We start from the raw sequence: 144,179 nt of genomic DNA, 5'->3' as shown, positions 1-144,179 counted from the left end.
ATTATGTTTTCTACATTTCCACACTATGAGGTTGGAATAATACTGTGAAATTGTGAAAATTATGATAATGCCCTTTTAGTGTAAGAGCTGCTTGAAAAGACCACCTTAGTTAATAAACCAATAACAAAGATAGCTCCAAACCTCTGCCAATAGCAGCTAGTTTTCAGCTTTTCCCTCCCCACGCAGACCACTCTCAGACAGTCCTAGCAACAGTTTTGCTTGAAAAAAGGCTCTTTGCTAAGAAGCTATTTTTGTTTCTTTTTGACTATTATTATTGTAAGGTACTTAATTGTTACCCTGAAATAATTTGATATTGAGATAAAAAATGACTTCATTGGACCTTTAGGAAACCCTGTCTGCTACAGTATATGAAGATAAGTGCAGTTTGATCATATGACAGTATACAGCAGTTCCACAGGTTCATACCATTAATGCAGGAAGAGATATGTCTGCTTTGGAGATGAAGGTGAACTTAGTCTTGACTGTCTTGTCCACCTTCATTGATCTGCTCAACTTTGCCTCCAATGAGTAGACCATTTTGCCTTGCCTGGCTATGAAGGTGCTCGGTATAATTCTGAGAAATATGGGACTATAATTACTATAAGGTAATAACAGACAACATATTTGACAAATATGCATTTGTTTTTACTCGTGAAAGGGAACACGTGTCTCCCTGGACTGAGGATTTCACAATCTGAAAAAGATGGTCTGACTCAATCATTTTCTTTTAGCCAATGACAAGATTCCGGTAGTGTATACTGTGGTCAAATGGGGAACACTTGAACCCACAGTCAGAAAGCTGCTCTATGGGGTCATGCAGTCTTTAAGCTGGAAGCAGTCTCTGTGTGAAGTTGATTTGTAATGTCATGGTTCACAAAGATTTACACTGAACAAAAAGAAACATCCAAAAATGTCAAAGATTTTGCTGAGTTACAGTTCATATAAGGAAATCAGTCCATTTAAATAAAATCATTATGGATTGTACGGTTCTGGGAATACAGATATGTATCTGTTGGTCACAGATACATTTAAAAAAGGTGACGTGGATCAGAAAACCAGTCAGTATCTGGTGTGACCACCACTTACCACATGCAGCGCAACACATCTCCTTCACATAGAGTTGATCAGGCTGTTGATTGTGGCCTGCTATTTTATGCATTTTGGGGGGTCCCCATTAGCCTACGTCAGGTATTCCCAAACTGGGGTACGCAACAATGCCATATTTGGTACGCCAAATAAAAATGTGATTCACATTTAAATATCTATTATTATTTTTTATTTTTTTTAATTCACATTTCCAAACAGTCCATTTATATTTTCCAATAGGGCTATACATTTGGGTGAGTTTTTTTTCTTGCCTGAGTAGCCTCGTTTCACCTCCAAAAATACAATTAAACCATCTAGTGTACAGTGAAATAACAACACAATGTCAATACAGATAGCCTAGTCAAATAATTAACACCCAACCACATTAACCATTCCTCTCTCGCGGGAATTCCACTAACGGTCCATATGTAGCCAAACGTAGCTGCTGCTCATGTTGGTATCTGTACTGATGGTGAAAAAGCCATGACAGGGAGACATAGTCGAGTGGTAACGCGTTTGCAAGCAGTTGCTCCCGACGCCACTTGGGTACACTGCAGCATCCACCGAGAGGCTCTTGCTGCCAAAGGAATGGCTGACAGCTTGAAAGACGTTTTGGACACTACAGTGAAAATGGTTAACTTTGTTAAAGCAAGTCCCCTGAACTCTCGTGTATTTTCTGCACTATGCAATGATATGGGCAGCGACCATGTAGCGCTTTTACAACATACAGAAGTGCGCTGGTTATCAAGGGGCAAAGTATTGACACGTTTTTTGGAATTGAGAGACAAGCTTAAAGTTTTCTTTACTGACCATCATTTCAACTTGTCTGACTGCTTGCGTTATGGTGAGTTTCTCACACGACTGGTCTATCTGGGTGATGTTTTTTCTCACCTGAATGATCTGAATCTAGGATTACAGGGACTCTCCGCAACTATATTCAATGTGCAGGACAAAATTGAGGCTAAGATTAAGAAGTTGGAGCTCTTCTCTGTCTGCATTAACAAGACATTTTATGATTTATTTGTGTGCAAATGAACTCAAGCTTAAAGACAATGTCAAATGTGATATATCGAAGCACCTTGAGTGAGTTGGGCGCGCAATTACGCAGGTAGTTTCCCGAAACGGATGACACAAACAACTGGATTCATTATCTCTTTCATGCCCTGCCTCCAGTCCACTTACCGATATCTGAACAAGAGAGCCTCATCGAAGTTCTGTGAAAATTGAATTTAAATCAGATGCCACTGCCAGATTTCTGGATTGGGCTGCGCTCAGAGTATCCTGCCTTGTCAAATCACGCTGTTAAAGGAATGATGCACTTTGCAACCACGTACCTACACTACCGTTCAAAAGTTGGGGGTCACTTAGAAATGTCCTTGTTTTTGAAAGAAAAGCTATTTCCTTTTCCATTTTTTTCCCACTCTGGGATGCTGGCCTTCTAGGCAGAGTTCCTCTGTCCAGTGTCTGTGTTCTTTTGCCCATCTTAATCTTTTCTTTTTATTGGCCAGTCTGAGATATGTCTTTTTCTTAACAACTCTGCCTAGAAGGCCAGCATCCCCAAGTCGCCTCTTTCACTGTTGATGTTGAGACTGGTGTTTTACAGGTACTATTTTATGAAGCTGCCAGTTGAGGACTTGTGAGGTGTCTGTTTCTCATACTAGACAATCCATTGTACTTGTCCTCTTGCTCAGTTGTGCACCAGGGCCTCCCACTCCTCTTTCTATTCTGGTTAGGGCCAGTTTGCGCTGTTCTGTGAAAGGAGTCGTACACAGAGTTGTACGAGATCTTCAGTTTCTTGTCAATTTCTCGCATGGAATAGCCTTCGTTTCTCAGAACAAAAATAGACTGACGAGTTTCAGAAGAAAGTTTTTGTTTCTGCCCATTTTGAGCCTGTAATCGAATCCACAAATGCTTATGCTCCAGATTCTCAACTAGTCTAAAGAAGGCCAGTTATATTGTTTCTTTAATCAGAACAACAGTTTTCAGCTGTGCTAACATAATTGCAAAAGGGTTTTCTAATGATCAATTATCCTTTTAAAATTATAAACTTGGATTAGCTAACACAACGTGCCATTGAACACAGGAGTGATGGTTGCTGATAATGGGCCTCTGTACGCCTATGTAGATATTCCATTAAAATATCAGCCTTTTCCAGCTACAATAGTCATTTACAACATTAACAAAGTCTACACTGTATTTCGGGTCAATTTGATGTTATTTTAATGGACAAAATGGTTTATTTTCTTCAAAAAACAAGGACATTTCTAAGTGACCCCAAACTTTTGAACGGTAGTGTATGTGAGAGTGGATTCTCGGCCCTCACTAGCAGGACAACTAAATACAGGCACAGACTGTATGTGGAAAATGATTTAAGACTGAGACTCTCTCCAATACAAATCAACATTGCAGAGTTATGTGCATCCTTTTCAGCGCACCCATCTCATTAACCTGTGGTGAGTTAGTCACAATTTTTTGATGAACAAATAAGGTTTTATATGTAAGATGGTTAAATAAAGAGCAAAATTCCTGATTATTATCATATTTTTATTCGTGCCCTGGTCCTATAAGAGTTCTTTGTCACTTCCCACGAGCCGGGTTGTGACAAAACTCACACTCATTCTTATGTTTAACCTGTCTAGGACTGGGGTTCCGCTAGCCCCGCAACAGCCAGTGAAAGTGCAGGGCGCCAAATTCAAAACAACAAAAATCTCATAATTAAAATTCCTCAAGCATACAAGTATTTTACACAATTTTAAAGATAGATTTCTCATTAATCCAGCCACAGTGTCTAATTTCAAAAAGTATTTACAGCGAAAGCACCACAAACGATTATGTTAGGTCACCACCAAGCCACAGAAAAACACAGCCATTTTTCCAGCCAAAGAGAGGAGTCACAAAAAGCAGAAATAGAGATAAAATTAATCACTAACCTTTGATGATCTTCATCAGATGACACTCATAGGACTTCATGTTACACAATACATGTATGTTTGTTTGATAAAGTTCATATTTATATAAAAAAAATCTGAGTTTACATTGGCGCGTTATGTTCAGTAGTTCTAAAACATGCGGTGATATTGCAGAGAGCCACATCAATTTACAGAAATACTCATAATAAACATTGATAAAGATATGACTATTATACATGGAACTTTAGATAAACTTCTCCTTAATGCAACCAATGTGTCAGCACCTTACGGAGAAAGCAAACCATGCAATAATCTGAGTACAGCCTTTAAACAACAAAGCAGCCAAAAAGATACCTGCCATATTGGGTAGTCAACATTACTCAGAAATAGCATTTTAAATATTCACTTACCTTTGATGATCTTCATCAGAATGCACTCCCAGGAATCCCAGTTCCACCATAAATGTTTGATTTCTTCGATAATGTCCATCAGTTATGTCCAAATATCTTCTTTTGTTAGGGCGTTTGGTAAACAAATCCAAAAGCGCGTTCAGGTCGCGCTGAACGTTGGACAAAAAGTTAAAAAAGTTCCGTTACAGCCCGTAGAAACATGCCAACCTAAGTATGGAATCAATCTTTAGGTTGTTTTTAACATAAAACTTCATTAATGTTCCAACCTGATAATTCCTTTGTCTGTACAAATGAAGTGGAACGTAGCTACCTTTCACGTGAGCGCGCCAGACCGAGGCTGTGGCACTCTACCAGACCACTCACTCAAAGATCTCTTATGAGCCCCTCCTTTAGAGTAGAATCCTCAAAACAGGTTCTAAATATTGTTGACATCTAGTGGAAGCCGTGGGAAGTGAAACATAACTAATATCACCCTGTATCTTCAAGTTGAAAAACTACAAACCTCAGATTTCCCACTTCCTGGTTGGATTTTTTCTCAGGTTTTTGCCTGCCATATGAGTTCTGTTATACTCCCAGACATCATTCAAATAGTTTTAGAAACTTCAGAGTGTTTGCTATCCAAATGTACAAATTTTATGCATATTCTAGCTTTTGCGGCTGAGTAGCAGGCAGCTTAATTTGGCCACGTTTTTCATCCAAGCTACCCAATACTGCCCCCTACCCCAAATAAATTAATAAATGTATAGTGTGTGTGTGTGTGGCAGGCTTACAATGATGGAGAAAAAAAAAAATTTTGAGGGTGCACTGACCCTGGTGCTAGAGGGGGTATGCAGCTGGAGGTTGAATGTTTGAAGGGGTACGGGACAATAACATTTTGGGAACTGGCCTATGCCAATGACGACAGTTAGTCTTACTGGAGTCCAACATATAACGAAAAAGAGTCCAACAGATAACGAAAAAGACATTACAGACAAAATACTTTACAATTTACTTACAGTGCATTTAAAAACATTAACATGTAGTGTGTGCATCGATCAGTTACACGTACATGTCAGTCCATACACACAACAAGTAGGTCACATGGTGGAGAGGCGTTGTGACGTGAGGTGTTGCTTTATTTGTTTTTTGAAACCAGGTTTGCTGTTCACTTTTGCTATAGAAGATGGAAGGGTGTTCCATGCACTCATGGCTCTGCATAATACTGTACGTTTCCTTGAATTTGTTCTGGACCCGGGGACTGTGAAAATACCCCTGGTTGCATGTCTGGTGGGGTAAGTGTGTGTGTCAGTGCTGTGTGTAAGTTGACAGTGCAAACTATTTGGAATTTCCAAAACATGAATGTTTCTTATAAAAAATAAGAAATAATGGATTCAACTCTTAGCCAAGAGAGACCAGCATTAATATTATCCCTCTGATTACAATGAAGAGCACGACGTGCCACTCTGTTCTCGGTCAGCTGCAGCTTAACATTCTTTGCAGCACTTGACCATATGACTGGACAATAATCAAGATAAGATAAAACTATAGCCAGCAGGACTTGCTTAGTGGAGTGTGTCAAAAAAAATCAGAGCATCTCTTTATTACAGAAATACCCTCCCAATCTTTTCAACCATTTAATCTATATGTTTGGACCATGAGAGATTACAATCTAAGGTAACACCAAGTAATTTAGTCTCCTCAACATGTTCAACGGCCACAGCATTCATTACCAGATTCAGCTGAGGTCGGGAACTTTGGGAATAACTTGTACCAAATACAACGCTCTTAGTTTTAGAGATGTTCAGGACCAGCTTATTACTCGCCACCCATTCCAAAACAGACTGCAACTCTTTGTTAAGGGTTTAAGTGATTTCATTAGCTGTGGTTGCTGATGTATGGTTGAATTATCAATATACATGGACACACATGCTTTGTTTAATGCCAGTGACAGGTCATTGGTAAAAATAGAAAAGAGTAGAGGGCCTAGGGAGCTAACCTGCTAACCTTTACATGTTAATCTAACCTAACCTTTACATGTTTGACATTAGAGAATCCATTAAAGAAAACGCTCTGTTTGATTAGATAGATAGCTCTGAATCCACAATATGACAGAGGTTGAAAAGCCATAACACAAACGTACGTTTTCTCAACAACAGGTTATGGTCAATAATATAAAATAATATTAAAGATATGACAAATAGGAGTCGCTATAGAGTCAGCTACCATCATCAGTAGCTTTCCATCTAAGTTGTCAATGCCAGGAGGTTTGTAGTTATTGATCGATAACAATCCTTTTTACACCTCTCCAACACTTATTTGACAAAATTCAAACTTGCAATGATTTTCTTTAATATGTACAGTATATATATTTGTATATACATGAGTATGATGGCTCACTGTTCATTGTTGGCATTTCCTGCCTAAGTTTTCCCACTTTGCCAAGTAAGTAATCATTAAAACAATTGCCAACATCAATTGCTTTTATGATGAATATGCCATCTGATTCAATGCAAGATGGAGTTAAATGAGTCTTTCTGCCCATAGTTTCATTTAAAGTACTCTGTTTTTTCCCACCATTCATCTTGGTTTCATAATACATTTTCTTATTATTATTATTAATTTCTCAATTTTCAGTAAGTCAGCCAGTCAGATGTGCAGCCACACTTTTTAGCCACTCCTTTTTCCCCCATCTCTTTCAAGCATACAGTTTTTCAATTCGTCATCAATCCATGGAGCCATAACAGTCAGTTTCTTAATAGGTGCATGTTTATCAGTAATTGGAAGAACTAATTTAATAAATGTGTCAAGTGCAGCGTCTGGATGCTCCTTTTTAATCACATCAGACCAACAAATATTTGTAACATCATCCACATAACAATCATAGCAAAACGTTTTGTATGATATCTATTACACTATTTTAGGTCAAGCTTTTGGAACGTTGGCTTTCGTGTATATAGCCACAATATTGTGATCACTGCATCCAATGGGTACAGATACAGCTTTAGAACAAAGTTATACAGTATTAGTACAAATGTAATCCATACATGTGGATGATCTTGTTCCTGTTGTGTTTGTAAACACCCTGGTAGGTTGATTAATAACCTGTACCAGGTTGCAGGCACTGATTAGAGAGACAACTTTGTCTTGAATAGACAGCTTGATGATAACAAGTCAATATTCAGGTCCCCAAGAAAGTTGACCTCTCTGTTTACATCACATACACTATCAAGCATTTCACACATATTATTTAGATACGGTCTGTTAGCACATGGTGCCCTATAGCAATACCCCAAAAGAAAAGGCTTAGATGTGCCAAGTGAACCTGCAACCACAGCAATTCAATAACACTTGACGTAAGATATGCTCTAAGCATTACAGGGATATGGCATCTGAATATATACAGCAATACCTCCCCCATAAGCATTCCTGTCTACAGATGTTATATCATTGTATTTCTACTGTTGTATCATCAAAATCATTATCTAAGTGAGTCTCAGAAATGGCTACTCTATTAATGTTATCTGATGTTAGAAAGTTATTGATTTAATTAACAAGAATACATATATTAATATGGGCTATTTTCAGTCCTTTCCTGGGTAGTTCATATATTATGTTTATAGACATAATATGGAAAAGAGCAAACAAAGCAAGATAATACATTTAAAAAATTACATTCAGCAGTCCATTAGTCAGTTGGTGTGTGTAAGTATGTGTGTGTGTGCTGCAGGGTTGAATCTACACTACATGGCCTGGCTTGCAGTCACCGTTCCAATTCATCCCAAAGGTGTTCGATGGGGTTGAGGTCAGGGCTCTGTGCAGACCAACCAACTTCTTCCACACCGATCTCGACAAACCATTTCTGTATAAACCTCCCTTTGTACATGCTGATACAGGAAATGGCCTTTAGTAAACTTTTGCCACAAAGTTGGAAGTACAGAATTGTCTAGAATGTCACTATATGCTGCAATATTAAGATTTCCCTTCACTGGTACTAAGGGGCCTAGCTTGAACCATGAAAAACAGCCTCAGACCATTATTCCTCCTTGCATGTAGAGTTCTCCTAGCATCTGACAAACCCACATTCGTCCATTGGACTGCCAGATGGTAAAGCATGATTTATCACTCCAGAGAACGTGTTTCCACTACTTCAGAGTCCAATGGCGATGAGCTTTACACCACTTCAGCCGACGCATGGCATGGGGATCTTAGGCTTGTGTGCGGCTGCTCGACAAGGAAACCCATTTATTGAAGCTCCTGGCGAACAGTTCTTGTGCTGACGTTGCTTCCAGAGGCAGTTTGAAATGCGGTAGCAACCAAGGACCAGTGGTGTAAAGTACTTGAGTAAAAATACTTTGAAGTACTACTTACCCCCAAAAAACAAGTTCCGTACTTTACTATTTATATTTTTGACAACTTTTATTTCACCACATTCCTAAAAAGGATAATGTATTTTTTACTCCATACATTTTCCCTGACACCCAAAAGTACACCCAAAAGTTACATTTTGAATGCTTAGCAGGACAGGAAAAATGTCAAATTCACACTCTTAAAGAGCAAATCCTTGGACATCCCTACTGCATCTGATCTGGCAGACTCACTACACAAATGCTTCATTTGTAAATTATGTCTGAGTTTGAGTGTGCCCATTGCTATCAGTAAATTTAAAAAAAATGTTAAACAGAAAATCGTGCCGTCTGTTTAAAAATATATATATATATTTTACTAGGCAAGTCAGTTAAGAACAAATTCTTATTTTCAATGACAGCCTGGGAACAGTGGGTTAACTGCCTGTTCAATTTGTAAGTTGCTCTGGATAAGAGCGTCTGCTAAATGACTTAAATGTAATGTAAATGTTCAGGGGCAGAACGACAGATTTGTACCTTGTCAGCTCAGGGGTTTGAACTCACAACCTTCCGGTTACTAGTCCAACACTCTAACCACTAGGCTACCCTGCCACCCCTGGTTTGCTTAATATAAGGAATTTGAAATTATTTATACTTTTACTTTTGATACTTGAGTATATTTAAAACCAAACACTTTTACTCAAGTAGTATTTTTCTGGGTAACTTTCACTTTTACTTCAGTCATTATCTATTTCTTTATCTTTACTTTTCCTCAAGTATGACAATCGGGTACTTTTTCCACCACTGCCAAGGACAGATGATTTTTACACGGTACGTGCCTCAGCACTTGGCGGTCCTGTTCTGTGAGCTTGTGTGGCCTACCACTTTGCGGCTGAGCCATTGTAGCTCCTAGACATTTTCCCTTCACAATAACAGCGCTTACAGTTGACCAGGGCAGCTCTAGCAGGGCAGAAACTTTACGAACTGACTTGCTGGAAAGGTGGAATCCTATGCCGGTGCCACGTTGAAAGTCACTGAGCTCTACAGTAAGGCCATTCTACCGGCAATGTTTGAGATTGCATTGGATGTGTGCTCGATTGTATACACCTGTCAGCAGCGGGTGTGGCTGAAATAGCCCAATTCACTAATTTGAAGGGGTGTCCACATACGTTTGTACATATACACAGTGCATGCTAAAAGTATTCAGAAACCTTCAATTTTTCCATTTTGTTAAGTTACAGCCTTATTCTAAAATGTATTAAATGTTTTCCCCCCTCATCAATCTACACACACTACCACACAATAGCAAAGCAAATCATGTTTTTATAAATTTTTACAAATGTATTAAAAAATACAAAATAAAATATGCCATTTACATAATATTCAGACCCTTTACTAAGTTATTTGTTGAAGCACGAGTCTTCTTGGGTATGACGATACAAGCTTGGCACACCTGTATTTTGGGAGTTTCTCCCATCTCTGCAGATCCTCTCAAGCTCTTAAAGTATGTCTTACTGGCATGGTATGTAACTGATCTTTTCAAGTGTGCTTTATATTCAGTCCAAGTCACAGTAGCTTTTCCTTTGGCAAAAGGCAAAAAAATGAGAGACTGGATCTGCTGTGTATCGATATTCTAGTTTTGTCCCTTTAGGGCACCTGTAACCCCTCCCCCTTGCTTACCTATGTTGAAATGCTTGGAATGTTCTTCCAGTGAAACGTATTAAACAATGCCCACGTTAATTTCTACTCCCGTCTCATGTCCTGTTCTTATATTAGTTGTATAAGTAATACAGTGTGCTATACACCAAAACTGGCGACGAGAAAGAAACGTTCTCACGTTTGTACTCATTATCTTGGGCAGAAAGTGTTTGATTGACGTACTGTTACTAGAGGAGAGAGACCAAGTTGAGACGCTGGACCAGGTGGATATGGTATGATTCAAGGCAGGTTTATTAAAGGTAAAGATATCTGATACAAAGCGTGCACGGATCCTCTCATTTGGCTCAGAAGGAGTCAGCTGAAAAAGGATCCCTAAACAGAGTGTGCAAAGGTATTTAAACACAGAATGACGTATGTTGATTCTTGTAGTTCTGTCATCCGACTGGTTGGTGGAAGTTGGAGGCAGGTCCTGTCCGACCCTTTGCCAGTGCCCCATTGGTGCTTCTTGAAGTTGTCTGATCCTGGCCCCAGCTCAGTTGACTTGAGTGTGGGGTGTGTGTGCGTTGAGATGTCTGTGTGTCTGTGTGTGTCAAGGGGTTGAGAAAAGGGGAACTGGAACTGACTGTGGTCCAAGAAGGGGTTTGTGTGTCCAGGGATGTCAGTTGAAATGAGTGTGGGGTGTGTGTGTTCGTGCGCTATACTGTACGTGCGTGTCAATGTGTGTGTCAAGATATGTGTCAAGAGGCCATGAGTTAGGGGGCGATAGGGGGAACTGGGACTAAGCGTTGGTGCTTTAGGCTAGGGAGTTTCCCTGCCTTGGTGGGGATTTATGTGATAACTTCAGTTCGACCATTGTGTTTGGTGCTTTACAGTTGGTTTGTGGTTAGAATGTGCTTTTGAAATGCAGAAGTATGTTTGAGTAATCGCCCCTAAGTCTCAGTCATGGGATGTGTTTTAGTTATATGGTTCCAGGCCACTCTGCTAGGCTATGAGTAAATAATATATGTTATGATATACTACAAATGTCTGAGTTAAATTGCGTCTTTCTACAGCAGAAAAAAAAAACTGAAACAAAACAAGGAGCTAGCCAGTCGAGTGATGCTAGCTAGCTTTTGATGTCACAGCAACGATACCCTCGAGGGATAGGAAGAGTTTCGCTGCGGGAGAAAGTGAAGTTAGCGTGAGTTAAAAGAGGGGGAAAAAAGGGTCTGGGAATAAGGGACCGTCTGAAAAGTGTCAGAAAGAAAAATAAACCGAAAATGTCTGCATTGGTTGGAAATATAGGAACATTTGATGAATCTGTGGAACAATGGAGTTCTTACACAGAATGTTTTGAGTACTTTGTGTTGGCAAACAGAATTAAAGCAGAAGTCGTTGTTCCAACATTTGACTTATGGGAGGAAAAACATTCAATCTACTGTGCAACCTAGTAACACCGAAAAACCTGGTGATAAATCATATGATGAAATTGTGGCTACCTTAAAAGGACATTCTCCCAAACCACTGATAATCGCAGAGAGATTCAGGTTTCATAAGAGAAATCAAGAGGAGGAATCAATCTCACAGTTTGTGGCTGTATTGAAACAGTTATCTGAACACTGAATTTGGGCAATCAATGAGTGACACTATACGTGATAGGTTAGTGTGTGGCATGCGCAGCGAGGCAATTCAGAAATAACTTAACATTGCAGAGAGCAATAGAAGTGTGCACGTCAATGGAAATGGCACAACAGCTAAGTGCATAAGGTGTCTACGGAGTTAAAGAAACAAGGCAGGTGGTGGGAAGCCATGCTATCGCTGTGGGAAACCAGGTCACCAAGCAGAGGAGTGTTGGTGCACAGACAGACTGCAGAAGTTGTGGAAAAACATCGAACGTGCATGTAAAAACAAAAAGAGACAATCAAACAAAAGTATTGAACTAAGGAAAAGTTACTTCAGGGAGTACAAAAAGAAAGTGCATAAAATGGAGCACACAGAGGATGAACAAAGTGATACCCTGTCTGAAGGGGAAGAATCTTTGCATGTTTTGTCCATTTCAGACAATGGACACGGATACTGGGTGACACCGCTTCTGGATGGAAACACAGTACGGATGCAGGTGGACACTGGAGCAGCCATATCTTTGCTGTCTGAGGAGAACTTGGCAGTATGAAGGACAGAACAGTTAAATTGACCGTGAAACCAGACAGCAAGCCAAAATGCTTCAAAGCTAGACCTGTCCCATACGTCATAAAACCAAAAGTTGAAATTTAGCTAATCACACTAGTGAAGAGTGGAGTATTGGATCCAGTGAATGTTAGTGAATGGGCTACACCCATTGTTCCAGTCATAAAAAAAGATGGATCACTCAGACTCTGGTGATTTCAAGTCACAATTAACCCAGTCTTGACTCCTGAAAAATATCCACTACCCCTTATTGACGACCTCTTTTCTGTTTTAGCTGGAGGACAAAAATTATGTAAGATAGGCCTGACATAAGTCTATCTACAGATGCATGTGGACCAAGAGTCACAAGAACTGTTGACCATAGTGACTCACAAAGGACTGTGCAGGTACTAGAACTGTTGACCATAGTGACTCACAAAGGACTGTACAGGTACCGGAGGCTTCCTTTTGGAATCACCACAGCGGTGATTCCGCTGTGGAATCACCACAGCGGTCATGTTTCAGAGAGCTATGGACCAGATACTGAGCGGGCTCACTGGGGTCCAATGTTACCTCGATGATCTACTCATCACCGGCAAAGACGAGCAGGAACACCTGAGAAACCTGAACGCTACACTACAGAGATTGGAGGAGTACAGTCTGAGGGTCCGGAGGGACAAATGCAAGTTTTTCCGGCCCTCTTGAGTACCTGGGCCACGTCATCGACAGTTCGGGGCTCCACAAGGCAAGAGAGACTGGGTTTTTAAACCAAGGGAAAGGGGATGTGATTGGGTAAGGGAAAAGGAGCAGGTGTGTGTGTCTTCAGTGGCGACTGATTACTGGCACCTGTGACTAGGCAGAAGGAGAGAAAACAAATACACACAGGATACCTGTATCTGTAACACCCTGCAAGAGAAAGACAACCCCCTGACAGGTTGACTATTTAGTTGACATTGGGGCAGAATACACCCCAGGGTTAAGTCTGGGAACTGAGGCAGTCTACCCTCTTTCCCTAGTTTAAAAAAGGTTACTCTGAATGGTAATTTATTTACATTAAGAGAATTTATGTTAAAAATAAAACAATAGGCAAAACAGCGAATATTTACTTTCTCCTTATGTCATCAAAGGTAAAGGGGAGGAATATGTTATGTGTTGATATTCTAGTTTTGTCCCTTTAGGGCACCTGTAACCTACCCTTGCTTACCTATTAAACAATGCCCACGTTAATTTCTACTCCCGTATCATGTTCTGTCCTTATAGTTGTATAAGTAACAGTGTGCTATACAACAGGATTTCTTTGAGACATCCAGAGTGATTTGCCCATTCAGATGATCTCCAGTGGTGATTATATGTTGTTGCATTGATCGCATCCTAATAAATGGAGATGCTGTTGATAGGCATCTCTTGGGATTTTTGTTTATAAATTGGCTGCTACTAAAATAGTGGTAAAAAACAAAGTACAGTTCAGGTAATACTGGACTAAGAGACAGTATTTAACTCCCTCTACAGCCTTGTTTACACTTTCGCTAACATGTGGGTTTCATGATCTGATCGATAGGATCCAATTACTATCTGTTCAAGGTTTGTCGTGTCGACACACATATTCAAATGTATCTCATCTGTCCATTGTGTCCACATTGTGACCAGATTTCCTGGTACCTCCATGTATGCAGATTATTTGACAGATAATCTTTGAAAATAATATTGATTTATTCATATTAAGACAATTGTTGCCATAAGTCAATTGTGCTACTTAATGATTTAAAAAACCAGTATAATGATTTGAATGGCTTGACCATCCAGATCTGTTTACACTTGATTGATATCCAGATACAATGCTTCCCGCTGGAGGTGTTCACAATCAGATCACAACACGTCTTCTAATAATCTGCACCTGTCTAAAAAATGTGGGCACAGTCAGAATGTGGACAGGATCAGGACAAAGGGCGCATGTTACACAGGTACGATCTTAATTTGACCTATATTGTCACAGCAAAATAATCCAGCATCAACAGGATTTGAAAGTTCAAAAAGTAGTCAAGTAGGCTACAGAAAAAGTGCAATGCTGTTGTTATGACCGGGTTTTAAGTGAATTTATGTAAATCACAAAGCTCATCTGCATTTCCTGTGGAAACTTTTTCTGCAGCAAAAGAGATCAAATTAAGACGCTGGACAATTCCACAGTGATGCTGAGAAAAAAAAATAATGATTGCAAAGTTAAACAAACCATACAACTCTATGCACAAGGACTACTTTGAACAATTTCCACTGAACATGGTACAAAAACACATTTGCAGTGCAGATGGGAAGTTTGTTAACAGAATGACGACACGAAACAGCACAAACCGTCATTCAGTTAACAAATTTTGCATCTGCATTGTTCAAGTAAATGTGTTTTAGGTTTAAACAGGGCTTAGGTGTGTATATGTGAATTTACTATGTCAAACTGTTAAGTGCCATCAGACAATCCTAAACTCTACCTATGGTATGATTGGGTCCAGTCATTCCTCATTGTCTAATATTATGAACTTCAGTGTCACGTCCGTTGAAAGATGGATTGGACCAAGGTGCAGCGTGGTAGGCGAACATTTTACTTTTATTTAAATAACACCGAAAAAACAACAAAATACAAAAAACGAACGTAAAGCTACATGCAGTGCAGAAAACACAAACAAGATCCCACAACTAAAGGTGGAAAAAAGGCTGCCTAAGTATGATCCCCAATCAGATACAATGATAGATTGGGAACCATACCCAGCCAACAAAGAAATAGAAAAACTAGAATGCCCACCCAAATCAACCCCTGACCTAACCGAATAGAGAAATAAAAAGACTAAAGGGCAGGGCGTGACAGTGAGAATGTCATACCTTACCATTGCCTCTTCCCTTCTTCAGTATATTGTTCTCAACTTTGAAGTATTTCTCGCTGGCATAGTATACAACTGTTGTATATTGTCCATAATGTTCAGTCCAGTAGCCTTTCATTTTGCCAAAAAAGTGAGACTGGATCTTAGTTTCTTTTGAGACATCCACAGTGATTCACCCAGTCAGACGATCCCCACTGGTAAAGATGTTCTGTGCATTGATTGCATCATAATCAATGGAGAAGCTGTTGATAGTCATTCTCTCTTGAGAAAACTAGTTTGGTCCTGATAAACACAATGAAAACTCCCACTCAGGTAACATTTGACAAAGAGACTGTCACGATCGTTGGACGCATACTCGGGCCAACGTGATCTGAGATCAAATCAAAATCAAATCAAATTTATTTATATAGCCCTTCGTACATCAGCTGATATCTCAAAGTGCTGTACAGAAACCCAGCCTAAAAGCCCAAACAGCAAGCAATGCAGGTGTAAACGCACGGTGGCTAGGAAAAACTCCCTAGAAAGGCCAAAACCTAGGAAGAAACCTAGAGAGGAACCAGGCTATGTGGGGTGGCCAGTCCTCTTCTGGCTGTGCCGGGTGGAGATTATAACAGAACATGGCCAAGATGTTCAAATGTTCATAAAAGACCAGCATGGTCGAATAATAGTAAGGAAGAACAGTTGAAACTGGAGCAGCAGCATGGCCAGGTGGACTGGGGACAGCAAGGAGTCATCATGTCAGGTAGTCCTGGGGCATGGTCCTAGGGCTCAGGTCCTCCGAGAGAGAGAAAGAAAGAGAGAAGGAGAGAATTAGAGAACGCACACTTAGATTCACACAGGACACCGAATAGGACAGGAGAAGTACTCCAGATATAGCAAACTGACCCTAGCCCCCCGACACATAAACTACTGCAGCATAAATACTGGAGGCTGAGACAGGAGGGGTCAGGAGACACTGTGCTCCCACCCCAGACAGGGCCAAACAGGAAGGATATAACCCCACCCACTTTGCCAAAGCACAGCCCCCACACCACTAGAGGGATATCTTCAACCACCAACTTACCATCCTGAGACAAGGCTGAGTATAGCCCACAAAGATCTCCGCCACGGCACAACCCAAGGGGGGGTGCCAACCCAGACAGGATGACCACAACAGTGAATCAACCCACTCAGGTGACGCACCCCTTCCAGGGACGGCATGAGAGAGCCCCAGTAAGCCAGTGACTCAGCCCCTGTAATAGGGTTAGAGGCAGAGAATCCCAGTGGAAAGAGGGGAACCGGCCAGACAGCAAGGGCGGTTCGTTGCTCCAGAGCCTTTCCGTTCACCTTCCCACTCCTGGGCCAGTCTACACTCAATCATATGACCCACTGAAGAGATGAGTCTTCAGTAAAGACTTAAAGGTTGAAACCGAGTTTGCGTCTCTGACATGGGTAGGCAGACCGTTCCATAAAAATGGAGCTCTATAGGAGAAAGCCCTGCCTCCAGCTGTTTGCTTAGAAATTCTAGGGACAATTAGGAGGCCTGCGTCTTGTGACCGTAGCGTACGTGTAGGTATGTACGGCAGGACCAAATCAGAGAGATAGGTAGGAGCAAGCCCATGTAATGCTTTGTAGGTTAGCAGTTAAACCTTGAAGTCAGCCCTTGCTTTGACAGGAAGCCAGTGTAGAGAGGCTAGCACTGGAGTAATATGATCAAATTTTTTGGTTCTAGTCAGGATTCTAGCAGCCGTATTTAGCACTAACTGAAGTTTATTTAGTGCTTTATCCGGGTAGCCGGAAAGTAGAGCATTGCAGTAGTCTAACCTAGAAGTGACAAAAGCATGGATTAATTTTTCTGCATCATTTTTGGACAGAAAGTTTCTGATTTTTGCAATGTTACGTAGATGGAAAAAAGCTGTCCTCGAAATGGTCTTGATATGTTCTTCAAAAGAGAGATCAGGGTCCAGAGTAACGCCGAGGTCCTTCACAGTTTTATTTGAGACGACTGTACAACCATTAAGATTAATTGTCAGATTCAACAGAAGATCTCTTTGTTTCTTGGGACCTAGAACAAGCATCTCTGTTTTGTCCGAGTTTAATAGTAGAAAGTTTGCAGCCATCCACTTCCTTATGTCTGAAACACAGGCTTCTAGATCCACATCTTTTATTTGAAATAAGTGAACCACAAAGACTAAACAAACCGTGCCGACAACCGAGTGCTAACATGCAACTACACATAAACAATATCCCACAAAACACAGCTAGAAAAAGGCTACCTAAATATGATGCCCGATTAGAGACAACGATTACCAGCTGCCTCTAATTGGAATCATACAAATCACCAACGTAGAAATAATAACCTAGAACCCCACATATAAAAATTAAACTAGAATAACCCCCAGTCACGCCCTGACCTACTACACCATAGAGAAACAATAGCTCTCTATGGTCAGGGGGTGACTGAGATTCCATCAACCTGAATGGTTGACACAAGGCACAGCAAGGTGTTTAACTCTATGTGTGCAGGAAACTGGTTTTGCAACATGCCAAAACTGTATACAGGATAATGCTCAACTTGAATTATAGCATGTGGCATGAATCTTAAGCCTTGTTCAAACTGCAAGCCTTAATGCTCAAATCAGTTGAGTTTTTTAAAAATCTGTTTTGGAATACGGACTATCTACGACTATGGTTTGAAATGTGACTTGAAATATCCAATTCTATATGCTTTTTGGCTGTTCAGACAGCAGGAAAAATAACAGATTCCAATTGGATATGCAAAAAAAAAAAGGCTTTGGATCACTTCAAACTGCCAACGTGAACAAGCTTGTACACGTGAGGGACTTGGTAACGGGCACGTTCCTCTGCCCAGGCGTTGCTGACGCATACCAAATCGTACAACGACTGGATAGATATTTTACATATCAGCTAACCACATCATATGTTATAGCAATCTGTCAGTCGATGACACAGTTGACCATTGGTTGATACATGCATGTTTGAGGTCCAGCTACCCAGAGGAAGGTGTGTTCGTTTGTTTGAGAGGCGGCTGCCCTGGGTGAAGGTGCAGGTGAGAGGGATGCTATGTTTGTGTTAAAGCTGTCCTGGGTGCAGGTGAGAGGGATGCTATGTTTGTTAAAGCTGTCCTGGGTGCAGGTGAGAGGGATGCTGTGTTTGTTAAAGCTGTCCTGGGTGAAGGTGCAGGTGAGAGGGATGCTGTGTTTGTTAAAGCTGTCCTGGGTGAAGGTGCAGGTGAGAGGGATGCTATGTTTGTGTTAAAGCTGTCCTGGGTGCAGGTGAGAGGGATGCTATGTTTGTGTTAAAGCTGTCCTGGGTGAAGGTGCAGGTGAGCGGTATGTTTATGTTAAAGCTGTCCTGGGTGCAGGTGAGAGGGATGTTATGTTTATGTTAAAGCTGTCCTGGGTGAAGGTGCAGGTGAGAGGGATGTTTATGTTAACTCTTGATGCTACCCATCCCGGATCCGGGATCGTGACTACGGCTCAAGCTCATTACCATAACGCAAAATGCAAAAAAATATTCTTAGAAATATTTAACCTCCACACATTAACAAGTCCAATAGCTCAAATGAAAGATAAACACCTTGTTCATCTACCCAGCAAGTCAGATTTCTAAAATGTTTTACGGCGAAAACATAGCACATATTTATATTAGATCACCACCGAAACAAAAGACAAGCGGCAGCCATTTTGTCCCAGAAAATTTAAAAGTAGGATTAAAAAATAAATAATTCACTAACCTTTTGAAAATCTTCATCAGATGACAGCAATATTACATGTTACACAGTACATTCATTTTTTTTTCAATAATATGCCATTTATATCCATAAATCTCTGTTTACAATGACGACATTTCAAAAAATGCTACTCAAATGTCCGGAGAAATGATGATAGCTCCGACAGATAACGTCAGATAACAAATAAACATGACTAAACATGACTAAATATACATGTTCTATTTATTTTTAACGTAGGGATATACAAAGATACAGATATTAGCAGTATGTCTCCTCTAAAGCTGTCCTGGGTGGTTTCACGTTGTGTGTCTCTGATATGCTAACAGGCTGATGCACCCAAAATTACTTCTGGTTTGTCAAAACTTAAAATTACATATTATATGCTGTCCTGGGTGCAGGTGTTTTTAACATGAGGGATGCTATGTTTGTGTTAAAGAACTGTCCTGGGTGCAGGTGAGAGGACCAACTATTTAGCCCGCCATGCTATGTTTGAACGTTAAAGCTGTCCTGGGTGATCAGGCCTGGGAAGGGTGGGGGCGATGCTAAAGTTGACCCAACTTTTCTCTTGACAAGAGAGAGTTTGGGAGAAAGTGCCCTCAGAGTTCTGCTTTACATACAGACGTAAAACGTTAGTGTGTTTGTTTATTAGGCAATTTTGTCCTGGGTGCAAAATATGTTTGTGTTAAAGCTGTCCTGGGTGCAGGTGAGAGGGATGCTATGTTTGTGTTAAAGCATGGGTGAAGGTGTGTTTGTTTGAGATTTTGGGAAAAAATATTTTTCGACGGCTGCCCTGGGTTAAGGTGCAGGTGTTTATGTTAAAGCTGTCCTGGGTGCAGGTGAGAGGTATGCTGTGTTTGTGTTAAAGCTGCCATGGGTGAAGGTGTGTTTGTTTGAGAGACGGCTGCCCTGGGTTAAGGTGCAGGTGTTTATGTTAAAGCTGTCCTGGGTGCAGGTGAGAGGTATGCTGTGTTTGTGTTAACGCTGTCCTGGGTGAAGGTGCAGGTGAGAGGGATGCTGTCTTTGTGGTAAAGATGTGGGAGAGCTCCTCTGGAAGACTTGGTTTTGCTAAGATAAGTATTACCTTGATGAATGTAAGATTTAAGTTCCAAGTTGCAGTGCTTTTCCTCCACCTGCACTATTTGTGATGGATCCTCCCTACATTTTGTGTTGAGCTAATGTGGTTCATTGAAACAGATTGGGAGAAAAACAAATGAAGTGAACTGTGACCTGTCTCTGACCCTCTTTCCATGTTCTTCCTCTCAATCCCAAAGTAATATAACCTGTGTTGCCTATGGTAGAAGTGTTATGCAGAGCTCCCTATGCTCTTGATTTAAACCTAGGGCTGTGTAGTCGGAGCTATGGTACTGAATTGGGTTTAGTCACAATCCCTCTCGACCAGGACAAATACGCTCTCTTGAATGAACGATTGATAAAGGTAGCCTACTTTTTGTTGTGTAGCGGGAATCATTTAAACCTGCTGGGTCAGAGACATGTCTTGCAATATGATTCTGATTTAGGCCTGTATAATAAAAGTTCAAGTTAAAGAAGCATTTGAGGCTACATGCTGCTGTGCGATCTCCTTACCAACGGAAAATTAATCTTATCGTTAGGCCTACGTTTTCATTTATAATTCCCGTGCATCAAATGGCTCATTTTCCACCAAAAGAATAATAGGCCTATTTGCTTGCAGTACAATTGATCAACCACTAGAAGTTGTGTGCATGCATGGTTTGAGAAGTGCGTGGAACTACGCACATTTTCCCCTCAAGTTCCAAATTGATAAATACCAACCTTTGCGAGAAATTGCACAAGAAAGGATTACTCTTTTGTGCACACTCACTTTTGATAAATGAGGCCCCATGGAACCAAAACAGCAGGGAAGTTGAGCCTCACGATCAACGTTCTTAGTTCTTGCATAAATTGACCCACTTTGCTGTTTACTTTCTGGATCTACTTACTGTGTGTCATATTGCTGAGTCTACCTTTAAAAGAGCAACATTTTCTCTCAGCCATACCCCTACTCGACTTTGAGCGCTGGTCATTTCTTCCATTTCTCTATCTGGGCCCATACCATGACAATTAATATTTTGCCAAGCTTTCCTCAGTTATTTCAATCTGTTCCAGTTCATATTTTGTAAATCCTTCAACAATCTGGATAAACGTTTTACCTCTTTCATTTGGAATAAGAACTTACAACTACGTTGTTTTCCTTTTTAAGTGTTCCTTCAGGCTAGTTGTTCCCATTTACTTCCAGTCATTGCGCTAATGCTAGTTAGCAATGGCTCACAGAAATACCTTCAACTTCTTTCAGACTGCACGCAGAGTCATACAAATGCTAACCATGAGTTCATCTGACTCTGGGTAAGTAGGAAAGGTGCTTAATTAACAAACTCGCACTATCCCTTTAAACGTTAAACAAGGTCACCAGATGATCAACTCCAATAATACATTCCTGAGTGAGGTGATTCTGGTTGTTGTCAGGGGTTTTTAATAACCACATGACTTGACCAAACTAGTGTCCTAAGCATGCACCTCTAATAACGGTTCTTAAATATTATGGCATCCTCTTGGGCCTAACTAGAGTATCCCTCATTAATGAATCATTACCTTTCTGGTATCCCATCCTCTGTGTGAATGTTCCAGACCCAAAGAACACATCCTTGTCTCATGCTGAGGTTGCTGAGGACACATAGCAGCCCAGGGGAAGTTATATATTGATCTATGTCAGTTGAGGGTGTAACACAAACATTATTTGCAATGTGATATGCAGGAATGTGTGATGTGTGGGCCCAAGTACAGACAAAGTAAGATCATAGAACCAGGAATCCATCATATTTTGTATAGTGAAATGCAGAGGCGGCCTCTGATTACCCAGGGCGCAAGGTGGTTGGAGTTGTCAACAAAGCACAAAGCAGCATGACAGAAATACAGTGCCTTCGAAAGTATTCAGACCCCTTTACTTTCCCCACATTTTGTTACGTTACAGCCTTATTCTAATATGGATTAAATAAAACAATTTCCTCATCAGTTTACACACAATACCCCATAATGACAAAGTGAAAACAGGTTTTTAGACATATTTGCAAATGTATTACATATTAAAAACAGAAATACCTTATTTACATAATTATTCAGACCTTTTGCTATGAGACTCGTAATTGAGCACTGGTGCATCCTGTTTCCATTGATCATCCTTGAGATGTTTCTCCAACTTGATTGGAGTCCACCTGTGGTAAATTCAATTGATTGGACATGATTTGGACAGACACACACCTGTCTATATAAGGTTGACAGTTGACAGTGCATGTCAGATCAAAAACCAAGTCATGAGGTCGAAGGAATTGTCCGTTGAGCGCCGACACAGGATTGTGTCAAGTCATTTAAAATGTTATTTGTCACATGCGCCAAATACAACAGGTGTAGGTAGACCTTACCGTGAAACTTAATGATAGTGTTGGTGCCACGCAGTTATTGGTGAACAGGGAGTACAGGGGAGGGCTAAGCATGCACTACTGAGGGGCCCGTGTGCTGAGGGTCAGCGTTGTGGATGTGTTGTTGCCTAACTTCACCACCTGGGGGTGGCCCATCATAATTTCCACTATCCAGTTGCAGAGCGAGGTGTTTAATCCCAGGATCCTTAGCTTAGTGATGAGCTTGGCGGGCACTATGGTGTTGAACATTGAGCTGTAGTCAATGAATAGCATTCTCACGTAGGTGTGAGAAAGAGCAGAGTGGAGTGCAATAGAGATTGTGTCATCAATGGCTCTGTTGGGGTGGTATGCAAATTTGATTAGATGTTCAGGAGTCTTATGGCATGGGGGTAGAAGCTGTTTAGAAGCCTCTTGGACCTAGACTTGAGAACAGAGAGAACAGTCTATGACTAGGTTGGCTGGAGTCTTTGACAATTTTTAGGGCCTTCCTCTAGGGCCGTACGCACTACCCTCTGTAGTGTCTTGCGGTCGGAGGCCGAGCAGTTTCCGTACCAGGCAGTGATGCAATAAGTCAGGATGCTCTTGATGGTGCAGCTGTAGAAACTTTTGAGGATCTGAGGACCCATGCCAAATCTTTTCAGTCTCCTGAGGGGGAATAGGTTTTGTCGTGCCCTCTTCACGACTGTCTTGGTGTGCTTGGACCATGTTAGTTTGTTGGTGATGTAGACACCAAGGAACTTAAAGCTCTCAACCTACTCTACTACAGCCCTGTCGATGAGAATCGGGGCATGCTCAGTCCTCCGTTTCCTGTAGTCCACAATCATCTCATTTGTCTTGATCACATTGAGGGAGAGGTTCCTGGCACCACACAGCCAGGTCTCTGACTCCCTCCCTATAGGCTGCCTCGTCGTTGTTGGTGATCAGGCCTACCACTGTTGTGTCATCGGCAAACTTAATGATGGTGTTGGAGTTGTGCAGTCATGAGTGAACAGGGAGTACAGGAGGGGACTGAGCACACATCCATGAGGGGACCCAGTGTTGAGGATCAATGTGGCGGATGTTTTGTTACCTACCCTTACCACCTAGGGGCGGCCCGTCAGAAAGTCCAGGATCCAGGAGTAGAGGGAGGTGTTTAGTCCCAGGGTCCTTAGCTTAGTGATGAGTTTTGAGGGCACTATGGTGTTGAACGCTGAGCTGTAGTCAATGAATAGCATTCTTACATAGGTGCTCCTTTTGTACAGGTGGAAAAGGGCAGTGTGGAGTACAATAGTGATTGCATCATCTGTGGATCTGTTTGGGTGGTATGCAAATTGGAGTGGGTCTAGGGTTTCTGGGATAATGGCGTTGATGTGAGCCATGACCAGCCTTTCACAGCACTTCATGGCTACAGATATGAGTGCTACAGGTCATTTTGGCAGGTTACCTTAGTGTTCTTGGACACAGGGACTATGGTAGTCTGGTTGAAACATGTTAGTATTACAGACTCTTGCCAGTTTGTCAGCACATGCTCGCAGTACACGTCCTGGTAATCCTTCTGGCCCAGCGGCCTTGTGAATGTTGACCCGCTTAAAGGTCTTACTCACATCGGCTGTGGAGAGCGATGCATTTATTGATGAAGCCAATGACTGATGTAGTGTACTCCTCAATGCCATCGAAAAAATCCCGGAACATATTCCAGTCTGTGCTAGCAAAACAGTCCTGTAGCTTAGCATCTGCTTCATCTGACCACTTTTTTTATTGACCGAGTCATTGGTGTTTTCGGCTTTAATGTTTGCTTGTAAGCAGGAATCGGGAAGATAGAATTATGGTCAGATTTGCCAAATGGAGTGCGAGGGAGAGCTTTGCACGCATCTCTGTGTGTGGAGTAAAGGTGGGCTAGAGTTTTTTTTTTCCCCCTCTGGTTGCATATTTAACATGTAATCAGACGGCGCTGTTCTATCCTGCCGATACAGCGTATAACCAGCCAGTTGTATGTTGATAATGTCGTCGTTCAGCCACAATAAGATATTACAGTTTTTAATGTCCCGTTGGTAGTTTAATATACCTCGTAAGTTGTACATTTTATTTTCCAATGGATTGCATGTTAGCTAGTGGAACTGAAGGCCGTGGGGATTTATTAGATCGCCTACGAATTCTCAGATGGCAGCCCGACCTCCATCCTCTTTTTCTTTGTCTTCTCTTCACGCAAATGGTGGGGATTTGGTCCTGTTGCTGGGAAAGCAGTATGTCCTTCATGTGAATTCTACGGCGAGATATTAATTTATTAATGAAGCCGGTGACTGATGTGGTGAACTCCTCAATGCCTTCAGATGAATCCTGAAACATATTCCAATCTGTGCCAACAACAGTCCCGTAGCTTAGCGTCCACTTCATAGGAATCAAACCACTTCCGTATTGAGCACATCACTGGTAAATCCTGTTTTTGCTTGTAAACTGGAATTAAGAGTATGGAGTTATGGTCAGATTTGCCAAACGGAGAGCGAGAGAGAATTTTGTATGCGTCTCTGTGTGTAGAGTAGAGGTGATCTAGAGTTTTTTTCGCCTTAGTTGCAAGAGACATGCTGGTACAAATGCATGGTTAGCCTTCCAAAATCAGAGTAAACCTGTTTAAATCTGACATCAGCAGTTGCTTCTTTGGTAAAACTCACAAATTAAATTCATATTGCATCTAAGTAATGCTCATGTAACAATGTTGCTTCTATCTCTCTGCTTGCCCCAGTCTGGGCTCGAGGGGGATTGTTTTGTAACTATTCAGCAGCACTTCCTATTACACCCAATCCATATTAGACCTGAACCAGCATGCATACACATCCAACCTCATTCAGGTTTTAATTTCCACCACTTTTGTTCCCTTATTAACTAATTGACCCTCTCCTATATATGGTGACCCCTTATCGGCCTCTGGGGCATGGAAGAGAGGAGGATGGAGGAGTTGAGTAGAGGACAGACTTTTGCGCCCAATTGAGAATCTCCATGCCTCTACAATTTTCTATAGAAATTTGATGAGGAAGCAAACATTTCGTAGGGGGTGGTAGCTCAGATACAGTTGGGACTTGTGACTCAAAACCAAAACTGGAGTAAGGTGGCGGTTCCTGTCCAAGAGTTTGAGTTGCAGTAAGAACAACGATAGGTAGCTTGATCTCAGGGTCTATGGCCAGTTTAACATCAAGAACGACCTGAAAGAATAGAAACGCATCAAGTGTTACAAAAGGTTTGTTTAAATAATTGGAAACATAAAATATAGTTGTTAATTTGGTGTCTGGAGCTTTGCAGTTCAGATTCATCCTATCACATATGTAGGTAGCTACCTTCAATCGGTACTCTAATTTGAGTATAGGACAGTTGAAGATGGTGGAAGGGAGTTGTGGAGGGATGGTCAAAACTTGGGTCACCGTCTGCCGAGTGCCAGCAGGGACCCGATCGCCCTTCTCTTTCAAGATATTGTGGGTGTGGACTTTCCTCTTCTTCTGGGCGTAGAAACACTGCTTTTCGTACAGGTAGTTTTTTGGGGTCACTGGGCGAGTTGAGTTGTTGACAATAATTGCCCTGACTTTCAGAGCCTCTCCTGTAAAAATATATTTAAAACCTGAATGAGGATGGATGTGTATATGCTGGTTCAGGTCCAGTATGGAAGCAGCGGAGTGGGAAGTGATGCTGGATGGGTACGACACAGTTCCTCTCAAAAACTAAACTTATTTGGTTAGCAGAGATCCGACTTGAGTATTTTTCACCCCAGTTTATTTGAGACAGGTGGTAAAGTTTGTTTTATCTACAGGCCAATATGAATCATTACCTTGCTGGTATCCCTGCCTCTCAGTGTGAATGCTCACAGAGATTTTTCCAGATGCAAAGAACATAACATCCTTATCCTTGGTCCCATGCTGAGGTTTCTGAAAAATGTGATACACAGCAGTCAAATGAAGTTATCTGGATCCATGTCAGATTGGGGAGCAAGATTTCTTTAGTGACAAAAAATGAATGTGCTATAGAATGTGTTTCCTGTCTGACCTAAATAACTTGTTTGAATATGTACAGTCCTTTCGGAAAGTATTCAGACCCCTTTACTTTTTCCATTTTTTGTTTACGTTACAGCCTTATTCTAAAATTGATTAAATCTATTACTTTTTTCAGCAATCTACAAACAATACCCCATAACGACAAAGTGAAAACAGTTTTTGAAATGTTTGCACATTTATTTTAAAAAACAAACAAATACATGATTTACATAAGTATTCAGACAATTTTGCTATGAGACTCAAGATTGAGCTCAGGTGCATCCTGTTTCCATTGATCATCCTTGAGATGTTTCTACAACTTGATTGCAGTCCACCTGTGGTAAATTCAATTGATTGGACATAATTTGGAGAGGTACACACCTGACTATTTAACGTCCCACAGTTGACAGTGCATGGTCAGAGCAAAAACCAAGGTCAAAGAGAATTGTCGATAGAGCTCCGAGACAGGATTGTGTCAAGGCACAGATCTGGGGAAGGGTACCAAAACATTTATGCAGCATTGAAGGTCCCCAAGAACACAATGGCCTCCATCATTATTAAATGGAAGAAGTTTGGAACCACTAAGACCCATCCTAGAGCTGGCCACCCGGCTTACTGAGCAATCGGGGGAGAAGAGCCTTGGTCAGGGAGGTGACCAAGAACCCGATGGTCACTCTGACAGAGCTCTAGAGTTTCTCTGTGGAGATGGGAGAACCTTCCAGAAGGAAAACAATCTCTGCATCTCTCCAGGCCTTTATGGTAGAGTGGCCAGACGGAAGCCACTCCTCAGTAAAAGGCAAATGACAGCCAAAAGGCACCTAAAGATAGAAATACAGGTATGCAGAAATACAGTTATTTCCAAAGGGTTCACATACTTTTTCTTGCCACTGTATGTAAATGTCATATTTCAGGTTTTTATTTATTATAAATTAGCAAAAATGTCTAAACCTGCTTTTGATTTGTCATTATGGGATATTGAGTGTTGATTGATGAGGGGAAAAAAACAATTTAATCCATTTTAGAATAAGGCTGTAGCATAACAAAATGTGGAGGAAGTGAAGAGGTCTGAATACTTTCCGAATGCACTGTACGCTGATCTGTAAGTATTTGATGTATGGAATTGACTGCTGATACTGTAGGTAGGCCTAGAAAAGTATTTGTCAATAATTACTTTTTATTTATATTATTCTTGCTATAAATGCATGTAGTTTGGTCCTTGAGCTGTTGTTGTCCATTCATGTTCTGTATTATTTCATGTTTTGAGTGTACACCAGGAAGAGTAGCTGCTGCGTGAGCAACAACTGATGGGGATACTAATAAATAAAGACAGGGCCAAGAGTTTTTCCAGACCATGTGACCAGGAAGTTATCGCTTGACTTGATCAATGTCAGTTGTGGGTGTAACAAAACAGGCAGGAATGTGTGATAACTAAACTCTGGGCACTAGTAGTGACAATATAGCCAAATACTGTTCCTTACCATTAGATATGGGATCATAGACTGGTCTGCCTTTGAAACAAAGGGGAAATCAGTCTTGGCTTTGGTGTCAAACCTAATTGACCTGGTCAACTTAGCCTCTAATGAGTAGAGGATTTGACCACATTTACCCTGGAAAGAGGAGGGCATGTCCCTGAGGAAAACAGGATAACATCGTAGGACCACGAATCCATCACATTTGTCTAGTGAAATTGAAACAAAATGTCCCATTCCTATCCATAACCATGATTAAAAATAAATCTCTAGTTAATTACTATTGTATTTATCTCATTCTGAAGCTAATATCTCTGGTTTACTTAATACTATGTTCCTGCACTGCTATGATTTGTTTATGTAGATGTATATCATGCATATGAGTGATGCCTAGTCTCGCATGGTTAGCCTTCCAAAATCAGAGTAGGCCTATTTGAATCTGACATCTGCAGTTGCTTCTTTGGTAAAACTCACAAATTAAAATCATATTGCATCAAAGTAATGTTCATGTAACAATGTTGCTTCCATCTCTCTGTTTGGCCCAATCTTGATTCGAAACAGAGACCCTCACATAAACTACTATAACCCACAAAACATATAACCCACCTATCGCTCCACCAGCGCGCACTGGTAATTGGTAATTAGGTAACTGGTAATTAGCACTGGTAATTAGCTAGCCATTTCATTCCCCTTTGAACCCCCCATTTTCCACAGCAACCCCGCAGCTGGGCAGAGCCCACCTGAGTGATCTGGGTCAAAACACCAAAGTGTCCATGTCCTTGCCCCAATCTCAGCTAGAAACCAGGGACCCTCTGAACACGTCGACAACTATCACCCATGAAGTATCGTTACCTATTGCTCTACAAAAGCCGGGGCCCTTGCGGAGAAAGGTTAACAACTACTTCAAGGTCTCAGAGTGGGTGGCTTCACCAATTGGGTGACGTCACTGATTGAAAACTACTCATGTGCACCACTAACTAGCTAGCCATTTCACATCGGTTACATTCACAACATTAAAAAGTGTAATACTTACTCATCAGGAATTTGGAAAGAGAAAGGATACACATGTCTTCCTGTAGTTAGAACATTGGTGCCTGAGAGTATGGGGAAATGGAAATAGAATTTAGATACACTGAACAATGTTGACCATGTAGTCTCTCCCAACATCTGTTATCAAAAGTAACTGGGCTGTTTATGGGCATTCTGCGATTGGTACATCCATTTTGGGACTTTGCGTGACCTGATTGAACCGGCTCTTCACACTCCCCCAGAACACCTATCATGTGCATTAAACAACCTTATAATGCTCTGTGCGTGCGTTTCGTAACACAAAAAAAACTTTCGGGAAAAACCTTACCCACTTTTTCTGCTCCCTCCCCCTAACTTCACATTGCTCCCTTTAGGCTATTCACATTTTTTAAACCCTAGTCTAATTTACATTTACATTTAAGTCATTTAGCAGACGCTCTTATCCAGAGCGACTTACAAATTGGTGCATTCACCTTATGACATCCAGTGGAGCAGCCACTTTACAATAGTGCATCTAAATCTTTTAAGGGGGGAGTGGGGTGAGAAGGATTACTTTATCCTATCCTAGGTATTCCTTAAAGAGGTGGGGTTTCAGGTGTCTCCGGAAGGTGGTGATTGACTCCGCTGTCCTGGCGTCGTGAGGGAGTTTGTTCCACCATTGGGGGGCCAGAGCAGCGAACAGTTTTGACTGGGCTGAGCGGGAACTGTACTTCCTCAGTGGTAGGGAGGCGAGCAGGCCAGAGGTGGATGAACGCAGTGCCCTTGTTTGGGTGTAGGGCCTGATCAGAGCCTGGAGGTACTGAGGTGCCGTTCCCTCACAGCTCCGTAGGCAAGCACCATGGTCTTGTAGCGGATGCGAGCTTCAACTGGAAGCCAGTGGAGAGAGCGGAGGAGCGGGGTGACGTGAGAGAACTTGGGAAGGTTGAACACCAGACGGGCTGCGGCGTTCTGGATGAGTTGTAGGGTTTAATGGCACAGGCAGGGAGCCCAGCCAACAGCGAGTTGCAGTAATCCAGACGGGAGATGACAAGTGCCTGGATTAGGACCTGCGCCGCTTCCTGTGTGAGGCAGGGTCGTACTCTGCGGATGTTGTAGAGCATGAACCTACAGGAACGGGCCACCGCCTTGATGTTAGTTGAGAACGACAGGGTGTTGTCCAGGATCACGCCAAGGTTCTTAGCGCTCTGGGAGGAGGACACGATGGAGTTGTCAACCGTGATGGCGAGATCATGGAACGGGCAGTCCTTCCCCGGGAGGAAGAGCAGCTCCGTCTTGCCGAGGTTCAGCTTGAGGTGGTGATCCGTCATCCACACTGATATGTCTGCCAGACATGCAGAGATGCGATTCGCCACCTGGTCATCAGAGGGGGGAAAGGAGAAGATTAATTGTGTGTCGTCTGCATAGCAATGATAGGAGAGACCATGTGAGGTTATGACTGAGCCAAGTGACTTGGTGTATAGCGAGAATAGGAGAGGGCCTAGAACAGAGCCCTGGGGGACACCAGTGGTGAGAGCGCGTGGTGAGGAGACAGATTCTCGCCACGCCACCTGGTAGGAGCGACCTGTCAGGTAGGACGCAATCCAAGCGTGGGCTGCGCCGGAGATGCCCAACTCGGAGAGGGTGGAGAGGAGGATCTGATGGTTCACAGTATCGAAGGCAGCCGATAGGTCTAGAAGGATGAGAGCAGAGGAGAGAGAGTTAGCTTTAGCAGTGCGGAGCGCCTCCGTGATACAGAGAAGAGCAGTCTCAGTTGAATGACTTGTCTTGATCCAAATCAGTCAGGTTTCAAGAAGGTCATTCTGAGAGAGATAGCGGGAGAGCTGGCCAAGGACGGCACGTTCAAGAGTTTTGGAGAGAAAAGAAAGAAGGGATACTGGTCTGTAGTTGTTGACATCGGAGGGATCGAGTGTAGGTTTTTTCAGAAGGGGTGCAACTCTCGCTCTCTTGAAGACGGAAGGGACGTAGCCAGCGGTCAGGGATGAGTTGATGAGCGAGGTGAGGTAAGGGAGAAGGTCTCCGGAAATGGTCTGGAGAAGAGAGGAGGGGATAGGGTCAAGCGGGCAGGTTGTTGGGCGGCCGGCCGTCACAAGACGCGAGATTTCATCTGGAGAGAGAGGGAGAAAGAGGTCAGAGCACAGGGTAGGGCAGTGTGAGCAGAACCAGCGGTGTCGTTTGACTTAGCAAACGAGGATCGGATGTCGTCGACCTTCTTTTCAAAATGGTTGACGAAGTCATCTGCAGAGAGGGAGGAGGGGGAGGAGGATTCAGGAGGGAGGAGAAGGTTGCAAAGAGCTTCCTAGGGTTAGAGGCAGATGCTTGGAATTTAGAGTGGTAGAAAGTGGCTTTAGCAGCAGAGAGAGAAGAGGAAAATGTAGAGAGGAGGGAGTGAAAGGATGTCAGGTCCGCAGGGAGGCGAGTTTTCCTCCATTTCCGCTCGGCTGCCCGGAGCCCTGTTCTGTGAGCTCGCAATGAGTCGTCGAGCCACGGAGCGGGAGGGGAGGACCGAGCCGGCCTGGAGGATAGGGGACATAGAGAGTCAAAGGATGCAGAAAGGGAGGAGAGGAGGGTTGAGGAGGCAGAATCAGGAGATAGGTTGGAGAAGGTTTGAGCAGAGGGAAGAGATGATAGGATGGAAGAGGAGAGAGTAGCGGGGGAGAGAGAGCGAAGGTTGGGACGGCGCGATACCATCCGAGTAGGGGCAGTGTGGGAGGTGTTGGATGAGAGCGAGAGGGAAAAGGATACAAGGTAGTGGTCGGAGACATGTTGTACAGTCTGTGCCTCATATCTCTGAACAATTGGTCCGGACCGGACCAAATCTGATCCAATCATAGGCTTCTACGTTTGGGTCAAATCAAGGCCAGTTCGGACTTGACTAATAATCAATGTCTGTGAATGTTGAAATCAAGGCCGGTCCAGACCTAAAATCAACGCCTGTGGGCTTTGAAATCAGGAGTGTTCATTCAAAATTGGAAGAGCATGAGCTAAATGTAAAGCTCAAGGGCCATCCACGCATAGGGCGATAACTAATGCTAACTATAATAAACTATAAATTGAACATAAGCTATAAACTTGGCGAGCATCCACACTAGAGGACACTTTATGGTTTCTCTTTCTACAGTAGCCTTTACCTATCAACTGATCAACCCATTCTATTGCACATTATATAAGGTGTTTACAGACTATTCAGCGCTTTTAGGGTGTGTACACAAATACACAAATAATACACAAATGCACATGTAATAAAAAATTATATAGAAACACATGTAGATGTTAAAAAGACATTGAAAAGACATCACGTTAATTTTCAGTTTAAGGGGAAAGTTAAAAAATATATATTTTTATGAGATTGTATTTTTATAGACATTGGAAAATACCTATTTTTGCGGACCTTGAAAACACGACTCTACCAGACATTGAGAAGTTGCTTTGTCTGACATTGAAGTCACATGAATCATTTTTCAATGAAGAAAGCATTGTCACGTTTAAATATTCAAATAAAATAGCAAAAACAAGCAAAATGGAGGTTAACCAATCATATGTTTGGGTTAAACATATTTTTATTATCGAATGGTTGTCATTGCGAGTGTCCCATAGGTGCAAAGCAGGAAGTAAAAGCAGGAAGTGTACCCATCAGTCTGTGCCATCGAGGTGTGATTTCTTGAATCAACACAAATGATAATTTAAAAAATACATTCCATTGCATGAGCCACATTTGTAGTATGGATGTGGGCAAAACCGTGAGCACCTGTGGCCCCTTATGAGTTCAGATTTTTTGTAGCCCCCAACCCAGTTAAAGTTTCCCATCCCTGAGCTAAACCTATTGCAGAGAATTTATTTGTCACAGTGCAAGAAAATGAAATGACTTGAAAGCCAGCTAGTGGGCGAGATTATGAAATGACAGCTCCCTGTCCCCCTGACACGTAGTTTGAATATATCCACAATTGATAAGCCTATGTAGAGGGAGAACAGAATGATCCTACCAAGGCTACAACACAATGGAGAATTTTATTAGCTTGAAAGTGAATACAAAATTCTAGTAGAGGCTTTAAATTACAGTAGACCTATGCCATTAAACCGCTCGCAATGTATAGTGCACGGAAAAGGGGAGCACAGGTGAGGTTGCACAGCCACTCCGTTTAAATTAAGGATATTGATTCTCAAATAACTTATAAATGCCTCCGTAGTTAAGCTATTGCAGTCTTACCCCACCAATACTCCATTGTTTGTAAAACAAAAAAAACAACAACCAAAAAAAAAAAAATATATATATATATATATATTGTAAACACTGTAGGCATAGCCTCAAAACATGGTTAAAACCAGGGGCGCAGCTTAGGTTTTAGAAGTGGGGGGGACATAAATATATATATATATATATATATATACACACACATGTATTTTTTTTTTATCCAGTTGGATAAACACTCCAAATAGCCTAACCAACCACTGGGAGGCATCCGCATGGTCCTAAAGCACACTGTTGCCTCGTTTGGATCACATTCCAATGATAAACTGGGGGGGACATGTCCCCCCCGTCCCCAGTGAAAGTTGCGCCCCTGGTTAAAACGAAGTTTGATATCATGGATGATCAGTTCTTGCATTCAGAGCTCTATGAATTTGAGTGTTGTTAGCTTACATTTCTCCACTCCCACCTTCCCTCAACTTTACCCAAACAGCATATATTTATTATTGTTTGAACAGCAGATTTACCCTTTTCTACCTTTTCCCCAAAATGTCTTACTCGTCTTTATGATGGCTGATAAGCAATGCATAAATTAGGAAAATAAGTTGAGATACTTTACCATTCCCTTCCTGCAGTACACACTGCTCAATTGAAAAATATTCATATTTGGCACGGTATGTTTCGTCCAGGTATAATCCATAATCTTCCTCCCACAAAACATGAGCTTTTCCTTTAGCCTTGATAGAAAGACATTTAATCTTTGTTTCAGCTGAAACTACCAAAATAATTCTCCCTGTGATAGTATCTCCCCTTGAAAATACATATGGCCCATTTTCCGCATCATATTTGATGGTAAAGATTTGGATTGTCATTCTGGTCCACGAAATGAAGCGTAACCAACACAGAAAGAAAAACAAATGTTGGTAGGGTTCACAACGGTCTTTAATATAACATAGTAAGTAAGGGAGGAGGTCTGTATTTACAAAAGGCGGGGACAATAAGTAGGCCTACGCCCACAATATTTGCAATGTCATCATTAAAGTCACGTCTGATTAATTTTCCAATACTTGTGACAGCATAACTCTGATTCTTCTCCCTCAAATAAAAAGTTATAAAGGCCTATATAAGGGTTATGTATGCATAGGGTGTGGTATTTAGTTGGTGTTCCTGGATTTATGTATCTCATCATAAAAAAAATGGACCAGTAGCCTATTATCATCGTGGACGTTCCTGCTTTTTATTTCACTGTACTTATTTGGAAATTGCCATTTTTACTATTATAATATATATATATATAATTGATTTTTTATTAGATTATCAGCACCACCATGAAATTAGAACATTCATCGTTACATTCGTAACAGCAATATTCATATTTAGACAACTTATACAAGGCACACTTAAGCAGAACTTTGTTCCATTTCATTATTCATAGTTGGCATTTCCACAAAGATATTGAAGTTACACACGTTGTCATGTCAATGACAAGAAACATCAACAACAGAGAAGTATGGAAGTATAAAGAGATAGAGAACTGCGGATTTATCATATACAATGCATTCATTTGTTATATTTTACCCTCTTATCTTTTCTCCCAATAGGATTTACCACCAAAATCAGACAGGGATGGGTACGTTCCGTAGGCTGGGGGAGGCGCTAAAGCTCCTGGGGCCATTGGTGGATAGGCTCCTGGGGCCATTGGTGGATAGGCTCCCGGAAATTGTGGTGTGCTGTTCCATCCGGGTTGGTTTGCATTCCCGAACGAGTCAAAACCAAAGTCAGAGTAAGGTGGCGGCTGCAGTCCAGGCGTTTGAGTTACAGGGAGGATGACCAGTGGCAATTTGATTTCTGGGTCTCTGGCATAGGGAACATCCAGGACGATCTATGACATAAACAAGGATATTGGAATCAAAGGGAATGCAATAGTTAGGCTATAGGCCTATGGCAAAGCACAGTATGCAAGCTAGAATTAAAAGGTAAATGATGACATTTACATTTGAGTCATTTACACCCAACGCTCTTAACCAGTAGGCTACCTACTACCCTTGATTAATAGATTTAACGTATATTCAAACTCATATTTCAAGTGCAAACTGTTTAAAAAAAGACTTTTCCATTTGAGTTAGAAAAAATTACTTGTATAATTCGATCAGTGACACTTTGTCAAACAGTATAACGATTTACCAATTGCAAAACGTGGACTCAATAAGAACATGGTTTGCCCAACAGCAAGTTAGATAACATTTGTGGTTAAAAAGTAACCAGCCTCTAGTCTTTGCTCTACATTTTTATCAATGATAACAACCCACATGACTTCAGAAGTTGTAAAAATAGGTCTTTAATCATTTCAGAAGTCTGATGACTCCCTTGGTAAACAATGACAAAATAAAAGAGAGGTGTTTCACCAGAGCATTCCTGTTGTAGCAACAAAGCCCACTACAGCATGTTGTAAGCCCAGAACATGTTTTTCTGTATCTTAGTAAATAGATTTGGATAGACACTGAATATATGTTTTAACAGTTCACTCTCTCTCACACACACACACACACAGAGAGACACAGAGACACACACCTTCAGCCTGTACTCGCATTTAATATTACTGCAGGTGAAGATGGATGGAACAATGTGTTGTGGGATTTTAAGGACTTTAGTGACTTTCAGTTTCCCAGATGGCGGGATGGGCTCTCCCAGCTCTTTCAGGATGTCTTTGGTGGACACCCTCCTCTTTCCCCTCGCAAAGAAGCTGTCCTTCTGGTACAGGGTGTACTTGGGCTTGATCTCACGAGAAGAGCTATTCTCAATGGACGCCACAACCTTTAGGTCTTCACCTGCAAAGGGAGGGGGTGTATATTTATGGTAGCAATGTTGTTCTGGATTCATGAAGGTCAAACCTAATATGAGAAATGATAATTCAAACACTTGAGCAAATCTACCATGTCTGTGCATGATTTGCGTGAAACCTCAACTTGTGCTTTTTTCTCATTCCGACATGTATGAATAACACTTGTATTTATGAATTACTCAGAGTGGAATGTTATTTAACTAGGCAAGTCAGTTAAGAACAAATTCTTATTTTACAAACAACCACAGAGTTACACATGGAATAAACAAGCGTACAGTAAATAACACAATAGGGGGAAAAAAGAGTATATACAGTGTGTGCAAATGGTGTGAGGAGGTAAGGCAATAAATAGGCCGTAGTAGCGACGTAATTACAATTTAGCAAATTAACACTGAAATGATAGATGAGCAGATGGTGATGTGCAAGTTGAAATACTGGTGTGCAAAAGAGCAGAAAAGTAAATAAAAACAGTATGGGGATGAGGTAGGTAGATTGGGTGGGCTATTTACAGATGGGCTATATAACAGCTGCAGCGATCGGTTAGCTGCTCAGATAGCTGATGTTGTATAGTTAGTGAGGGAAATAAAAGACTCCAGCTTCAGCGATTTTTGCAATTCGTTCCAGTCATTGGCAGCAGAGAACTGGAAGGAAAGGCGGCCAAAGACTTTGGGGATGACCAGTGAGATATACCTGCTGGAGCGTGCTACGGGTGGGTGTTGTTATCATGACCAGTGAGCTGAGATAAGGTGGAGCTTAACCTAGCATGGACTTATAGATGACCTGGAACCAGTGGGTCTGGCGACGAATATGTAGCGAGGGCCAGCCGACTAGAGCATACAGGTCGCAGTGGTGGGTGGTATAAGGGGCTTTGGTGACAAATGGATGGTGCTGTGATAGACTGCATCCAGGTTGCTGAGTAGAGTATTGGAAGCGATTTTGTAAATGACATTGTTGAGGATCGGTAGGATAGTCAGTTTTACGAGGGTAGGTTTGGCGGCATGAGTGAAAGAGGCTTTGTTGCAAAATAGGAAGTCGATTCTAGATTTAATTTTGGATTGGAGATGTTTAATATGAGTCTGGAAGGAGAGCTTACAGTCTAGCCAGGCACGTAGGTATTTGTAGTTGTCTACATATTCTAAGTCAGAGCCGTCCAGAGTAGTGATGCCAGTCGGGTGGGCGGGTGCGGGCAGCGAACGGTTGAAAAGCATGCATTTAGTTTTTACTAGCGTTTTAAGAGCAGTTGGAGGCCACAGAAGGAGTACTGTATGGTATTGAAGCTTGTTTGGAGGTTAGTTAACACAATATCCAAAGAAGGGCCAGATTTATACAGAATGGTGTCGTCTGCGTAGAGGTGGATCAGAGAATCACCCGCAGCAAGAGCGACATCGTTGATATATACAGAGAAAAGAGTAGGCCCGAGAATTGAACCCTGTGGTACCCCATAGAGAATAACACCATATTAAGCATGCATTGAACTGCATCCCTCTATTCTGCCAACAATGCCTTACTATGCGTCATGACATTTTTTGTCAAATATAACTAATATAACTTTTTTTACTGTGAATCCTGATATTTTTGACTGATATAACGGTCTGTTTCATATCTGCAATGTAATTAAAATGCTGTCAATTCCACTTTAACCACTAAAGTCAACAATGCAACTGACAATATTCAGCTGTATTGTTTGCGTATGCATGACAAAGAACAAAATGCAATCTTCTGAAAAGCATATGCTTGAAGATTGGAATACTGACAACACCCTCCCTTCACGTTTACATGTTTCCATGCCTTATATTTTCTAAGGACAGTAAAATGTTCTTAAGCAACAGTAATAAACATTGGTATGGTATGAAAGGCTATATACCAGATGTGCATTACTATGTCCCTAGCTCTCATTAGTCCTGTTGGTTTTCTTACCTAAGTAGTAGCCCATTCTCTCTATGTGAATGTCCATTCCCACTTTTCCTGAGGTGAATAACTTCATCTTTTTATCCTTGGTTCCATGCTGAGGTATCTGAAAAGGAACAAAGACACTTGTGCTACAAACAACACTACCACCATACAACCACAATCAGGAGGATAAAACATTTAAGAGCAGCATTGGCAATACTACATTAGTATCCTGCATACCACTGCTTGCTTGCTTCTGAAGCTAAGCAGGGTTGGTCCTGGTCAGTTCCTGGATGGGAGACCAGGTGTTGCTGGAAGTGGTGTTGCAGGGCCAGTAGGAGGCACCCTTTCCTCTGGTCTAAAAAAATATCCAAATGCCCCAGGGCAGTGCTAGGGGACACTGCCCTGTGTAGGGTGCCGTATTTCGGATGGAACGTTAAACGGTGTCCTGACTCTCTGAGGTCATTAAAGATCCCATGGCACTTAATGTAAGAGTAGGGGTGTTTAACCCTGGTGTCCTGGCTAAATTCCCAATCTGGCCCTCAAACCATCATGGTCACCTAATAATCCCCAGTTTACAATTGGCTCATTAATCCCCCTCTCCCCTGTAACTATTCCCCAGGTTGTTGCTGAAAATGAGAACGTGTTCTCAGCCAACTTACCTGGTAAAATAACTAATAAATATCAGGATAGGCTCACACAGTAGTACTCATTGTGTCAACAGGGAGTGTGTGTGTGTGTGTGTGTGTGTGTGTGTGTGTGTGTGTGTGTGTGTGTACCATCAGCTCCGGGATGCTGCCCAGGTCTGCCTTGGAGACAAAGGGGAACTCAGCCCTGGCTTTGCTGGATATCCTCATTGATCTGCTCAACTTGGCCTCTAACGTATACAGGATTTTCCCCCAGGCGCCTTTAAACGATGATGGCATTGCTCTATGAACAAGGAATATCAGTATCATTTTATTTTTTTAAATTACAAAATGAAGACCAAGAATGGTGATAGATTATAGTCAACATTCTACATAAAGTTGATATTTTATGGTGTAGTATCTACAAGCAATTTGGAAACTACAGACTAGGGCCATAAATAAACAAGTGAACTGTCATAATCGGAAAATGGCAACTAATGTCTCCGATTGGTATATGGTGCTAGACCTGTAACTAGGCTACAGTAGCTCTTTAGTTACATATACATCAAGACAAAGCCATTATGGGTCGGTTTCAAGGACACAAAATATTATTATTAATAGGAGAATCTCCATTGAGCGTTCATTTCAGCCCTAGACTAGGATGACCCTATATGTAATTAGGCTATTTACAGGTAACTGCCAAAATAAAGGAAACACCCGTGTAAATGAGGGATACAAAGAAATATTGAATGTGGTTCCTGAATGCGGTGCCTAAGTTAATTAAGCAATTAACATCCCATCATGCTTAGGGTCATGCATAAAAATGCCCAGTTGCCCATTATTTTGGTCTCAGTAACTTTGAAAGAGGGGTCTCAAAGGAGCATAGGGGGTTTAAAGTATGTGTCAGTCCCCAGATCTCATCCCAATTGAACTATTATCAGAGATTCTGGAGCGGTGCCTGAGACAGTGTTTTCCACCACCATTAACAAAGCACCAAGTTATGGAATTTCTTGTGGAAGATTGGTTTCACATCCCACATCCCAGTTCCAGAAACATAATCTATGCCAATGGGGCATTGAAGCTGTTCTGGCAGCTCATGGTGACCCAACGTCATTAAGACACGTTACGTTGGCAATTCCTTTATGTTTGCAGCTACCTGCATATACATGTACTATCTGCAATCTATTGATTATATTATTGACTTAATATGGCTGTTTGCACAGGCAGCTCATTTCTGATCTTTTTTCACTAATTGGTCTTTTAACCAATCTGATCAGATATTTTGCAAATAATTGGGCAGAATATCCTAATTGGGCTGCCTGTGTAAACGTAGACTAAATCATTCATTTCTTTTCATTTCTTCTCATTCAGTGTATCATATAAGTATGCTGACCAAACCGGACGCGCACTTTGATTTTGTTCACCCACACCAGAAGCGATGAGGACACGCAGGTTGAAATATCAAAACAAACTCGGAACCAATGATATTAATTTGCGGACAGGTTAAAAGTATTAAATATTTGTGGCAATTTAGCTAGCTAGCTTGCTGTTGCTAGCTAATTTATCTTGGGAAATAAACATAGGGTTGTTATTTGACCTGAAATATTCTGAAAATCCACAGATAAAACGGTGAAACAAATGTGTTTCTCATCTCTCCTCCGTCCTTCACGCTTCTTTTTCTTCTTTGAACTTGATGCGACGGTTGGCAACCAACTTTACGGTGAATGACTACAACCGACGGATCCTCTTTCAATCACCCACGTGGGTATATGCTCCTAAAAACCAATGAGGAGATTGGAGAGGCCGGCATGTTGAGTGTCACAAATAGAACCAATTTCGATTTTAGCGCCTGGCGCCGTAGACGCTCGCTGCTGCGCACGAGCAGTGTGGGTGCAATGATTTGAATCGCACGCGATGCGAGTGTTGTGGTGTGGTCAGCATGTAAGACACAATCATAAAACACAAGTACTTAGAAAGTTAACCATTGTAAACATTCTGAAAACAACTCAGGATTACCTTGTTGATGTTAACAAGATAGCTTACTACTCTAATTATATGATTGTGCTTCATGATCAAGTGTCTAAGCGATGTAAATATTAGCCCACCAGGTGTGTTTGCAGGGCACTTACTGTTGAGGGATCTGAAATGTGAATGGGTAAACGTGAGTTCCAGGAGCTACGACATTACAATCTGAAAAACAAAAAGTCACGTTTATGTTAAAAGATCAAAAATAATCTGTTCTAAAATATGGACCAAATATTTTCCAAGAACATGCACAAAGATATCTCATTTCCGTAACACTTGTAAAGTTAGAAAATAAACATAAAAGGTGAAAATAAAAATATTTAAACTATTTCAATTTTAACCAGTTATCTAATTACCATAACGTGTGGCATGTTCATAACCTGGATGTTTAAAAAATATATATATTTGTTTTCAATTATTATTCATATTTTAAAATAATATTTTGTAATATTATTCTAGGAGTATTTTATCACTGATGCATTTCGGTAATGAGATCCATGTTACAGTAGATGAGACCACATTATGTTAATGAACAAAAATGAGCAAACGGTACTTTAATAAGAGCAAAAAATATCATTTAGAACCATATTAACCATTAAGAACAACACATTGATCATAAACTCCCTACCACTGCCCAGCTCAACCACATCCCACTCCCCCTAAACCACCCTTTTTTATGCAAAGTTCTGCCCTATTCCTTGTGAAATTACATAAACAATTCTACAATAACATGATTAGTGTTACTACTGTAAGATAACGACAGTGTTCCAACCAGTGTTACTACTGTAAGATAACGACAGTGTTCCAACCAGTGTTACTACTGTAAGATAACGACAGTGTTCCAACCAGTGTTACTACTGTAAGATAACGACAGTGTTCCAACCAGTGTTACTACTGTAAGATAACGACAGTGTTCCAACCAGTGTTACTACTGTAAGATAACGAGTGTTCCAACCAGTGCCTAAAATAATGCTTTTTTTCCTGTATTTGTGTGCATGTATGTATGTACAGTTGCCTGTCACAGTTTTACTGTGGATATAGATACTTTTGTACTTGTTTCCTCCAGCATCTTCGCAAGGTTGTTTGTCGTTGTTCTGGGATTGATTTGCACATTTCGCACCAAAGTACGTTCATCTCTAGGAGACAGAACGTGTCTCCTTCCTGAGCATGATGATGGCTGCGTGGTCCCATGGTGTTTATACTTGCGTACTATTTTTTTGTACAGAAGAACATGGTGCCTTCAGGCCTTTGGAAATTTCTCCCAAGGATGAACAAGACTTGTGGAGGTCTACAGTTATTTTTCTGAGGTCTAAACCATGGTCTTACAATGGAAGAGGCTGGCTGGAGAGTACAGCCTATTGTAAACAGGTCCACAGTGTCATCAATTGTGCAAATGTTCAGTAGGGAAAACAGCTAAATATGTACTCGTTCTTTACTTTTGTTACAGCATTTCATTCACAACAATACAGCAACTATTGTAAAGGTAAATGCAAGTCTGAAAATCACAACGTAAGATATGTATGAAGAATATAAAGTAATACAGCACAATAGTATAATTCTATCTGTGACATGATCTATTTGGGAATTCTACATGTCATATAGAGGACTGCACAACGACCTCATATTATGTAATTGTGTGGGATAATGTCAGCTTCCACCAAACCAACATTGGAACTATTTTCTCTCCATACCCCCTGATTCCTACCGCAAGCTCTGGACAATTTCACCTGGATCTTGCAGCTAGCTAGCTGCTATCCGAGTGACTATTGGCTAACGTCGGTCCGGAGAAAACACCAATTATCCCGGAGCTAACCAGCTGAAGAGTTCCATCAGCCCCTCCTGGGCTACAATCACCAAGCCGGACCCATTTGACTGCCGATGCGGAGCCCCACCGAGCCTTCACAACTGGACTACCAACGTTATCTACCCGAGGGAGTTATTCAACTGGCCGCTCCGTCGCGACGTAACCTGAACGCCCATCTGCTAACTGCGGCGCATTATTCGTTAGCTATCTTGAGCATATCGGCTGCTAGCTGAATAGATCTATCGGACAATTTTCCTGGGCCACTATAACTATGTTGCCAATTGGACTGTTCCCCTCTACCACACGGAACTCCACTAACCTACCAACAGAAACGCATGAGGTGGCTAACAACAGACCTCCGTCTTATGCTAGCTTGCTACCAATGGCCCGGCTAGCTGTCTGAATCGCAGTGACCCCAACCAACCTCACTACTCACTGGACCCTTATGATCACTCGGCTCAGCATGCCTCTCCTTAATGTCAATATGCCTTGTCCATTGCTGTTGTGGTTAGTGTTTATTGGCTTATTTAACTGTAGAGCCTCTAGCACTGCTCAATATACCTTATCCAACCCTTCAGTTCCAACACCAACATATGCGATGACATCACCTGGTTTCAATTATGTTTCTAGAGACAATATCTCTCTCATCATCACTCAATGTCTAGGTTTACTTCCACTGTATTCACATCCTACCATACCTCTGTCTGTACATTATACCTTGAATCTATTTTATCGCCCCCAGAAACCTGCTCATTTTACTCCCTGTTCCGGACATCCTAGACGACCAATTCTAATAGCTTTTAGCCGTACCCTTATCATACTCCTCTTAACCGCCATCGATAAGAAACATATTGTCGTAAAACTGACCATCTTACCGATCCTCGACTTCGGTGATGTCATTTACAAAATAGCCTCCAACATCCTACTCAACAAATTGGATGCAGTCTATCACAGTGCCATCCCTTTTGTCACCAAAGCCCCATATACTATCCACCACTTTAACCTGTACGCTCTCGTTGGTTGGCCCTCGCTTCATACACGTCACCAAACCCACTGGTTCCAGGTCATCTACAAGACCCTGCTAGGTAAAGTCCCACCTTATCTCAGCTCGCTAGTCACCATAGCAGCACCCACACATAGCAGCACCACACCATAGCAGCACCATACACCAGCAGGTGTATTTCACTGGTCACCCCCAGGGCCAATTCCTCCTTTGGCCACCTCTCCTTCCAGTTCTCTATTGCCAATGACTGGAACGAACTACAAAAATCTCTGAAAGTGGAATCACTTATCTCCCTCACTAGCTTTAAGCACCAGCTGTCAGAGCAGCTCACAGATCACTGCACCTGTACATAGCCCATCTACAAAAAATGACCTCATCCCCTACTGTATTTATTTATTTTGCTCCCTTGCACCCCAGTATTTCTACCTTGGACAGTCACCTACTGCAAATCTACAATTCCAGTGTTTTTATTGCTATATTGTATTTACTTCGCCACCATGGCCTTTTTATTGCCTTTACCTCCCTTATCTCACCTCATTTGCTCACATTGTATATAGACTTGTTTTTGTACTGTATTATTGACTGTTAGTTTGTTTTACTCTATGTGTAACTCTGTTGTTGTATGCGTCGAACTGCTTTGCTTTTTCTTGGCCAAGTCGCAGTTGTAAATGAGAACTTGTTCAACTTGCCTACCTGGTTAAACAAATGTAAAATAAATACAATTGAAATAAATTGTCAGGGAATGATTTGCTGGGCATGAAATGATAAGAATGGAGTTCCTTCCACCATCCTCCTCATTCCTAAATCCGATAGAAGAGGTTTTGTTCAGCATGGAGGTGGAAAGCATATGACTATCGGGCACAAGATCAGATGTCTCTATTAGATGCCATGAATCCTGCTTAAGAGGACATCACAGATTGCAGGGGATGGTTGAGCCACGCAATGAGATTTTCCCCCGCTGTATCACAAGGGAAAACATCAGATGTGATGTTGACACAAATCTCTGGCCAGACCAACAAGAGCGACAGGATGTCCACCAAGAAGATGGGAACTTGCAATGTTACGTACTGTGAGGAAGTACAATTTGTTTTTTTACAGAAGTACCAAAGTTTTTTTCATTGCTGCTGGTTTTGTTTGTTGCATGGATATAATTGTGTGGCAAATTCTCTGTTCACTACATATGACTTTACATGTAAGAATTAAAAATGGAAATGCAAATGTGAATTTTCTGTTTACATGTAACATATTGCTTAAAATTATAATAATCTGGATACATATAAATGTGCATATCCTTTTTCTGTGTACAACAGTATTGACCTTTCCAAGTAAACTTTTATCTAGTGTTGAAATCGGTATCTATAAAGCTCAGTGATACACAATAGCATTCAGCTAGACAAAACTGACATTCTTGTACAGTAAGCGGTCAGTGTCAACAAAAAAGTAGAACAAACTGAAATTTGTATAAAAACAAACAGTTCCAGGGTTGACTGCCATGGTGAAAAAACATCTAAACATTTTGACCTGTACAGCTCACACGATGACAATAACTAGGTTTTGAAGCATGAATTAAATGTTTTGGGTGAGTTACTTACTACATCTTGCAGACATGCAATAGAGTTGTGATGTCCCATAAAACAGTTGTGACAATTTAACTTACAGTTTAGAGAATGTTAAGATTTTCAAAAAATTTGCCAAAGCGATTGAGAAAAACTGTAATATTGAAAAATATTTACCTAATGTTCTAATAATTGTTTAGGGACCCACCCCTAAGTCATTTTGCCTTTTGGTAGGCCGTCATTGTAAATAGAAATGTGTTCTTAACTTACTAGCCTAGTTAAATAAAGGTTAAATAAATCAAATAAAAAAACACCCCATACCTTGTCACAACACAACTGATTGGCTCAAACACATTAAGGAAAGAAATTCCACAAATTAACTTAATTAACAAGGCACACATGTTAATTGAAATGCATTCTAGGTGACTACCTCGTGAAGCTGGTTGAGAGAATGCCAAGAGTGTGTAAATCTGTCATCAAGGCAAAGGGTGGCTATTTTGAAGAATCTCAAATATAAAATCATTTGTTTAACACGTTTTTGGTTACTACATAATTCCATGTGTTATTTCATAGTTTTGATGTCTTCACTATTATTCTACAATGTAGCAAGCAGTAAGAATAAAGAAAAACCCTGGAATGAATGTGTCCAAACTTGACTGGTACTAATATTTATACACACACACACACACGAAGCAACGTTATGCCCCTTGTAGTGCAGTAGTAGCGTCGTTCGACCATTGTCTATCTAATCATCTAACGACGCTACTACTGCACTACAAGAGGCATAACCTTACTTCGTAAATAAATGTCCCATATAAAACTCTGGAACCTGTGCTTGATGTCTTACCTTGGCCTTTTTGTTCTCGAATGATAAATTGTTCAATGCTGAACATCTTGTCCTTGGAATGGTAAGTTACAGTTGAATGATTATGATGTTCTGTCCATAGGACTTCTGACTTTCCCTTTGCTTTTATGGAAAGATAATCTATTTTGCAATCTTTTCCTAATTCCAACGTTATTCGCCCAGAAATGAAGTCGCCGCTGCTAAAGGTTTTGCCCATACCGTCGTAGGTTACGGAAATGTTCTTTATTGTAGCCAACATCTCAAGAGCGCACGGAGAGATAGTAAAGAAACTAAAATGTTCAACAGTTATGAAAGAAGGGAGCGAGTCTCTTTCACTATGTAGTCTAAACGATGGGCGTGGTATGAACCAGAATATTACAGTGAGACGTTGAATATGGCGATTCTCATTCAAACAGGGAAGAAGCCATTCACCAGCTTGTCAAGCATAATACTATCAAAATACGTTCGTTACTTATCAAAGAATGGAGTTTCGCTGATTAACTATCGTCATTACTACCGTTACGGTCAGTATGTACTTCCAAAAAGCCTCATGTCTTCTCTAGTTTTGGTGGCCTTAACTTCATGTTGGTTTGCAATTAGAATATCGACAAAATTCCAGTGAAACCTGCCGATGAAAAGCAGTTTTCTTGTCATGGACCTTCATTTATAAGCATACTTTTTCTCAACACATGTATATGGAATAATCGGGATATTTTGTATAAAAATACTTATTTGTTTTTAGAATATTGGTTCCGAAATAATATCCTATTGGTGAGTCAACTTGTGAATGCAGAGGGTCTTTTACTTGGTTATATGGAATTCGTATCACTTTACAAGATCCCTGTAACATCTAAATATTTTGCAATTGTTTTAGATGGCATTCCCTTAGGTGTTGCTTTATTATTCGACGAACCTTGTCATGCCTTATTGGAACGGTTTTATTGATAATACCTGTTGGAAAAATGTTTGGATGTTGCCACACACATACCTATCGGTTAAGAAAATTAAGGACGTTTCCTTTAAAATGATTCATAAATATTATCCTGCCAACCACTATATGAAGAAGTGTTAGAAAAACTCAAATTGTACCTTTTGTAATGACCACCCAGAAACGGTGTTGCATCTTTTTTTGGCATTGTACTAATGTAAGGAAACTGGCAAGACTGTAGATTTATAATTGTATACATTTATGAAGATCTTACACTATTGTGTAGAGACCTACTGCTTGGATTCTACCTACAATAGAAATAGCTTTAAACTAGTTTATGTAATTCATTTCATTATTCTTTTGGCCAAATTTCATATTCACAAATGTAAATTTACAAACCAACACATTTTCTTACCTTTCAAAAAGAAATTGAACTATATTTTTTTAGACATTTAAATACTCTAACAAAAACGCTGTTAGAATTATAAGTGTATGTATGCCCCTTAAGGTCCCTGTGTAATGTGATATTGTACCCCTAGCCCAATTGTCCTGTGTGTGTGCGTGTGTATATGTGTGCGTCTGTATTATACACTGCTCAAAAAAATAAAGGGAAAACTAAAATAACACATCCTAGATCTGAATGAATGAAATATTCTTATTAAATACTTTTTTCTTTATGTAGTTGAATGTGCTGACAACAAAATCACACAAATTATCAATGGAAATCAAATTTATCAACCCATGGAGGTCTGGATTTGGAGTCACACTCAAAATTAAAGTGGAAAACCACACTACAGGCTGATCCAACTTTGATGTAATGACCTGAGGCTCAGTAGTGTGTGTGGCCTCCACGTGCCTTTGACCTCCCTACAATGCCTGGGCATGCTCCTGATGAGGTGGCGGATGGTCTCCTGAGGGATCTCCTCCCAGACCTGGACTAAAGCATCCGCCAACTCCTGGACAGTCTGTGGTGCAATGTGGCATTGGTGGATGGAGCGAGACATGATGTCCCAGATGTGCTCAATTGGATTCAGGTCTGGGGAACGGGCGGGCCAGTCCATAGCCTCAATGCCTTCCTCTTGCAGGAACTGCTGACACACTCCAGCCACATGAGGTCTAGCATTGTCTTGCATTAGGAGGAACCCAGGGCCAACCACACCAGCATATGGTCTCACAAGGGGTCTGAGGATCTCATCTCGGTACCTAATGTCAGTCAGGCTACCTCTGGCGAGCACATAGAGGGCTGTGCGGCCCCCCAAAGAAATGCCACCCCACACCATTACTGACCCACCGCCAAGCCGGTCATGCTGGAGGATGTTGCAGGAAGCAGAACGTTCTCTACGGCGTCTCCAGACTGTCACGTCTGTCACATGTGTGCCACTGTCACATGTGCTCAGTGGCACAGGGCGCCAGTGGTGAATTTCCCAATCTTGGTGTTCTCTGGCAAATGCCAAACATCCTGCACGGTGTTGGGCTGTAAGCACAACCCCCACCTGAGGACGTCGGGCCCTCATACCACCCTCATGGAGTCTGTTTCTGACCGTTTGAGCAGACACATGCACATTTGTGGCCTGCTGGAGGTCATTTTGCAGGGCTCTGGCAGTGCTCCTCCTGCTCCTTCTTGCACAAAGGCGGAAGTAGCGGTCCTGCTGCTGGGTTGTTGCCCTCCTACGGCCTCCTCCACGTCTCCTGATGTACTGGCCTGTCTCCTGGTAGCGCCTCCATACTCTGGACACTACGCTGACAGACACAGCAAACCTTCTTGCCACATCTTGCATTGATGTGCCATCCTGGAAGAGCTGCACTACCTGAGCCACTTGTGTGGGTTGTAGACTCCGTCTCATGCTACCACTAGAGTGAAAGCACCGCCAGAATTCAAAAGTGACCAAAACAGCCAGGAAGCATAGGAACTGAGAAGTGGTCTGTGGTCCCCACCTGCAGAACCACTCCTTTATTGGGGGTGTCTTGCTAAATGCCTATAATTTCCACCTGTTGTCTATTCCATTTGCACAACAGCATGTGAAATTTGTCAATCTGTGTCGCTTCCTAAGTGGACAGTTTGATTTCACAGACGTGTGATTGACTTGGAGTTACATTGTGTTGTTTAAGTGTTCCCTTTATTTTTTTTGAGCACACACACACACACACACACATGTACATTATTGATTTGTTCTTAATAAAAAAATACCCTACCGTCTAACACTACACCCACATACATACATACTAAAACACCACCCTACTCCACTATTTAAACCTATTTAGTCCTACTTCATGCCAACAACCTGAAAGAATGGGACATCACCACTTAACACACCCTGTAACTCTTCTGATGTCAAGTCTCGCACACACAAATACCTCTCTGCAGCTGCCACCACAACCTACATTTTCTGTGACTACATTCCATTCTTGCAGTACAGTTGATAACCATTGCTAAAAATGGAAAAAATCCAATCTTACTGAAACATATCACTTGTTGGCCTATCCCTCTGTACTGATACATATCTACTCCTCACACCACTCCTCTCAGGATCCCTCCCCCTTGACCCATCTTCCTCTACTTTCTTCACTGCCTCAGCATATGACAACGTCTGCACTACTCTAACCCTGGAAACCTCAAACCTCTTTCGCACGAGACATTTCTGATCCCCAGCCCCATGGGCACCCCTCCATTTAACACTACTTTCCCCAAAGCTACATGTTCCTTTGTCTCATGCCCTTCTGCACACTTCCCCACCTAGGAACCACCCTCCTACACACTGCTGCCACTTGCCCATAAGCTTGACACCTGTAACATCTTAATGTATTTGGCACAAAAACTCATACAGGATAACTTCTATATCCTAACATCACTTTGTCGGGAAAATACTTCAAATTAAAACAACAGACAATGAGTCTTTCTCCACTCACACCACCCTGTCTGGGTTGCACCAAACAACGAGCAGGGGATCTTCCCCTTCAGTTGGTCAGCTTTCACATTTACCGCTACCCGAGTAATCACTGCTTTCATTGGCACCCTTTTCTTGAGAGCAAAACTATTGACATCTCGACCCCATGTGTTTAAAACAGAGTGCCTGCTCCCTCTGACCATTAGAAACACAAACCATTATCACAAGACCACTTCTGGTTACCCTCACCGATTCCACAGCACCCAACTCTGTTTTTACCCACCCTGAAACCACAAATGGATCAGCCAAAAGGCAAGGGTCCACTTTTTCCCAAACACTTCACTACTACTGTCACACTCATCTTTATCCTTTATCCTCAAGCCTCAGGCTCCGAGAACTTCACCACACCTACCACCTCTGATACTTCGCCCTCATTCACTTAGATTTCTCCTACTGTCTTCAGCTCACTCTGCTTACACTTTCTACCATTCTTCTTTAACAAATCTCCCCTTTTCGTGCCATTTTTAACCAACTGAAGCTCGCCTTCTTCCTCCCTCTCTCTCTTAGACCGCCACTGCCGATCTTTTCCCCCTCCATTCCTCCTCCATATTCCAAGTATAAGTCTCCTTATGATTATGATAATAGTGCACTTCTGCCACCATACAGTACCAGTCAAAAGGTTGGACACACCTACCCATTCAAGGGTTTTTCTTTATTTTTACTATTTTTTACATTGTATAATAGTGACATCAAAAGTATGAAAAAACATATGGAATCATGTAGTAACCCAAAAAAGTGTTAAATCAAAATATATTTATTTTGATTTGGGATGCAATTTCTGAGGCTGGTAACTCTAATGAACGTATCCTCTGCAGCAGATATAACTCTAGGTCTACCTTTCCTGTGAAGGTCCTCATGAGAGCCAGTTTCATCATAGCGCTTGATGGTTTTTGTGACTGCTCTTGAAGAAACTTTCAAAGTTCTTGACCTTTTCTGGATTGACTGACCTTCAAGTCTTAACGTATGATGGACTGTAGTTTCTCTTTGCTTATTTGAGCTGTTCTTGCCATACTATGGACATATAAGGGCTATCTTTTGTAAATGGGTGGTACACAACTGATTGGCTCAAACGCATTAAGAAGGAAAGAAATTCCACAAATGAACTTTTAGCAAGGCACACCTGTTAATTGAAATGCATTCCAGGTGACTACCTCATGAAGCTGGTTGAGAGAATGTCAAGTGTGGCTACTTTAAAGAATCTCAAATGTATTTTTGATTTGTTAAGCACTTATTTGGTTACTACATGATTCCATAGGTGTTATTTCATAGTTTTGATGTATTCTCTATTATTCTACATTGTAAATAAAGAAAACCCATGGAATGAGTAGGTGTGTCCAAATGTTTTACTGGTACTGTACATCTTGTTCTTGACTTGTCAAGGGACGCCATTTGACTGTCAATCTCTGTACAATCAGCACAAACTCCTCGGGACATAGCGCTCGACAGTGCATCCCACTTGTAAATCCTTCTTGAAGTGCAAGCGCTCACCAATAGTTTATAGGTGCATGCTGCCGCCTACTGTATTGGCTGTGTATCAGCCTACTATTCTCTAGTATGAATTCATTACGCTTTGTGAAAAATTTCCAGACCAACAAACCCTGCACCCATTATGTAAAACCTCACCAATATGCCACTACTTGGGCCCCATCTGATGCTGCTCCAGGCCAGCAGCCTGGGAGAACGGGACAGTATCGTTCAAAACATATTGTAACTCGTCTACAATAAATACTTGAACACCCAAGTACTCTGCAGCTGCCAACACAACAGCTATCCTCTGTGATACATTTTTTTTGCCCGCACTACAGAGGGATACATAGGTCCTCTAATACAGGACTAGTAAAGGTCCAGTGCACAACTTTTGGGTGAAAAAAATACAATTTCAGGGGGTGCTGCAGCACCTTGAGCACCAGTATTTCCCACAGCTATGTTTACACACACACACACAACTTTTTCCACCGATACAACACATTATTTTGTCTCATGTCCTCCTGCACACTTCTCACATCTTGGAATCTCCCTTTTGCGCACTTCAGCCACATGACCATAAGCTTGACACCTAAAACACTGTAATGGATTTGGGACAAAAGCTCTCAGGATCCATTCTCCAAAGATCTCACTCCCACCTCACCAGAATCATCTTTGTAATCATCTGGACAAGGCTCAAACTTGGCGGTCTACACTGCACCTGCCACTGCAGTTAATTCCTCCTCACTCAACACACTTGTACTGTACCTCTTCCAAAAGTTCTGTGTGATCCACTCCTCCATATTCACTCAAAACATGTTCCACTTTTCTCCTTTTTTATCCCGGTCCACCATCTTCTCCTTCCGTACTATCCAGGACCCTTGGGATGTCACTACCCTAAACTTAACCCATACCGTTACCTTAACCATTTTACATTTCAACTGCAATGGGTTAGGGACGTCCCAAGGGTCCCAGATAGCATGGACCAATACAAAAATCAGAGGGAATTGATAACAAAATGTAGAAAAGTGTTAACTGATTAGCCATGATGTTTTTGTTTCTTCTCCACCCTGACCCCTAAGGGGCTCTGTGCAATCATGTTTTATTCTGTCAAGATGTAAAACTCTATCTGCTACTAAAAACACCTGATACTATACTGAAAAAATATATAAATGCAGAATGTAAAGTGTTGGTCCCATGTTTCATGAGCTGAAATAAAAGATCCCAGAAATGTTCCATACGCACAAAAAGCTTATTTCTCTCAGATTTTGTTCACATCCCTGTTCGTGAGCATTTCTCCTTTTCCAAGATAATCTATCCACTTGACAGGTGTGGCATAAGACACTGATTAAATAGCATGATCATTACACAGGTGCAACTTGTGCTTGGGACAATAAAATGACACACTAAAATGTGCAGTTTTGTCACAACACAATGCCACAGATGTCTCAAGTTTTGAGGGAGTGTGCAATTGGCATGCTGGCTGCAGGAATATCCACCAGGCTGTGGCCAGAAAATGTCATGTTCATTTCTCTACCATAAGCCGCCTTCAACGTCATTTTTGATAATTTAGCAGTATGTCCAACCAGCCTCACAACCGCAGACCTGTGTAACCACGCCAGCCCAGGACCTACACATCCAGCTTCTTCACCTGTGGGATCATCTAGAGACCAGCCACCCGTACAGCTGATGAAACTGAGAACAATTTATGTAATAAAGCCCTTTTGTGGGGGGTGGGGTGGATTATTCTGATTGGCTGGGCCTGGCTCCCCAGTGGGTGAGCTTATGCCCTCCCAGTCCTACCATGGCAACGTCCCTGCCCAGTCATATGAAATAGATTAGGGCCAAATGTTTTGGTTCAAATTGACTGATTTCCATATATGAACTGTATCTCAGTAAAATCATTTAAATTGTTGCGTTTATATTTTATACAATTACACAACTCTAGTCTCTGAATTACCATAATTTAATCTGTATCACAAAATAGGAAGGAATGCGTCAGTTAATGTGGTAAAGGTAGTGAATTGTCAGGAGTTTCATTTAAGCCTGTTAGGTTACTCCCAGTCCGAGCCAAATACTTGTTTGAGAAATATTTTGTTAAAAAGCTATTTTTGCCCACTTTATTGGAAATATATTACAGTAAGGTACGTCATTGTTACGCAGAAGTTATTTGATATAAAAACGGCTTCATTGGGCATTTAAATAGTTTCACAAATTAAAGTGCACATTGTTGTACTTCCGAGTCAAATTTACCCGGAAAAAGAAAAAGGTAAATTTTTCCCCCCTTTTAAGTATAAAGGCTTTATTTAATCGAGACAATCATGGCATTCGATTTAAAAGTTTAAAATATATATTTTTTAAATCAATGCCCGAAATTGAAGAATTCACTTCCGGGACAAACACCCTTTAGTAAAGACCTGCGATTGCGCGTTGCTGAATTAGCTATAACATACGTTTTAATTACTGAATACAAACATCTAGAGAAGATACAGGTAAAGTTAACGCTTATGTTTTGTTGCAGGTCATCTTTACGTGTTGTGAGCCAAGCAAGCTAAGGCTACCTAAATACTAGTGTAAACAACCGTTTAACAGTACTGTTAGCTAACGTTACCAAAGCTATTTTGATTTAGTTAATAACTACAGCAACTAGATGTAGTAAGGCTATTGCTAGCTCTACTGAAACTATTCAGTCCCCTTTACTTTTTCCACATTGTTACAGCCTTATTATAAAATTTATTAAATTGTTTTTAACCGCCATCTACACATCCCATGCATGACAAAGCAAAAACAGGTTTATACATTTCTGCAAACTGAAATATCACATTCACATAAGTGTTCAAACCCTTTACTCAGTACTTTGAAGCACCTTTGGCAGCAATTACAGCATCAAGTCTTCTTGGGTATGACGCTACAAGCTTGGCACACCTGTATTTGGGGAGTTTCTTCCATTCTTCTCTGCAAATCCTCTCGAGCACTGGCAGGTTGGATGGGAGCGTTGCTGCACAGCTATTTTTCAGGTCTCTCCAGAGATGTTCGTTCAAGTTCGGGCTCTTGCTGGGCCACAAGGACATTCAGAGACTTGTCCCAAAGCCACTCCTGCATTGTGTTTGGCTTTGTGCTTAGGGTTGTTGTCCTGTTGGAAGGTGAACCTTCACCCCAGTTTTAAGGTCCAGAGCAGGTTTTCAGGAAGGATCGCTGTACTTTTGCTCTGTTCACCTTTTCCTCAATCCTGACTAGTCTCCCAGTCCCTACTGCTGAAAAACATCCCCACAGCATGATGCTGCCACCACGCTTCACCTTAGGGATGGTGCTAGGTTTCCTCCAGACATGACGCTTGCCATTCAGGCCAAAGTGTTAGATCTTGGTTATCAGACCAGATAATCTTGTTTCTCATGGTCAGAGTCTTTAGGTGCCTTTTGGCAAACTCCAAGCGGGCTGTCATGTGCCTTTTTACTGAGGAGTGGTTTAAATCTGGCCATTCTACCATAAAGGCCTGATTGGTGGAGTGCTGCAGAGATTGTTCTATCGCCAGAGGAACTCTAGAGCTCGGTCACTGACAATCGGTGCTTGACCAAGGCCCTTCTCCCCGATTGCTCAGTTTGGCCGGGCAGCCAGCTCTAGGAAGAGTCTTGGTGGTTCCAAACTTCTTCCATTTAAGAATGATGGAGGCTACTGTGTTCTTTGGGATATTCAATGCTGGTACCCTTCCCGAGATCTGTGCCTCAACGGCCAATTCCTTCAACCTCATGGCTTGGTTTTTGCTCTGACATGCACTGTCAACTGTGAGACCTTAAATAGATACGTGTGTTCCTTTCCAAATCCAGTCCAATCAATTGAATTTACTACAGGTGGACTCCAATCAAGATGTAGAAACATCTCAAGAATGATCAATGGAAACAGGATGCACCTGAACTCAATTTCAAATCTCGTAGCAAAGGTTCTGACTACTTATGTAAATAAGTTATTTCAGGTCTTTATCTTTTTTAACAGAAAACTGTTTTCAGCTTTGTCTTTATGCGGTATTATGTGTAGATTGCAGAGGATTTATATTTATTTAATCAATTTTAGAATAAGGCTGTAATGTAACAACATTTGGAAAAAGTGTGAATACTTTCTGAAAGCACTGTATGTCTGGGCTAACTGGCTAATTTTACTCCACTCCTGTTGCTATTAATTTTAACCCAATTGCTTAATTTTGGTGACAACTTTGACTGGTATCTTAATTGACTTCTCACTGACTTGGATTTATAGATACAATGTCAAACAAAGAAGTTAAATCAGCTCTAAAAAATGCCAGAGATGCCATAAAGAACAAGGAATTTAAAGAGGCTCTAAAACACTGCAAGGTAAGTCCTTGCCCATTTCTTTCTACACACACCAATAGTGTGAAGGGAAACTGGGTGTATTGTAGGATTTTCTGTTTTGAAAAAGGTATTCTGTCTCAAATCAAACCAAATTCCCCCACCAGGCTGTCCTGAAACTAGAGAAGAACAATTACAATGCCTGGGTGTTCATTGGTGTGGCCGCGAGCGAGCTGGAGCAACCAGACCAGGCCCAGACAGCCTACAGGAAGGCTCTGGAGCTGGAGCCAGAGCAGCTGCTGGCCTGGCAGGTACTGGAGATACATCACATCTAGATCAACTGAACTAATACAGGCCCTCGCTAGACATAGGCTTCTGTATTGGATAAACCATAAATTATCGACATTGACCATACACAATCACTTATAGCTGGCGTTTCACTGGTATCGTTCATTATGATAAGTAACCTATACCAGAGAAATGTGACGTTTGAAGTGAAATACATTTGCTAATATGGGTGATTGTTAATGAAATTAATGGTAGTAGTTTAAAAGCTGATAAATGTAATCTACGTAATCCCCAAAAGTAATTATTTTTCATGAGAGGGTCACTAACTAGTGAGAGGGTCAGTAACATAAACAGTAACTAGTAATGCTGCATACTCAGGTTGAATCTCACCTTTCTGGTAAAAATAGTTGCTGAGGTGAAGTCACTTGAGAAAACAAGCTCAACGACACAGTACAAATATTACATATTTTATGATGCATTTCTTATTCAACAAAACTATATGAAAAAGGCTTGAAATTACTTATGCTTTCTAAATATACTATACTCAAATTATAAAACTACTAACTATAAGAATTCACCTTCCTTATAACTGTAAATACATATATGTTTTGTGTTAGAATATGTGCATATTTTCTGAAGGCCTCTCTTGATCAAAACGCCTGCCCCAATCTCTGTGAACTTCTCACAGGGCTCTAGGAAGTGCTTCCTAAACTCGTTAGGAGCTCGCCTTTCATCACATGTTACTTTTGTCAGTCTGCCAGTGTTTTTCTTGTTTAAAATCTATAGATTATTTTAGATTACTGGCTATAAATCGATTTCTGAATGTGCTACAGCCACAAAAAAAACTATAGCTCCTGCTGCGCTACGATGTAAGGATTCCAGGCATATGTTAGTGGCTGTGCTGTAGGGTTCAGCTAGGAGTTGATGGAAAGTCGGAAGATATAATGAAATGGTAAGAGGGACATCCCAACTTGTCTGATTTCACATCCTGCTTGACACAGGCAAAAGAGACATACTCCTGTGTCTGTGAGAATCAGGGCTACCGCTCAATTCAAGCCATTTCGATCTATGGTGTCCTACAAGCAAAAATGTCGGTCGGAACTGGTACCAGAACCACGCAGGTCCCCTAAACAAGGGACTTTACATCTAAGAGGATTTAAAGGATAATAAAAAAGAGACTATGGTGCACATTAATGTTATAAATGTATCGTTCTTTTTATCATTATCGCATCAATTCAGGCAATCTCTCGTCACAGATTTTTATTCCATATCGCCCAGCTCTACCCAAAAGTCACATTATCTACACATTATACAGTGAGAGAGAAAACGTATTTGATCCCCTGATGATTTTGTACATTTTCCCACTGACAAAGAAATGATCAGCCTATAATTTTAATGGTAGGTTTATTTGAACAGTGAGAAACAGAATAACAACAAAAAAATCCAGAAAAATGCATGTCAAAATGTTATAAATTGATTTGCATTTTAATGAGGGAAATAAGTATTTGAGCCCTCTGCAAAACATGACTTAGTACTTGGTGGCAAAACCCTTGTTGGCAGTCACAGAGGTCAGATGTTTCTTGTAGTTGGCCACCAGGTTTGCACACATCTCAGGAGGGATTTTCTCCCACTCCTCTTTGCAGAGCCTGGCTAGGCCACTCCAGGAGGTTCTCACCCAAGATTTGATGGTACATGGCCCCGTCCATTGTCCCTTTGATGCGGTGAAGTTGCCCTGTCCCCTTAGCAGAAAAACACCCCAAAGCATAATGTCTCCACCTCCATGTTTGATGGTGGGGATGGTGTTCTTGGGGTCATATGCAGCATTCCTCCTCCAAACACAGCGAGTTGAGTTGATGCCAAAGAGCTCCATTTTGGTCTCATCTGACCACAACACTTTCACCCAGTTGTCCTCTGAACCATTCAGATGTTCATTGGCAAACTTCAGTCGGGCATGTATATGTGCTTTCTTGAGCAGGGGGTCCTTGCGGGCGCTGCAGGATTTCAAACCTTCATTGGTGTGTTACCAATTGTTATCTTGGTGACTATGGTCCCAGGTGCCTTGAGATCATTGACAAGATCCTCCCGTGTAGTTCTGGGCTGATTCCTCACCGTTCTCATGATCATTGCAATTCCACGAGGTGAGATCTTGCATGGAGCCCCAGGCCGAGGGAGATTGACAGTTCTTTTGTGTTTCTTCCATTTGCGAATAATCGCACTGACTCTTGTCACCTTCTCACCAAGCTGCTTGGCGATGGTCTTGTGTAGGTCTACAATCTTGTCCCTAACATCCTTGGAGAGCTCTTTGGTCCTGGCCATGGTGGAGAGTTTGGAATCTGATTGATTGCTTCTGTGGACAGGTGTATTTTATACAGGTAATAAACTGAGATTAGGAGCACTCCCTTTAAGTGTGCTCCTAATCTCAGCTCGTTACCTGTATAAAAGACACCTGGGAGCCAGAAATCTTTCTGCTTGAGAGGGAGTCAAATACGTATTTCCCTCATTAAAATGCAAATCAATTTATAACATTTTTGACATGTGTTTTTCTGGATTTTTTTGTTGTTATTCTGTCTCTCACTGTTCAAATAAACCTACCATTAAAATGATAGACTGATCATTTCTTTGTCAGTGGGCAAACGTACAAAATCTTACACAGATTATTCCAGAGCAGTGTTATGGGGCATATCACTATGTCAACATGCTGACTAGAATGTGATCTGTTATTGTTGCTGTTTTAGGGATTAGCAAACCTGTATGAGAAAAGTGACCAGACGGATTTCAAAGCGGAACTACCCAAAGTCTACCAGAAACTCATTGAGCTTTATGAAAGGTAAGCCATGAAAATGTTCATACCTCTTCTACATCAATAATTTCCCCCCTGTGATTAGCTCTTGGAATATTGTGTTTAACTGTGTTTTGTTCTGCATACACAGTTCTGACAAAACAAAATGTTATGAGGCGATCAGAAAACTGGCAGACATCTTCCATATGGAGAAGGACTATTTACAGGTCTGTAACGATAGTAGTTGCCCTTTAAATGAAAGAGGATATATGTTAATTGTTGTGGCACAGGGTGGACATATGCATGTGTGTGTTTAGGTGGCCAGGGTGTGGCGAAGGCTGATTCAGCTGAAGGAAGGAGAAGGTGCTAACAAGGCAGAGCTGCTGCAGCTATGGCAACAGATGACCTGCCTTCTCTCAGACAGCATGGAGGATCACGACAATGAGACTCAGCAGCACGTAAGAGCAAATATAATATACTCAAATAATCCCCTTAACTTCTCTAGGGTAGGGGGCAGCATTTGGAATTTTGAATGAAAAGCGTGCCCAAATTAAACTGCCTTCTACTCAGGCCCAGAAGATAGGATATGCATATAATTAGTATATTTGGATAGAAAACACTCTAAAGTTTCCAAAACGGTTAAAATAATGTCTGTGAGTATAACATAACTGATTTGGAAGGTGAAAACCTGAGAAAAATCCATTCAGGATGTAGGATTTGTTTTTCTTGTTTTTTTTCTTCTATTCAATGCCATTACCGTATCCATTGACTTAGGACTCAAATTGCAGTTCCTACGCCTTCCATTACATTTACATTTACGTCATTTAGCAGACGCTCTTATCCAGAGCGACTTACAAATTGGTGCATTCACCTTATGACATCCAGTGGAACAGCCACTTTACAATAGTGCATCTAAATCTTTTAAGGGGGGTGAGAAGGATTACTTTATCCTATCCTAGGTATTCCTTAAAGAGGTGGGGTTTCAGGTGTCTCCGGAAGGTGGTGATTGACTCCGCTGTCCTGGCGTCGTGAGGGAGTTTGTTCCACCATTGGGGGGCCAGAGCAGCGAACAGTTTTGACTGGGCTGAGCGGGAACTGTACTTCCTCAGTGGTAGGGAGGCGAGCAGGCCAGAGGTGGATGAACGCAGTGCCCTTGTTTGGGTGTAGGGCCTGATCAGAGCCTGGAGGTACTGAGGTGCCGTTCCCCTCACAGCTCCGTAGGCAAGCACCATGGTCTTGTAGCGGATGCGAGCTTCAACTGGAAGCCAGTGGAGAGAGCGGAGGAGCGGGGTGACGTGAGAGAACTTGGGAAGGTTGAACACCAGACGGGCTGCGGCGTTAGATGTCAACAGTCTTTAGAAATTGTTTCAGGCTTGAATTCTGAAAAATGAGGGAGTAAGAGCAGTCTGAATGAGTGGACCCTGCCGTGTCACCAAGCTATTTCATGCGCAATCCAGAGAGAGTGTCTTTCTTGTTGAGAGTACTGTATTGTATTGTCCGGTTGAAATATTATCGATTATTTAGGCTAAAAACAACCTGAGGATAGAATATAAACATCGTTTGACATGTTTCTATGAACTTTACGGATACAATTTGGATTTTTGTCTGCCTGTTGTGACTGCATTTGAGCCTGTGGATTACTGAAGAAAACGGGCGAACAAAACTGAGGTTTTTGGATATAAAGAGAGACTTTATCGAACAAAAGGAACATTTATTGAATAAATGAATGTCTTCTGAGTGCAACCATATGAAGATCATCAAAGGTAAGTGACATTTACATTTAAGTCATTTAGCAGACGCTCTTATCCAGAGCGACTTACAAATTGGAAACCTTTTCCATCCAAATCTGTTTTTTATAAAACTACCCACAGATCCATCACACCCCATGCCAATCCCAATCCAACAACTAGTAAACAGTATCAGTTCTCTATGTTTGACAAGTAGTATGAAGCTTCAGCTTGGAGTATTGCTTCTCCATGCTATGTAATGTATTACCGGTGAATCTGGTGATGTTTTTTTTCTCCTGTTCAGAGAACTTAGTAATTTAAGTCGCTTGCATTATTTACCTTTTAAAGTAGTGTGAAAGTAACAGGGTTTGACCACTAGAAGCTGCTGGTCCTGCTATACGACCACACTCTTTTATACATTTTGCTGGTTTGTTTACTTTTCACACAATTCAAGCCAGTCCTCCATGAAAGCAATTCAGTTTGTCCTAATAGCAACCTAAAGCTTCAACCCAACTCTCCTTGAATCCAGTTCTCCTCTCTCTGAGAGGGCTATCCTTTCCCTATGCAATTCTCATATGAAGACCTTTCCTACAAGCCCAAAACTTTAATGGAGAAATGGGCTAAAATGTTGTGACAATGCTAATAAAATAATGAATTTCATGGCGGTCTGTTTTCTGTTTTTCCAATACAATTATCAAGAACTCTCTCTTTTTTATTTACATATATATATATATATATATATACCGATTATTGGAGGACCAAAAAAAGCTGATACCGATTAATCTGACTTTTTTTTTTTTTTTTTTTTGTAATGACAATTACAACAATACTGAATGAACACTTATTTTAACTTAATATAATACATCAATAAAATAAATTTAGCCCCAAATAAATAATGAAACCTGTTCAATTTGGTTTAAATAATGCAAAAACAAAGTGTTGGAGAAGAAAGTAAAAGTGCAATAAAACCGTTCCGTATTTTATCTAACGGGAGGCATCCATAAGTCTAAATATTCCTGTTACATTGCACAACCTTCAATGTTATGTCATAATTACGTAAAATTCCGGCAAATTAGGCGGCCCAAACTGTTGCATATACACTGTCTCTGCGTGCAATGAACGCAAGAGAAGTGACACAATTTCACCTGGTTAATATTGCCTGCTAACCTGGATTTCTTTTAGCTAAATATGCAGGTTTAAAAATATATACTTCTGTGTATTGATTTTAAGAAAGGCATTGATGTTTATGGTTAGGTACACATTGGAGCAACAATACGCACCGCATCGATTATATGAAATGCAGGACACGCTAGATAAACTAGTTTATAAGTTTAATGCTAGCTAGCAACTTACCTTGGCTTACTGCATTTGCGTATCCGGTAGGGTCCTCGTGGAGTGCAATGAGAGGCAGGTGGTTAGACCGTTGGACAAGTTAACTGTAAGGTTGCAAGATTGAATCCCTGAGCTGACAAGGTAAACATCTGTCGTTCTGCCCCTGAACAAGGCAGTTAACCCACCGTTCCTAGGCCGTCATTGAAAATAAGAATGTGTTCTTAACTGACTTTCCTAGTTAAATAAAGATTAAATAAAGGTGTAAAAAAAAAAAAATCGGTGTCCAAAAGTATGTAAGATGAAAAAAATGACAACTTGAAATCGGCCCTAATTATTCGGTCATTCCGATTAATTGGTTGACCTCTAATATATATTTGTGATTAGAGATTTACCAGAAGACCCAACAACATTACAATTGGAAAACCCTATATATTGTATGTTTGGGACTTTTATAATTTGAAGACCGCTAGAGACCATTCAAGGGAGACTTACGGGGGTGGTGTGGTATGCCGCCTCTGTGTTATTGCTAGTCATTACTAAAGGTTTTTCTCCCCTATGATGTGTGCTCATTCCCACTGTTGATGTTATATTTATGTTGCCAGTTAATTGCAGCCTTTGAGAAGGCCATGGTTCTCTCTGACAATGTGCCTGGCGAGGACCATCGGAAGCTCTCAGCTGATTACCTCAAATGCCTTTCACAAGTAAGTCCGCCCCTGTGTTTTTCACTCACTCACACACAGTCACTCACTCACACACACCAATTGTGCAAGTTCCCCCACTTAAAAAGATGGTGACCAAATACTTATTTTCCACCATAATTTGCAAATAAATTCATTAAAAATCCTACAATGTGATTTTCTGGATTTTTTTTCCCTCATTTTGTCTGTTATAGTTGAAGTGTACCTATGATGAAAATTATAGGCCTCATCTTTTTAAGTGGGAGAACTTGCACAATTGGTGGCTGACTAAATATGTTTTTGCCCCACTGTATGAGTGCTGGGACTCTGGGTTAGGAATAGGGCCAGAATCCTGTGCTGTCAACTGACCAGAAAAACTTTCCTCTCTCTAGCTTTCGCATGAGGAGTGTAAAATTAAAGAGGCCTGTGAGTCCATTTTGGCCCTCTATCCCTCACAAACATTTCCTTTGGAGATCCTCGGTGCACATCATCTCAAGTCAGGTAAGAAATCACTGACTTAGCAAACTATAGGTTAAGAACTGGTGCAGTCATTGGCAGTGTATAGCTTCACAAAACAACAAAAGATTGACCTTGCAGGACTGGGGAAGGTCAAGTGTACTGTGCAATGATTAGTATGTATTATTTGATTGCGCCTTTTGATCTGTGGACAAATAAGTGACAGATTGCACCTTTTTAAGTAGTCAGCTTGTGTGTATTTGTCTCGTAGGGGTCTGCAGTGAGGACGCAGGCCGTTGTTTCTCCCGTCTCTTGGAGTTGGACCCAGACAGTGGCTTAGGCCATCTGGGTTTGGGCATCAGAGCTCTGGAGGAGGGAAAATGTGACGACTCCATTAAGTATCTGGCCCAAGGTGAGCAATTTGGGGGCTCTGGTTTGCTGTTGGTCTGTGGTGTTCTCCACCACCTCACTGTCTGTTGTGCTCTCAGGACTGAAGCGAATGCGCTCCAGCTTGGTGGGCTGGTGCAGCCTTGCTCAGGCCCAGCTGAAAATGCACCGATATTCCGACTGCGCAACATCCTGCTCCCAAGGTACATCTAACACATCTGGCCAGTGTTGTATAATCCTAACCTAAACTTTTTCTCTGAAAACCCACCGTACTTTCCACATAATCAGGGCTTTGCTACAAACTTAATGTCAGCCTACTTATCCTTGTTTGAAGGTTATAGTGACTTGACTAGTTGAAGACCTTCTCACCAGAAGTCAAAGATGTGTATTGAGATGTGGCATTCAGTGCGTTGACAGGCCTTGCTGTGTTCTTTCAGGTCTGAAGCTGGGTGGGGCTGGAGAAGAGGCACTGGGACAAAAGCTCCTGAGGCTGAGGCTAGAGGCCCTTGTGAGGACTGGGGATGAGCACACTGCAGACCAAGCCCTGGAGAGCCTCTCACAGGTACAGCATTCATAACCCATCTTACTGGTTGCTCCCCAACGGCTCACCACCAATATGCTCCAATTCTCTTCTACTACTACTATCTACTGATATGGATGGGGATTTGTTTGTTTGCTCATCAAAATATTTATTTTATAGCTTTCAGATGCTAACAATGACCCTGTCCTGGTAGCCTTAAAAGGAAGAGCCTATTTGCAAAAAGGCCAAGTTGACCAAGTGCTCCAGGTAACTTCACAATTATTGGTTACGCTAACATATCTTTTTAGTAACCTCAGGTGAATGGGTATCAAATATATTTTGTGCCTATTTTGTTGATTTCCCGTGTGTCTGCTAATCTCTGGCTTTGTACCCAACAGGTGTCCACGGAGCTGCTGAACTCTCACCCTGACCTGGCTGAGGGACTGGCGCTGAGGGGACTGGCACACATTGCACAGGGACATCACCAACTAGCAGAACAGAGGTGTGTTCAGGGACTGCAGTTGAAAATCTGCCCGCTGGCTAAAACTGGCACTTACTATAATGTTGATTAACGTGCACTGTAGCTGTAAAACTAAATGTAATAAAGTAAAGGTGTGTGTGCGCACCCATCCCCCATTCAACACACTTCTTCTGTATTGATAACTGTCTATTATTACTGTTTTAATCAACAACTCATCACTGCTCCTAAGAGGCAGCGTGACTGAAGTAGACCATGTAGTTAGATCAACCTTCGTCTTGTCTTCTCCTGTCCCTGTTGTAGCCTCCTGCAGGCTGCAGTCCAGAGCCCAGCCTGTGGAGAGTACTACTTCCTGTTGGGGCGGCTGTACTGGGACATGGGGGAGGAGAGTCGCAGGGACAGGAGCAAGGCCCACACCCATCTACTGAAGGTCAGTGTTGCCCGTGGGGCCTCTGTCTGGGGAACACTGTATAGCTGGAGAATCATACTATGGGGAGAATACATGACTGTCACATCCACAACTAAGCAACTCCCTGCTGTTTTGAAATGCACACTCATTGATGAGAGGTTCCTGTGCATTGTTACTCTTATGGCTTCTAAATGTCATAGGATGATCAAGAGGCTTTAACAGTGGGTGGGATGGGCTGTGGGCACATTTCTGGCTTTGGTACAGTTAAACTATAGTGCTTCTCACATCCAGCTGTACGTTATGACATTAGTTTGGTGATTGGCTCACTGCCATTACTGACAGCTGGTGTGTTTTGTGTCAGGCTGCCAAACTGGATCCGTACCTGGGCTCTGTGTTCTGCTACCTGGGCCATTACTACCGGGAGGTGGCCAGGGACCAGGGTCGAGCCAGGGGCTGCTACAAGAGAGCCTTTGAGCTGGACAGCAACGACGCAGAGTCCGGGGCTGCCTCTGTGGATCTGAGCATGAATGAGGGGGACATGGTGAGTTGTCTGTTGATTTGTTCTGGTCCTGGAGGGCTGCAGCCAACAACAGAAGACTTTCCCCTGTGGAAGTCACTCTAGTAGTCCATCCACCCGATTCAATACATTTGGATAAAACCTAAATGTCATTTAGGCCTACCTAACTGTTTGATATACAGTTGAAGTCGGAAGTTTACATACACCTTAGCCAAATACATTTAAACTCAGTTTTTCACAATTCCTGACATATAATCCAAGTATTAATGCCCTCTCTTAGGTCAGTTAGGATCACCACTTTATTTTAAGAATGTGAAATGTCAGAATAATAGTAGAGTGATTTATTTCGGCTTTTATTTATTTCATCACATTCCCAGTGGGTCAGAAGTTTACATAAACTCAATTAGCATTTGGTAGCATTGCCTTTAAATGGTTTAACTTGGGTCAAACGTTTTGGGTGGTCTTCCACAAGCTTCCCTCAATAAGTTGGGTGAATTTTGGCCCATTCCTCCTGAGATAGCTGGTGTAACTGAGTCAGGTTGTTAGGCCTCCTTGCTCGCACATGCTTTTTCAGTTCTGCCCACAAATTTTCTATAGGATTGAGGTCAGGGCTTTGTGATTGCGACACCAATACCTTGACTTTGTTGTCCTTAAGCCATTTTGGCACGACTTTGGAAGTATGCTTTGAGTCATTGTCCATTTGGAAGACCCATCTGCGACCAAGATTTAACTTCCTGACTGATGTCTTGAGATGTTGCTTAAATATATCCACACAATTTCCCTTCCTCATGATGCCTTCTATTTTGTGAAGTGCACCAATCCCTCCTGCAGCAGAGCACCCCCACAACATGATGCTGCCATCCCCGTGCTTCACGGTTGGGTTGGTGTTCTTCTGCTTGCAAGCCTCCCCCTTTTTCTTCCAAACATAACAATGGTCATTATGGCCAAACAGTTCTATTTTTGTTCCATCAGACCAGAGGACATTTCTCCAAAAAGTACGATAATTGTCCCAATGTGCAGTTGCAAACCGTAGTCTGGCTTTTTTATGGTGGTTTTGGAGCAGTGGCTTCTTCCTTGCTGAGCGGCCTTTCAGGTTATGTCGATATAGGATTTTTTTTACTGTGGAAAAATATACTTTTGTACCGGTTTCCTCCAGCATCTTCACAAGGTCCTTTGCTGTTGTTCTGGGATTGATTTGCACTTTTCGCACCAAAGTACGTTCATCTCTAGGATACAGAACGCGTCTCCTTCCTGAGCAGTATGACGGCTGCGTGGTCCCATGGTTATTATACTTGCATACTATTGTTTGTACAGATGAACGTGGTACCTTCAGGAGTTTGGAAATTGCTCCCAAGGATGAGGTCTTGGCTGATTTCTTTTGATTTCCCATGATGTCTAGCAAAGAGGCAGTGAGTTTGAAGGTAGGCCTTGAAATACATCCAGAGGTACACCTCCAATTGACTCAAACAATGTCAATTAGCCTATCATAAGCTTCTAAAGCCATGACATCATTTTCTGAAATGTTCCTAGCTGTTTAAAGGCACAGTCAACTTAGTGCCTTTAAACAGACCCACTGAAATTGTGATACAGTGATATAATCTGTCTGTAAACAATTGTTGGAAAAATTACTTTTCATGCACAAAGTAGATGTCCTACCCGACTTGCCAAAACTATAGTTTGTTAAGAAGACATTTGTGGAGTGGTTGAAAAACGAGTTTTAATGACTCAAACCTAAGTGTATGTAAACTTTCGACTGTAATATCAATATCACTTAGGCCTACCTAACTGTTTGATATAATATCACTTAGGCCTACCTAACTGTTTGATATAATATCAATTAGGCCTACCTAACTGTTTGATATAATGTCAATGTCACTTAGGCCTACCTAACTGTTTGATATAATGTCAATGTCACTTAGGCCTACCTAACTGTTTGATATAATATCACTTAGGCCTACCTAACTGTTTGATATAATATCACTTAGGCCTACCTAACTGTTTGATATAATGTCACTTAGGCCTACCTAACTGTTTGATATAATGTCAATGTGACTTAGGCCTACCTAACTGTTTGATATAATATCACTTAGGCCTACCTAACTGTTTGATATGTCACTTAGGCCTACCTAACTGTTTGATATAATGTCACTTAGGCCTACCTAACTGTTTGATATAATGTCACTTAGGCCTACCTAACTGTTTGATATAATATCACTTAGGCCTACCTAACTGTTTGATATAATGTCACTTAGGCCTACCTAACTGTTTGATATAATGTCACTACCTAACTGTTTGATATAATGCCTACCTAACTGTTTGATATAATGTCACTTAGGCCTACCTAACTGTTTGATATAATGTCACTTAGGCCTACCTAACTGTTTGATATAATGTCACTTAGGCCTACCTAACTGTTTGATATAATGTCACTTAGGCCTACCTAACTGTTTGATATAATGTCACTTAGGCCTACCTAACTGTTTGATATAATGTCAATGTCAATTAGGCCTACCTAACTGTTTGATATAATGTCAATGTCACTTAGGCCTACCTAACTGTTTGATATAATGTCAATGTCACTTAGGCCTACCTAACTGTTTGATATAATGTCAATGTCACTTAGGCCTACCTAACTGTTTGATATAATGTCACTTAGGCCTACCTAACTGTTTGATATAATGTCACTTAGGCCTACCTAACTGTTTGATATAATGTCACTTAGGCCTATCTAACTAAATTCAGTTTATTTTGTGCCTGGAGGAAATGTTTCTCTTGCTAGTGTAGACTACGGACATTGGATTGCACTATAATCTATGCTGCTGTGTCAAGCAACTGTCCCTGTTCCTTCTATCTTCCTCAGGACACTGCCCTGGCTGTGCTCCAGTCAGTGATCCAGAGAGCCACCCCTGGTTCAGCAAAGTGGGCCTGGATGAGACGAGGCCTTTACCACCTGAAGGTGGGCCAGCACCCCCAGGCCTGTGCAGAGTAAGACACCTGAGGCGACCACTCATTTGAACATAGTCTCTGACACCACATACGAACATACACACATACACTCTCATTGATGTGTTATGTCAGTCTGCAGGCTGCTCTGAGGGCTGACCCCCAGGACTGGGTGTGCTGGGAATGTCTGGGCGAGGCCTACCTGAACCGCCGGAGCTTCACGTCGGCCCTGAAGGCCTTTGCCAAGGCCCAGCTGCTCAACCCCTCCTCCATATACAGCCTCTACCAGACTGCTGCCATCAAACAGACCCTGGGCAAGTTCAAAGAGGCTGCTGCAGAATACCTGCAGATCATAGCCCAGGAGGACTATGTGCCTGCACTCAAAGGTAGGGGTGTGTCTGAGTGTGCACACACGTGTGCCTCCTGTCCTTTTTTGGTGTCTATTCCAAGGTTATTATTGTTTTACAGTCTTGCACCCTGGCAGGACCTTATTTGGAGACCATTTTGTTCTCAGTTCAGTTGCAACTGTGACAGTCTGACGGCATACACTAATTACAGTATGTCCAGAAGCTCTGAATGGATCATGTTGGAGGATGACCTTTCCTTGAATCCCAGCCACCACATACAGCTGAAGTCGGAAGTTTACATACACTTGTTGGAGTCATTAAAACTTTTTTTCAACGACTCCACAAATTTCTTGTTAATTAACAAACTATAGTTTTGGCAAGTCGGTTAGGACATCTACTTTGCATGACGCAAGTAATTTTTCCAACAATTGTTTAGAGACAGATTATTTCACTTATAATTCACTATACCACAATTCCAGTGGGTCTGAAGTTTACATACACTAAGTTGACCGTGCCTTTAAACAGCTTGGAAAATTCCAGAAAATTATGTCATGGCTTTAGAATCTTCTTATGGGCTAATTGACATAATTTGAGTCAATTGGAGGTGTACCTGTGGATGTATTTCAAGGCCTACCTTCAAACTCACTTCCTCTTTGCTTGACATCATGGGAAAATCAAAATAATCAGCCAAGACCTCAGAAAAATCTGTAGACCTCGACAAGTCTGGTTCATCATTGGGAGCAATTTCCAAATGCCTGAAGGTACCACGTTCATCTGTACAAACAATAGTATGCAAGTACAAAAACCATGGGACCACACAGCCGTCATACTGCTCAGGAAGGAGACGCTTTCTGTCTCCTAGAGATGAACATACTTTGGTGCGAAAAGTGCAAATCAATCCCAGAACAACAGCAAAGGACCTTGTGAAGATGTTGGAGGAAACAGGTACAAAAGTATTTATATCCACAGTAAAACAAGTCCTATATCGACATAACCTGAAAGGCCGCTCAGCAAGGACGAAGCCACTGCTCCAAAACCACCATGAAAAGGCCAAACTACGGTTTGCAACTGCACATGGGGACAAAGATAGTACTTTTTGGAGAAATGTCCTCTGGTCTGATGAAACAAAAATAGAACTGTTTGGCCATAATGACCATTGTTATGTTTGGAGGAAAAAGGGGGAGGCTTGCAAGCCGAAGTACACCAACCCATCCGTGAAGCACAGGGGATGGCAGCATAATGTTGTGTGGGTGCTTTGCTGCAGGAGGGACTGGTGCACTTCACAAAATAGATGGCATCATGAGAGGGGAAATTGTGGATATATTGAAGCAACATTTCAAGACATCAGTCAGGAAGTTAAAGCTTAGTCACAAATGGGTCTTCCAAATGGGTAATGACCCCAAGCATACTTCCAAAGTTGTGGCAAAATGGCTTAAGGACAACAAAGTCAAGGTATTGGTGTTGCCATCACAAAGCCCTGACCTCAATCCTATAGAAAATTTGTGGGCAGAACTGAAAAAGCGTGTGCGAGCAAGGAGGCCTACAAACCTGACTCCGATACACCAGCTATGTCAGATGGAATGGGCCAAAATTCACCCTACTTATTGTGGGAAGCTTGTGGAAGGCTACCCAAAACGTTTGACCCAAGTTCAACAATTTAAAGGCAATGCTATCAAATACTAATTGAGTGTATGTAAACTTCTGACCCACTGGGAACGTGATGAAATAAATAAAAGATTAAATTAATCATTCTCTCTACTATTATTCTGACATTTCCCATTCTTAAAATAAAGTGGTGATCCTAACTGTCCTAAAACCGAGAATTTTTACTCGGATTAAATGTCAGGAATTGTGAAAAACTGAGTTTAAATGTATTTGGCTAAGGTGTATGTAAAATTCCGACTTCAACTGTACCACCAGCCCCAAGCATTGCGATCATTTCCGTGTGTGTGTGTGTGCGTGCTGCCCCCAGGTCTTGGGGAGTGTCTGCTGTCCTTGGCCAGATGCCTGATGGAGGACTATAGAGATGGAGGAGCCATAGACCTCATCCAGCAGGCCATCCAGTACCTCTTCAGGTTAGACACTTCACTCAGCGTTCCCAGGAGCCCAGAGAGGCAGCTCATTGAATAGGATTACTGGAACTCACCATTGGCGATCAGAGAGAATTGGAATTAATTGGGTCCATAATAAAATGACACTGTGGTATCAAAGGGCACTTTGCTCATGAGAATGACTTGGGCTACCAGTATTACATTTGATAAATGCCTTGTTGCTTTCATGTATTGTGAGGACTTAAACCTACATAATTTCTCAAGTTGCTTAAAGAAACAAAAGGCCTCAACACATGATTTGTTTTTCACTATTAAAAATGATTTTGCACTGAAAATGTATACAAAAACACACTTGACTGTACTTAACATCCCCTTCGCCTGTGTCTGTCCACTCCCAGGGCTGTAGAGCTGCGCCCAGACCTGTCCTGTCTGTGGAAGTTACTGGGAGACGCCTGCACCTCAGTCAGCACTGTGGCCCCCAACAGGGCCTGCGTTGTGGTGCCAGGACCCCTGGCCGGGTTACAACCCCCAGACCAGGGCCACCTTCTCAACCAAGGACACACCCTCCGAGTGGGGGAGAGGTGAGGCGCCAACATTGGCTAGCCTCTAGTGTTCTGATAGAAGCCACGTGATTTGAATACACAGGACAATGCTATCTCAAGGCTAATGGATACTGGGTAGGAGGATCCCTCTCTGGTGTCATGATTTTTAGGTTTGGTCTGCACTGTAAGATGAATCAGGAATAATGTATTTGTGTACAGATGCTATGGGCGTGCTCTGAAGCTGATGCCTGAGAGCTCCAGCCTGTGGTATGACCTGGGTCTCAACTACTACCACCAGGCCTGTCTGCCCCCCTGCCTTCAGGAGATGGAGCACAACACCCTGCTACTGGAGAAGGCCCTGCAGGTACAAAACTCACCTGGCTGGATGGCAGGATGGAAGGATGGCAGGATGGGGCAGAACACTCAATTGTCTGGGGAGGAAGAGTTAGAAGAGATGTATTCAGCCCAATTCTTGGAGTTAAACACCAACAAGTTTCAGAGTTAACATACAATATCAATGTACTACACTCTTTCTCTTCTTCTCAGTGTGTGAAGAAGGCCATCATGTTGAACAGTAGTAACCATAGCTACTGGAACGCCCTGGGAGTGGTCGCCATGAGCAAAGGTAGAAAGATGTAGCCTGGGTACCAGTCTGTTTCTGCTATACTCCTTGGCACATAAAAATGTAGACGTTTTTAAAACTTTCGTCTGGTTAATGGGAGCCTTCGTTGGTGGTGAAGCTATGGGATGTTGTTGTCTTGTCTTTAGGTCTGTTTATAACATAAGAATGGCTGTTTACTCTTCCTTTTCAGGACTTGAGAACTATGGCCTTGCCCAACACAGCTTCATTAAGTCAGTGCAAGTGGAACCCAATGTAAGTACAACACATCACACAGTATTGGGTACTCACTTTTCATTTAATCATCTTATCTTATCTTATGTCTTAGTCTGGGTACCAGTACCTTTCTGCCATCTTCAAATATGAACATTCTATCATTAATGAGCTTGAGTAGAACAGAGGAATTGATCCTGATTTGATAACCCTCAAAACGATCATCCAATCACAACGATTACGCACATATTGGAACTCAATCACTTTTTTCCTCCACAGAACATGTTGGTATAGTTTTTTGTTTCTCCAGACCAGTCAGTCAAAAGTTGCTAGCTCATGTCAAAATTCTCTTAATAAATACATCCTGCAATTCCAACCACAAAATGTCTCGGCTCTGATTTTAAGCCTCAAAATATAACAACTTTGTTAGAATTCAAATGATATCTTCCAGAGTCCATATGTTGTCATGGAATTATTTGTTAGGTTTAACAACCAATCAGCAACTCTGCCATAAATCGAGCTGCATATTGAACGTTAAGATTGCTGAAAGGCCAGTCTCTTTAAACATACTGGTCCCCAGTGCAGTTATGTGTGTGTCTTTTAAAAAGAAATGTCCTCCCAATCTAGAATGTTGTTGCTTGGACAAACCTGGGTGCTTTGTATCTGAAGAAAGACAGTGTTGAGGTATGTGTCCCCTGGACCGTGTAAATTCCTATGTCTATGTTCTGTCTGTATTACTGTCAGGTTCATTGTATTAGGATTGTCTCATTTCTGGTAAATGAACTTGATTGTGATTCTATCTACTGATGTTTATTGAAAGCATCAACTTCCATAGTGTGTGTTATTTTATTATTCACTTCATTCCTGCTCCATTGCTTTCCCAGCTCTCCCATGAAGCATTTAAGATCGCCCAGTCTTTGGAACCACTGTATGTCAACTGCTGGATTGGACAGGTATCTTGTGACATGCCTACAAGGCACCAGAGACTGTAACCATGCAAGTCAGTGTTGCTCAGTGTTATACAGACATGTTCTAACCTCCCATCCCTTTCTTGTTCTCCTCTTCTCCATCACTTTGCTCCCCACACCCCGTTTTCTACTACTACCAGGCCCTTATTGCAGAGATGGTGGGCAGTTATGATACCATGGACCTGTTCAGACACACCACAGAGCTCAGGACACATGTATGTCAATTCATTCCTCCTTTTAGACTACTGTTGGTGGTCCTCAGCTGAGACCTATTGGAATGATGTTGTAGCATCTCATTGTCTGCTATTCTGTTATCCTGTCTTGTTTTATTCTCTCGCTCTCTCTCCTTTCGCTGTCCTTCTGTCTCTCTCTCAACCCCCCCCCATACACACCTAGACGGAGGGGGTAAAGGGCTATGCTTACTGGGTTTGTGCCACTCTGCTGGATAAGAGTAACAGGGACTCTGAGCTCTATCGCTACAACATCGTCCAGATGAACGCGGTGTCTGCCGCTCAGGTGGCTTTGAGCAAGTACACAGGTGTGTGTTTGAGTTAAGCTTTCTTACAATGGCCTTCTTATGCCATAATTGGCTAAACTTGAGATTGTTGGACCTTGTATCTTCAGTCTTTGATTGTCAAATTTAGAAATGAGCTCTAAGCCTAAAGGGAAATGGTTAATTACTTTCTATCTTGTCAGAGCGCATCCAGACAGACCCTGATGCCTTCGTCATGCTGGGTTTCCTCAACGAGCACCTGCAGCTAAAGAAGCAGGCAGTGCTGGCTTACCAGAGGTGTGTCTGTCTGGAAATGGATTGTGTGTGCCTGCGTGTTACTGGGCGCCTCTACTTGCTATTTAAATGAAAGGTTAAATAGGAAATTCACCTCTTCTGTTTTTCATGAAGTAATTCACTAATGCCATATGTCACTAATCACTAATGCCAGACTTCTTCCTCTTCTCCTCAGAGCTGTGGAGTTGCTGCAGGCGACGCCTTCCGTGGAGTTACTGGCCTTCTCCCTGGGAAGCTATGGCCGGGCCCTCTGGTACCACAACACTTTGTCCTCGTACAAACGTTCCGAAATGATTGAAAGATCTCAAAAAACAGTTTTCGTAGTGTAAGTGTGGTGTTTCTACCCCTCAGCAACACAGGCCAATGGGAGGAGGCGGTGCACGTTTACTCTTCCACACCTCTAGAGGTGCTCCACGACTTGGCTGGCCTGGCGCTGGCCTACTGCAGAGCAGGACTCATCCCAGAGAGCATCAGTTGTGAGTGGCTCATTCAGTGTCGGGGGGTATTTTTATATGTGTGGATGCCTTTCAACATTGCCCTGTCTCTTAGCCTATGAGAAGGCTCTGATGGTGACCTCTACTGAGAAAGAGAAGGCCTACATTCTGACTTCTCTGGCTCTGCTGCAGCACAGACTGGGGAACATGGACTCTGCTAAAACACTGCTCTTCAAATGGTCAGTTCCTCCTGACGCACCACTGCTTCAACACTTCTCCCTTCACACACTGAATGACTAAACGGTATGTGTGTGTGTTTCTGTCTCTTTGTGTCTGTGTGGTGTCCGTAGCTCCATGCTGAAGGAACCTGTGCCAGAGTCTCTGCTGTGCCTGTGTGCTCTGGGGCTTGTCCATGGGGACAGCACCCTGGCCAGCGCGGCCCTCACTGAGCTGCTGAAGCAGGGCAGGGCCACTGGGGCTGCCGTGGAGCAACGCTGCCTGCTCACCTGCACCCTGCTGGCCCTGCAGGGCAACTACAGCGCTGTGCAGCGAGAGGCCTCCAGGGCCGTCCACAGGTACACCTCAACTCCACTGGGTGTAGTCCAAAGGGAAATGTTTTGCTACTAAAACTAGTTTCTCATTGGACCAAATACTAGGTAGGTCCAGGTAGTTACCTCCATGTTTCAGCTTGGCTCCATTTGGTTCCTAGTATATGCAGCCCAAGTCTCAATATTGACCCCTAATCCCGGCCTGTACTACAGACCTATTCCATCCCCCTTCCCTTGAGTAGCATCACGGTCCCTTTTCTTATACAGTACCAGTCAAGTTTGGACACAGCTACTCATTCAAGGGTTTTTCTTTATTTAGACTATTTTCTACATTGAAATAACACATATGGAATCATGTAGTCACCAAAAAAGTGTTAAACAAATCATATTTTAGATTCTTCAAAGTAGCCACCCTTTGCCTTGATGACAGCTTCGCTCAACCAACTTCACCTGGAATGCTTTTCCAACAGTCTTGAAGCAGTTCCCACATATGCTGATCACTTGTTGGCTGCTTTTCCTTAACTCTGCGGTCCAACTCATCCCAAACCATCTCAATTGGGTTGAGGTCGGGTGATTGTGGAGGCCAGGTCATCTAATGCAGCACTCCATCACTCTCCTTCTTAGTCAAATAGCTCTTACACAGCCTGAAGGTGTGTTTTGGATCATTGTCCTGTTAAAAAACAAATGATAGTCCCACTAAGTGCAAAGAGGCGTATCGCTGCAGAATGCTGTGGTAGCCAAGCTGGTTAAGTGTGCCTTGAATTCTAAATAAATCAGACTCTGTCACCAGCAAAGTACCATCACATCATCTTCTCCATGCTTCACGGTGGGAACCACACATGCAGAGATCATCCTTTCACTTACTCTGCGTCTCACAAAGACACGGATGTTGGAACCAAAAATCTCAACCAAAGGACAGATTTCCACCGGTGTAATGCCCATTGCTTGTGTTTCTTGGCCCAAGCAAGTCTCTTCTTCTTATTGGTGTCCTTAATTAGTGGTTTCTTTGCAGAAATTTCAAGGTCTGATTCACTCAGTCTCCACTGAACAGTTGATGTTGAGATGTCTGTTACCTGAACTCTAACAGACACATGCTTGCCAAATAGGGCTATCTTCTGTATACCACCCCTACCTTGTTACAACATTTACATTTACATTTAAGTCATTTAGCAGATGCTCTTATCCAGAGCGACTTACAAATTGGTGCATTCACCTTATGACATCCAGTGGAACAGTAGTGCATCTAAATCTTTTAAGGGGGGTGAGAGGGATTACTTTATCCTATCCTAGGTATTCCTTAAAGAGGTGGGGTTTCAGGTGTCTCCGGAAGGTGGTGATTGACTCCGCTGTCCTGGCGTCGTGAGGGAGTTTGTTCCACCATTGGGGGGCCAGAGCAGCGAACAGTTTTGACTGGGCTGAGCGGGAACTGTACTTCCTCAGTGGTAGGGAGGCGAGCAGGCCAGAGGTGGATGAACGCAGTGCCCTTGTTTGGGTGTAGGGCCTGATCAGAGCCTGGAGGTACTGAGGTGCCGTTCCCCTCACAGCTCCGTAGGCAAGCACCATGGTCTTGTAGCGGATGCGAGCTTCAACTGGAAGCCAGTGGAGAGAGCGGAGGAGCGGGGTGACGTGAGAGAACTTGGGAAGGTTGAACACCAGACGGGCTGCGGCGTTCTGGATGAGTTGTAGGGGTTTAATGGCACAGGCAGGGAGCCCAGCACAACTGATTGGCTCAAATGCATTAATAAGGAAAGAAATTCCACAAATTAACTTGAAATGCATTCCAGGTGACTAACTCATGAAGCTGGTTGAGAGAATGCCAAGATTGTGCAAAGCTGTCATCAAGGCAAAGGGTGGCTACTTTGAAGAATCTCATATATGGTTACTACGTGATTCCATATGTGTTATCTCATAGTTCTGATGTCTTCACTATTATTCTACAATGTAGAAAATAGTCAAAATATGAGTAGGTGTCTCCAAACTTTTGACTGGTCCTGTAGTTTAGGATTAAAGAAAGCACTAGAATCTCTTCCATATGAGTAGGTATGTAGATACAGATAGTAACACGCTTTCTTGTTGTGTTGGTGCAGTAACCCTGGCAACCCTTCCCTGTGGGCCCTGCTTTCCAGACTGGTGCCACAGTATTACCCCAGGAAGGCCAAGGTATGTCATCTCACTCACTCACTCACTCAATCACTCACTCACTCACTCACTCACTCTGTTTATGTTGTGTGTTCCAGGGAGGTGCAGTGGCAGGCCACGTTGCGTGTCTCTCCAGCATGACCCAAGGAAAGGTACGTGTGCACCCCTGCCCACACGCCTCACCCATACCCTTCGTCTCTGCTTGACACCCCCCAAATGTCACCACTGATCTTCTCGGTTTGGTTCCCTCCCTCTCACTGTGTCTATTCTGTCCCTGTGTGTGGGTGTGCTGCCTGCCACTACCTGTGTGTGGCTGCAGAGGGCACTGCTGTACAGTGGAGTGAACCAGCTGGCATGTGGCAGGCACTCTGGAGAAGATCGCAGCAGGAACGCCCTGAAGACCATGCAGAGGGCTGTGCTGCTCTGCCCCGGTAAGGCCATGATGATCACACACACATAAACATCTACACACAAAGCCTCAATCCCTTTAAGACTGTGTATAGACACTGTGTATGGATTCCCTGATGTAACATGTTCCTCACCCCGTCTGTCTGTCAGATGACCCGGCGGCGTGGGCGGGGCTAATGGCTGCTTGTCACACAGAGAACACAGCCTGCTCCCTTTCTGGCTCCACCCCTGGCAGACGAGGCTTGGAGCAGGTGCTCATGGCCGTGGTGTCAGAGAAAGGTAGGTCAGCACTGGTCTGAGGTGTGTGTGACTATGTGTACATGTGTAGCAAAGTCATGTAGCATTATTTAAGTTCTGGATCGAAAGAAAGTATTTAAATGTGAGACTTTTTCCCTCGCTCCATGTGTTTATCTTTTCTTTAACCTTTTTCTGTGTGTGTGTGTGTGTGTGTGTGTGTGTGTACGGAATGTGGAGGAGGTGGAACAGCCTCTGGCCCAGGCTCTGGAGGGTTGGGTGCTGCAGCAGGCTGTGACAGGACTGACAATTGGAGGCCAGCTAGAGCAGGCTGAGGCCCTCTGCTCTCAGGTACACACACACACACACACACACATGTTAAATACTGTTGAAGTAATATGGCTACAGGTTAATCTACCTCTCCTAAAGCCCATTGTTGTGGGAAGTTGCTATAGACCACCAAGTGCTAACAGTCAGTATCTGGATAATATGTGTGAAATGCTTGATAAGGTACAGTATGTGATATCAACAGAGAAGTATATTTTCTGGGTGATTTTAAATATTGACTGACTTTCATCAAGCTACCCACTCAAGAAAAAACATAAAACTGTGACCAGTGCCTGCAACCTGGTTCAGGTTGTCAGTCAACCTACCAGGGTAGTTACAAACAAATATAATAGCCATATCTAGGAAAACCACTGTTCCAAAGGCTGGCTAATATAATGTATAAGAGGTCATACAATAAGTTTTGTAGTGATTCATATGTTGATGATGTAAATAATGTGCTGGTCTGTGGTGGGTAATGAGGAGCAACCAGACGCTGCTGGTCTGTGGTGGGTAATGAGGAGCAACCAGACGCTGCTGGTCTGTGGTGGGTAATGAGGAGCAACCAGACACTGCTGGTCTGTGGTGGGTAATGAGGAGCAACCAGACGCTGCTGGTCTGTGGTGTGTAATGAGGAGCAACCAGACGCTGCTGGTCTGTGGTGGGTAATGAGGAGCAACCAGACGCTGCTGGTCTGTGGTGTGTAATGAGGAGCAACCAGACGCTGCTGGTCTGTGGTGTGTAATGAGGAGCAACCAGACGCTGCTGGTCTGTGGTGGGTAATGAGGAGCAACCAGACGCTGCTGGTCTGTGGTGTGTAATGAGGAGCAACCAGACGCTGCACTTGACACATTTATGAAACTACTTATTCCAGTTACTAATAAGCACAAACCCATTAAGAAAATTACTGTAGAAACTGTTAAATCCCCTAGGATTGATGAGGAATTGAAAAATTGTATGGTTGAGAGGAATGAGGCAAAAGGTATGGCAATTAAGTCTGGCTGCCCAACTGATTGGCAAACATTCTGCAAATTTTGTAATCATGTGACTAAACTGAATAAAAAGAAACAACACCATGAAACAAAGATGAATGATAGTAAAAAGCTTTGGGGCACCTTTAAAATGAAATGTTGGGGGAAAAAGCCAACTGCTCCATCATTCATTGAATCAGCTCATTCATCACAAAGCCCACTGATATTGCCAACTACTTTAATAACTTTTTCATTGGCAAGTTTAGCAAACTTAGGCATGACATGCCAGCAACAAACGCTGACACCACACATCCAAGTACATTGGACCAAATTATGAAAGACAAGAATTGTACTTTTTAATTCTGTCAAGTCAGTGTGGATGAGGTGAAAACATTATTGTTGTCTATCAATAATGACAAGCCACCGGGGTCTGACATTCTGGATGGAAAATACTGAGGATAATAGCAGACAACTCCTATTTGCCACATCTTCAATTTAAGCCTAATAGAGAGCGTATGCCCTCAGGCCTGGAGGGAAGCTAAAGTCATTCTCGTACCCAAGAATAGTAATGCCCCCTTTACTGGCTCAAATAGCCGACCAATCAGCCTGTTACCAAACCTTAGTAAACTTCTGGATAAAATAGTGTTTGACCAGATACAATGCTATTTCACAGTAAACAAATTGACAACAGACTTTCAGCATGCTTATAGAGAAGGACATTCAACAGGCACAGCACTTACACAAATGACTGATGATTGGCTGAGAGAAATTGATGATGAAATGATTGTGGGGCCTGTCTTGTTAGACTTCAGTGCACGTTTTGACATTATCGATCATAGTCTGCTGCTGTAAAAACATATGTGTTATGGCTTTACACCCCCTGCTATAATGTGGATAGAGTTACTTCTCTAACAGAACACAGAGGGTGTTCTTTAATGGAAGCCTCTCAGACATAATCCAGGTAGAATCAGGAATTCCCCAGGGTAGTGTTGAGTAAAGCCAGTGTGTCTATGTATGCGGATGACTAAACACTATACATGTCAGCTACTACAGTGACTAAAATGACTGCAACACTTAACAAAGAGTTGCAGTTAGTTTCAGAGTGGGTGGCAAGGATTAAGCCCTAAATATTTCTAAAACTAAAAGCATTGTATTTGGGACAAATCATTCACTTAACCCTAAACCTCAACTAAGTCTGGCAATGAATAATGTGGAATTTGAGCTAAAGTTGAGGAGACTAAACTGCTTGTAGTAACCCTGGATTGTAAACTGTCATGGTCAAAACATATTGATACAACAGTAGCTAAGATGGGGAGAAGTCCGTCTATAATAAAGCGCTGCTCTGCCTTCTTAACAACACTATCAATAAGGCAGGTCCTACAGGCCCTAGTTTTGTCGTACCTTGACTACTGTTCAGTCATGTGGTCAGGTGCCACATAAAAGGACTTAGGAAAATTGCAATTGTCTCAGAACAGGGCAGCACGTCTGGCCCTTGCATGTACACAGAGAGTTAATATTAATAATATACATGTCAATCTCTCCTGGCTCAGTGGCGGAGAGATTATAGTGACTTCATCAGTACTTGTATTTATGAGAGGTATTAACATGTTGAATACACCGAGCTGTCTGTCTGAACTACTGGCACACAGCTCGGACATCCATGCATAGCCCACAAGACGTGCCACCAGAGGTCTCTTCACAGTCCCCAAGTCCAGAACAGACTATGGGAGGCACACAGTAGTACATAGAGCCATGACTACATGGAACTCTATTCCACATCAAGTAACTGATGCATGCAGTAAAATTAGATTTACAAAAACAGATTTAAAAACACCTTATGGAACAGCAGGACTGTGAAGCAACACAAACATAGGCACACACACACACACACGATAACATACGCACTATACACACACATACACATGGAGTTAGTACTGTAGATATGTAGTAGTAGGGGCCTGAGGGCACACAGAGTGTTGTGAAATCTGTGAATGTATTGTAATGTTTTTAAAATGGTATAAACTGCCTCCATAAGAAATACAAATACACCCTGTACATGCAACAGTCATACGTCCCCTATACGCTCAGCACTTCCAAACCACATCCGTCATACATCTCTCTGAGCTTTGGAGTCTAATTTGAAAGTGAAGGAGTTTTCATGTTTGATCTCCTGAAGGTGTTCCTCCTCTCCTGCAATTCTCCCTCTAACCCCGTCTCTCCTGCCTTCAACCCCGTCTCTCCTGCCTCCGACCCCGTCTCTCCTGCCTCCGACCCCGTCTCTCCTGCCTCCGACCCCGTCTCTCCTGCCTCTAACCCCGTCTCTCCTGCCTCTAACCCCGTCTCTCCTGCCTCTAACCCCGTCTCTCCTGCCTCTAACCCCATCTCTCCTCCCTCTCTCCCAGGTCCTGAGTGTGTCTCCTGAGCACCCCGCTGTAGTCCTGCTGTTGAGGCAGGTGCAATGTGAACACCACCTCCTGTCTAGTGCCGGTACTGCCCTGCCAGCTTCTGTCCTGGAGCAGCTCAGCAGTGCCGTCTCAGCCAATCACACCTCAGTGGCCGCCTGGCACGTGAGTCACACACATTGCTGACTGGGGGGGGTTGAAGATATTGGCCTGGATGTCTGTAAAGTATTGTATGTTCGCGTCCTTCTTCCCTCACTTGTCTCTCCCCTCCTCTCTCAGTGGCTGGCGGAGGTGTATCGTACCCAGGGTCTGCTGGTACAGGCAGTAATGGCCTACAGACAAAGCCTGCAGCTGGCCTCCCAGCTTGACCTCTACAGTGGGAAAATGGCATGTCTTCTGCGCCTAGCCCTGCTGGCCCTCAGCCCCTGCATGGTGAGTCTCTCTGGGACTAGCCCTACTGGGCATGGTGAGTCTCCCTCTGGGACTAGCCCTACTGGGCATGGTGAGTCTCCCTCTGGGACTAGCCCTACTGGGTATGGTGAGTCTCCCTCTGGGACTAGCCCTACTGGGTATGGTGAGTCTCCCTCTGGGACTAGCCCTACTGGGTATGGTGAGTCTCTCTCTGGGACTAGCCCTACTGGGCATGGTGAGTCTCTCTCTGGGACTAGCCCTACTGGGCATGATGAGTCTCCCTCTGGGACTAGCCCTACTGGGTATGGTGAGTCTCTCTCTGGGACTAGCCCTGCTGGGTATGGTGAGTCTCTCTCTGGGACTAGCCCTGCTGGGTATGGTGAGTCTCTCTCTGGGACTAGCCCTGCTGGCCCTCAGCCCCTGCATGGTGAGTCTCTCTCTGGGACTAGCCCTACTGGGCATGATGGGGATGATTGATTCAACCTATTTAATACTGAACTTATTATAGGATTTTGTTGATGGAGTTTCTGGAATACCATGGGATGTTAAATGTACAGTTATTTAAACAACCATGACAAGTCAAGAATCTGGAGTTTGTTTGTATTCCAGTAAATTACACAAGTGATCCTTGACATGTGAACCCTTTTCCTAAAAATGTCTGAAATGTGGTTAAACCAAGGTAGCCGGTGTATTGAGTCAGTTGCTAACACAAAACGCGGGCCCATCCCCCCAAATACAGAGACCAACAACGGAACACAAACAGACGGCAGGTTAGTGAGGAATGACACACACACAATGATGGGACAACTGATCAAAGCCAAGTGGAAATGCAAACAGCACCAAGGGTATTCATTGTCCCTTTCAACAGCCCCAGTGTATGTACAGCACTAAAAGGGGAGGTTTGAGCTATGCATCACGGCTGTGAGCATAGCCGTGAGAAGTAGGGGTGCTGATGGTGCTGCAGCACCCCCTGAAAATATATATATATTTTTAAAAGGAAACAAATGTCCCACTAAAGTAGTTCAATGGGCCTTTACTAGGCCTGTATTAGTGGACCAATATAGCAGTCTGTAGGGAAGAAAAAAATAAACCAAACATCTTCCTGTGGCTATGGCTGTGAGACTTTAAGAGGAATAGTGAACCTTGGTGAGAGAGGGGAATGAACGTTTCTCTTCCTGTGGCTATGGCTGTGTGACTTTCTAAGAGGAATAGTGAACCTTGGTGAGAGAGGGGAATGAACGTTTCTCTTCCTGTGGCTATGGCTGTGAGACTTTCTAAGAGGAATAGTGAACCTTGGTGAGAGAGGGGAATGAACGTTTCTCTTCCTGTGGCTATGGCTGTGTGACTTTCTAAGAGGAATAGTGAACCTTGGTGAGAGAGGGGAATGAACGTTTCTCTTCCTGTGGCTATGGCTGTGAGACTTTCTAAGAGGAATAGTGAACATTGGTGAGAGAGGGGAATGAACGTCTCTCTTCCTGTGGGATGGTAATTTTCTGTCTCAGTACCTGCTGAGCCCAAATTAGATTGCAGACAAAGCCTTGAGTAGCATTAGACAATTCCTTGATTAAACAGTGGAACATTGCATTGTCAAGGGACATTTACCTTCTGCTCACCTATATGGAGGTATGAAATGTCTTTTTTTTTTCTTGTGCGTTTCAGTCGAAAGTCCCTGGTGATGAATGGAAGGAGCTGGTTCTGGAGGCGACCACCGAGGCTCTGAAGCTGGGCCCCTCCCCTGTAGCTCTCCTTGTTCAGGCCCTGCTACACTTCGCCACCAAGATGTCCGCCAGGTGGGAACCCCTGCTTACTCATCAGAGTGGCTGGCGGAGGTCCCAATTATCTCCTTTCTCCCAAAGTGTGGACTTATTCACTTCTTTACCAGTAGCTTCATTTCAAGTTAGGAATCAGGAATATGGTGAAAACTCCCACTACCCAATGTCTAGGCAATGCTTTTGGATTTATGGGAAGTAGTGAATGAGTGAACACTTCAGGATAAAGGAGATATTATTGGGATGTACCCATAATCTCCATTTCATATTCTCGCTCCTCGAACCATGACCGCAAATCTTCAATGAATGTGTTCAACAGTACAGTTGATATTACCAGACAGCTTATTCTTGTGTGATACAACTTCATATCACAATAGTAAAAGCCTGTGCACATCCACTGCAAACAACTCTCCTGTCGTCTGAGTCGCATTGTTGTTGTGGTCCAGGGAGACGAGGCGTTTGTTGGAGAGGCTGGTGTACTTCTCCTCCCAAGGTTACCCAGAGACTGTGGCGTGTGTGGCTCGCTGGTACCTCCTACGCCACCTGCATGCCAAAGACGACCTGGAGCTGATGGACGTGAGTACAGAATGAACCATTTACAGCCAAAAGATTTCCAAGAAGTATACAAATTTTACATTTACATTTAAGTCATTTAGCAGACGCTCTTATCCAGAGCGACTTACAAATTGGTGCATTCACCTTATGACATCCAGTGGAGCAGCCACTTTACAATAGTGCATCTAAATCTTTTAAGGGGGGGTGAGAAGGATTACTTTATCCTATCCTAGGTATTCCTTAAAGAGGTGGGGTTTCAGGTGTCTCCGGAAGGTGGTGATTGACTCCGCTGTCCTGGCGTCGTGAGGGAGTTTGTTCCACCATTGGGGGGCCAGAGCAGCGAACAGTTTTGACTGGGCTGAGCGGGAACTGTACTTCCTCAGTGATAGGGAGGCGAGCAGGCCAGAGGTGGATGAACGCAGTGCCCTTGTTTGGGTGTAGGGCCTGATCAGAGCCTGGAGGTACTGAGGTGCCGTTCCCCTCACAGCTCCGTGGCAAGCACCATGGTCTTGTAGCGGATGCGAGCTTCAACTGGAAGCCAGTGGAGAGAGCGGAGGAGCGGGGTGACGTGAGAGAACTTGGGAAGGTTGAACACCAGACGGGCTGCGGCGTTCTGGATGAGTTGTAGGGGTTTAATGGCACAGGCAGGGAGCCCAGCTAACAGCGAGTTGCAGTAATCCAGACGGGAGATGACAAGTGCCTGGATTAGGACCTGCGCCACTTCCTGTGTGAGGCAGGGTCGTACTCTGCGGATGTTGTAGAGCATGAACCTACAGGAACGGGCCACCGCCTTGATGTTAGTTGAGAACGACAGGGTGTTGTCCAGGATCACGCCAAGGTTCTTAGCGCTCTGGGAGGAGGACACAGTGGAGTTGTCAACCGTGATGGCGAGATCATGGAACGGGCAGTCCTTCCCCGGGAGGAAGAGCAGCTCCGTCTTGCCGAGGTTCAGCATGAGGTGGTGATCCGTCATCCACACTGATATGTCTGCCAGACATGCAGAGATGCGATTCGCCACCTGGTCATCAGAAGGGGGAAAGGAGAAGATTAATTGTGTGTCGTCTGCATAGCAATGATAGGAGAGACCATGTGAGGTTATGACAGAGCCAAGTGACTTGGTGTATAGCGAGAATAGGAGAGGGCCTAGAACAGAGCCCTGGGGGACACCAGTGGTGAGAGCACGTGGTGAGGAGATGGATTCTCGCCACGCCACCTGGTAGGAGCGACCTGTCGGGTAGGACGCAATCCAAGCGTGGGCCGCGCCGGAGATGCCCAACTCGGAGAGGGTGGAGAGGAGGATCTGATGGTTCACAGTATCGAAGGCAGCCGATAGGTCTAGAAGGATGAGAGCAGAGGAGAGAGAGTTAGCTTTAGCAGTGCGGAGCGCCTCCGTGATACAGAGAAGAGCAGTCTCAGTTGAATGACTAGTCTTGAAACCTGACTGATTTGGATCAAGAAGGGGGTCAAGGGTTTTGGATCAAGGGTTTTGGAGAGAAAAGAAAGAAGGGATACAGGTCTGTAGTTGTTGACATCGGAGGGATCGAGTGTAGGTTTTTTCAGAAGGGGTGCAACTCTCGCTCTCTTGAAGACGGAAGGGACGTAGCCAGCGGTCAGGGATGAGTTGATGAGCGAGGTGAGGTAAGGGAGAAGGTCTCCGGAAATGGTCTGGAGAAGAGAGGAGGGGATAGGGTCAAGCGGGCAGGTTGTTGGGCGGCCGGCCGTCACAAGACGCGAGATTTCATCTGGAGAGAGAGGGGAGAAAGAGGTCAGAGCACAGGGTAGGGCAGTGTGAGCAGAACCAGCGGTGTCGTTTGACTTAGCAAACGAGGATCGGATGTCGTCGACCTTCTTTTCAAAATGGTTGACGAAGTCATCTGCAGAGAGGGAGGAGGGGGGGGGGATTCAGGAGGGAGGAGAAGGTGGCAAAGAGCTTCCTAGGGTTAGAGGCAGATGCTTGGAATTTAGAGTGGTAGAAAGTGGCTTTAGCAGCAGCGACAGAAGAGGAAAATGTAGAGAGGAGGGAGTGAAAGGATGCCAGGTCCGCAGGGAGGCGAGTTTTCCTCCATTTCCGCTCGGCTGCCCGCAGCCCTGTTCTGTGAGCTCGCAATGAGTCGTCGAGCCACGGAGCGGGAGGGGAGGACCGAGCCGGCCTGGAGGATAGGGGACATAGAGAGTCAAAGGATGCAGAAAGGGAGGAGAGGAGGGTTGAGGAGGCAGAATCAGGAGATAGGTTGGAGAAGGTTTGAGCAGAGGGAAGAGATGATAGGATGGAAGAGGAGAGAGTAGCGGGGGAGAGAGAGCGAAGGTTGGGACGGCGCGATACCATCCGAGTAGTGGCAGTGTGGGAAGTGTTGGATGAGAGCGAGAGGGAAAAGGATACAAGGTAGTGGTCGGAGACTTGGAGGGGAGTTGCAATGAGGTTAGTGGAAGAACAGCATCTAGTAAAGATGAGGTCGAGCGTATTGCCTGCCTTGTGAGTAGGGGGGGAAGGTGAGAGGGAGAGGTCAAAAGAGGAGAGGAGTGGAAAGAAGGAGGCAGAGAGGAATGAGTCAAAGGTAGATGTGGGGAGGTTAAAGTCGCCCAGAACTGTGAGAGGTGAGCCGTCCTCAGGAAAGGAGCTTATCAAGGCATCAAGCTCATTGATGAACTCTCCGAGGGAACCTGGAGGCGATAAATGATAAGGATGTTAAGCTTGAAAGGGCTGGTAACTGTGACAGCATGGAATTCAAAGGAGGCGATAGACAGATGGGTAAGGGGAGAAAGAGAGAATGACCACTTGGGAGAGATGAGGATCCCGGTGCCACCACCCCGCTGACCAGAAGCTCTCGGGGTGTGCGAGAACACGTGGGCGGACGAAGAGAGAGCAGTAGGAGTAGCGGTGTTATCTGAGGTGATCCATGTTTCCGTCAGTGCCAAGAAGTCGAGGGACTGGAGGGAGGCATAGGCTGAGATGAACTCTGCCTTGTTGGCCGCAGATCGGCAGTTCCAGAGGCTACCGGAGACCTGGAACTCCACGTGGGTCGTGCGCGCTGGGACCACCAGATTAGGGTGGCCGCGGCCACGCGGTGTGGAGCGTTTGTATGGTCTGTGCAGAGAGGAGAGAACAGGGATAGACAGACACATAGTTGACAGGCTACAGAAGAGGCTACGCTAATGCAAAGGAGATTGGAATGACAAGTGCACTACACGTCTCGAATGTTCAGAAAGTTGAGCTTACGTAGCAAGAATCTTATTGACTAAAATGATTAAAAATGATACAGTACTGCTGAAGTAGGCTAGGTGGCAGTGGCTGCGTTGTTGACTTTGTAGGCTAGCTGGCAGTGGCTGCGTTGTTGATTACGTTGCGTTAAAAGAACGACAATAGCTGGCTAGGTAACCTAGAAAATCGCTCTAGACTACACAATTATCTTTGATACAGAGACGGCTATGTAGCTAGCTATGTAGACGGTGGGCGTTAGCTAGCTGGCTAGCTGCTGGGCAGATACGTTAGGACGACGAAATACGATAATTACGCAATTATCTTTGATACAAAGACGGCTATGTAGCTAGCTAAGAAGAAATTGTTAAGATTAGACAAATCAAACCGTTGTACTATAATGAAATGTAATGAAAAGTTATACTACCTGCAGACCGAAGTGCAGACCGAAGTGCGGATGCGACTGCTCGCTCCAACCCGGAACACATTTTCATGTGTGATTGTTTTAAAAAGACTAATGTAACAGTATTTGTGGTGAAAATGAGATGCCGTATTTAATACAGGAGAAAGTATTATATTTACTGTGTATTGATTGCTTGGTCTGTCGAAGCAGGGAGCACAGTTGAGGTCAGGTGTACTGTTTCAATAAGGAGCAGGCCAGCCAGGTGGGATGCACTGAGGTAGCAGCTGTTAGCTAGGGACTTCCAATCAGGTAACAGAAGATCATTAGCCTAATGTCTCAGAGGATGAAGAGATGAGGAGGGTCAGGTGGTCAAAATACTAGCCTCTGAAGATTGTATCTTGAAACGTTTTGAACAGCGCGGCAGTGGTCATATCATGCATAGGGTGTGTTCGTATGCATGAGATGACCACTCTATGTCCTGCTACGCTGTTCAAAGGGTATGCTGCATGTAGGTAGAAGGTAGTGGTACGCAGTGAATACATCCCTTAAAACATGTTCCTGTCACAATGTTTAGTGTTCCTATTCAGCAGTTTTACTTTGTGTGTCTTTAGACCCTGGTGGATGACGCCAAAGCCAGTGGAGACAGCAGACTGCTGGAGTTCCACACACGGCTCACCTCTTGCTGACTGCCCACTACAGACTGACTGACTACCAGGGGACAGCACAGCTCCATCCACAGCCAGCCACTCACTCTGCAAACAATGCATGACCTGAAGTCAACAATGTATCTCCTTCATTGCCTGACTCTTGTGCTTTCTCTGTCTTTCACAATAGTGTCAAAAGTTTACAGTACTTATGGTATTTGTATGCAATAGATTAGTTTAGGCAATCAGTTCTTACTATGGGCTATTGAGATTTGGGAATAACACCAACAGGAGGCACTGAGGGTCAAAACACTAGCCTCTGAAAATGGTATCTTAACTTTTTGAGCAGCGAGGCAGGATGTAGAGGAGTGGTCATATCATGCATAGGTTATGTTGTCGCCTATGTATGATCGTATGCATGAGATGACCACTCCTCTATATCCTGCCATGATGTCAAAGGGTATTCTTCATGTAGGTAGAAGGGAGGCACGGTAGTGGTAAGCAGTGAACACATTCCTGTCACAATGTTTTACTTCCAGGGTGTAACAGTTTAACTTCAAGTCCTTAGAGGTGCATTCTGTAGCTTTAAGTTAATTTCTCCAGTGGCAACTCACAGTACCACAAACACATTCAGCCAAAAAACAAATGGGTACATTTGGATGCACCCAAACCTACACCTTCAGATTCAGCACTTTTGACCAGAAAAAAATAAGTCAATTCCAAAACATATGTATGGTCTCCCTACAGATTCTGGTGAATGCTGACTTGTTAACCCATATTTAACTGATCACTTACTAAATGCCTTGACTGACACTTGTGATATTGACAGACGAACAAGATAGTGTTTCAATTCTGTAGTTGGCTAATTAAGAATGTAAGCTTTGTTATTGCACTATGCTGTTTATCGCGTAGGAAAGTGCCTTCAGAGCATGAGCTATATTAACATATCTGCTTTTGGGTGTCGCCTTAAGACAGAAAGGATGTATCACTTAATAACATGTTTAATTTGCGCTCAAAGCCAACCCACTGGTGCGGAAGGCCACCCTTGATGTATATGCTCCAAGCCTGCCCATGAGTCAGGACTGAAGAGTAAAGATGGTTGAAGTCACATCACACGCCACTGGGTCTCAAACTCCTTAGATTCCAGTGTAGTTTGCACTGTGCATACTGAGGAAATTGTGTTTAAAACGAGGCACTTTCTCCGAAACGCATCAGCAATAAATGTAATTGAAGGAAATTAAGCTGCTGTCCTGAACCTGCTTTTACAATTGTTGCTTCTTTATTTCATGTGAATGCTGTCACACATTGCCAAATGATATCAAATGATATCATGTAACCACTGCCATAGCTATATGTAAGAAAACCACAAACCCTATGAGGAAAAAGCATTTTTACTTTGGAGCTGATGTATTTCATATGAAATGGATCGAATACAACAAGTGTAGACTTTACCGTGAAATGCTGACTTACAAACTCTTAACCAACAGTGCAGTTCAAGAAGAAGAAAATATACAAAGTGATATTAGTGATACTGCGGGAATAAAAAGCCAACATACAGTACCAGTCAAGTTTGGACACACCTACTCATTGAAAGGTTTTTCTTTATTTGTACTATTTTCTACATTGTAGAATAATAGTGAAGACATCAGGACTATGAAATAACATGGAATTATGTAGTAACCAAAGAATTGTTAAATCAAAATATATTTTACATTATTCAAAGTAGCCACCCTTTGTCTTGATGACAGCTTTGTGCACTCTTGGCATTCTCTCAACCAGCTTCACCTGGAATGCTTTTCAAATAGTCTAGAAGAAGTTCCCACATATGCTGAGCACTTGTTGGCTGTGTTTCCTTCACTCTGTGGTCCAACTCATCCCAAACCATCTCAATTGGGTTGAGGTCGGGTGATTGTGGAGGCCAGGTCATCTGATGCCATCACTCTCCTTGGTCAAATAGCCCTTACACAGCCTGGAGGTGTGTTTGGAGTTCATTGTCCTGTTGAAAATCAAATTATAGTCCTAAGCGCAAACTACATGGGATGGTGTATCGCTGCAGAATGCTGTGGTAGCCATGCAGGTTAAGTGTGCCTTAAATTCTAAATAAATCACTGACAGTGTCACCAGCAAAGCACCTCCATGCTTCACAGTGGGAACCACACATGCAGAGATCATCCGTTCACCTACTCTACGTCTCACAAAGACATTTTGGTTGGAACTAAAAATCTCAAATTTGGACTCATCAGACCAAAGGACAGAGTTCCACCGGTCTCATGTCCATTGCTCGTGTTTCTTGTCCCAAGCAAGTCTCTTCTTATTATTGATGTCTTTAAGTAGTGGTTTCTTTGCAGAAACTCAACCATGAAGGCCTGATGCACGCAGTCTGCACAGTTGATGTTGAGATGTCTGTTACTTGAACTCTGAAGCATTTATTTGGGCTGCAATTTCTGAGGCTGGTAACTCGATTGAACTTATCTTCAGTGGCAGAGGTATCTCTGGGTCTTCCTTTTCTGTGGCGGTCCTCATGAGAGCCAGCTTCATCAAAGTGCTTGATGGTTTTTGCGACTGCACTTGAAGAAACTTTCAATGTTCTTGACATTTTCCGGATTGACTGACCAAGTCTTAAAGAAATTATGGACTGTAGTTTCTCTTTGCTTATTTGAGCTGTTCTTGCCATTATATGGACTTATAGGGGCTATGTTCTGTATACAGGGGTGGTACACAACTGATTGGCTCAAATGCATTAAGAAGGAAAGAAATTCCACAAATTAACTTTTAACAAGGCACACCTGTTAATTGAAATGCATTCCAGGTGACTACCTCATCATGCTGGTTAAGAGAATGCCAAGAATGTGCAAAGGGTGGCTACTTTAAAGAATCTCATAAAATAGATTTTGATTTAACACTCTTTACTATTATTCTGCAAAAAAAAAAAAAAAACTTGAATGAGTAGATGTGTCCAAACTTTTGACTGGTACTGTACAAGAACATGCTATGTGTCTTCGTTGATCCCCTCTGGCACATCATTGTTATCCAAAACAGCCACATACAACATAAGCCTACATGTGGAGATAAAATATTTGTTCAGGAGATACATTCTGGCCACATGATGTACAGCATATATTTTACAGGAGAAAAAAATATTAGGTCCCTGAGATACATGTATGCAATAACACACCACCGAAGACTACTAGACCATGACACATCACTGCTACTCCTTGTCGTCGTCCCCCCCCCCCCCCCCCCCAGTCAGGCACTGGCAGAGCAGGTATGTTTGGTCATTAGGGTGCAGATGTTCTGTCCGCAGCCCCAGCACGGAAGCAGCGAATGTGTGTGATCTGGTGTGGTTTTCCTCTTGCACAGGGTACACACACCCCCAGCCACCGCAACCTGCATGTCTCCACCCCTTCCAATCCCAGCCTGCTTCTGTGAAACCAACTGCTTTAGCTCAGCCAGGATGGTGGGGTTGGGCGCCTTGGCGATGCTAGTGACCACGACGCGCTGGGGGTCAAACACACAGTCCTCCTCCAGGCCGCTGGGCACGGATTGCATGCCACAGTTGGGGGGAACCCATGCGGTGTCGTACCCTGCTGCGTTCCAGCTCTTTTGCATAGGGTGGTTGTCTTTGTCGATGCGTTTCACGCGACCAGCGTTGACACGCAGCTGCAGCACCACACGGTTGGAGGGGGGGGCTTTTAGCGGGTAGCGCTCTGCCTTCTGCTGGTTGCGGCTCACGTACACACCGGGGCCCAACATGCCATCAGGGGACTGGCGGAAGCCATTGGTGATGATGAGCCGAGCAGTCTGGACATTGGTGCCATGGTACATAGTGTAAGAATCCCCCTTTTGAGGCTCCTGCTCTGCCCCCAGTTCCAACACCAGGGATTTGTCATCGTACACCACGTCCCAGCCAAAGAACGTCACCGACATCCTAGAATGGAATTAATTGGATAGTCAAAACAAAATATTCTTCAGGGTGTATATGAGAGCCAAATAGAACTTCAAATGAATGGAACGGTTTAAAATGATTTGAGTTGGCTGCTAAGTGTAGACCTACTGCCTGGCATTGGTGTAAAGTGCTTTAAAGTGGCAATATGTAACTTTTTGGGCGACCCGACCAAATTCACACAGAAACGTGAGTTATAGATCTATCATTCTACTTGAAAGCAAGTTTGTTATATGTGCGTTATTTCAATGCTTCCCATTCTTAAGTTTTGTTTTTGCATCTTTTACTTTCAGTTTAGTACACAACCTTCAAACCGCTGAAAATATAATATTTTTGGTTTTGAAAAATATGATGGTACAATGATTCTCTAACTATGCTAACTTATTTTGTCACATAAACTGAAATTAGGCAAACTATTACAGCAACCAGGAAATGGCAGAGTGATTTCTGCATAGTGCAACTTTAAGTAAAAATACTTTAAAGTACTACTTAAGTAGTTGTTTGGGGTATTTATATGTTACTATTTACATTTTTGACATTTATTTTTACTCCACTACATTCCTAAAGAAAATAATGTTCTTTTTACCCCATATTTTTTTCCTGACACCTAAAAGTACTGTTACATTTCAAATGATTCCTTATCAGGCTGGGAAAATGGTCCAATTCACGCACTTATCAAGACAATGTCCTAGTCATCTCTACTGCCTCTGATCTGTCACTCACTAAACACAAATGTTTTGTTTGTAAAGTGTTGGAGTGTGCCCCTGGCTACCCATACATTTTTAAAACAAGTAAATAGTGCCCTCTGGATTTTTTATTATAAGCAATGCGAAATTATTTCTATGTTTACTTTTACTTTTGATAATTAGATATATTTTAGCAATTACTTTTACTTTTGATACTTAAGTATATTTAAAACCAAATACTTTTAAGACATTTAATCAAGTAGTATTTCACTGGGTGACTTTTACTTGAGTCCTTTTCTATTAGTGTCAATATGTAACTTTTTGGGCAACCAACCACATACAAATGTGAGTCATAGATCTATAATGTTACTTGAAAACAAGTCTAAAGTGGTCGCTCTGTTATTTCTATGCTTTCCGTTTCGTTTTTGGGTCTTTGTCTTTCGGTTTTGTACACCAGCTTCAAACAGCTGAAACAGCAATATTTTTGGTTATGGAAAATATATTTCACAGCGGTATGGATGGTACAATGATTATCTACACTATACTAGCTTATTTTGTCACATAAACTGAAATTAGGCAAACTAGAGTTTTAACAACCAGGAAATGGCGGAGAGAATTCCGCATAGTGCAACTGTAAGGTAATCTTTACTATTACTCAAGTATGACAATTGGGTATTTTTTACACCACTGCATCCTGATCTCATCATCCCTGTCTATCCCTACAGTGGACCCTAACAGATATAGCCTACTGTAGCCTACATTTAAAATACGCTAGAATGTCATATTTATAGTCATATTTCATGTATGTCTTATACATTATACACAGCTGCTAAACATGCAACTGTATGGACCACAGACAATGGCATAACCATAACAGACAGAAATAAAATAAATATTCGTTTAGTTTCAGCCAAGTCCTATCAAAAAGGTTTCCAAATTAGTATTACATGTATATGAGTGTTTTTCTTACCTGTACAGCAATGCGTCGACGAAGTTCGATCTGAGCAATTCCACTTTCGCTTTCTGTATAACAAAATTGACAGTAGCCTAAGCTAATGAAATAGCACTACGTTCTAAACAGCGAAACATAATTGGGCCTATATCTTAGAACTCGTAATGCATATGATTCCCATAGAGAATTCCTCTAGAATTAATTATTGCAACAGTTGCAAGCTCAACTCGGCAACTAACAACTTGGAGGACACTTTTGGGCTGCGTATCAATAGTGACACTATTTCCTCTCCTCCTCACCTTAATATAAGGTTATATCAAATAGTGAATAAGGTGCTGGAGTATAATACAGCAAATTCAGGGGTAGCCCTGACACAAACCCGGTCCAGCGACTGTCAAGCCAACACCTTAACCATTTATGCCAAGAGGTCCAAGCCTCTTGATAAGGTTGTTACATGTTGGGTTAAAGTTGCTACATTACCATTACCCCCTTCCTTTGGGAGAGCGTGTCTCCATGCTTCTCTATACCAAGTCCCTCACATGTACACAGCTCTCCGATTGCTCCACCCACCATCCCACTTCTGACACCAATGGAGCGAATTCAAGGGGTAGCACCAACTGTGACTTTAACCACCCTGGTCCAGCGACTATCAAGCCAGCAACTTAACTGTTACGCCAAAAGGTCCAAACCTCTTGACAAAGTCGCTAAAGATATTCTGGATAGGGAGAGTCAGTCCCTGCAACATGACATACAGCCTTCATAGACTTCCCTACAGGCTATGCTGGCTGCTGCTGTGTAGAACATTAAGAACCTCGTCAATTATGCCATGTCCTCCCCCCTACTTCCCCCTTCCCTCCTCCAAAGAAAGCGTGAAGAATTGAAGGGTCCGAAGAGCTAGCTTCACAGCTGTATAAAGCTGAGACTGGGGTGTGATTCATGACTGGGTTTTTTGTTTCCCATTGGTTCTAGGAATGAAGCCATAAGTTTACTGGCCGTTAAAACGGAACGTTTTTTAGACATTCTGAGAATAGAAGTGAAAATTTCACCTTTTCCGGGAACTATACCTTTTAGGTTGCAGTTAGGTTCGCAAATGTTTTTCTATGGTTCCCATAAAGGAATTATTTTGGTTTTATTAACGTTCTGAGAACAGAAATGATAGGTTATATGAAGGTAATTAAATAACGTTCTGAGAACATGTTTCAATAATTCTGCTAGCTTAGGTTAACTGTTTTGAACTCCATGCACAGATAGAACACATTGAATTTAATTTGCTTAGGTATTAATAATGCAAACACGTCTTTTTTATTGTGGCATGGCGTCAATGAGATTCAAACCATTGATCTTCTGCGCTCTATCCATGGAATTAGTCCACTGTCCACCAGGATGGCCTTGTTGTTTTTTTTACTTATACAAACTGTTCATTTTAGTCTATTCAAACAGACCCCATTTCAAAGGAAACAAGCACTCATTAAGATCATGTGTGGCCAAGTAGTCGGTGTGGCCAACACACCTGAACACAGTTAACAAGATAGAGGACAGAGGGAGTTTTGTTGAGCTGAGAACATTATGTATATGTTTTTAAATAACATTCTTAGAACATTACAAATGTTTTATTGTGTTTTTTTAATGGAAAGTTTACTTAATGTGCTGAGAACATGACAAATAAAACCATGAGGAAACCTGCAGAAAATGTTATTCTGAAGTAATGGAATTCCCACAGAAGAATGTTGTTTCTTAACGTGAACAATTTGAGAACATTGCTTTAAATAGAACCATGAGGAAACCTGTAGAAAACATAATGCTGAACTACTGAAATTCCCACAGAAGTACATTGTTTCTTAATGTTCTCTGAACAATGTGAGAACATTACTGTAAATAGAACCACGAGGAAACCTGTAGGAAACGTTATAGGAAGATTGTATGCAAAATAACCATGAGATAATCACGCTCTCACCAAGCTCTAAGAAACATATATGGTTTTCAGAATGTTATGTGCTAGCTGGGTAGAGCAAGTGCCAGCTCCATGGAGCAATGAGCTAGAAATCGGCATCAGGAAATTGGCATAAGGACCAAACCCAGGCAGAGGTTAATCTTTTTTATGGGATTTATAGTAAAGAAATGTATTTTAACTGTAATGTACTTTCATCCAAAATAATTCCAGCATCTGAACAGTGCACTGTGCACCCACCAACTTTCCTTCAATTAGCAAGTGGCTGAAACCCTCACTGGAGAAAGCATCTGAGCGAGCGAAACAGCGCCCCTCTGTCTTACTATATGTAGCTCATGTATCTGATGCTGTCTGGCCAAAAAAGAGTATGACATGCCATAATAAAACCACCCGTGGGCCGCCAGTTGGGGATCCCTGCCCGAGAGTCTTTTGACCCACGTCTGGGTTTCTACTAAGCTAAGATATGGAATTGTTTTAAGATGGTTATACAAGGACCATTTTGCTATTTAATTTTGCATTTAAGACCCCTGTAGTTAAGAAAATATATATAATTATTTGATGAAATATTGAATTTGTCCTTACTGCTATTACCCCATAGAAACGCATTGATTAACAGATTCATACATGGTAAAACAGATCAGTCAAAAATGTAATAAAAAGTAAGTATGTTTAGAAGTGTATGTCCTATATCTTAAAGATGTAAGAATTGGAACAAATATTCACAACCAGTATACCATTGAAATGTATTTTCCAGACCAGTATTGGGTTAACTTTAGACGAGTCCCATTGACAATTGTGGAGGGGTCATATTAGTGTGTATTCCAAACTGTTCGGATAATACATACACTACCGTTCAAAAGTTTGGGGTGACTTAGAAATGTCCTTGCTTTTGAAAGAAAAGCTATTTTTTGTCCATTAAAATAGCAAAACACCAGTCTCAACATCAACAGTGAAGAGGTGACTCCGGGATGCTGGACTTCTCGGCAGAGTTGCAAAGAAAAAGCCATATCTCAGACTAACCAATAAAAAGAAAAGATTAAGATGGGCAAAAGAACACAGACACTGGACAGAGGAACTCTGCCTAGAAGGCCAGCATCCCGGAGTCACCTCTTCATTGTTGACGTTGAGGCTGGTGTTTTGCGGGTACTATTTAATGAAGCTGCCAGTTGAGGACTTGTGAGGCATCTGTTTCTCAAACGAGACGCTCTAACGTACTTGTCCTCCTACTTAGTTGTGCACCGGGACCTCCCACTCCTCTTTCTATTCTGGTTAGAGCCAGTTTGCGCTGTTTTGTGAAGGGAGTAGTACACAGCGTTGTACGAGATATTCAAGTCTCTTGGCAATTTCTCACTTGGAATAGCCTTCATTTCTAAGAACAAGAATAGGCGGACAAGTTTCAGAAGAAAGTTCTTTGTTTCTGGACATTTTGAGCCTGTAATCGAACCCACAAATGCTGATGCTCCAGATACTCAACAAGTCCAAAGAAGGCCAGTTTTATTGCTTCCTTAATCAGCACAAAAGTTTTCAGCTGTGCTAACATAATTGCAAAAGGGTTTTCTAATGATCAATTATCCTTTTAAAATGATCAACTTGGATTAGCTAACACAACGTGCCATTGGAACACAGGAGTGATGGTTACTGATAATGGGCCTCTGTACGCCTATGTATTGTAAAGTGGCTGTTCCACTGGATGTCATAAGGTGAAAGCACCAATTTGTAAGTCGCTCTGGATAAGAGCGTCTGCTAAATGACTTAAATGTAATGTAAATGATGTAGATATTCCATTAAAATATCAGCCTTTTCCAGCTACAATAGTCGTTTACAACATTAACAATGTCTGCACTGTATTTCTGATCAATTTGATGTTATTTTAATGGACAAAAAAATATGCTTTTCTTTCAAAAACAAGGACATTTCTAGGTGACCCCAAACTTTTGAACGGTAGTGTATGTTTTTCTGAGAAGAACAATTTTCGAGGTGTCTCCTGGTCTGACAAACACAGCAGTAGCTCAGCCACCTTCTACCGCAGATGCGGAAGGCCGACATCGGCGGATGCGGTGGATTGAGACGCAGCACATGCAACAAAAAACAGCAGATATTTTTTTTATCTTAAACAGATGGATTTTGATGGGGATTTTTTTTTTTTTTCATATGCATCGAGGGAGCATGGGCGGGGGCCTCAAGCAGAGATGTATTTATTAAATGTTTATGCTCAGCTCATGAGGCCCCTTGATGATGTGAGCAGTAGCAGTGTGTGGATAAAATCACTGGGGAAGCCGATCCAAGCCAGTAAAATAGCCTTATTACAACCTATCTTGTGATAATTGCGTGGTTTGCCCTATAACACATTTTTCTGCCTGTGTGACTGTTGTCTGTTTGCTGTCTCTGCCTTATTTTATATCACGGTGGCGCATGTCCACGGTGGCGCATACTCTTTTGGTCCAGACAGCATCAGATACATGGGCTACACTGAAACAGAGGGGTGCTGTTTCCCTCTCTCTGATGATTTCTCCGGTGAGATTCTTATGAAAACACAGAGAGACGAAAGATAAATGATTTTATCATTGTTATTTTTTTATTGGTCAAATATTTGGAGAAGCCTGGGTTCCCTTGTCATCCATGAATACACACCACTGGATGTTAGGCCTGAGGCAGTTGTCTTTTCTGCCTCATGGTAAGTCTTCCAGAGCCTGCCATCAGCCTCCAAAAACTCTGTGCTTGAAGGCTCTATGGAAGGGCCTGTTACATCTTCATTTGTTAATTAAGGTTCTGGGTGTCAAGGATTTTCAGCATTTCATGAGTGTTTTTTCTAGCAGGCCCTGCACTTGGATGGGAGGAGGCACTCCAAGTGGGCTCTCTTGGGTAATTATTCCAGTGACCATCTCAGTAACAGCCTTTCACACACACTGTTTTGATTGGTCTGCATGCCAGGACTTCATTCAGCTGCACCCAGATACTGCCTCCTCAACAGAAATTATTCGCCAGGCTTTATCCACTGGAGAGGAGAGAGACAGCCACCTGTCCTCTGCATTCACACAAACCCAAAGGTTGGTTGCAGAGCAAAGTCCCCCAAAAAATGGGATCAGTGAAAGCTGTCACCTTGGATATGCAGAGTTCGCTTCCCACAAAGGCTTTCTATGAGTAGTGGCACAATATTCCCAATGACACAATATAGCTGCCTCAACGGTGCAATGTTATGTCTTAACCCATAGCTTCTCAAATACAGAATGCCTCAATGGTGCAATGTTATGTCTTAACCCATATCTTCTCAAATACAGAATGCCTTAATGGTGCAATGTTATGTCTTAACCCATAGCTTCTCAAATACAGAATGCCTCATTACTCTCATTGAGTGTTTCCTCTAGACAAAGAGGCAATGAGGAAGCCTCTAGGGTGTGTGTGTTTGTATATATCTGTGTCTGTCTGTGTGCGTGCGTGGGTGTGAGTGAGTGGTTTGAAGGGGCTGGTCTGTGCAACAGGACGTGCTCAAGCTACCAATGATCCTCACCCTGGAAGTATTTTTCTAAGTCTCTGCCTCATTCATGACCTGTTACCAGAGCCAGGCCATGGCGGAATAGACACAGATGGATGACCTGCTTGGGCCTGATCAAATATTTTTATTTGACTGACAGTGAAATGCTTACTTACGGGCCCTTCCCAACCAAAATAATAAAATAGAAGGTTAACACGAGGAATAACGATAGTCAAGTTATGTACAATAAATACACAGAGAGTAACGATAACTTGGCTATATACACGGGGTACCAGTACCGAGTCAATGTGCAGTAGTATGAGATAAATAAAGGAAAGATATTTACATATGGGTCGGGGTAAAGTGACAAGATCTTAGTGATTCCATTGTAAAAATAACAAGAGGGCTTAAACATAAAATAATGGTCTTGCCTATTCACTCATAATGGCTTACATTTACCATTTCCCAAGGAGAGAGCTACTGAATATATTTTATTGCTTGGACCAAGCCTCCTTGATGTAGGGGCTTTGACCTAGTGCCTTGATGGAGTTACCAACAGGTTAATGTTTTAGGTGGAATACAGTGTGTATTACTGTTATATTCTGTTGCGTAGAAAACAGCATTATACTATTTGTAATTCTTCATCTGTGAACTATAGCTGTACCATTCATTCATGGTTTAGGTTACAGTCTTGAGTAGTGTAGAATAAAAAGAAACGCACACCTATTTAGGCGAGGTGCTGGCTAGCGGAGTAGAAAACTTGAAAATAAAAGAGAGCCGCACACTCTAGAAGCTCAGATGAAACAATTTAATTACCAACGTTTCGACAGCCAAGCTGTCTTCATCGGGCTATACAGTCTTCAGTAGGGCATCTATCAGAATAGCTCAGTCCCTCTCACTGAGTTTCAGCTGCTGCTGAGACAGACAGAAACCACAGAGGCATTAAATTAAATAACCTTCAGACAAAGCTCATACACCACAACGTAGTCCCCCTCACACTGTGGAGCCAGAGGATGTTACCTTCATCTGCCGATAAACAGTATGACTCAGTTGTTTCTCTAAAGGATTGTAAAGGTTAGTGTCCGTGTTGTGTGTGTTAAGAGGAGTTACTGTAAGAGCACTAGACAAGGCCTGCTGGGCCTCCAGGAGCTGTGATGTGGCTGTCTAGGTCAGCTGTTTCTCTGGCCCTGGGCCTGCTCCATACACACACAAACACACACAAACACAAAGGATGAAAACATATTCAGCAACACTTGTGAGGCAAATTAGAGTCCAGACAGACAACTGCGACTTCAAACCCGGCCCCTGCGTGACCTGTACATATTGTTTGTGCTGTGTGCTCTGTATAGTGACCTGCATGTGTGCATGATTAGAATGGCATAATGTGTCAAGTCGCCTGTGACCTCATGCATTTTTTGAGTCAGTGTTGTTGTGGTTTTGTTCTCTTGCCTTTGCTGTTGGCGACCCACTTTCCTCCAGTTTTCAATCATTTTTATGGCCGCTCTGGACCACTCCTCTAGAGTTAATGTGCCACAATACCAGTGATTTTCCGCAGAGAGTAGGGCATGCAGGGACTAGTCTGGAAAACCTGAACCTTGACAAAACAGTGACTAGTGTCTGGTTCCAATGATGTAATTGCTCTGTGCCAAAAGAGTTCGTCACTGACTACATCACTCCTTAATTTTCAAAAAAAAAGCTTATTACAAAAAAGCTTATTTCTCTCAATTTTTGTGCACAAATTTCTTTACATCATGGTTTGTGAGCATTTGATCTTTTGTCAAGATAATCCATCCCCCTGACAGGTGTGATATCAAGAAGCTGATTAAACAGCATGATCAGTACACAGGTGCATCTTATGCGGGGGACAATAAAAGGCCACTCTAAAATGTGCAGTTTTGTCACACAACACAATGCCACAGATGTCTCAAGTTTTGAGGGAGCGTGCAATTGGCATGCTGACTGCAGGAATGTCCACCAGAGCTGTTGCCAGAGAATTTAATATTAATTTCTCTACCATAAGCCACCTCCAGCATCGTTTTAGAGAATTTCTGTCTGTAATAAAGCCCTTTTGTGGGGAAAAACTCCTGGCTCCCAAGTGGTGGACTAGGCTAAAATCCCCTTTCACTGTTTGTCCAGCACAAAAAGTCTGTTTTTACTGCAGTCCTCATCCCTATAATATACTGCATGTATTCAGCGAGAGAAAACGTTGATTCCTTCAGTAAAGGAAGATAAAATGAAAGGGAGGTACCTTCATGCATCTTCTTGTGATGTGCTTGGTCAGGTTGAGTGTGACCTACAAGCAGTCCGGTTGTTCAGAGTCTCTCACCTTGGTGTCCATCTCTCCCAATCTCTCTCCCAGGCCTGACTTGACCTCTGACACCTCCTGTTGGAGACTGATGATCTGCTGTGCCCTGGCGCTCACATCACCAGACAGCTTGGCAATGCTGGCAACACACCTGAGAGTGCTGGAATGAGACAGGAAAGACAGCTGTCTTTACCATTACAATACAGTGCACTCCCACCTGGGGCCCATATACAGTATAAACGTTGCATATGCACAAAATAGGCCCCAAAACATCCGTGCTCCAGTTTTCAAGCAACACTACGTTCGATAAATCCAATGTATGCAACACACACACAACGCACTGCAACTGCCTCTGCAACACAATGCTGCAAGGCAAACGCAGCGTGCCATTGGAAATGAATGTACTTCTAGTGTACCAAAATGTAAACTGTCTGTGTGATCGAGGCATCACACCAACAGTGTTATTGCAATTTGGTACACCAAAAGTACATTCATTTCCAATGGAACGCTGCGTTTGCCTTGCAGCATTGTGTTGCAGAGGCCTTTGCAGTGCGTTGTGTGTGTGTTGCATACATTGGATTTACCGAACGTATGCATCAAACTGTGTGCGTAGACGGCTTGACAGAAATGGTAGGATAAGGTGGATGTTGAACACATCTAGATGATGCTGCATACCATTTAGCTCTATGACACTGTAGGTGTGTCCGGGCGTTAGTGTTACATTTACACAATGGTTATAAATGAGGCCCCTGGCCTGACTATCTCTGGCAACCATGCAGAAAGTTTCATGGAGTCAACAATTAGCCCATGTCAGCTAATATTTTTTAGATTGCTAAATCTAGCCAGCTGTCTAAACATGTAGTAATCATGGTCAAATTGATTTTGATAGTCACTCTCACTCAGATATCATGTTAAAAATGGCTAACATTTCTCTCCACCCTATGGCAAAATGTGTAGAATTGCATGAAATGAGTTATACAATTTCAACATTTTCTCTCCTCCCCATGGATAATGTGTAGAATTGCATGAATCTTGCTTATAACGGAAACATTATTTCTACACCCTGAGGCAAAATGTGTAGAAATGCATGAATCTTGCTTATAACGGAAACATTATTTCTACACCCTGAGGCAAAATGTGTAGAAATGCAGGAAAATAGCTAACACTAATAATATTTCTGTCCACTTTAAAGAAAGAGAATAATTCTGCTTAAGGCCCCAAAAAGGCTAGGGACAATCATAATGAGTTCATATTTTTTGTGGCCCTCACCCCCATCAAAGTTGCCCATCCATGGTTTAGACAGATTAGAATGTTATACAAGCAAGGCAATTATAGTTGCCTAAATAAGTACACAGTTCATATGAATAACCCAAATGTGTTTTCACCATGCATGAGATAATAATCAGCAATGCAGGGGAAAACACTCCACTAGGGATATGCAAATTCATTGAATTGTTCACATAAATCTTTATGACCACAAAGTACCTTTTGAACATTGATGTAAAGCTCTACCTTGAATGAACTCACACTAGCAGCTTCTTTTCAGATCCCCTTGGTGTGTGCTGTATAGCTCTATGGTTATTTGATTGATATTGTCAAGCACTTTTAACAACACAAACAGTGCTTTAGCTAAATGTATTGTGTCATCACCTATCTTTCCCACTGTGCTGGTGATGAAGCACTTTGTGGAGAGCAGCGATGAGAGGTTTAAGGATACTTTTTACATTTGAAGAATTTTTTAGGAAATGTGTGTCATAATGGCTATATTGCAATGAACAGTCATTATTCATCTATTTGAAATACATATATTTCTCAAATGTTCTTCCGACATGTGGTGTCACATGTGGTGTCACATCTTTGCAGTGGTCATCCCTCAACCGACATCAGTGCAAGCGGATTTGTTGTGCTCTCTGACATAATACAATGATATTTCTCTGTCATAACGTATATTTATGATAACTCCTTTTCTCACCCCACTGATCTTACATGGTTGTTTACCTGGTACTCACTCTAAGTTGTATTTGTTTACAAGAACAGCAGATAGGCCTATCCCACCTCATGTAGGCTATTGCAAGAGATCGTCATGCCTCACGAATATCCATTCACATTAACAATCACTCGTTGAACCATTCAAATGTGTCAAGCTGCACTCACTCCATATCACACGGCTGCGCCCTTGCAGATAAACTCAGGGAATATTGAGCATGACAGTATGCCAGCTTGATTAACTTTATCACCTCTTATCACCTCTCTTGTTCCATGTAGAGGAGTCAATTCCTGGTTCTGGCCTATTGCTTCTCTCGCTCTCTCTTACACATATACCAATTAGGTGATCATTTATAGTTTTAATTTCAGATAGCGTCATGTCAAATATTTTGTCAAAATAAAAAACCCATTGGTATTGAACTAATTTTGCAATGTCCCCTGTGTTCATGAGGGCATTATTGTGTTTTTATCTGTTGGAGCTATCTATTTCATACACACAACTCTGTTATTACACCAGTTCTTCATCTGAGCAGCACGATTGGCAACCGTTCCAGAACTCATTGATGTTTATTGAATGTCATAAACATGTCTGCTTACATAAGCTCTGAATGAGATTCAGTGAGGCTCAGTGCAGTATAATCAAATCAGCCTGATCCGGTGGAGCGAGAGAGAGAGAGAGACTCACGTAGAGAGACACTTAACACTCTTTTGTCTCTGACCTCACTCTCCTATACGGCCCACTCGTATGTTGCTACCACTTCAGATGATTGATCAAGGCCTGTGTCACGGTCTTCGAATGAAGTAGACCAAAGCGCAGCGTGGTGAGCGTACATATTCCTTTTTATTAGGATAACGCCGACAAAAACAATAAACAATACAAAAACATCCGTGAAGCTTAAGGGCTATGTGCCACAAACAAAGTTAACTTCCCACACAAAAAGGAGGGAAAAGGGCTACCTAAGTATGGTTCCCAATCAGAGACAACGATAGACAGCTGTCCCTGATTGAGAACCATACCCGGCCAAAACACAGAAATACAAAAACATAGAAAATAGAACATAGAGTGCCCACCCAAATCACACCCTGACCAAACCCCAAATAGAGACATAAAACACATTGAACTGATGTAAACATCATACTTTCAAAATCTTAGCTAGCAAGCTAGACAAGCAGTCATCATCCTGAATCATGTCGACAGTCTACAGGCAAATCCTTTTCATATGAAGAGAAATTATAGATAAACGTATCAGTGCTCATCGGCCGTTGGACATAAACATTACACAACAATTTCGCAAATTCAACAATGAGAGGTTTGGAAGGAATCAGTCCAATCAAAGATACTGTAGATATAACGTGATTTGACATCATTTTATCTGTGGCCAATGACCTTGAGCCTTCAAGCGTTGCAAAGCAATCACTAGCCTGCTATTCAGTGATGTGGGTGTGTTGTCTAAGGGTCTCTTTTCCTAGCTTAAAAGGAAAAACAATCACGTGCCATGGGCCAGAAAGGTTGAATACATTGGCCATGCTGTCAATCCAGCATGACTTCTGCCGTCTTCAAAACAATTAGAAACTTGGAACTGGATATTCTCCGACTTCAGTGAGTTCAAGACAACTGGGAACTCCGACTGAGAAATTTGTTTTGAATGGTCATCCAACTTGGAATTCCAAGTCGGGAACTCGGCCCTCTTCGACCTGAAGATCACTGACATCATGATTCAACCTTGTTTTTTTTCCAGAGTTTTCAGCTGTCTTGAAAGCACCATAAATCTAGAGAATGCGAGACTTCGATGACAAAGTTTGATGACAAAATGTGACCACAATAGGGACCGCTGCGCCACATTCCTGTTCAAGTGACCACAGCACAACAAGGTGAGTCCAAAAATGTCTTTATGTAATATAATATGCCAGGGAGATATGTATACTGTAGCTAAGAAAGTAATACTAAATGTATGTTGTGTAGCAAGCTGTTAGTAGTCCATGTGCCTCACCCTAATAAATTGGTCCCTTTCCCCCTCATAACTTTGTGATACACATGTAGCCTATAGCCTGTTTTAGAGAAATGTCATCATTGAATATTGTAAGAGCTTTCATTGTCTGCTTATATGACCCCTTTATTTATCCTACAGTTCTGACTTGGTGGACAGAGAGAATACTGTAAGAATGGCCCATTTTCTGAATTTTGTCATCTCCTCCTCATGGACTACACCATATTTGCTAGTTCTTGCTGTGAGATGTTACCCCACTCTTCCACCAAGGCACCTGCAAGTTCCCTGAGATTTCTGGGGGGAATGGCCCTAGCCCTCACCCTCCGATCCAATAGGTCACCCTCCGATCCATGAGATCTGGGCTCTTTGCTGGCCATGGCAGAACACTGACATTCCTGTCTTGCAGGTAATCACGCACAGAACAAGCAGTATGGCTGGTGGCATTGTCATGCTGGAGGGTCATGTCAGGATGAGCCTGCAGGAAGGGTACCACATGAGGGAGGAGGATGTCTTCCCTGTAATGCACAGCTTTGCGATTGCCTGCAATGACAACAAGCTCAGTCCGATGAACTTGTTGACACACCGCCCCAGACCACGACGGACCCTCCACCTCCAAATTGATCCCGCTCCAGAGTACAGGCCACGGTGTAACGCTCATTCCTTTGACGATAAACGCAAATCCGACCATCACCCCTGGTGAGACAAAACCGCAACTTGTCAGTGAAGAGCACTTTTTGCCAGTCCTATCTGGCGATGTTGTTGCCGGTGATGTCTGGTGAGGACCTGACTTACAACAGGCCTACAAGCCCTCCGTCCAGCCTCTCTCAGCCTATTGCGGACAGTCTGAGCACTGATGGAGGGATTGTGAGGTGTAACTCGGGCAGTTGTTGTTGCCATCCTGTACCTGTCCTGCAGGTGTGATGTTCGGATGTACCGATCCTGTGCAGGTGTTTTTACACATCAGCTGTCCGTCCTGTCTCCCTGTAGCGCTGTCTTAGGTGTCTCACAGTACGGACATAGAAATTTATTGCCCTGGCCACATCTGCAGTCCTCATGCCTCCTTGCAGCATGCCTAAGGCATGTTCACACAGATGAGCAAGGACCCTGGGCATCTTTCTTTTGGTGTTTTTCAGAGTCAGTAGAAATGCCTCTTCAGTGTCCTAAGTTTTCATAACTGTGACCTTAATTGCCTACCGTCTGTAAGCTGTTAGTGTCTTAACAACCATTCAACAGGTGCATGTTCATTAATTCTTTATGGTTCATTGAACAAGCATGGGAAACAGTGCTTAAACCCTTTACAATGAAGATCTGTGAAGTTATTTGGATTTTTACGAATGATCTTTGAAAGACAGGGTCCTGAAAAGAGGACGTTTATTTTTTTGCTGAGTTTCTATACAAATGATTTGCTAAAATATAGATTTTGTCCTTTACTACTAAAGCCCATAGAAACGCATCTGATAACACATTAATAAATGGCAAAAAGGACAGTAAAAAAATGTATCATAAGAAACAATCTGGCCCTTCTTTGGACACTGTGTTAACAAACCTCCAAACGAGTTTCAACGCCATACAACACTCTTTCCTTGGCCTCCAACTGCTCTTAAATGCTAGTAAAACAAAATGCATGCTCTTCAACCGATCGCTGCCCACACCCGACTAGCATCACTACTCTGGACAGTTCTGACTTAGAATATGTGGACAACTATAAATACCTAGGTGTCTGGCTAGACTGTAAACTCTCCTTCCAGACAGATCCACAGATGATGCTATCGCTATTGCACTCCACACTGCCCATTCTCACCTGTACAAAAGGAACACCTATATGAGAATGCTATTCATTGACTACAACTCAGTTTTCAATACCATGGTGCTCTCAAAGCTCATCACTAAGCTGAGGACCCTGGGACTAAACACCTCCCTCTGCTCCTGGATCCTGGACTTTCTGACGGGCCGCCATCAGGTGGTAAGGGTAGGTAACAGCACATCCGCCACGTTGATCCTCAACACTGGGGCCTCTCAGGGGTGCGTGCTCAGCCCCCTCTTGTACTCCCTGTTCCCTCATGACTGCATGGCCAGGCACGACTCCAACACCATCATTAAGTTTGCCGATGACACAACAGTGGTAGGCCTGATCACTGACATCGATGAGACAGCCTATAAGGAGGAGGTCAGAGACCTGGTCATGTGGTGCCAGGACAACAACCTCTCCTTCAACGTGATCAAGACAAAGGAGATGATTGTGGACTACAGGAAAAGGAGGACTGAGCACGCCCCATTCTCATCGACGGGGCTGTAGTGGAGCAGGTTGAGAACTTCAAGTTCCTTGGTGTCCACAATCATGGTCCAAACACACCAAGGCAGTCATGAAGAGGGCACGACAAAGCCTATTCCCCCTCAGGAGACTGAAAAGATTTGGGCATGGGTCCTCAGATCCTCAAAAAGTTATTCAGCTGCACCATCGAGAGCACTGGTTGCATCACTGCCTGGTATGACAACTGCTCGGCCTCCGACCGCAAGGCACTACAGAGGGTAGTGAGTACGGCCTAGTACATCACTGGAGCCAAGCTTCCTGCCATCCAGGACCTCTATACCAGGCAGTGTCAGAGGAAGGCCTTAAAAATGGTCAAACCCTCCAGCCACCCTAGTCATGGACTGTCCACTCTCCTATCTCACGGCAAGCAGTACCTGAGAGCTAACAGCTTCTACCCCCAAGCCATAAGACTCCTGAACAGCTAATCAAATGGCTACCCAGACTATTTGCATTGCCCCTCTTTATGCTGCTGCTACTCTCTGTTTATTATCTATGCATAGTCACGTTAACTCTACCTACATGTACATATTACCTCAATTACCTCAACTAACCGGTGCCACCGCACATTGACTCTGTGCTGGTACCCCCTGTATATAGCCTCGCTATTGTTATTTTACTGCTGCTTTCTAATTATTTGTTTCTAGAATTGACATTTTTTTACTTATCTATTTTATACTTAACCCTTGTTTTTCTTAAAACTGCATTGTTGGTTAAGGGCTTGTAGGTAAGCATTTCACTGTACAACACCTGTTGTATTCGGCACACGTGATTATTATGATTATTTTTTACCCTTGGACATTTTATCACGTTGTGTGATGCTCTTTACCTCTGCTTTATCAACAAAACAAAAACAATAACAATGGCCATGGGGCGGACAGTGGCACTGTTTCCCCTACTGCAGACTCCAACTTTAAAGATGGTGGTTAATTTTCCAACGGGACAGAAGGAAAGACAGGGGGATTTCTCATTTGGGCAATAGTCCATCCTCTACTTTCCTCCGTCCGCTCTCCTCCGTGACCCAGAAATCGATAATTGGTTGAGTGGTCAAGGAGTGTGTCAATTCGTTAGTAGGTAAATGGAAGACGGTCCTTCCCTCCTCGATAGCCTCCTTTTGGTGAGGAAGCACAAGTGTATCTTATCTGAGTCCTTCACGGAAGAGTTTTGAAATCTACCACACCACTTTTGAATGAGCTATCGTTTGATCGAAGGAGAAAAGCATGCCAACATTTTAAAACGATATGCTACTTATCATTTTCTCTATAAAATGTCTTGCACAACTTTATACATTTGTTTTTATCACTTTATACATTTATTTGGGGTTTCCACCCTTAATGTCATTTGCCTGATAACACGGAGTGGAAAATGAGTTTCTCATTTCATACAAGCACATTTTCATCCACGTTCACTCTCCTCGCCACCGCTCCTCGATTAACTTTGACAGAGCAGAGGATGCAAAAGTTGAGCAAATCGAATCGAGAAAAGGCCAGTCTGTCTCCAGGTCTCTGCACCATCCATAGTCTGAGAAACAACCTTTACATGTGAGTTGAAGTTGTAGCAGTTTGGATGAAGTATTTAGGTTATTTCTAAAGTGTGTCAATAGGGGTTGAAGGTGATGTGCTTCAGGTCCACTAAATGAACATGCAGTTCATCAGATCATCGACCTGTGTCTCACCTCATATCCCCAATGTCCTCAGGTGATACTGAATTCCCTCACCAATAAATCTTGGCCTCCTTGGCCTGTCCGTCATTTATTGGCAGTGAAACTGCACCAGATACAATATTGTTCCTCACAATCCCCATTTTAATGCCATCATCTAGGTGTAAAAGCAATGTGTGTGTTAAAGAGTGTGTGTAAGAAAGATAAGAGGGAAAAAGAACCAGACAGACAGACAGACAGACAGACAGACAGACAGACAGACAGACAATTTCAGTCGCTGGAGTCTTTAGCAATTTTTAGGGCTTTCAGAAGACAAAAAGCAGATGCACCTCTGTCAAACATCTGCTTGCATCAGTGGATATTTATGGTAAACCTGAAGTAAGAAATGCTTAAATAACATTAACAAACCATTAGAAATGGATGGAAACATAAAGAGATTCATAGTATATTTCCACTGGGTATGCCTGTCGCACAACCAGCATTACTTACATGTTGTTAAACGAGTTGCAATATAACTTGTAATATAAGTTGCTTAAAGCCTACTGACATATTGAATCACATTCCACACAATATTGAGGTTTACTATAAGGTGCCTGGCATCGTGGTTGGAGTTTCAGCACAGCTAAAGTTACACAATGCAAGATTAGGGCAATCTTCCAAAGGGAGCCAGCAGCTGTTCAACGTGATGATTCTGGAGCTCACCCAAAATGGTCATCTGAGTGCCTTTCTCTCAGACCGCAGAGAGGAAAGGATTAGGTAAGACATCAAAAGGCTTAATGTATTAGGATGATATTGATTACACAAACCTCTTGCAAAATGCTAAACATAATCTGTAGCATATCAGAAATCCCAGACCTATAGGGCAACATCACTAATATGTTGCTAGGACATTGTTAATGTGGAAGGCAACCTGTCTGCCTAGGGAGACGAATCAATGGCATCAATTATGCAATGCAATCAGGACATGTAGATAATTTACACCCACTGACATGGGTTGACCAGGTGGAGGCGCTTCGCAGCTTTTAATATGTTCAGTCTTCATTACATGAAATTGATATTGAAAATACAAAAAAAACGTGTAAATAGTGACAACCAAAGCATAGCAAGTTATTAAAAGCCATAGTATGTTTATTTGTTGTCACTTGTCTCCAATGTGGTTGTTCTGTCCAAGCAGCCTGTGTGAACTTCACAATTATTGCACGCGCAACGGCTTCCGCTCCATCATTTTACTGTTTGACAGCCACACACAACGTTTGTCATGACATTCACACTTCAGCTGCACATATTCCGGGAAGACGCGCTCCCTAAGAACAAAACACACACTCCCTTTGTCAATGCGGCTCCTTGCCGCTGGAAATTGATCAGTAGAAGTACTGCTGTAGCCTATCATTAGCCAACGGTGACATTCACTAAGCTGCGCGCTCAGACTGGCAGGTTGCTGTACTAGCACTATGGAGGACAACCCCAAGGATGATAGCGCTACGAAGGGACAGGAATCGATTTCCTACCAACGAAGGATGTGGAAGAATTTCCAAGACAAAACCAAACCGTTTTTGAGCCCCAAATTGGGCTCTGGGCGTCGCAGTCCCGACAGTAAAAAGGAGACCGGGTTATGGATGTTTAAAAGAAAAAAGAAAGAGCTAGACCGTTTCTTTTCGTCCTCACAGCCCAATCTCTGCTGCTCTACCCCGGCGCCTTTCCTGGCTGACCAGTCCCTCGGTGGTACAGCGCCTGGGAGCAGCAGCACCGGGCAACCTCTGCATCAGCTACTGGGGGCCGATGGAGCGTCCGCGAGCAAGCCAGAGCTAACGGGACATGACAGCCCGAAACTCATTGTCTCCCATTTAATCCTGTCCCATCAGAAGAGCTCCTCTCTTGGCTCTGCATGCTTCGAGAAGCTAGTAGTAGAATCTTCGGTCGTTGGAGAGGAGGAACAGTTGCGCAAAAACGCCAGTGATTCCGTGAGTAGGCTAACATGAATATAAACACTGTGCCACACATCTCCAAAAGCGACCTTCAGGATATTTGTGAATAAATATTAATTTACATTTTAATAAAATGGAAAAGGCAGTTAAAGTGTCAGTTTATGGATAATCACCATTGTTATTGTGCAATTTGAACTCAGCTTAAACACAATATACATGCTCCAAACATAGGTGGTTATTGTAGGCTAACAGCAGTGGAGCCTCCTCAGAGGAGGAAGGGATCACATCCTACTCAGTGAATTTCATAACTTTTTTCATGTTTCATAATTTGTATAATTTGCAGATAAAACTATACAAAATATATTCACGTCACCAAATAACTGATTTAAAAACACTATTTTGCAATGAAGGTCTACAGTAGACTCAACAGCACTCTCTGGGGTAGCACCACGGTGTAGCCGGAGCTGTCCCCCTCTGGGTACACTGACTTCAATTCAAAATCTAGAAGGTTCATGGTTCTCACCCCCTTCCATAGACTTGCATAGTAATATGATGACTTCCGGAGGACGTCCTCCAACCTATTAGAGCTTTTGCAGCATGAACTGACATGTTGTCCACCCAATCAAAGAATTTGAGAATTAATCTAGTACTCAAAGCATACACTTAAGCTAACTAGTTAGCTAGCTAGTATTGCAGTGCATGAAATGTGGTGAGTAGTTGACTCAAAAAGAGAGACCGCTGTGGCTTGGAAAGTTTTTTCTGCCTGGTCAAAGACAGCTGTTGTGTTGTGTACTGGAAGTCCACAAGCAAAAAGAAAAGGTGAGAGGAGGAGAGCGCGTAAATGCAAGTGGGACTTATACAACAAGCAAAGTGATCATGCTGTGGTATGCTATGAAAGTGAACTGTGTGTGCCGGTGGTGATCAGCAGTGTAGTATTCATTCTGCCGATTCTGTTGAAAAACGTTTCTTAAACAGAAGCAAACAAAACGAAACTGGGATAAATCTACCTGAATTTGTCCAATAGAAACACTTGTTTGCAACTGTTGGACTAGTAATTACACCCTAGATCAGCTAGATGCAGGCAAGAGTGTGCAAGATGGCATTGAATGTGTCACAGCCTTTCATCAGTTTCATTCCAATTTGTCTATTGACCTGTGCCCCTGTTATATACTTTCATTCGTAGACTAGGTTGTAGCAACATCATGATGGGTATGTGAAATTTTTGAGTATCATGTGGTAGCCTCAACCTATCACAGTTACATTGTGCTGGGTGAACGGAATCTGAATGACAGTCATCCAATATGCTGTAACAGAATTAAGGCATAGCTTAAGGCTGACAGGAATGCCCACATGCAGGAATGCCCTGAATTGTGGGCCTCAATTTCACCCTTTTCAGAGTTGCGGATTGGGCAGGGGGCCTTTGAGCAATGTTTTATTTGAACAGGGCTGGACTAAAGTTGGGGAAAGCTGAACGAGTGACCAATTAAAGCTCACCAAAGCTTCCAACCTCTTCTGGATTGTCTGACAATGGCTGTTGATACTTATCACTACCTAGCTTGCTTGTTAGCACCCACATCAGGGTGAGGCTAGCTGGCTAGGGGACTGCCGGTTGCATAGTGTGATGGCCGAGATCCTTTGAACACGTTAATTCGGATAGTCGGTGCTAGCAATCAGGCTAGGTAGTGCTAGGTATCAACAGCCAATCCAGTAGGTGCAGAAAACTATAGTGAGCTTCGATTGGTCAATTGCAACGCGATATTGTGGAGTATGCGACAAAAGTTCAGCTTTCAATGGTCCCCGCCCTCTTCGCTTCCCTTCAATGAAAATGAATGGGGCTCCATTGTTTCATCGCCCCCAATTAGTTCAAAGGATCTCTACCGTAAACGGCCGGAAAGGACAGATAGACTAAATGCAAGTTGCAGTGACGTGATGCACAACCAGGCAGGTAACTTGCTTTGATGTCAGCGCCATCATGGTAGGCCTATTGTCCACTCTCAATTTTGTGGCTGTGAATATTAGGCTACTTGTGGCAGAACATGAATTGCCTTTAATTCCCATCTCATTATTACACTTCCACAAAATCTAATGGGGAAACAAAGCTTATCTTGGGAGGGTCCTATGCCTACATTTTATAGGAACTTTTTGAACCCTGCTGTAGACGAGGTCCATTCAGCCAAGAGTAGACTCCCACCTCTCCTCAGTGTAGTTTAGCCTCGCAGTTTAGCCTCTACAGAACAGTAGACTTGTTGTATACAACTCAGTCTGACATCCAGGTGCTTGTGTAAGCGATTTGGCACACATACTAACTGAAGTGCACTTTTCCCCTGTGCCAAGGACCTCTTATCCATTTAATCTTTGAGACACACTGCATTCAGGTGACAGGGTGAAGGGTACTTCAAGAAAAAGGATCTGAATTTACATTTTAGTCATTTAGTAGACACTCTTATCCATAGCGACTTACAGCCCTTCTACACAAAAGCCATCAGATGGCATTTCCATCAGCCATTGAGGAAATGCTTCCTTTGAAGCTTCAAAGTTGCAAAGGAATGGAGGGGGTTTTGCCTGGGCACTGTGCCCAGGTTAATTATTTTTGAAATTGGTTTTATTTAAAATGTATTTAAATAGGCAGGTCAGTTAAGAACAAATTATTATTTACAATGACAGTTAACTCCGGCCAAACCCAGACGACGCTGGGCCAATTGTGCAACGCCCTATGGGACTCCCAATTACAGCCGGATGTGATGCAGCCTGGATTCGAACCAGGGACTACAGTGACACCTCTTGTACTGAGATGCAGTGCCTTAATGAGGACACATTGGTGACACAAAAGGGCCTCCAAGAAAATAAATGATACCATACAGCTGAAAAATGTATTGATAATTGCTTTCCATAAATGTACATATATTTCATATTCTTATAATCGTAGTGTGGTACTGTCATTAACCACCCATGGACTATTTCATAATTAATAGACTGTTCCAACCTGACAGAGTTGCATTGCAATGCTTCATGCGATATGATTGTAAACATGACTTTCATTGAAATTAAGCTGCTACAATGAGGCGCTTTCAGAGCAGGGGCAGAGAAAAGAAACTTAAAGAAAGATTTAATTTAAACAGAAAAATTACATAAGTTAACGCATTTCTTTCGTAGAAATACAGGTGCTGCTGATAATACTGCCACCGTCGTCGAGGCAGAGGACATATGTGTAGTCCATGTATGCTTATATGGCGCTGCAAATTCTGCTATTTTGTGTTTTTTTACACTCATCGTAACTTTTTTTGATACAAAAGGCGTCATTTTCTATGCTCGGACTGGGCCATATGCTCGGACACGCCTACCCGTGACGTTTTCCCTTTTTTTCTCGTGACGATTTAACCCCCCCTGGCAAAAAAGTAGGTATCATATTCAAGAGTACCAATACAACATTTCACGATACGTGCATATTTAGTGATATAAAGACGGCCTCACTTCTACGTGTGATTAAATGTACAGTTAAAGCTCTTAAAATAGCAACTCGCGACGACAGGCTCTTCCAGCTCCTCACTCGTCATAGTCATCACATCGAAAATCTTTCTCCGTTTAGGTCATGAAGGCAAGTGTTTGTTTATTTAGTTGCCATGACACCCATACCTATGAAAGCCAACTAGGATCAAAATTAAGAAATTAGGTTTCCTGCTGGAGGACGGAGATCCGTTGGCGAAATGAGAAAATGCGTTTTTCAATTGGCAGATTTGGAATCAAATGCAGACATTGCGATGCGATTCAAGATCAATAAATGGATTCAAGATCAATAAATGTTGTTGACATATTAAACCAATATAAATTAAATGCATTACTTTGATAGATGCATTGCAAATTATTTCCATTTGATTTGATTGTTGATTGGTGCACTAGACACATTTTACCTTTAAAGATGACCAGTAGATGACAGTATTTCCCTGATATGAGAAGCTGACACCCCCAGCAGGTCAGTGCAATTCACCATTTTATCCAGGAACACGTTTCAATAATTAAACAGAAAGAAAACTAGAGACCGCTGCAAATGGCCGAGTTCAATAACCATTCGCGTTTGTGTCCAATGTGTCAAATATGTTATGTAAGAAAATCCAAACAACAGAAAAAAATTGCCAGTTGGCACAGTGTTATAGGACACCTTCACCTAAACAATCAAGTAGGTATGCAGTGGGCAGTGAAGATTTTACTTAAATAGCTTCCGAGAATAGCCGACGTTGCGTTAATGTCTCTGCCACCATTTCCTATGACCGAAAATAGCTTCTGGACGTCAGTGATCACTAATCTCAATTTGGTTGAAAATGTCAAGGAGTCTGCAGCTCTGGACTTTCTGCTCACTCCGGACCAGGCCCTATTCCCTGGGACTCGAAATAGGAACCAGCGGAAAAAGAGAAGCATTTGAGGCGGCATCCTGACGAGACCACGTCAGACTGCCATTGTCCTATGTTCTTTTTGTTTTCTGTATTTTACCCCCTTTTTTCTCCCAATTTCAATCACAATCTTGTCTCATCGCTGCAATTCCCCAATGGGCTCGGGAGAGGCAAAGGTCGAGTCAACACCCGCCCGCCTAACCCAGAAGCCATCTGCACCAATGTGTCAGAGGAAACACCGTTCAACTGATGTCAGCCTGCGGGTGCCCGGCCCTTCACAAGGAGTCGCTAGAGTGCAATGAAACAAGAAACACCCCCCGGCCACACCATCCCCTAACCCGGACGACACTGGGCCAATTGTGCGCCGCCCTATGGGACTCCCTGTCACGGCCGGTTGTTTTGTATTCGTATTTATTATGAATCCCAATTGCCAAAGCAGCAGCTACTCTTCCTGGGGTCCAGCAAAATTAAGGCAGTTTATACAATTAAAAAAACATTACAATACATTCACAGATTTCACAACACACTATGTGCCCTCAGGCCCCTACTCCACCACGACCACATATCTACAGTACTAAATCCATGTGTATGTATAGTGCGTATGTTATCGTCTGTGTCAATGTTTATGCTGCTTCACAGTCCCCACTGTTCCATAAGGTGTTTTTTAAAATCTATTTTAAAATCTAATTTTACTGGTTTTGTCAGTTACTTGATGTGGAATAGAGTTCCATGTTGTCATGGCTCTATGTAGTACTGTGTGCCTCCCATAGTCTGTCCTGGACTTGGGGACTGTGAAGAGACCTCTTGTGGCATGTCTTGTGGCGTACGCATGGGTGTCCGAGCTGTGTGCCAGTAGTTTAGACAGACAGCTCGGTGCATTCAACATGTCAATAGCTCTCATAAATAAAATAAGTGATGAGGTCAATCTCTCCTCCACTTTGAGCCAGGAGAGATTGACATGCATAATATTAATATTAGCTCTCTGTGTACATCCAAGGGCCAGCTGTGCGGCTCTGTTCTGAGCCATTTGCAATGGCACCTGACCAGACGACTGAACAGTAGTCAAGGTGCGACAAAACTAGGGCCTGTAGGACCTGCCTTGATAGTGTTGTTAAGGCAGAGCATCGTTTTATTATAGACAGACTTCTCCCCATCTTAGCTACTACTGCATCGATATGTTTTGACCATGACAGTTTACAATCTAGGGTTACTCCAAGTAGTTTAGTCATCAACGTGCTCAATTTCCACATGATTTATTACAAGATTTAATTGAGGTTTAGGGTATAGTGAGTGTTTTGTTCCAAATACAATGCATTTAGTTTTAGAAATATTTAGGGCTAACTTATTCATTGCCACCCACTCTGAAACTATCTGCAGCTCTTTGTTGAGTGTTGCAATCATTTCAGTTGCTAATGTGTATAGTGTTTAGTCATCTGCATACATAGGCACTCTGGCTCTACTCAAAGTCAGTGACATGTCGTTAGTAAAAATTGAAAAAGCAAGGGGCCTAAACAGAGACCCTGGGGAATTCCTGATTCTAACTGGAATATATTTGAGAGGCTTCCATTAAAGAACACCTGCCGTGCTTTTTTAGACAAGTAACTCTTTATCCACATTATGGCAGGGGGTGTAAAGCTATAACACATACATTTTTCCAGCAGCAGACTATGATTGATAACGGGAAGGGGCTGTAATTTCCTTCTGGGCAGGTGTCTAGGTGCCTTGCACTGTGCGCACACCGAGCAGGAGGAAACATAAACCCTCACGTCCTTAGCTAACGTGGGCCACCAGTATTTTCCAGCAAGACAGCGCACTGTCCGACCGATGCCAGGATGACCAGAGGAGGGTGACGCGTGGGCCCAGCAGATCAAACGATCGTGGACATCAAACGGAACGTACAGACGCCCAACTGGACACTGTGGGGGAGTGGGCTCTGCACGTGACTCCCGCTCGATGTCCGCATCCACCTCCCATACCACCGGTGCCACCAGGCAAGAAGCTGGAATTATGGGAGTGGGATTCGTGGACCGCTCCTCCGTGTCATACATCCGGGACAGTGCATCTGCCTTCATGTTTTGGGAACCTGGTCTGTAGGATAGAGTGAAAACAAAGCGGGTGAAAAACATGGTCCACCTCGCCTGGCGAGGGTTCAGTCTCCTAGCTGCCCGAATGGGGCGGCAGGGTAGCCTAGTGGTTAGAGCGTTGGACTAGTAACCAGAAGGTTGCAAGTTCAAATCCCCTAGCTGACAAGTTACAAATCTGTTGTTCTGCCCCTGAACAGGCAGTTAACCCACTGTTCCTAGGCCGTCATTGAAAATAAGAATTTGTTCTTAACTGACTTGCCTAGTTAAATAAAGGTAAAATAAATGTACTCCAGATTTCGGTGGTCAGTCCAAAGGAGGAAAGGGTGTTTAGCCCCCTCAAGCCAATGTCTCCACGCCTTCAAAGCCTTGACAACAGCCAACAGCTCCCGGTCCCCCACATCATAGTTTCGCCTCTTTGAAAGGGAAGCGAAGGGGCGGAGCCTTAGTGGAGTACCCGAGTGCTGAGATAGCACAGCCCCTATCCCAGCCCCAGCCTCAGACGCATCCACCTCAACTATAAATGCTAAGGAAGGATCAGGATGAGCCAGCACAGAGCCTTCAGTTGACTAAAAGCCCTGTCTGCCTCAGCTGACCACTGCAGTCACACCGGTCCCCCCTTCAGCAAGGAGGTAATGTGAGCAGCTACCTAACCGAAACCCCTCCCGGTAGCAGTTGGCAAACCCTAAGAACCGCTGCACCTCCTTTACCGTGGTTGGAGTCGGCCAATTACTCACAGCATCTCCACCCCTGACGCGGAAAAGCGGTACCCTGGGAAGGAGATGGACTGTTGGAAGAACAGACATTTCTCAGCCTTGACTTACAGGTCATGCTCCAACAGTCGACCAAGGACCTTGCGCACCAGAGACACATGCTCGGCGCGTGTAGCGGAGTATATTAGAATGTCATCTATATACACCACTACACCCTGGCCGTGCAGGTCTCTGAAAATCTAATCTACAAAGGATTGGAAGACTGATAGGGCATTGATTAACTCGTATGACATGAGGGGATACTCATAATGCTGTCTTCCACTCATCCCACTCTTCCACTCATCCCCCCTTGATACGCACCAGGTTGTAAGCCCTCCTGAGGTCCCATTTTGTGAAGAAGCGCGCCCCGCGCAATGACTCTGTCATACTGGCTATGAGAGGTAGTGGGTAACTGTATTTTACAGTGATCTGATTAAAACCTCCATAGTCAATACACGGGCGCAAACCTCCATCCTTCTTCAAAAAAAAAAGAAACGCGAGGAGACAGGTGAAATGGAAGGCCGATGACAAACAATAACACACAAAATAGAGAGGGAAGCCAGAGGGTTAAATAAGGAACATTAATTAATGGAATAGAAACCAGGTGTGTATAATAAAGACAAAACAAAACGAAAATGAAACATGGATCGGTGGTGACTAGAAAGCCGGTGACGTCGAAGTCGTGACATATGGCAAGTCGGATAAGATCAAATTGTATAGTAAACATATAAACAACAACATTCACACATGACAAATAACAAATGCTTACACAGTATATACAAGATAAGTGTCACAAAAATCTATTAGAGCCGAACTATACACGATAAACACAAATCACACCAAAAAAATATATTTTAAAGCTGTACTGATACCGGTACAAAACTGTTAATGGCTTTCTTGATTTTAAGAGGTATAACCCTAATGGAAAAACTGTGAATTTCTTCAAAAACACAAAAAGCAACATGTGATAACATGAAACTACACGTGAAGTGTTCCAAAAACACGTTTTCACATGGTTTCACAAGTGAAACTTCATGTAATGTGATTTTCCACATGTGAAATAATGTGATTGTTTTTTTGTAAGGGAAAGACCAGAGTCTGCATCATAATGGCAGTATTACATATTGGTGGTTCAGTCTGGGCTAGTTTTTAAAAAGGATTATTCCTTTACCCCTCTTGCATGTCTCAGAGTGCATTTTCGTTTCTCGCTACAATTTTACCACTGACCTGCACAACTCTCTAGGGTATTCTGACTTGCCCATATGAGGGAGCTGAACCAGGACACTAAACTAAATGTTATGACTGGCTCAATAAAACATTAAAATAAAAAGTAAACTCCACGAACCCCGCTGCCTTGCCAACTTCAAATCTGGTTTCAGCTACATGGTTCTCTCTCCATAGTTATTATACTTAAAATAAATTAAACATATTGACCCATCCAACCCACACCCATCTATAGAGAGGAAAAAAGTAACTTTGTTTTACACTTGAGTTTTTTACAGCTATTTTGTTACATACAGTATACACTGAGTATAACACACATTTGGAACACCTTCCTAATATTGAGTTGCACCCCACCCTTTGCCCTCAGAACAGGCTCAATTCGTCGGGCATAGACTCTAAAAGGTGTCGAAAGTGTTCCACAGGGAAGCTGGCCCATGTTGACTACAATGCTTCCCACAGTTGTATCAAGTTGGGTGGATGTCTTTTGGGTTGTGGACCACACACGGGAAACTGTTGAGCGTGAAAAACCCAGCAGCGTTGCAGTTCTTGACACAAACCGGTGCGCCTGGCATCTACTACCATACCTTGTTCAAAGGCACTTAAATCCGAATGGCACACATACACAATCCATATCTCAATTGTCTCAAGGCTTAGTTATCCTTCTTTAACCTGTCTCTTCCCCTTCATCTACACTGCTTGAAGTGGATTTAACAGGTGACATCAAGAAGGGATCATAACTTCCACTGAATTCACCTGGTCAGTCTGTCATGGAAAGAGCAGGTGTTCTTTGTTTTGTCTGCTTAGTGTACATTGTTCATATATTTTACAGACATAGTATTTTTATATACACTATTAAATGACATAAATATAGTTTGATATAAACAACACACATTGAAAAGTACTCATGTATACAGGTACATGATGTATGGTGTTTTCGATCATAACCGTTAGAGATCATGAGATTTTAATCCCAGCCCTCAGTTACTCTGTCCATTCCACCTATCTCAGTAGACCACCCTTTCTTGGTTTCCATGTGCCATATATATTTCAACTGTGCTGTGATGCCTTACATGAGTTCTGAACCTTTCTAATCTCATAGTACCCAAAGATTGTAAACGAAATATGAATATTTTTGCCAATTGCATTATTATATTGTTAATTGACTGACTGTGGCTTTTGAAATCTCCCAACAGTGCTATTTGTAGGGTTAGGTTTTGGCTGAATGTTGAGATTTTTCAGCCTCTATTAAACCTTTGTTTCCTCATACCTCTCAGAACATTCAATTCCTTAAAGACTAAATAGAACATTGTGGGCCTTTGGCCTTGCTGTGCAGGGACCCAAAATGCTGATGTGTGTGTGTGTGTGTGTGTGTGTGTGTGTGTGTGTGCGCGCGGTCTGCAACATTGAACGTTTTTTAAATGATTCTCCGAGCTCAGGATTGAGCTAACACTTTTTACATTAAATAAGAATTTATGGGAAAAAACAAGCCACAGCATTAAACACTCATCCTTTCACAATGTCATTTGGAGAGAGAGCGGTAGTGATTCACTTCAAGTTCTGAGAGTCACAATGTATTACATGAAAAGGGCAAAAATAAGTGGGACATTTTCAGTAACTACACAGTGTATATTGTCCATTGGATTTTAGAAGTCTGGGTGTACATGACATAGAAGACACAGTTGAGTGTCATTGATCATCTTTACAGGTCTATATGAAGGGCTCATTATGATATTGTGTTCTGTTTGTATAATGAAGATCTGCTAGGTGTATAATTAAACATTCAGATTCCTAGGAGTCCCATTTCTTTGCGTATCTTTGCACACCTCACAAATGCATTCAGAGGCATGAAAAATGTGTCAGTGAATGTGTCAACTAGACTGAATGGGTTGTTGATGTAGCAGAAAATTGTCAAATCTATTCTTTGTACCCCATATCATCTACTTGAACATGTGAAATGGGCAGACCGACAAACTACAGGAGAACTGACAGATGCATTTGCTCATTATTAGTCATAATCAGCATGTGTCATTTTCCATAACCACTAGGCATGACATTGACATCGCTTCTTGTCAGGGTGGTAAGTGTTTCAACAGGGCCTCTTCATATTGAAATGGATCAACTAGATTCCCAGATATGTTCATCTGTTGACTTCAGGTTCTGAGCCCGTCCACTTTACCCCAGCTCTACTGGTGTCCACTTGATGAATGGCCAGTCCAAGACACATGAAAGTCGAGCCCATGTGAGAATGACTGTGGCTCTGCTTTGTTCGGATATAGAGCTTGAACAGCGTCACACCTCAGACTCTTGTGTCGTCTGGACAGTGTACACACCTGCTTTCCTAGGTAGAAATCAGTCACCAGCAGGACTGTGGGTGTGGCTTTCAACGACCAGAGCTGTGGACGCCTGGTCTAGGCCCTTCCCTCTGCCATACTGAGCACTGCAGTCACTACAACCAGTCACTTCAGCCACGGGCTGAAAGCTGTCCTGGAGATGTGTTGGTCCCCATCTGATGTTCTCAGTTCAGAGGATATCTGTACACAGCTGTCTCCATCCTCTCTGTCTCCATCCTCTCTGTCTCTGTCTCCATCCTCTCTGTCTCTGTCTCCATCCTCTCTGTCTCTGTCTCCATCCTCCCTGTCTCTGTCTCCATCCTCCCTGTCTCTGTCTCCATCCTCCCTGTCTCTGTCTCCATCCTCTCTGTCTCTGTCTCCATCCTCCCTGTCTCCATCCTCTCTGTCTCCATCCTCTCTGTCTCCATCCTCTCTGTCTCTGTCTCCATCCTCTCTGTCTCCATCCTCTCTGTCTCCATCCTCTCTGTCTCTGTCTCCATCCTCCCTGTCTCTGTCTCCATCCTCCCTGTCTCTGTCTCCATCCTCCCTGTCTCTGTCTCCATCCTCTCTGTCTCTGTCTCCATCCTCCCTGTCTCCATCCTCTCTGTCTCCATCCTCTCTGTCTCCATCCTCTCTGTCTCTGTCTCCATCCTCTCTGTCTCCATCCTCTCTGTCTCCATCCTCTCTGTCTCTGTCTCCATCCTCTCTGTCTCTGTCTCCATCCTCTCTGTCTCCATCCTCTCTGTCTCTGTCTCCATCCTCTCTGTCTCCATCCTCTCTGTCTCTGTCTCCATCCTCTCTGTCTCTGTCTCCATCCTCCCTGTCTCTGTCTCCATCCTCTCTGTCTCCATCCTCTCTGTCTCCATCCTCTCTGTCTCTGTCTCCATCCTCTCTGTCTCTGTCTCCATCCTCCCTGTCTCTGTCTCCATCCTCTCTGTCTCTGTCTCCATCCTCTCTGTCTCTGTCTCCATCCTCTCTGTCTCTGTCTCCATCCTCTCTGTCTCTGTCTCCATCCTCCCTGTCTCTGTCTCCATCCTCTCTGTCTCTATCCTCTCTGTCTCTGTCTCCATCCTCTCTGTCTCCATCCTCTCTGTCTCTGTCTCCATCCTCTCTGTCTCTGTCTCCATCCTCTCTGTCTCTGTCTCCATCCTCTCTGTCTCGGTCTCCATCCTCTCTGTCTCTGTCTCCATCCTCTCTGTCTCTGTCTCCATCCTCTCTGTCTCTGTCTCCATCCTCTCTGTCTCTGTCTCTATCCTCTCTGTCTCTGTCTCCATCCTCTCTGTCTCTGTCTCCATCCTCTCTGTCTCCATCCTCTCTGTCTCCATCCTCTCTGTCTCCATCCTCTCTGTCTCTGTCTCCATCCTCTCTGTCTCTGTCTCCATCCTCTCTGTCTCTATCCTCTCTGTCTCTGTCTCCATCCTCTCTGTCTCTGTCTCCATCCTCTCTGTCTCTGTCTCCATCCTCTCTGTCTCCATCCTCTCTGTCTCTGTCTCCATCCTCTCTGTCTCTGTCTCCATCCTCTCTGTCTCCATCCTCTCTGTCTCTGTCTCCATCCTCTCTGTCTCCATCCTCTCTGTCTCTCTCTCCATCCTCTCTGTCTCTGTCTCCATCCTCTCTGTCTCTGTCTCCATCCTCTCTGTCTCTGTCTCCATCCTCTCTGTCTCTGTCTCCATCCTCTCTGTCTCCATCCTCTCTGTCTCCATCCGCTCTGTCTCTGTCTCCATCCTCTCTGTCTCTGTCTCCATCCTCTCTGTCTCTGTCTCCATCCTCTCTGTCTCTGTCTCCATCCTCCCTGTCTCTGTCTCCATCCTCTCTGTCTCCATCCTCTCTGTCTCTGAGCTCAGTTTGGAGCCCTGAAGCTCTTCTGTCTGGCAGGATTATATCCTTTAATCTCCCTCACTCTCACACTTTCTCACTCTCTTTCTCTGTCTCCATCCTCTCTGTCTTTGAGCTCAGTCTTCATTCTGGGAGGATTAAATCCCCTCATCTCTCTCTCTCTCTCCTCTCTCTCCTCTACCTGTTTCTCTCTTTCTCAATCTCTCTCTGACTCTCTACTTTATAGCTCTCTCTCAGATTCAGATAAAAAATGAGATTATGCAGTGCATATGTGTAACAACATTGAACAGGCACAATGAGCTCGTCTATGGAATGTAGGTGTCAAGTCCTCACAAGAATAGTAAACCATCGAAAAGTAAGCGAAGTGAGGACATTGTGCCGGTCCTCACTTGTGAAAAGGCCCATTTTAGGTTTAGGTGTTAGGGTTAGAGTGAAGATTAGGGTTAGGTGTTGTGGTTAGGTTTAGGTTTAGGTGTTAGGGTTAGGGTGAAGATTAGGGTTAGGTGTTGTGGTTAGGTTTAGGTTTAGGTGTTAGGGTTAGGGTGAAGATTAGGGTTAGGTGTTGTGGTTAGGTTTAGGTGTTAGGGTTAGGTGTTGTGGTTAGGTTTAGGTTTAGGTGTTAGGGTTAGGGTGAAGATTAGGGTTAGGTGGTTAGGTGTTGTGGTTAGGTTTAGGTGTTAGGGTTAGGGTGAAGATTAGGGTTAGGTGTTGTGGTTAGGCAAAATAGGATTTTGAATGAGAATCAATTGTTGGTCACAAGTATAGTAAGACATAGCTGTGTGTGTGTATGGATAAGTGTATGAGTGTATTACATGTTATTTGATTATTTTACATATTATTTCATGTGTATTTAGAGTGCATACATGAGGTGTTGTCTTAAGTATGTATAGAAAGGAAATTAGTAAAAATGATTCAATAAGAAAAGGAAAGACAAACATAACACAATGAAACAAAACAAAAACACTAACAACCGCAAAGTCTATCCCGTCTCTGTGTGTGTCACAGGGTGACAAATGTAGCTGCCAGCTTAGCAGTTGCTCCTCCTCTCCAAGCAGGATGGGGAGTTTATGCACATCAGGGATATGTCTAATGTTTGGTATATCATTTTCTAAATCTGTGTAATATGTTTCCCCTATGTTGTCATATTTTGGGCAGGAACAAAGGAAAGTGCATCTCAGTTTCTAGCTCCTGTAAATCAGAACACCTCTATATTCTCTGATCTCTTTGTAGCCAAGATTTAAGGTGTCTTCCTCTTTCAATTTCCAGACTGTGGTCGCTCAGTCAGTATTCTCAGAGGGTTTTTCTTCCTTTTACGTCTTGGAGGCTTAGATATCCTGCCAATGACAACGATCAAGTTTAGTTTTAAAGTACACCTAAAATACTTTTGATCAATTCTAACAGAACTTTTCCAATGGGGACTTTTTTCCATTTGCTGAAGTCAGGATCAGAGATGGGTCCACGTACTTTGCTACCATACAGTAGTGTTGAGGTCAGAATGATAACATAATAGGGATATTTATATTACTGAATTTGTAACTGATAGCATAACACGCTCTTCTGGTTTTTCCATGCAGTGCCTTTGCAGCCAGGCTGAAACTCCCAGGTTAGTTTATCTCCAGGCCAGGTCATTATAGCTGGTATTGTGCTTTAGTGTAGTTCTGCTGTTGGTAACTGGTAGTGGTTTCCCTGTGAAATGACTTTCTTCTGAAAGATCACGGTTGAAGTTTTTTCTAAATGTACTGTTAGTGTCCATCTTTGTTCTTGTTTCTTGTGTTCCTTTTGATTTTTAGATTCATGAGAGTGTGGAGGAAGTAAATGTGATCTGAGGTGCGATGTTTGGGGAGGAAGACAATTTGACATTTATTCAGGGAATTGTGCTTCTTTAGGAAGCTAAGAATTCTGGTATTCATGATGCTGTTAAATATTTTCCCCAGATTACTGCACACTCTGTAGTTATTGGGGTCAAATTCGTTTCCTTTTTGGTAAATGGGTGTAATAAACCTTCATTCCACATTACAGGGAAACATCCAGTTACCAATATTAAGTTAATACATAATTTAAGCAGTTGCGTCCACCAGTTTAGGGCTCCTCAGTTTCAACATTTCATTACTGATGTTCTCTGGTCTGCATTCCTTTAGGATTTCACTCACTCACTCACTCACTCACTCACTCACTCACTCACTCACTCACTCACTCACTCACTCACTCACTCACTCACTCAATCACTCACTCACTCACTCACTCACTCACTCACTCACTCACTCACTCACTCACTCACTCACTCACTCACTCACTCACCACTCACTCACCACTCACTCACCACACCACTCACTCACTCACTCACTCACTCACTCACTCACTCACTCACTCACTCACCACTCACCACTCACTCACTCACTCACCACCACCACTCACTCACTCACTCACTCACCACTCACCACCACTCACCACCACTCACTCACTCACTCACTCACTCACTCACTCACTCACTCACTCACTCACTCACTCACTCACTCACTCACTCACTCACTCACTCACTCACTCACTCACTCACTGACTCACTCACTGACTGACTGACTGACTGACTGACTGACCCAGCTTGTTCATCAGTCACCCTGCCTCTGTTTCCAGCTGATATGGGCCATTTGAAATATTTATGAGTCAAGAAGGAGGAGGGCCCTCCTGTATACAGGACACACAATCACACACCTTATTATAAACCTATAGTAAGCTGCATTTGGAATGGTCCCCCTGTGTTTGACTGAATTTGGTCTATCCTGGACTAAAGTGGACATAAGAGCCTGTACAGTTTTTTGCTTGCAACACTAGCAACTCACTCTCCACAACTGTATGTCATCAAACACATCATTCACATATTCACGCTTTGTTGGTGACATCTTTCAGTGAAGTCAACACTCACCTCACAGACAAACTGTTATTTTTCAAGGGCTGTCATACTGACTGGTTTCCTGTGCTGGGAAAATGTGTGAAAAGTGGCTGATATGCATGGTCCTTTGAGAGAGCAGCGCCTGGCTCGATCCAAATGGGAGTTCCCATGGATTGCATCAGTAAATGGTGAAACTGAGTAGCCCTAAACTGGTGGACGCAACTGCTTAAATGATTTATTAACTTAATATTGGTAACTGGATGTTTCCCTGTAATGTGGAATGAAGGTTTATTACACCCATTTACAAAAAAGGAAACAAATTTGCAGTTAGTTACATTAAGAGTCATGACTGACAGCCTACGTACCCTGGGGACCCCCTCTGCTGCTAGCCAGTGAATGACTGATCTTCAGAGCCTGAAAGTCTCTGGGCACCATGAGTCAGAGAAATACACATTTGTGCAAGTTTGGGCGACAAATGCTCAAGAAATGGAGGCGTGTAGCTCTCATCTCTGATAGATTGCCATATTCCCTTCTCTCTTCCTGACTCCCGCCTCCTCCTCGGTCTGCTCAACGTCTGGTGAAGGATACCGAGGGTAACGGAGGATAGCTTGTCCCTGATTCAGAGGGGTTGGGTTAAATGCGGAAGACACATGTCAGTTGAATACATTCAGTTGTACAACTGACTAGGTACAGTGCCTTGCGAAAGTATTCGGCCCCCTTGAACTTTGCGACCTTTTGCCACATTTCAGGCTTCAAACATAAAGATATAAAACTGTATTTTTTTGTGAAGAATCAACAACAAGTGGGACACAATCATGAAGTGGAACGACATTTATTGGATATTTCAAACTTTTTTAACAAATCAAAAACTGAAAAATTGGGCGTGCAAAATTATTCAGCCCCCTTAAGTTAATATCAGTTTTGCACATCGAGAGATTGACATTTTTTCCCATTCCTCCTTGCAAAACAGCTCGAGCTCAGTGAGGTTGGATGGAGAGCATTTGTGAACAGCAGTTTTCAGTTCATTCCACAGATTCTCGATTGGATTCAGGTCTGGACTTGGCCATTCTAACACCTGGATATGTTTATTTTTGAACCATTCCATTGTAGATTTTGCTTTATGTTTTGGATCATTGTCTTGTTGGAAGACACATCTCCGTCCCAGTCTCAGGTCTTTTGCAGACTCCATCAGGTTTTCTTCCAGAATGGTCCTGTATTTGGCTCCATCCATCTTCCCATCAATTTTAACCATCTTCCCTGTCCCTGCTGAAGAAAAGCAGGCCCAAACCATGATGCTGCCACCACCATGTTTGACAGTGGGGATGGTGTGTTCAGGGTGTTGCGCTGTGTTGCTTTTACGCCAAACATAACGTTTTGCATTGTTGCCAAAAAGTTCAATTTTGGTTTCATCTGACCAGAGCACCTTCTTCCACATGTTTGGTGTGTCTCCCAGGTGGCTTGTGGCAAACTTTAAACAACACTTTTTATGGATATCTTTAAGAAATGGCTTTCTTCTTGCCACTCTTCCATAAAGGCCAGATTTGTGCAATATACGACTGATTGTTGTCCTATGGACAGAGTCTCCCACCTCAGCTGTAGATCTCTGCAGTTCATCCAGAGTGATCATGGGCCTCTTGGCTGCATCTCTGATCAGTCTTCTCCTTGTATGAGCTGAAAGTTTAGAGGGACGGCCAGGTCTTGGTAGATTTGCAGTGGTCTGATACTCCTTCCATTTCAATATTATCGCTTGCACAGTGCTCCTTGGGATGTTTAAAGCTTAGGAAATCTTTTTGTATCCAAATCCGGCTTTAAACTTCTTCACAACAGTATCTCGGACCTGCTTGGTGTGTTCCTTGTTCTTCATGATGCTCTCTGCGCTTTTAACGGACCTCTGAGATTACCACAGTGCAGGTGCATTTATACGGAGACTTGATTACACACAGGTGGATTGTATTTATCATCATTAGTCATTTAGGTCAACATTGGATCATTCAGAGATCCTCACTGAACTTCTGGAGAGAGTTTGCTGCACTGAAAGTAAAGGGGCTGAATAATTTTGCACGCCCAATTCTTCAGTTTTTGATTTGTTAAAAAAGTTTGAAATATCCAATAAATGTTGTTCCACTTCATGATTGTGTCCCACTTGTTGTTGATTCTTCACAAAAAAATACAGTTTTATATCTTTATGTTTGAAGCCTGAAATGTGGCAAAAGGTCGCAAAGTTCAAGGGGGCCGAATACTTTCGCAAGGCACTGTATCCCCTTTCCCTTCCTGTCCCATTTGAGCCTTTCCCTTCTGTCTGACTGAGCATGTCAGGCCAACTCCAGACAGTTTAAGCCCACAGTATCAACAGTACTCACTGTGTTACCCACACATCCCAACATCTGAGTGTGCACCTCTTCCGCTTCTCGGATGTCTCCCCTGCTCTGATCGCAATCTGTGTGTCCGAAGGAATTTACCACAAGGAAGAAAGGGAAGGTTTTCTGCTCTGAGGACACATGGAAATCCCTCTGAAAAACATCAAGAACAGGGAGAACAAGCAGAGGGGGGAGAGGAGAGAGCGAACACCACTGCGTTACATTGCTTCAAGAGGGCCACCATTGTTCCTGTACCCAAGAATGCAAAGGTAACTGAACTAAATGGCTATGGCCTGTAGCACTCACTTCTGCCATCATGAAGTGCTTTGAGAGACGAGCCAAGGATCATACCTTACCTGTCACCCTAGACTCACTCCAATTTGCTTACCGCCCCAATAGGTCCACAGACGATGCAATCGCCAACACCCTGCACTCGGCCCTATCCCATCTGCACAAGAGGATTACCTGTGTAAGAATGCTGTTCATTGACTATAGCTCAGCATTCAAAGCCATTGTACCCTCCAAGCTCATCATTCAGCTCGAGGCCCTGGGTCTGGACCCCACCCTGTTTAACTGGGTCCTGGACTTCCTGATGGGTCGCCCCCAGGTGGTGAAGGTATGAAACAACACCTCCACTTCGCTGATCCTCAACACTGGGGCCTCACAAGGGTGCGTGCTCAGCCCCCTCCTGCACTCCCTGTTTACCCACGACTGCATGGCCAAGCACGCCTCCAACTCAATTATCAAGTTTGCAGACGACACAACAGTAGTAGGCTTGAGTACCAATAACGACGAGACAGCCTACAGGGAGGAGGTGAGGGCTTTGGGTGGTGCCAGGAAAATAACCTCTCACTCAACGTCAACAAAACAAAGGAGACGATCGTGGACTTCAGGAAAAAGCAGAGGGAGCACACCCCTATCCACATCGACGGGAATGCAGTGGAGAAGGTGGAAAGTTTAAAGTTCTGAGGCGTACACATCACTGACAAACTGAAATGGTCCACACAGACAGAGAGTGTTCTTCAGCCTCTTCAACGTCTGGAGGCTGAATAAATTTGGCTTGTCACCTAAAACCCTTACAAACTTTTACAGATGCACAATTGAGAGCATCCTGTCAGGCTGTATCACTGCCTGGTATGGCAACTGCACCGGCCACAACCGCAGGGCTCTCAAGAGAGAGTGGTGAAGTCTGCCCAACGCATCACCGGGGGCAAAATACCTGCCCTCCAGGACACCTACAGCACCCGATGTCACAGGAAGGCCAAAAAGATCATGAGGGATGACAATCACTCAAGCCACTGCTCTTTCCTGTCGCTATCATCCAGAAGGTGAGTTCAGGTGCATCAAAGCTGGGACTGAGAGACTGAAAAACTGCTTCTATCTGATATTGCTCGTCCATATATTTATATATTCTTAATTCCATTCCTTTACTTAGACTGGGTGTATGTTGTGAAATTGTTAAGCCCATAATTATTAGATATTACTGCACTGTCGGAGCTAGAAACACGTGTTTCGCTACACCCGCAATAACATCTGCTAAACACGTGTATGTGACCAATAACATTTTATTTTATTGTCACTCCCTAACCATAGAGAGCTGTTTATTCTCTATGTTGGTTGGGTCGGGAAGTGATTTAGGGTGTGCTATCTAGGGGAATTGTATTTCTATGGTGGCCTGATATGGTTCCCAATCAGAGGCAGCTGTTTATCGTTGTCTCTGATTGGGGATCATATTTAGGTAGCCATTTTCCCATTGTGCTTTGTGGGATCTTGTCTATGTATTGTTGCCTGTGAGCATTTAGTTTAGCGTCACGTTTCGTTTGTTCGTTTTGTTCTTTGAAGTTTTCATTTCCAAAATAAAGGATGGAAACATACCACGCTGCATCTTGGTCTACTCCTTATAACCACACTACGACTGAGGAGCAGTGGTGGCCGTTTGCACTTTAAGTGGGGTTGACGGGCTCATAGTAATAAACTCAGCAAAAAAAAGAAACGTCCTCTCACTGTCAACTGCGTTTGTTTTCAGCAAACTTAACATGTGTAAATATTTGTATGAACATGGAGAGGAGGAGAGATGACTAGAAACGATTTGGTTGACCATTTTATGTGTGGATTAATTAAGTAGAGGACCTTGTGCATTACAGGTAAAATAACAACTCAATGTTTATATCCCAGGACAAATTAGATAGCATCAGCAAGCTAGCTAAATAGAACAAATTAGCTAGCAAGTGCAAGCTAGCTAGCTAAATTGCCATAAATGTGTAATGCTTTTTGACCTATCCCCAAATTAATATAATTGGTTCAGAGTTTGTTTTGATATTTTCACCTGCGTGTCGTGATCGCGTTTGGTGTGGGGGGACAAAATACATTTATGCACCATGGCGCACGCGCACAGCCGGTTTGGGTTCTGTGTGAGCCTACAGGAAGGGTACCACATGAGGGAGGAGGATGTCTTCCCTGTAAGCACAGCGTTGAGATTGCCTGCAATGACAACAAGCTCAGTCCGATGATGATGTGACACACCACCCCAGACCATGACGGATACTCCACCTCCAAATCCAGAGTACAGGCCTCATTCCTTCGACGATAAACGCAAATCCGACCATCACCCCTGGTGAGACAAAACCATGACTCGTCAGTGAAGAGCACTTTTTGCCAGTCCTGTCTGGTCCAGCAACGATGAGTTTGTGCCCATAGGCGACGTGGTTGCCGGTGATGTCTAGTGAGGACCTGTCTTACAACAGGCCTACAAGCCATCAGTCAAGCCTCTCTCAGCCTATTGCGGACAATCTGAGCACTGATGGAGGGATTGTGCGTTCCTGGTGTAACTCGGGCAGTTGTTGTTGCCATCCTGTACCTGTCCCGCAGGTGTTGTTACACGTGGTCTGCCACTGCGAGGACGATCAGCTGTCCGTCCTGTCTCCCTGTAGCATTGTCTTAGGCGTCTTACAGTACGGACATTGCAATTTATTGCCCTGGCCACATCTGCAGTCCTCATGCCTCCTTGCAGCATGCCTAATGCACGTTCACACAGTTGAGCAGGGACCCTGGTGTTTTTCAGAGTCAGTAGAAAGGCCTCTTTTGTGTCCTACGTTTTCGTAACTTAATTGCCTACCGTCTGTAAGCTGTTAGTGTCTTAACGACCATTCCACAGGTGCATGTTCATTAATTGTTTATGGTTCATTGAACAAGCATTGGAAACAGTGTTTAAACCCTTTACAATGAAGATCTGTGAAGTTATTTGGATTTTTACGAATTATCTTTGAAAGACAGGTTCCTGAAAAAGGGATGTTTCTTTTTTTTGCTGATTTTAGCTTTCCATTTGTTTGATACTATTCATTTCGGTCCATTACAGCCATTGTTATGAGCCGTCCTCCCTTCACCATTCTCCTCTGCTCAGGAGTCCTCTACAGTTCTCATCATGAGCAGCACAATTAGAGATGATGACTCACATTTTACTGTCAGATCTTAGAGCACTGCACTGATTCCATCTGACATACATAGCAGTAATGCACACGAAGGCTTACTAAGGTTGTCTTCTCTTCATCTGTTGGATTCAGTTTGCCCTGGAGCGTTTCTCTTCATCCACAGACACACACACACCCCTCCCCTGCCCTCCATGCTCACACAAACCAACCTTTTTCTGTCTGTCTCTCTGTAGGAGGGTTTTCTCCAGCCCAGGGTTGATCCGGTCTCAGTTTCTGTTTGTTTGACTGTGTGTGTGTGTGTGTGTGTGTGTGTGTGTGTGTGGGGCGCATGTGTGTGTTTAGATTATATATTTTTTGTCTTCCAAAGAGGAAATTCATTTCCACATGCTTGTACATAGACATAAAGACCGACAACAAACCCATACTATTTGTAATATTTACAACACCAAAACCAAACTTCTCAGGACAGCAGATAAAACAACTTCCCTACACCCAGGACAGCAGATAAAACAACTTCCCTACACCCAGGACAGCAGATAAAACAACTTCCCTACACCCAGGACAGCAGATAAAACAACTTCCCTACACCCAGGACAGCAGATAAAACAACTTCCCTACACCCAGGACAGCAGATAAAACAACTTCCCGACTAAGACACAGCGTAAGCAGTGGGATATATAGCCCATTAGCTGATGAGGTTGTTTATGGCTGTGGAGATGAAGCTCCTGCAAAACCGGGCCTTCTCCCAGCGAAGGCACCGGTACCTGCAGCAAGAGGGGGGTCTTTAAAAACACTGGTGTTTAGTGTGGGTAGTCCTTTTATTTTGGAGGTATGTTTCTGTTGATGACTGTGAGCATGGACATGTAGCAGATGCTGCCATACACTCTTAGAACAAAGGGTTCTACCTGGAACAATAAAGGGTTCTTCAATGGATTATCCTACGGAGTCAGCAGAAGAACCCTTTTAGGTTCTAGATGCCACCTTGGGACTGGTTCCAGAATGCTGCAGTTAGGGTTTGACATAGAGGGAACAATGAAGTCTGTTGGCAGCGTTACGGTAATATTCCAGCAAACAAATTGCATTCCCCTAAACAGACTAGACATGCAGACCAACCCATAGATGGAGACTTGAAGCCTTGTATGAACGTTAGACTCAGGGGACTAGACATCCCTGTGGGGACTAGACATCTCTGAGGACACAGAAAGACCCGACGTAAAACCCTTTCCTGTAGTCAAATGACCATTTCGACCCTTGAATGGCCTCATGGGTGGAATGTTATTAATATATTCATATTTTCATAATGAATAAACATCAATTATTTTTCAACGCTGAAAATCCGGTGTGTATGTCAAACGGTTTATATTTCAGTCTTCTGTGATGTACACTGAGTATATCAATATTTGGAAGGGGGGCGCAACTCAATTTCAGGAAGGTAATTCCTAATGTTTGGTATACTCAGTGTATATAAAGTGTAATATTGGGATGCAAACTCGAAAATGAATACATTTCAACTCTATATCTGACATGGTACAAGTGTCTTCTTTTTTTAAGCCCATAACCATGTGTGTGAGGTATGTATTTTTGTTTCAAAGTAGATTTGTTTAAGACTACTTTGTGACCCTGATTTAGCCCACTGCACTAAAGGTTCTACAATTTTTGTTGAACTGCATCTCAGAGTTCTGAACTGGATCTCAATGGCTGCATGCGGGAAGATTTGATCAAGCATGATACCTTATACACACAAATGTAAAGGGATGAATAAGAATATGTACATAGAAATATATGGATGAGCGATGGCGGAACTGCATAGGCAAGATGCAGTAGATGGTATAGAGTACAGTATACATATGAGATGAGTCATGTAGGGTATGTAAACATTATATAAAGTGGCATTGTTTAAAGTGACTAGTGATACATTTATTACATCCCATTTTTAATTATTAAAGTGGCTATGGATTTGAGTCAGTATGTTGGCAGAAGCCACACAATGTAAGTGATGGCTGTTTAACAGTCTGATGGCCTTGTGATAGAAGCTGTTTTTCAGTCTCTTGGTCCCAGCTTTGATGCACCTGTACTGACCTCGCCTACTGGATGATAGCCTTGGTGAACAGGCAGTGGCTCGGGTGGTTATACTGTATATGTATATACTGTACTCTATACCATCTACTGCATCTTGCCATCTTCATGTAATACCCCTATCACTAGCCACTTTAAACAATGCCACTTTTATATGTTTACATACCCTACATTACTCATCTCATATGTATATACTGTACTCGATACCATCTGCTGCATCTTGCCTATGCCGTTCTGTACCATCACTCATTCATATCTTTATGTACATATTCTTCATCCCTTTACACTTTACACTTGGGTGTATAAGGTAGTTGTTGTGAATTGTTAGGTTAGATTACTCATTGGTTATTACTGCATTGTCGGAACTAGAAGCACAAGCATTTCGCTACACTTGCATTAACATCTGCTAACCATGTGTATGTGACAAATAACATTTGATTTGATTTGGGTGGTGTAGGTGTCCTGGAGGGCAGGTAGTTTGCCTCCCAGTGATCCGTTGTGCAGACCTCACTACCCTCTGGAGAGGCTTACGGTTGTGGACGGAGCAGTTGCCGTACCAGGCGGTGATACAGCCCGACAGGATGCTCTCGATTGTGCATCTGTAAAAGTTTCAGCCTCCTGAGGTTGAAGAGGCGCTGTTGCGCCACGGTTTCTGATTGGGGAAGGTTTTAATAGTCACCGTGGGTAGAACATCACTGATGCACTTGCTAATAAATTCGCTCACCGAATCAGCGTATACATCAATGTTGTTGTCTGAGGCTATCCGGAACATATTCCAGTCCACGTGATTGAAGCGATCTTGAAGCGTTGAATCAGCGTGGTTATTTGAGTTTATATTGTCTTGTAAAAGTGTCTGTTTTATAGCTACTCTACCCTAAAATCTAAAGAAAAAGATAACCCTCTTACTGTTTCTTTAGGGAGTTTTTCCTAGCCACCGTGCTTCTACACCTGCATTGCTTGCTGTTTGGGGTTTTAGGCTGGGTTTCTGTACAGCACTTTGAGATATCAGCTGATGTACGAAGGGCTATATAAATAAATTTGATTTGATTTGATATAGTTTTGGGGAGTTTGCTTGTGTGGGTTCCAAAATATTGGTGAATCTATCCATCTTGGCAGAGCAGAAATAGGCAGTTATTTTACCTCATCAAGTTAATAAAATGGCCCTATTTTTTCAGTCTGTTTGAAAGGTTGACAAGCTAAAATAGTATTTTGTTTTATTGTCTCTTACAAACTCAACACACCACTCCAAACTCAACACTCCAAAACCTCTCCACTTTAAATTTAACAGCCACGAGATAGGAAAATAGCAGACATTAAAATCCATTTCCATGAATGAAAGCAGACTACATGGACAAGGGAACAAGAAACTGGTGGGAGGTAAACATTCAGCAGACAAACCGGCAGCAGAACCTTTACTTTTCCCAAGTGATAATCCAACAAAATCCATTTGCAGATCAATGAAGACTGCTCCACTCACCAGATGAGTATTGAATTCAGTTGCAAATGAGGCCCAAAGAGGAAACATGCATATAGTACGTTGTTTGCTTTCAATATGATCATAGTCTCAGTATGAATGATGATCATGAGACGCATCTCTGCCAGTTTGGAGTGACCATATCTGTTCTGTGTTTTACCTCGTTGGAAAAGCCTGTTTGACATTACGAGAATTAGATAAAACCAGGACTTCAAATTCCGGATATAGAAGCAGAGTTTGTATTTCAATGGCCAGGTGTTGCAGATTGAGTGTCTGCTTGGGTGCACCTGTAATAGTACAACAGCGTGTTCTGTGGGATGTTTTGTTCGCACCTGGGACACTGCCTGTCTCTCTGTTTGCATGTCTGTCTCTCTGTCTGCTATGGACCTTTTGTCTATTACAGCACAGCTGTACATTTGTGTAGTCATGTCTCCTTTTGTGAATGTGCTTATATTAATTCCCTTGCAGAACTATCTTGCTTTCTCTCTCTCTGTGTGTCTGTTCCCATTGATTCATTTAATTAATTTCAGTATTGTCATATTTTTGTGGGAGAAAGGGTTTATTGAATGCCCTGTGGTGCAGCCGCACCGGCTTCGACCGTGCACTTTACAGCGTCCCTGGAGAGAGGTCTTCAGTCTTTATCAGTGTCTTTCATCTCCAGGGAAACTGCCACAGATAATGACCTGAAAAGCCACAGTATTGATCCCACTGTGAGTTACGAACCGCTGGATTTCTTGGCCAGTCATTGGTCTATTATTTAAAAAGGGATATAATTTAATTGACCTATCAGTCCAACTGTTTCTCAATGGTGTTCTATTTCAAAGTGTCTACCAGAGAAAGCACTTGCATGTAGACTAAAGCAAAGGGTAGAGCACCCTTCATTAGGATTAGGCTATAGGGTTTACCCACACTACAGTCTCAATGGGTTAAATCTCACTATGACCAGGTCAAGTGGTGTACAACATAAAAAGAGGGGTTATATTGTCATCCTACATAGTCGCAACTGATTGGTCAAGGTATCAGTCTAGTTTACCCAGTGTGTCCTTCCTCATCCTTACTCCAATATGACAATTCCTCACCACCTCTCCTTTCTCAGGCTGTAGGCAAAGTGACAATCTGGAGAGGAGAGATTAATATGAGAGACAGGCAGTTGGTGGGACCAGGGTTGTGTATATACCCTGGATGACTGACAGGGGGTGCTGTATTGAAGCACCCGTGCAGCCATCTTGGTAATCCTCCTACATGGTAAAACATATTTCGGAAGCTATAGAAATACATTTATTAATGTCTACATGAGTTTTTGAGAAGTGTATTCTATTACAGACACCTTAATGCATACTTTTGAAATATAATATGTGAGCTAAACATATTTTGTTTTTTTCAAATGTATAATTTTTTTCCCTAAAGTATCATTTCTTTGAGTACTAGTGTTACTGTCCCCACTACAACAAACAATACTTAAGTACATGTCATTTTGTCCTTGAAACATTTAATATAAATAATACAGAATTCCATGAATTCCTATGGAGGACTGCTCTTACTCGGGAGTGCCAATATGGCCGACCGGTGGCATCAAAGCCTCTGCCAAAACATAGCATGGACAATCCAGGGTTTAAATACATAATTGGGTGGGACAGCAGCGGTTCCATAAATCACGTGTGGGTTAATTAAGACAACTATAGCGTTAAAGGCCTATGTCGAACGGAAGCATTGCTGGTTCCACTTGGAGATGACTTCAATATCATTGTGACTAGCATGAATCAGACAGAGGCTAGCCCAGGACATGGTTAGCACTACTAGTAGCACACCACAGAGGGCTAGCCGAGGACAGGGTTAGCACTACTAGCAGTAGCAGCACAGATAGCATATGTTAGCAGCATGTGTAGAATTGTAGGAAATTAGCTTGAAAACATTTTCTCCCAGCCTCATGGCAAAATGTGACCAAAAGCATGAGATGAGCTATAAAACATGAGAGATGAGCTATACAATCCCTGCCTCATGACAAAATGTAGAAAGTGTAGAATAGCATTATAAAACTGCAAATCTTTCTCTCTGCACCATGGCAAAATATGGTAGTCTGGCCCTGATCGTAGCTGTGCCTTCCCAGGAATTATAATGACAGGGATGTAGTACACTAGTGAATCAAAGCCTACATGGTGCGTGGTAACATGGACACCATTTACAGTGGGGCAAAAAAGTATTTAGTCAGCCACCAATTGTGCAAGTTCTCCCACTTAAAAAGATGAAAGAGGCCTGTAATTTTCATCATAGGCACACTTCAGCTATGACAGACAAAATGAGAGAAAAAATCCAGAAAATAACATTGTAGGATGTTTAATGAATTTATTTACAAATTATGGTGGAAAATAAGTATTTTTCTCCATGAGCAGGCCCCAGCCCTCCACAGCCTGCATCTTCTGCTATGTCATCTTCTCTCATCACTATTCTGTGGTTTGTGGCTCTACAGCTCTCCTTTTGTTATTGGCTACCTACTGTGGTTTTGTGTGTGTGTGTGTGTGTGTGTGTGTGTGTGTGTGTGTGTGTGTGTGTCACTTCTCTTGGGCCGGTGGATTCAATTTGTTTCCATTTATATCAATCAAAGTAAAACAGCAAACAGTGTATGGGGGGGTTAACAAAACCCCTGTAGCATTATAAGCTATACCAACACATAATTGGGTATGTAGTGAGAGTAGTGAACAGTATTCACCTGGATTCATTCTCTTTTAAGAAACACATTTCTAATGAACCATTATCCCTCTGTTCTCTACCTAATCATCTGGGTGAATGTTCTTCCATTGTACAGTTTAAATTACCGTCCTCTCTCTCTCTGTCTTTCTGATCCTCTGTATCCTCAAGCTCTGCTGGGACAACTCAAACAGTGGAGGAAGAGAACCTGCAATTACTGAGAGAGAGCAAGAGAGAGACGTAGGGGAAGTAGGTTTGTTATGTGCGTCGTGACTACTGAACCAGTCAGAAAGCCTGCTGAGTGATTTAACGGGACAGAGATATATTTCTTCATTGTTTTCCAGGCGGTGTTGACCTATGCTCTGCTGGTTTTCTTGTTGCACTTGCGAGGCCAATTTTACCAGGAAACCTCAACATTGGTTATGTAAAGGTTTGCATGATAGCACATTTTCTAACATGCTCAGTGCGAGGAATGTTAAACTTGCCCTCGAGTGTCTTGTAGACAGGGAAGGACAGCTCATAATAATGGCTGGAATGAATTGAATGGGTTGGTATCAACCACATGGAAACCACATGTTTGATACCATTCAATGTATTCCGTTCCAGCCATTACTATGAGCCCATCCTCCCCAATGAAGATGCAGGTAGCCTAGTGGTTAGGGTGGCAGGTAGCCTAGTGGTTAGAGAGGCAGGTAGCCTTGTGGTTAGGGTGGCAGGTAGCCTAGCGGTTAGGGTGGCAGGTAGCCTAGCGGTTAGAGAGGCAGGTACCCTAGCGGTTAGAGAGGCAGGTACCCTAGCGGTTAGAGAGGCAGGTACCCTAGCGGTTAGTGTGGCAGGTAGCCTAGCGGTTAGAGAGGCAGGTAGCCTAGCGGTTAGAGAGGCAGGTAGCCTAGCGGTTAGAGAGGTAGGTAGCCTAGCGGTTAGAGAGGTAGGTAGCCTAGCGGTTAGAGAGGTAGGTAGCCTAGTGGTTTGAGTATCGGACTAGTAACCGAAAGGTTGCAAGATCGAATCCCCGAGCTGACAAAGTAAAAATCTGTCGTTCTGCCCCTGAACAAGGCAGTTAACCTACTGTTCCTAGGCTGTCATTGAAAATAAGAATTTGTTCTTAACTGACTTGCCTAGTTAAATAAAGGTAAAAAACAACTGTGCTTGCAGATGGCATTTTTTCAGATGGAGGATTGTAGAGCTCTGTTGTGGATCGTATGCCAGTGTTATGTCATCTAAGAACACATCACTGTAAAGTTCAACACAATCTACAACACACAGTTCAGATGAAGCCATGTGGTGCATTTGATCTATTAGGTCGTAGCTGTCACCTTGTATTGCTGCACGCCACACACTGTTTGAATTGATTTACTTCACTGTGTGAATCAAATGGGAAGTCATTGTAGCATATGCTCCCTTTATATTAGTATGAGAAATCAACACCCCGTACATGGCAGCTGTAGTAACAATGTAGCGCCACTGTTTCCAACCATATGTGTGTGGTGAGTGGGACCCTGCATGGGGACCTTGTTGTTGACGGTGTCAGTGGGTGAGAATGGATTTGGCGCCACCTGCTGGCATCAAGGTGGAGATGTCTTGCCAGGTGAGGGAATATGGTATAATTGCAGACCTCAATTCGGGGGGTTTCATTGATACTTGCCATTGGTCAGTTCCAATGTTATGAGACTGATGGTTTCTCGACACAGATGATTTGTTTACAAATCAGGTTTGGATAATTACCTGGCAGGTTAGGCAAATTAGTGTAGCAGGTGTGCAAAATTATATGAAGGTTAGGAAAAGGGTTAGGGTTAGGCACAGCTACACTGGAGAAACCCATTGATGCTCGCCATTGGTCCGTGGCTGTTTCTTTCACGTCAGGGACAACAGTTGATGACAACTGTAGGGGTGTTTTCTGATATTGGGCGTTTGTTGATATCAAGTTACACCCATTGATTATTGCCATTGCTCCGTGGCTGTTTCTTTCACCACGGACCAATGGCGAGCATCAATGGGTGTAACTTGATATCAACAAACGCCCAATATTAGAAAAAAAAACTAATTGCGGTCTGCAATTACACCCTTCTCAGGTGAGGAGAGGATGTCATAAGGTGAAAGCACCAATTTGTAAGTCGCTCTGGATAAGAGCGTCTGCTAAATGACTTAAATGTAAATGTAAATGTAAATGTGGCTGACAGTAGGTTGAGAATGACAATCAGACATTTATAATCAAGCTTTACATCTATTTCACAGTTTAGACCCTGATAGTTCTATGAAAAGAAAGGAAGTTGACATATACAGTAAGCAATGCCTCATGTATTTGAATAATACTTGGTAATAGTAGAAACCTGTAACCTACAAGGTTCCGTGGTTCTCTGAGAGGTGTATAGGCTGTGGGCTCCACCCTGGCCACTCCCTAACCACACCCATAGTCACTTCCTGGGGCACGTTCAGCAGGACACAACATTTTGGAACGTTCAGATAGAAATATGTTATGTTGAACAAACATGCCTCCCCGACATGTAGAACAAGGAATCATGTTTGCTCTATAGGTGGCATTTCTATCTGCAATGTTCGACAACATTTGGCAACTAGACTTTGCCCTTGTTTGAGTGACTGCACGTTTTGGTCAGAAATGTTTGGTAACTAAGTTACTGTTTAGGGTTGAAAAGCCTAGTCATCTCACATCGTACGAGTGATAACTTTCTCAGACTTCTAAGGAATATTGTATTGTTTATGAAGTTTACTTTGGTGGACTATTGACTTCCAAGAACTAATGTGTGGAAGGCTATTTTGAAGGCCTACTTGTATGTTTAGTCTTTCTCCTCTGTGGAATACTTTTCCTTTGGGTAATTTCACAGACTAACTGAACTGGTAAAGACAATGCTTACTGTAAGTTACTGTTTAGGGTTGAAAACAGCTGGATTAATAGAATTTTGTCTTGTTATTTGGAATTCTTACTGGACATTTACTTGAATTGGAGGACAAAAACATTGTTTCTTAACTTAGAGGAGTTTTGATTTTGTATTTTGATTTGTGATCAAATAATGAGTCTGTACATTTTCAAGAATGTTGGTTTATCCTGTATACCAGTTGATTTGTAAATATTCATTCTTTACTGATAATGGTCGAACCCTTCTATTTCAATTGGCTGTGTTGGCTTCAGTGTGAACTGACTGAGTAACGGATGACATGTAATGAGTAATGGATGACATATAATCAGTAACGGATGACATGTAATGAGTAACGGATGACATGTAACGGATGACATGTAATGAGTAACGGATGACATGTAATGAGTAACGGATGACATGTAATGAGTAACGGATAACATGTAATGAGTAACGGATGACATGTAACGGATGACATGTAATGAGTAACGGATGACATGTAATGAATAACGGATGACATGTAATGAGTAACGGATGACATGTAATGAGTAACGGATGACATGTAGTGAGTAACGGATGACATGTAGTGAGTAACGGATGACATGTGATGAGTAACGGATGACATGTAATGAATAACGGATGACATGTAATGAATAACGGATGACATGTAATGAATAACGGATGACATGTAATCCGTTACATGTAAGGGATTACAAAAAAACGGTAACTGTAATATTGAAGAAGTTTAAGCTGCCTATCAATCATTGTTTAAACCAGTGGACAGGCATTGAAAAATGCTCTCTCGCAACAGCTGCATAGTGCGAATCCAAGCCTATGGAATAAAAGTGGGGATTTTATTGCTCAATCTAATTCATGCTGATCAAAAAATCCATAGGCCTAATAGGTATAACTGCGGCTAAACATATGCTGATAGAGGATGGGTCAATAGTGGGCAGTGGATTTTTAATGAATGAGAGCTGTAACATTGTATTATCTTGTTCCCTAAGCACTTCTCCACAATGCCCTTGGTCATACAAGCTTAGGGGTCAAGGGGTCAACAGGAAGCACATTAGTATTCATGTCAGTTCTCCTTCTGATTCACCTGTGACAGTGTTGCTGTGTTCGTCAGCTTGGAGGGTTTTGACATACGATAGTTTCAATCTATTCTACTCCAGTTAGCTACCCTCCATGTTTTATTCTGATCCCTCATGTGCAGACAGTCCTTTAAAGCAGGTATCGTTAGCCATCGACTCCCTTTGCTACCCCTCCTTTCCTCTCCTCTCCGTCCTGTGTGGTTGATGTTTTGCATGCACGATCCAGACAAATTAATTAGCCCTTGTGATCCTCTCCACCCAACGGCAATAAGAGTGTGTGTGGTGTGTGTGTGTGTGTGTGTATGTGTGCAGTACTACGTGACTCAGGCGTATAAAGTAATCATGGCTTGAATCACAGAGTGAAATGAAGTAAGAATTAAGACAAGCGAAAAAGCTAATTTCTGACTGCTGGGGTTGTCTGTTTCAAATCATTTAGGCCTGCCAGCCCAGTTGTATCTATTGGTGTGTAAACTCCACCTTGTCTTATGTTAATGGTCTGCTCTGTACGTAAACTCTGTATGTATCCATCAGTCTATAGAGAAGATCAATATGGCTAGTCATTGTGTACAGGCTCGTAATGTTTATTTGCTAGTATAGCAGTGGTAGTGGCCAGTCCATATGTTGTTTGTTTCACTTCATCCCAATCGGCACAGTACCTTTAGAGAGACTGTAAATACTAGTACTAGTCGCTTTTTGCACACAGATACACACACACACACACACACACACACACACACACACACACACACACACACACACAAAATATACTAAACAAATATATTTTTTAAAGACCACATGCAGGCACTAACACATACATTCAGGAAACACATTTAAGCAAGACTGTACGCATTAACAATATTTTCCCTGCTTTGACAGAACAATTCCTTTCATGTGGTGAAAATGCATTTGAGTTATGTCTGATAAAATAGCAATGTCACATGTTGGTCAGTGCCCAAAAACACAGTCAATTTTCACTTCCTGAGAGAGTGAGTGTCACCTCAAAGGACATTGGCTCATCTTCCTCCCACATGGCAGGTCAACTTTACACCCGGGGTTAGATATCTTCTGGTATGGTAATGGTCTGGTCCACTGTAGGCCAACTACAGTGTTGGATACAGCTGGATGAGAGGCTGTCAGAACCTGCAGGTGAAAATGTACTGAAATCCAATTCTTCAAATCCCAAATGCTAACTTTTCTGTGAGAAGAAGGAAATGGAAATAAACACAGTATTACTTATCCCATGCATACACTTTCTTCCAAACAAGCATCTCAAATAGTTCTAGCATTTCACTGATCTAGCATCACACATTTAAGGAGAGTATGGGAGGAAGTGTCATATCAAATAAAAATGCATTGGTCACATACACAGATACACAGATTTGCAGATGTTACCACAGGTGCAACGATATGCATGTGTTTCTAGCTCCAACAGTGCAGTAAAAATGCCTGGCAATACACAACACATAATCCAAAAAGTAAAAATAAAGAATTTAAGAAATATCAGACTGAACCATGTCAGAGTCCGGAATATAAATATACACTGAGTGTACAAAACATTAGGAACTCCTTGCTAATATTGA

At 42.8% G+C, this 144,179-nt stretch overlaps 5 protein-coding genes across 6 annotated transcripts; 2 read left to right on the top strand and 3 right to left on the bottom strand.

Moving 5' to 3' along the window:
- Positions 1–24,902: 24,902 nt before the first annotated feature.
- LOC115111298 (arrestin domain-containing protein 3-like) lies at positions 24,903–29,053 on the bottom strand. 2 transcript variants are annotated; one of them, XM_029637212.2, is made up of 4 exons: positions 28,036–29,053; positions 26,356–26,452; positions 25,871–26,127; positions 24,903–25,738 (listed from the first exon to the last, which is right to left on the bottom strand). In XM_029637212.2, exons 1-4 carry the CDS (start codon positions 28,261–28,263, stop codon positions 25,454–25,456), a joined length of 867 nt encoding a protein of 288 aa, XP_029493072.2. In that variant the 5' UTR covers positions 28,264–29,053; the 3' UTR covers positions 24,903–25,453. The 2 variants fall into 2 exon arrangements, with proteins under 2 accessions (XP_029493072.2, XP_029493071.2); XM_029637211.2 differs by having other exon boundaries at positions 24,903–26,127.
- A 5,109-nt stretch (positions 29,054–34,162) lies between these two features.
- LOC115111297 (arrestin domain-containing protein 3-like) lies at positions 34,163–46,143 on the bottom strand. The gene is made up of 6 exons (XM_029637210.2): positions 45,832–46,143; positions 40,726–40,786; positions 38,750–38,900; positions 37,998–38,094; positions 35,810–36,066; positions 34,163–35,120 (listed from the first exon to the last, which is right to left on the bottom strand). Exons 1-6 carry the CDS (start codon positions 46,085–46,087, stop codon positions 34,821–34,823), a joined length of 1,122 nt encoding a protein of 373 aa, XP_029493070.1. The 5' UTR covers positions 46,088–46,143; the 3' UTR covers positions 34,163–34,820.
- Positions 46,144–53,471: 7,328 nt separating this feature from the next.
- skic3 (SKI3 subunit of superkiller complex) lies at positions 53,472–89,185 on the top strand. The gene is made up of 41 exons (XM_029637209.2): positions 53,472–53,657; positions 55,417–55,511; positions 55,634–55,777; positions 58,490–58,581; positions 58,685–58,760; positions 58,851–58,991; positions 62,195–62,293; positions 62,662–62,770; positions 62,997–63,137; positions 63,214–63,315; positions 63,550–63,674; positions 63,813–63,899; positions 64,031–64,134; positions 64,414–64,540; positions 64,881–65,060; positions 67,897–68,021; positions 68,115–68,365; positions 70,299–70,401; positions 70,776–70,958; positions 71,139–71,283; positions 71,466–71,544; positions 71,732–71,793; positions 72,379–72,435; positions 72,636–72,704; positions 72,860–72,934; positions 73,116–73,257; positions 73,416–73,509; positions 73,682–73,759; positions 73,858–73,982; positions 74,056–74,179; positions 74,291–74,515; positions 76,576–76,648; positions 76,726–76,779; positions 76,947–77,058; positions 77,186–77,314; positions 77,496–77,620; positions 80,967–81,131; positions 81,246–81,398; positions 83,037–83,167; positions 83,593–83,722; positions 87,912–89,185. The coding sequence occupies exons 2-41, from the start codon at positions 55,422–55,424 to the stop codon at positions 87,984–87,986; spliced, it is 4,701 nt and encodes a 1,566-aa protein (XP_029493069.1). The 5' UTR covers positions 53,472–53,657; positions 55,417–55,421; the 3' UTR covers positions 87,987–89,185.
- Positions 89,186–89,319: 134 nt separating this feature from the next.
- Positions 89,320–93,795, bottom strand: gig2p (grass carp reovirus (GCRV)-induced gene 2p). The gene is made up of 2 exons (XM_029637208.2): positions 93,544–93,795; positions 89,320–91,872 (listed from the first exon to the last, which is right to left on the bottom strand). Exon 2 carries the CDS (start codon positions 91,869–91,871, stop codon positions 91,191–91,193), a length of 681 nt encoding a protein of 226 aa, XP_029493068.1. The 5' UTR covers position 91,872; positions 93,544–93,795; the 3' UTR covers positions 89,320–91,190.
- Positions 93,796–110,473: 16,678 nt separating this feature from the next.
- zgc:194908 (uncharacterized protein LOC797835 homolog) lies at positions 110,474–125,551 on the top strand. The gene is made up of 2 exons (XM_029637034.2): positions 110,474–111,153; positions 125,516–125,551. Exons 1-2 carry the CDS (start codon positions 110,644–110,646, stop codon positions 125,549–125,551), a joined length of 546 nt encoding a protein of 181 aa, XP_029492894.2. The 5' UTR covers positions 110,474–110,643.
- The last annotated feature ends 18,628 nt before the right edge of the window (positions 125,552–144,179 follow it).

The sequence above is a fragment of the Oncorhynchus nerka genome, linkage group LG27 (assembly GCF_034236695.1).
Source record: "Oncorhynchus nerka isolate Pitt River linkage group LG27, Oner_Uvic_2.0, whole genome shotgun sequence".
In the NCBI taxonomy this organism is placed as follows: Eukaryota; Metazoa; Chordata; class Actinopteri; order Salmoniformes; family Salmonidae; genus Oncorhynchus; species Oncorhynchus nerka.
Note: the sequence above shows the minus strand (reverse complement) of the source record. Positions and strands in the feature narration are given on the sequence as shown.

Coding starts and splice junctions, on each gene's coding strand:
- LOC115111298 (XM_029637211.2), bottom strand. CDS start 28,263: ATGGGACATTTTGTTTCAATTTCACTAGACAAATGTGATGGATTCGTG. Junction 26,453..28,035: donor CTATGATCCCATATCTAATG/GTAAGGAACAGT, acceptor CACATTTTTCAG/AAACCTCAGCATGGGACCAA. Junction 26,128..26,355: donor GAGGCAGGGATACCAGCAAG/GTAATGATTCAT, acceptor ATATTTTTACAG/GAGAGGCTCTGAAAGTCAGG.
- LOC115111297 (XM_029637210.2), bottom strand. CDS start 46,087: ATGTTGGCTACAATAAAGAACATTTCCGTAACCTACGACGGTATGGGC. Junction 40,787..45,831: donor TCGAGAACAAAAAGGCCAAG/GTAAGACATCAA, acceptor TTTGTTTTTCAG/ATTGTAATGTCGTAGCTCCT. Junction 38,901..40,725: donor ACATTTCAGATCCCTCAACA/GTAAGTGCCCTG, acceptor CCTTGTTCATAG/AGCAATGCCATCATCGTTTA.
- skic3 (XM_029637209.2), top strand. CDS start 55,422: ATGTCAAACAAAGAAGTTAAATCAGCTCTAAAAAATGCCAGAGATGCC. Junction 63,316..63,549: donor CGCAACATCCTGCTCCCAAG/GTACATCTAACA, acceptor GTGTTCTTTCAG/GTCTGAAGCTGGGTGGGGCT. Junction 73,258..73,415: donor GGCTTTGAGCAAGTACACAG/GTGTGTGTTTGA, acceptor CTATCTTGTCAG/AGCGCATCCAGACAGACCCT.
- gig2p (XM_029637208.2), bottom strand. CDS start 91,871: ATGTCGGTGACGTTCTTTGGCTGGGACGTGGTGTACGATGACAAATCC.
- zgc:194908 (XM_029637034.2), top strand. CDS start 110,644: ATGGAGGACAACCCCAAGGATGATAGCGCTACGAAGGGACAGGAATCG. Junction 111,154..125,515: donor GCAAAAACGCCAGTGATTCC/GTGAGTAGGCTA, acceptor TTTGATTTTTAG/ATTCATGAGAGTGTGGAGGA.